At 43.9% G+C, this 132,231-nt stretch overlaps 2 protein-coding genes across 7 annotated transcripts; both read left to right on the forward strand.

Moving 5' to 3' along the window:
• The first annotated feature begins 24,443 nt into the window (after positions 1 to 24,443).
• On the forward strand, positions 24,444 to 66,978 carry CHFR (checkpoint with forkhead and ring finger domains). Of its 5 annotated transcripts, XM_069089619.1 has the most exons (18): positions 24,446 to 24,799; positions 29,207 to 29,306; positions 34,360 to 34,469; positions 37,486 to 37,545; positions 37,688 to 37,897; positions 41,230 to 41,397; positions 44,431 to 44,590; positions 45,006 to 45,160; positions 45,266 to 45,428; positions 51,379 to 51,521; positions 56,259 to 56,381; positions 56,689 to 56,772; positions 57,803 to 57,873; positions 59,262 to 59,349; positions 63,014 to 63,121; positions 63,994 to 64,066; positions 65,222 to 65,294; positions 65,433 to 66,978. In XM_069089619.1, exons 1-17 carry the CDS (start codon positions 24,700 to 24,702, stop codon positions 65,262 to 65,264), a joined length of 1,959 nt encoding a protein of 652 aa, XP_068945720.1. In that variant the 5' UTR covers positions 24,446 to 24,699; the 3' UTR covers positions 65,265 to 65,294; positions 65,433 to 66,978. The 5 variants fall into 5 exon arrangements, with proteins under 5 accessions (XP_068945805.1, XP_068945978.1, XP_068945720.1 ...); XM_069089704.1 differs by having other exon boundaries at positions 24,444 to 24,799; positions 41,233 to 41,397; positions 65,222 to 66,978; XM_069089543.1 differs by having other exon boundaries at positions 65,222 to 66,978.
• A 5,596-nt stretch (positions 66,979 to 72,574) lies between these two features.
• On the forward strand, positions 72,575 to 120,655 carry GOLGA3 (golgin A3). 2 transcript variants are annotated; one of them, XM_069089338.1, is made up of 24 exons: positions 72,575 to 72,712; positions 76,859 to 77,170; positions 79,223 to 79,504; positions 81,383 to 81,495; positions 82,898 to 83,580; positions 86,064 to 86,175; positions 87,192 to 87,498; positions 88,035 to 88,237; positions 90,972 to 91,109; positions 93,871 to 94,032; positions 94,473 to 94,841; positions 99,813 to 99,890; positions 100,177 to 100,440; positions 101,076 to 101,170; positions 102,878 to 103,094; positions 103,922 to 104,065; positions 104,447 to 104,644; positions 108,710 to 108,826; positions 109,089 to 109,228; positions 110,049 to 110,181; positions 110,422 to 110,544; positions 111,630 to 111,794; positions 112,570 to 112,730; positions 116,511 to 120,655. In XM_069089338.1, the coding sequence occupies exons 2-24, from the start codon at positions 77,041 to 77,043 to the stop codon at positions 116,716 to 116,718; spliced, it is 4,542 nt and encodes a 1,513-aa protein (XP_068945439.1). In that variant the 5' UTR covers positions 72,575 to 72,712; positions 76,859 to 77,040; the 3' UTR covers positions 116,719 to 120,655. The 2 variants fall into 2 exon arrangements, with proteins under 2 accessions (XP_068945439.1, XP_068945522.1); XM_069089421.1 differs by having other exon boundaries at positions 79,223 to 79,381.
• Positions 120,656 to 132,231: the final 11,576 nt, after the last annotated feature.

Consider the following 132,231-nt stretch of genomic DNA (forward strand, 5'->3'; position numbering starts at 1 on the left):
TGCTACCCGGCCCACATGTTCTTTCACCACCACAGTTATTAAAGCAATAAAGCAATATCAGAGGGGTGGTTACTAGGAGCTAATAGCACCTCTGGGGGATTAGCAACACCCAGGAGACATCTTAATCTTATATATAAAAAAGCCCCCACACACCCCCTACCCTCCCATCATTTCATATGAGTTCATTTTTTTTTTGTGTCTGCAAACAGCGGTTTCTCCTCTGAGTGCCCTCTGGGAACAAAGGACGACAAGTTTACTGGGAGTTATTCCACCATCAGTAGAAAGAACACGAATCTTGTTTTAGAGATCCAGGATTCCAGCCCCATCTCCATCCCCTGCTGCTGGTGTGATCTTGGGGAAGTTACTTCTCTCTGGGTCATACATCAGTTTCCTATTGCCATTACCTCCAAACTGAAAAGAACGTGGCTAGGAGAAGCCAAGACCCTTAACTCTGACTCTTTACTCCCTGAAACCCCCTTACAGCCTCCTCTTCACCCTGGCTGTGAACTGCCAGGTGAAGCCCCTCCTCCCCTCTCCACCTCTAGTTCTGGTCAGTGGCATTCTGAAATCAGCAATATCATTGGGACAATTGACTGACCTAGCGTTCAGCTCAAAGTCTTGGTGACTGTGTGACCACAGATCCCCCTCATTTCTTCATCTAGGATAGGACTCATGTCCTGGATATCTTTCATGCTTGTAGCCTTGCACAGGGGCTGGCATATAGTAGGCTAATATAATGTTTTTCATTCATTCATCTGTAAAATGAGGAGGTTTGGACTAAATCTAGAGTCAGTAAGACCTAGGTTCGAATCCCACCGAAAGATACTTCCTATCATTCTGACCCTGGGCCAAGTCACTTAATCTTGTTGTACCTCAGTTTCTCCACCTATAAAACAAGGAGGTGGGTGAACTTGACCCTTAAGGTCCCTTCTAGCTCCATTAATAGATCATAGGTTTAAAGTGGAAAGGAATTGTCAGGGTCATTTAATTCATACACACACACTTTACAGAGGACACTGAGGCCCTGACTTGCTGAGGTCACACAGTAATAACAATTATTGTCATTTCTGTAGCTTGCAATCTCTTTACATACGCAATCTCATTTGTTTCTGCAGAAGACCGTATGAGACAGGCACTATGGCTATGATTATTATTACCATTTTACAGAAGAGGAAATGCATGAAAAGAGTAAGCGATTTGCCTATGACCCCATAGCTAGTAAGTGGCCAAAGGCAGGATTTGAACCCAGCTCTAGGTCTATCATTCTATGGATATCACTAAGCTATAGAAGTGACCAAGCCAGCATTCAAACCCATGCTATCTGACTGCAAAGTCAATCCTTTTTCCTCTGCTCTAGGCTTGAGACTATGAACAAATACTGAGGATTTATAAAGTGAGGCAAGAAACAGCCCCAAGGAAGGGGGTGGGATGCAGTGGGGAGGTGGTGACCCCCCCCCCCAATCTGCTTTTTACCAGTTCACAGGATTTCTCCAAAGATCAAGCCTGGCCTCCCATTCATTCACTAATCCATTCATTCATTCCAATCATCTTAAGGAACCCGCTACAAAGGACCACAGTAGGCACTGAGGGAGACAGGATGACTATTAAGACACCCCCTCCCCTCCTCCCCAGAGCCAGATGGTATCAGTGAGGGCTGGATAGTCGGGGGAAGGGGCCTCAGCTACATGTCCAATTGCAGGCACAAGTCCTGAAGCCAGAGTAGGTCAGAAGAGGCAACTTCATCGTGGAAAGAGCCTTGGATCCGAGGGATCTGGATTCAAATCCCAGCTCTGCTATTCAGTATCTGGGTGACCTGGCAAGTCACTTAAACTTCTCTGGTTTTCTTTATCTGCAAAATGAGGTTGTTGGTCTAGAGGAAGTCCCATCTGTCTCAGAAGCCTTGAGCCTCCGAGAAGAAGTAAAGAGTGGCAAGCTTCAGAATAACATCCAACATCCGTATAATCATAGTAACATTTATATAGGGCTTACTATGTGCCCTCCGAGGCGGGAGCTGCTTTGTGGTGTCGTTTTCAGTCGTGTCTGACTCTTCATGACCCCATATGGGGTTTTCTTGGCAAAGATATCTTTTTCTTCTCCAGTTCATTTTACAGTTGAGAAAACTGAGGCAAACAGGGTGAAGTGACTTGCCCAAGGTCATACAGCTAGTAAGCATCACACGTCAAATTTGAACTCAGATCTTTCTGATTCCAGGCCCAGCACTCTATCCACTGAGCCACCTAGCTGCTGTAGGTGGCTACTATTATCCCCATTTTATAGGTGAGAAAAAGAAGCAGAGGTTAAGTGACTTGCCTAGAGTCACACAGCTAGCCTGTGGCTGAATTTGAACTCAGGTCTTCTTGACTCCCACGTCTCTGCTCTATCCTTCTACCTACCCACCCAACTACTTAATGCTTAGATTAGATTTGCAGGTTTGGAGAGTCTGCAGCCTCGAGGTCACTTGTAGCCTTTTGAATGAGTCTAAGTTTTACAGAACAAGTCCTTTCATTAAGGGGATTTGTTCTGTGAAGTTTGGATTCAGTCAAAGGGCCGAACTTGAGGACCTAGAGGGTCATGCATTGCCTCAGGCCACAGGTTCCCGGTTCCAGCTTTTAGCTTTCTAAAGTCCTTTAGCCACATTATTTCATCCAATCTCTCAACTAGTTATTAACCGCCTGGGAACAGAAGGAAGGGAATAAGCATTTACACAGTACCCACTATGTGCCAGGCACTGCTAAGTGTTTTACAAATATTATCCTCTATAGAGAGAGGTGATGTGTTACAGTGGCCTTGGAGTCAGGGGACCTGGGTTCAAACCTGGCGTTGTCACTTACTACCTGTGTGGTTTTAGGCAACTCTCTGAGATTCACTCACCTTATCTGTAAACTGAGGGGGCTGAGCTCAACGGTCTCTGAGGTTTGCTCCAGATCTCTGGCCATCTGATGCACTACATCCTGGAGTTACAAAGGTGTAAGAGTCCCTGACCTCAAGGAGGCTGGAGGGATGGGATGTGTATGCAGGTGAGGAAGTACGCATGCAACATTTGAAGGAGGGAAAGAACATTGCCCACTTAGGGAATCAGGAGCGTTTCTTAAAAAATGGGGCACAGAGGTTCAAGGAAGCCAAGCATCCTAAGAGAAGGAGGGGAAGGAGAAGCATGCATTCCAGGGAAGCAGGACAATGTCAATCAAAGCAAGGAACCAGGGGTTATTGTGCCTTGTTCAGAGGATAACAAGGAGACTCATTTATCTTCAACACAGTGCATAAATGGGAGTGATGTGTGGTAAGCCTGGAACAGCAGACTGAAGCCAGGTTAGGAAGGATTTTAAATGCCAAGCTGATGATTCTGTGTTTTATCCTAGGGGCAATAGGGATGCCCTAAAGGTGCTTGAGTGGAGGAGCGATGGGGTCACACCTTTGCTTTAGGAAGATGATTTTGGCAATAAGACCAGAGCAGAGAGAGAAGAGACTGGAAACCAAGAGTCCAAATAGGAGACTGATGTGCTCAGTCCAGGGGAGAAGAGACAAAAAGGTCTGAACCGAAGTGTAAGCCTTATGAGTGGAGAGGAGGAGACAGATGTGAGACATAATGTGGAGGTCACTTAGCATCTGATTTGATATGAGGGATGGAAGAGAGGGAAGACTCAGGATGACATTGAGGTCATGAAGTAGGACAACTGGGAAGAGGGCAATGCCCCCAACAGAAGGAGGGAGGTTTGGAGGAAGGGCAAGCTAAAGAGGGAAGAGATAATGAGTTCTGCTTTTGGATATGTCGAGTTTGAAATCCCAATGACACATCCAGCTGGAGATCCAACATGCAATTTGTGACTGGAGTTCGGCAGAGAGATGAAGGTTGGATCTATAGACCTGGGAGCCATCTGCATGGAGAAAATAATTGAACTCATGGGAGCTGATCAGAATCACCAATGGAGTATGCAGAAAGAAGCAAAGAGGGGCCAGGATAGAGCTTTTGGAAATACCCAGAATGACAGGATGGGAGATAGATAACAATCCAGCAAAAGGGACAGAAAAGGAGCTTTCAGACATGACTTAGGACCATATATCTAGTATTGGAAGGCAACCCAGATGCCATCTTGTCCAACCCCTTCACTCAACATCTGAGAAAGTGGAAGCCCAGGAATGAGACTTCCAGCCAAAATGGATGGCTTAAGACACCACCAAGATTAAGCAGCCAGCCTGAGTTTACTCCCTCATTCAACTGATAAGCTGGTAAGACCTAGAAAGGAACCTTGGAAAACATCTGATCCATCCTCATCATTTTACCAATGAGGAAAGTGGAAGCCCAGGAAGGTTTGTCAACTCACCCAAGGTCACACAAGTATTAGGGTTTGAACTCAAATCCTCTGGATCCAGAGCCAATATTCTCTCCACTGCCAGGAGCCTCACAACAACCCTGTAGAACAGGTTCTACCATCTTTGTTTTTTGAATAAGCACCCTGGGGCATGGAGGTTCAAGAAAACTAAAGCTTCTAAGAAGAGGAGGGGAGAAGAGTGACTAGTCTGGGGTCACCCAGCTGGTAAGTGTCAGAGATAGAATCTGAACCCAGGTTATCCTGACTCCAAGGCCAGCACTCTACCCACTCCATGACACTACCTCTCCTGTAACTTCTTTGTTGGATGCATCCCCTTCCTAGGAAAGCATAACCTCTATCTGCTATGCCATGAGGCAGCCTGTGCTGTCTCCTTCCCCCTCTTCTCAACATACATGGCAGTCATTACCTTACCCTGACAATCTCTCTTGTCTTGGCACCCCAGTCCTAAGAACTGTTTAATCCTTTCCACTGGGATTTACACATGAGCTGTCCATTCAGCACTGGGGGAACCACAAGCCGGCCCTCACTTAAGATAATTATGCACAAAGAAGAGGCCACTTCATCTTTTCTTTCTCTATATGATGATTGGGTCACACCCTCTCCCACTATCAGCCAGCCCAGCAAAGGAAAGCTTGGCCTCTCTTCAATTCATGGGAGCATCTTGACATGCTGGCATCCTGCAGAGGAAGCAGGAGCTGCCTAAGGGCTCCCCAGGCTGGGTAGAGGAGAGCTCCCATGAAGTCCAGGTCTTTCTTAGCTTCCTTATTTCAGAGGATGCCAATCTGAATGTTATAAAAGAGGGAGGCTTGAAACTGATGCCTAGAGAACTGTTTTCTATGTAACTGAAGCATCCCTCAAAATCCTTTTGTACAATGGAGCCTTCTTAATAATAATTAATAATAATTCCTTACCCTATCCAGCCACTTTGACATTTTAAAATTAATTTTTAGTTTTCAACATTTACTTTTATAAGATTTTGAGTTCTAAATTTTCCCCCTACCTCCCCTCACCCTTTCCCAAGATGCATGCAATCTGATATAGGATATACATGTACAATCATATTAAATATATTTCCACATTAGTCATGTTGTGAAAGAAGAATCAGAACAAAAGGGAAAACAATGAGAAAGAAAAAACAAAAAGAAAAATAATGTGACATTTTTAAAGTGCTTTTCCACCTTTTACAAATGAGGAAACTGAGGCTCAGTTATAAGAAGAGGTCACATCCAGATAGTATTATAGGGCACTTTGAGCAATGAGGTGTGTTGATAGTGTGATGGAGTCCAACTTCAGAGCTTCCTAGCTATATAACCCTGAGCAAATCCATTGACCTCTCAGAGCCTCAATTTTCCTCATCTCTAATATGGGAATAATTAGCACCCACCTCCCAGAGATGCTGTGAGGTTCAAATGAGTTAACAGAATCTCAAAGTCCTACATCAATATTAGTATTATCCTCATTAGAACATGGGGTTCCAGGGGCAGCCAGGTAGCACAGAAAGTAAGAGCACCGGCCCCAGAGTCGGGATGACCTGGAATCTGGGCTCAGACACTTAGCACCCACCCAGAAACACCTGGCCATGTAACCTTGAGCAAGTTACTTAGCCACAATTGCTTAGGGGCAGCTAGGTGGCTCAGTGAGTAAGAGCACCAGCCCCAGTGTCAGGATGACCTGGGGATCGAATCCAGGCTCTAATACTTAGCACCACACCCAGAAATAACTGGCTGTGTAAGCTTGAGCAAGTTACTTAACCCCAATTGCTTTAAAAAAAAATAAAAAATTAAAAAAGAACATGAGGTTTCTTGCAGGCTGTGACTCAGTTTTAGTCTCCTTTTTTGTATTCCCAAGCTTAGCACAATGCCTGACACATAGTAAGCACTTAGTCAATATTTATTGACTGATTTGTTGACTGACCAGCTGACCTTTGCAACTTAACCTATATTAAGATTCCATCTTAATGAAATGTTTCATTTCTGTCTTTGTACCCCCTGTGCTTCACATATTTTGCCCATAAATAGGTGCCTTAATAAATGCTTGTTAATCATTTGATCATGAGATCATAGATTTTAAAGCTAGAACCTGCTATTTCACAGACAGGGAAACTGAGGCTTGCCCAGGGTCACACAGGCAGTAAATGGCCAAGCTGAGACTTTGACCCCAATCTTTTGACTCCAAATCTAGCTCTTTCCCAGTCATACTACTTGACTTTATTTCATATTCAATTCAACTAGCATTTATTGAGCCCTTATTGTATGGCAGCCACTGTGCTAAGGGGTGGAGATACAAAAACATAAAATGAAACTGTCCCTAGTTTCAAAGAAGCTTCGATTAGAAAGAAAGGACATGTACCCAAATAAGTAAACACCAAATACACACACTTATTTACAAACAGTAAGAACTGGGGATAGGATCCTCACAATTTCTCTTTGCTTCAGTTTCCTCAGCTAAAAAAAACGAGGGAATTTTTGTGATGTTCCTTTCCAGCTGGAAATCTGTGCTCTGTATGACCAACCCTACGAGACAGGTAGATGGTAGATGCTTGACGGGGAAAAGAAGTCAAATTCAAATACTGTGAATCCAAATCCATCCATCCTTGCTTAACAAATGCTTGCTGATTGATTGATTATATCCATTTTACAGATGAGGGAGCTAGGGCTGAAACACTTTAATTAACATAGCCAAAGTCACACAGGCAGCTGATTGCCAGACTGGGGCTTGAACCCAGATCTCTGATGCTAAAAATCCTGTAGTCCTAGCCTTTAGACTGAGCTGGGTCTGGTAACATAGGGGGCCCAAGGTGGTGCCTCCTTAGGCTATCCCAGAATCTTTCCAGGTAGTTGGGGATTGGAAACCGAATCAATATAGGTCAAAGACCTGGTCAGTTTCCTTGATATGACAACTTCTGCCAATCAGATCACACTCAAGTCTGTAACTTAAGAGTGTTGGAGGCATTTCTGATTCTCCTTGAATGTCAGAGGTGGGTTTTGAACTCAGGTTTTCAGTTCCAACTCCATCAATAGGTTCACTTTGCCTTGGGGACAAAGATAAAGGAAAAAACCTAGAGAGAAAAAGCCAGCCTTGTAGAGGGGGTACCCTAGAAATCAATCCTTAGGTTATCCAGCAATCAGGGGCTGAGATTACAAGCAGATGTGCACGTGTGTGTCCTAAATTCCTTGAAGGGGGTGCTATTGATTTATTGTGAGCATATATCAGTCCAGCTGCCTGCCTGGAGACCGCTGTGGCTTCCCTGTCAGAGATCAGTCAAATCCTGTTTGAAAAGGGGGAGTTTCTTCAGCGGTCAGGCAGAGGCAGATAATGGAATCCACCAGGCTTTCCCTTTTCACACGTTCTCCATCAAACAGCCCCAGGGTTTACAAAGCAGTACCCGCAGCAGGGAGAGAGTGCTGCCAGAGAACAGCACACTGCTGCTGCTGCTCCTGGGAATGGGGGTGGGCTAAGAGGGTAGAGGGGAGGAGGGGGGACCGCAAGCCACCTGCCTGCCTACTGACAAGCCTTTCTGAACAGCCCTGCCCTGGGCCATGATACTAAAGACCAACATTGCCATCTAGTGGTCAGAATCCAAAAGCAAGGCTTGCCCAGGGGTGCCTTAGGGTCCACTCACTAAGGTCAGGCCACGTTGGCTATCTGGAGTGGCCATAGGAAGGGAGGAATTATTAGAGAGTTGCATCAGTGCATGGTGTCTTTCCCAGCTTTGTTGGCTTCCTGAAGATATAGAGAAAATGAGGGAAACAGAAGAAAGAAGAGGAGGAAGAAATGGGGTGATAGGGAGGCAAGGGACAAAGGAGAATTGGAATGGTTCCAAAGCCAGAGGAATGTCATTGCTCTCAAGACAGCTAGCCTTACTTAGTACTCAGATTACTCTTCCGTACCTGACATCTTATTCCTGGTCTTTGGGTAGGTCACTCATTTATCTCTGGTTACACGGCTCTTGCCTACTATTCACTGGCCCTCAGCCTAATCTTCGGTTACCCTGTCCCTGACTACTGGAAACTTTCTCCTAACCTAGTCTTTCCAAGTTGCCATACTCCCACATCTTGCCCACATCCCTGGCAAAATTTCTATTATGTTTTCTAAACCGGAACCCCAAAAATTGCTTGACACACAAAGGCTTTTGTTCCCCAAATCAAATATGACATCCTTTCCCTGAGCCCAATCTTTTACAGAAGTAATACCACCAAATTATATTGATCTATTCAATATCCATTGGTGTTTATGGGAAAAAAACTTTTTAAAAATTTAATATTTTATTTTCCTCCAATTACATATAAAAACAATTTTTTAACATTTTTTTAAATTTTGAGTTCCAAATTCTTTCCCTCCCCTCTCCCCTCATTAAGAAGGCAAGCAATCTGATATAGGTTAGACTTGTACAGTCGTGCAAAATATATTGCCATTATTAGTCATCGTGTAAGAGAAAACACAGACCCTCCTCCCCCCCAAAAAAAACTAAAGAAAAATAAAGAAATTTTTTAAAAGTATGCTTTGTTCTGCATCCAAACTGCATCAAAGGCAGAATGGCTACCTGGACCATATTCAGGAAAAGGGTTTTAGTGATCCCATTGCCCACTCAGTATAGATTTTGTAAAATCATGGAATCTTAAGAGATCTTAGAGGTTATCTATTATAGTGCCCCTCCCAGCCCATACATGATTCCCTTCTATAGGACCCTTGATAGATAACCATTTTGCCTTTGTTTGGATTCCTCCAGTGTCTCCTATGACTCTGACATGGCTTCTAGTCCTCTTATCTTCCTGACCACCTTCCTCTGGATGTTCCCTAGTTTGTCATTGTTTTCTCTTAAAAAGTGGCAATCATGGGGGGCAGCTAGGTGGCACAGTGAGTAAAGCACTGGCCCTGGAGTCGGGAGGACTTGAGTTCGGTTCTGGCCTGAGACACTTAACACCCACACAAAAATACTAGCCGTGTAACCTTGGGCAAGTTACTTAACCCCAAATTGCCCCCCAAAAGGCAAAAAAAAAGTGGCAATCATAACTGAGCACAGTATTCCTGATATGGGCTAGCCAAGGCAAAGAGATAGCACAGAATATTGGAATGAGCAATCCATCTGAAGTCAGAGGGACCCAGGTTGAAATCCCATCTTTGCCACTTTCTGCCTGTGGGACCTTGGGCAGGTCTCTGAATCCATTTCCCCATCTGTAAAATGGTCCTGTTCAGTTCTACACTATGATCCTAAGAGAAGCATTGCTACATGCTTTCTTCTACTGCAGAGCTGAATCTTTGTTCTGATTCTGAGACCTGGAGTACAGGTGGGAGAGTTGAGGAAGTCATCCTTGTCAAAAACATCAGGCTGATTCTGAGAGAGCCAAGGCATTCATTCTCATAAAACGGTGTCCAAAAGGATAAAAGGAATTGGAGCCCTTTCTCAATCAACAAGCTGACCTGAATGCCGGGGGCAGAAAGGCAAAAATATAACAGTCCCTGTCCTTACATTCTAATGGTGAGAAAATACATGCAAGGTACTATCCTTTTAATATACTATCCTTTCATATGGAGTCGTTTGACCCTGAAAAGGATGGAAAAATTAATTTTGCGTCAAAGAAATAGAATTAAATCAACTGATAAAGAAAGCAAGGTATTATATCTTCTAAAGATAAACAGTTTGGTGCCTAAAGAAATAAGAAAAGAACTTTGGTTGAATAGAAACAGTTAAAATCCATGTGGAAAGAAAGACATAGTTTGTGAGCAATATGGAGCAGAAAATGAACTGCAGGATACATATAAAGGATTAAATCACTGTAAAGTATACAAGGTAATGCCTCTTTCACATGTAAAAAGTTCGATAATTTAAAGGAGCAGAGAAATAACTTTTATTTTAAAAACTGATTAAGTGTGAATAAGAAAAAAGCTGTTTCCAAGGACACAAGATGTGATAGAGCGCCATTTTGAGAGCTTATAACTGGTGTTGTGGATTTTACATTCCCTCGGCTCATTTGTATATAACAGTTTTAAAACTTAAGGGGGCAAAACATACAAAACGAAAGATCGTATTACAGTCTAGACATGAAGGGGTGATTAAATAAGGACTGTTGATTTCATAGGGGGAGTTTGTGGGTTTTTAACTTTCTAAGTGAAAGATGAGTACCAGGGGACTCTGATTAAGCAGTTCAATTAGTTGGTAGTTGTGGTGAAGAGAAGGAAGAATTTGCTGGGAAAGGAAAGACTCAATAGGGAGTCAAACATCAGTTCAGTAGAGCTGTTTGTAGAAACCAGTGGCAGTTGCTCCTCTGGAAAAGAGTTTCAGAAACACCTGCCCTTCAGAGCCAGAGTTCAAACTTGAGGACGCCTCTCAGAAGTGCCTGTTGCTCTCTGCTGCCTCTCTGGTTTGAGAGAGAAAAGCAAAAAGGACAAAGTGTACATACAATTACTTACACAGTATAACATATGGAGGTCTATGTAGATGAGACTCGCGGTGAGTGAAAAATATTCTCAATTGGTTTGCCTTGCCCACAGAGTTAACCTGATCCCTTTTGCCTTGAGCACCAACTGGAAAATGTTGAGAGAAGACCTAGCTGATGTGGTCTGTGTGGCTCAGAGATAGCCAGCTTTGAAGATCTCTGATTTAAAAGGTTAACATTTTTCTTTTTCTTTTTGGAGGGCAATTGGGGTTAAGTGACTTGCCCAAGGTCACGCTAGTTTTTGTGTTAAGTGTCTGAGGCTGGATTTGAACTCAGGTCCTCCTGACTCCAGGGCCGGTGCTCTATTCACTGTGCCACCCTAGCCACCCATGTTAACATTTTTCCACCCCCTTTTTAAGGGTGGTTGTTATCATTGAAAGAGCTTGTAAATGCTTTCTGGATTTGAGAATAGAAGAGGATTTGTCTGACTAAAGAGTAATCAGGACAGAAGTAGCTTTGTGTGATGTAAATGTTCCTGAAAGGAACAACATCAAAGACTGTGCAATCCAAAGTTTTAAATTACCCCGAACAAATGGGTTTTCCTTATTCATGTGCTTATCTGCTAGGTTTCTATAAGCATATGTCCACTCTCCCAACAAATACTGAGAGCATTAGTGAGAGTGTATGAACCATGTTTATGCGTGGATTATGATATATTTATTATTCCTTCATTTGCTTTAAAATATAAGTGCCTGTGATATTTCTCTTTTGTCCTATTGCTAAGTAAATATTATGATTAAGAGCTAAATATATCATTATTGGAAGAAGTGACTGATTTCAAAGTCATTATCTTCTATTTGTTCAGCTGGGCTTAGACATATCATCTTCTCCTATATAGGAACTCTCCCTGCCATTATCGGTCAACTCCAACCAAGAAACCAGGACCTTCAACCTCTTAAATGCAGAAGATTCCCTCCAAGACTGACACACCATCTTGGAATCATTGTTCGATCACATATCCAGGAATAGAAACACACAGCAGGATTGATAGCCAACAGTCCCAAGACCCAGGTTCATTTCATCTTGTTTGGAATGGCTGCCACTTGGAAGTAGCCAGAGTGGGGAGACATATGCACTCCCTCCTTGCCCCCAAACTCCTCACATAGAGGCTCAAATAACTGACACAATTTGCAGCTGAGAGGAGAAGAAATGACTAAAGTTTGGGTCACTCCTTTTTAAAGAACCACCAAGACAGTGGCTATTCCCATTTAATGGCCAATATGGGGATTGGCTTGTCATCCTCAAAGTGACTGTGTGCATAAAAGATCTGCCCATCCCACCAAACCATGCCCCTTCAGATGTCTGGACAAGAAGGAAACTCCTTCAACAGGGAGAGACTAGAGGCAGGCAGACTCACCAGCAGGCTATTGTAATAGGTCAGATGTGAGCTGATTAGAGCTTGCACCAGAGGAGTGGCAATGTCAGAAGAGAAAGGGGCAAATTCAAGAGATACTGCAAAGGTAAAACCAACAGCTTTGATATGGGGGTTGAGAGATAGAGAGGAACCCAGGTGACTCCTAGATTGGGAGCCTGAGGGACTGGGAGGATGCTGTTGCCCTCTACAGTAACAGGAAAGGTAGGAGTGGGGAGGGTTTAGGGGGAAAGACAGATGCTTAATAAGTGCACCCTGAATTTAATTGAACTTAATGAATATATTTGTACTATTATAAATGTATTTCAATAGGACAATACAATTTGATTAACAGATATTTGCCTTACAGATGATTTTTTTAAAATATATTTAATTTTTTCAGTGAACAAAAATCTACTTTCTTTACATCCTACCTCCCCCGCTCCCTTATCAGAAGAAATAAACCCTTTTTTAATTTAGTTTATTTATTTTTAGTTTTCAACATTGACTTCCACAAGATTTTGAGTTTTCAATTTTCTCCCCTTCCCTCTCCTTCCCCTCTCTCCAAGATGGTGTACAATGTGATATAGGATCTATTCATGCATTTTTATTCAACATTAGTCATAATGTAAAGGAGAATTAGACAAATTCCTTTAACAAATATGCATAATCAAGCAAGACAAATTTCCACATTTGGCCATGTCCAAAAAATATGTCTCATTCTGCATCCTAAGTCCATCTGTGGTAGACTTTTTAGGAATGTAATTAGCCAGCAGGGTAAAACATACCTATACAGTAATAACCAGGTTTTCCATTCTTTTCCAATAACATTTGTGAGTCATTTTGCAAGTTTTAAGCAGCATGCTATATTCTGTGAGTGTCGTCAGACATCTCTGTCACTTATTTTTTATAGACACTCTGGTGTTAACCATGAGACCCTGAAAGAAAGCAGAGCAGCAGAAATGTCCTGGGCTCTCTTGGATGGATGCTTCTATCCCACCTGCCATCCGTCTCTCTGATGCAAAAGGATCTCCTTGCCAAATCTGTCAGAGAGGACTTCTGGGAGTCCCTGCCTGTCCAGAAGCTCTGAGAGAACATTACTGACAGACAACAGAGGCAACAAATTTAGCATGATCAAACCCTGTCCTCTAATGTGACTAAGGACAGCAAGAACTAGCTCTGTAATAATGTGCAAGAGAAATGGAGAGCCCAAATTAGATACAGGAGGAAGGGTATTCTGCAAGTGCAACTGAGTTTTTATCTTCTCTTGTCTTCATTCTGACACTACATTAAAGAGGCTGACAGCCAATGTCCCTGGCGGTCCAAATCCAATTTTGAACCAAATGGAAAAGATCAGCTTCTGAAGACGGGGAATGAATTGGTTCTGCCAGAAGAAAAATTAACCCTGAAACAAGTTTATCTCCAGCCAGTCTCTTAGGATAACTGCCTGGTGGCTGTTTAAAGGGCCTGCTGGTCTGATTTTGTTTATTTCTTTTCTGAGCTGAGAGAATTCAGAGATTGAAACGGCCAAGCTGTAGAAGGCATATATTCCTCTCTCTATGCCCCACTTATACCCTGGGTGACTCCTAGTCAAGATGAGTTAGTTAGAATTGATATGGAATGTTCCCAAGTAGCTCTTTTCTACAATCCCTAATGATCAAGCCACAATCTATAAAACACCAAACCAAGATGGGAGTCCATTTGCCATTTCAATTCCCATTGTCTTGTAGTGCAGGGTTGGAAGTGGGGGTTGGGGGAGGGGGCACCTTCTTCTTAAAGTCCACATTCTCCATTCTGGTCTTTCTCTGGTGCTTCATCATGGAGCAGACCCCGGGTTCTTACTGTGGCTAGACTAGTATGGATTATAAACGGTGGCAGGTATAACCAGCTGGAGAGGCTTCAAGTCCAGGTTTGTCTTCTGAGGATCAATTTCTCTAAGATCAGAAGGGCTCCATCCCCAGGGCAGCTGTGAGGTGATGAATTTTCCAGACACAGACACTCTCAGAGTCTGTCTACTAAGTAGAAGAAAGGTCGCAATCTGCATTGGCAGAGGGAGAACCCACACCAATGAAATCATAATTTCTTGAAATGCTGAAGAAGAGGATTTATTTTGTTTTCTATTTCCTAAAGACTCCGTGTAATTGTACACTGGCCCAAGAAATACTGTATGTTTCTGTCTGATGAACAGCCTAACCAAGTTCAGAAAATCTCCTGCCAGACTGCCTGTGGAAGGGTGAATTCATGAGCCCTAGTGACTCTCTCTAAGATTGTCTAAGTCAGTTAATCAACTAACATTTACTAAGCACCTACTATGTACTAGAACTAATGCTGGGGATGTAAAGAAATACAAAAAGAAATGCCTGTTCTTGGGGCGGCTAGGTGGCACAGTGAATTGAGCACGGGCCCTGGAGTCAGGAGGACCTGAGTTCAAATCCGGCCTCAGACACAACACACACTCTCACACACACACACACACACACACACACACACACACATACACACACAAACTAGCCTTGGGCAAGTCGCTTAACTGAAATTGCACTCCAAAAAGCAAAAAAAAAAATGCCTGCTCTGAAGGAGCTCACACTTAAATGAGGGAGACAAGGAGCAAACAACAAAACAAAAACAAAATGCAGGAGATAATCAACTGAGGACAGGTACTGAGGTTAAGGATGGCTGGCAAAGGTTTCTTGTAGAAAGTGGAAATTTAGCTGTGACTTGTAGGGAGCCAGGGAAGCTAGGAAGGAGGGAGATGATTTCAGGCATAAGGGGCAGACACTCTGAGTAAAAATGATTAGTCTGGAGAGGGTGTCATAGAGCTGCTGTGGTCTTTGAAAGCCCACTGACAAAAATACAGATCCTAAAGTATTTTTTAGAGGGGGGAAGGCAAGGCAATTGGGGTTAAGTGACTTGCCCAAGGTCACATAGCTAGTAAGTGTTAAGTGTCTGAGACTGGATTTGAACTCAGGTCCTCCACACTTCAGAGCCAATGTTCTATCCACGGCACCACCTAGCTGCCCCTGAAGTATTGAAATACAAGTAAAATCTTTGTGCAATAATCCAGCTGTTGCTTGTGGTCCTGGAAGACCACACCATTGAGCATAAAGAAACTTCTTGCAGTCACAGGATAGGGAATCCCCCCAGTCCCCATCAGTTTTCTCTCAGAAGGCATGAACCTGTGAGTTCCCAGGATTTCAGAATTGGAAGGGATCTGGAGTGTTAGCTCATTATAAGGAGAGAAGCAATTTGGGCCTCTCCACAAGAATGTAGGACAAAGATCACCAGCTCCACCCATACCCACCAGTCTTTTAAATTATTATTCTTTTCATTTTATATGGATATTATTTTGTACTCAGATCACATTTATCTCTGCATGTATTCCTGCCCTCTCCTCTACCCAGTGAATCATCTCTTGTTACAAAGTTTAGAAAAGAAAGAGAAAAAAGCAGTTCAGCACAACCAACCAAGGCAATGATAGCGTCTGATGGTATATATAACACTTCATAGTGATAGCCCCACTTGCCATTCCTGCAAAAGGGTGCATTTTCTTAACTCTTCTCCAGAACCAGGCTTAGTGGCAATCAATAATCAGTAAACATTTATTAAGCACCTACTACGTGTCAGGCATTATGCTAAGTGCTGGGGCAAAAGATAATCTCTCCCCTCAAGGAGTTTACAATCTCATGGGGGAGACATTCTGATTACACAGCTTTCAGTTTTGTTCTGTTGCTTTTCCCATTATTGTAGACACTGTACCCACTGTTTTCCTGGTTCTGCTTATATCATTCCTCATCAGTTCTTAGAAGTCTTCCCAAGATTCTCTGAATTTTTCAAATCCTTCAAATTGTTTTCTTATGGGTCAGTAATATTCTATTATTTTTCCGGGTAGCAAGGCATTGGAAACCATGGTAAACATAAAGTCTCCTATACTTGTCTACACAAGTGTCTGGCAGCTAAGGGACTGTATCCATACCTGAAAAAAACAAAAACATCTTTCATCTTAGAAGGAAAGGAAAGCCAAAATTTCACAAGAAGTGAAAAATAAACATTGTTCTCAGGGTAAAACAGTGTTGTGTAAAAGCAACCAGGAGAGAAGTAGTACAGGTACCAGGGGGATATACTACTACTATTGCTCACAATAAGGGCTGAACTATGCAGAAGTCACACAAAGCTAATGCACGAAGGATGGCTGCTGTCAGATGAATCCTTTCTGTATTGTTTTCTCCCAGCACAGGTTCAAAGGAATTACTATCACCCATAAAAGGCACAGTGAGTGTCCTAAGGGAAAAGTCATACCCCTGGCATGCCAAAGGAAAGAGTAGGAAAGAATGGCCTTACCCTATGAGGGCGGGAGTCCTCCTGGTGATAGTACTTAGCTTTCCTGATAAACCTAAAAACTCTAACAGCCAGCCATTTGCTAACTGATAAGCATTTACTTTGTTTCCAATGCTTTGCTACCATTAAAAAAAAGTTTGCACTGAGTATTTTAACATAGATTAGATCTTTCTAGATCTTTCTTAGATCTACCAGGAATCCTTTCCCCCCTCCCCAAATCTTGCATTAAAATTTCATCACAATTTACGTAGTCCTATTACTGTAGCCAGAGACATGATTGGAGTTGAAAAGGATAAACTCAGCTCAACATAGCAGACTGCACTCAGGGAATTGTTGAGGGAAACAAAAAGAATTTTAAAATAAAAAAAGATTTAACTGAGGGAGTTTTAGTTGGTTGGGCATAGCCCCAAGCAGAAATCACAAAAGAGTTAAAATACTTGGAAGCAATTGGAAAAGCATGCAAAAAAAAAAAATCAATCAGAAACTACTGTATGTTAGGCATGGTTCTAGGCACTGGGGATAGAAAAATTGTAACCTGCACCCACAGAAATGAAATCACAGACTATTAAAGTATTGAAATGTTTTTTTTTTTAATCACTTTCTAGAGTTTCCCTGAAATCATGTGCTAGTTCAGGAAATACTATGTTCCTGTTATCTGAGGACCAGCCTAGTTAATTTCAAAAGGCTCATTATAAGGCTAGTGGCAGGATAACTAATTTATCACTCACAGCAATTTTCTAAAACTGCCCACTAAGTTACAGGAGGCCTGTGAGCTGTCAGTGGAAAGAATCCTGTACTATGGAAATATAAGTTAAAACGCTGCGCCATCGTTCAGCTGTTATATCATTTCAGTTTGCAAATGTAGGGGGATGGTTAGCTTTTGACCAATTTATTTTTGTTCTCTCCCCCAGCTCAATTGATATAGTCAAGGTATCAATAATGTTGTGTTTAAATAACTGTAAAAACCCCAAACAAACAGTTATGATATTTGATCTCTTTGTTGCTGTTGTTCAGTCATATCAGACTCTTTGTGGCCCCATTTGGGGTTTTTTGCTAGAGTGGTTTGCCATTTCTTTCTCTAGATCACTTTACAGATGAGGAAACTGAAGCAAACAGGGGTAAATGACTTGCCCAGCATATAGCTAGTAAGTGTCTGAAGTTGGATTTAAACTCGTCTTCCCAGCTGCCCATTGACCCCTTTATGAAGTACAAATGAGTTCCTTGACTGACTTAGAATGGTACTCTAGGCTTTGGCCAAACAGAGATTTTTTTATTTGTTTGTTTTCTATGTATTTGTTTGTTTATCTCACCTTCCTTTATATCCTCACCACTTAATTCAATACCTGGCACTTAGCACATAGTAGTCAGGTAATAAATGCCTATTGACTGACTGATTGAAGTATCAACCATCCTCTGGGGATCAGATCTTCCAAACCTGTGAATGACAAATTGAGAAGGACTCCAGAAGAGTGGTACACAGTTGGAGCTTCAGGCAGGATATTTTTGGGTCCTATGAGTATTTATGGGGACCCTCTGTCAAGATTCTCCACCCAAGAATCTCCTTCTTGGATGCCCTGGTACATCCTTCAAGGATCCACTAGAGAAAAATGAGGTTTTCCCCCTTCTTTTATTTTGGATTGTAATCGGGAAGCCTATTTTCCAGTATGTTTCCTTTACAGGTCAAACCAGTCTCTCTGAGATAACTTTTGCATGACTGAACAGCATTACTATTTTCATTTTGAATGTGGAAGCTGATTTGAGCTGTATGATTCTTGAATCCCTAGAAAATTGGTGCCTACTGATTCACCTAGAACACATTGTGGGAGCTCTTCCATGTTAATTTCTTTGTCTTATTTTGCTTTTGAGTAGACCTAGACTTCTTGTTTTATTGTGACATGAATCCACATATCTTTTCTGAAATCTTTACAGCCCATAGGTCCATAAGAGATTTGCCTAATGGTCTAGAAACCCTGAGTAATCATCCCCAAGAGCTTAATCTCTTTTGGGAAGTCCCATGCCTCTTTGAAACCTTCATGAGGTTTTTAAATCTCCATTTAAGCTAGCCTGTTGTGCTAGTGAGTCATGAATTTGGATCTCTGGTTGGAATGACCTGTGTGCCTTAGGGATCCATTAAGAGAATTTCAAGTACCTGTCAAGTGCCTGGTGTATATATTTCAGGGACCCAAAGGAATTTTCATCCAGGAGTTTGATTTCTCATCTAAAGGCTAAGGGGGTGACTTCCAATTAGCTCCAGGACCCAAATCCCCATGGAGAGAGCCCCACATGTTCTAGGAGCTCAGTCTTTCTCTTATATGAACTGATCTTGAGTGAAGCGAGCGGAACCAGGAGAACATTGTACACAGTTACAACCACAGTGTGCAATGAATGACTTTAATAGTAGACTTAGATCTTCTCAGCAACACAAGGACCTAAAATAATTCCAAAGGACTCATGATGGAAAATGTCAGCTACATCCAGAGAAAGAACTATGGAGTCTGAATGCAGAGTAAAGTAGATTATTTTCTTTTTCTGTTTTGTTTTTTTTTTGCTTTCTCATGGTTCCTTTCATTCATTCTGATTCTTCTATAGAACATGACTAATGTGAAAATATGTTTAATGGGAATGTATATGTAGAACCTATATCAGATTGCATGAGAAAATTTAAAACTTATGAAAGTAAATGTTGAAAATTAAAAATAAATAAATTAAACAAACAAACAAAAAGAACCAGTCTTTCTAAGGAGGGAAGGTTTGATTTTCTTTTTTTTTTTTATTGTCTATGTCTTGGGGTAGACACTGGCAAGCATCAAGGCAGGTAACCTATGATAAATCTGCAAAATGATGTTAACTGCCCAAACAAGGGTCTAGGCTAGAGGTCCAGTGTAAGAGGGATAAGGCTAGCATCTCTCACCTGCCTGGACCCAGTAGGCCTCTGTTGTTACATAATTGCCCATAAGAATTTTATAAAATGATGTTTCTTAAATTATAGTATCATGTATTTGGGGGATGAGTGTCATTACCAAACTTATTAGCCATGGTAGGTCTTTACCTTCATTAATTTCTGGAATATTTAAGCATGCCAGTCAGTCAATAAATATTTATTAAGCACTTACTATATTATGGCACTGTGCTAAGTACTGGGAATACAAAAAAGAAGCAGAAAACAGTCCCTGACTTCAGGGAGATTCCAACCTAATGCTACATGGACTTTCCTGCATTGGGGATGAGCACTTTAAAAGATAATGCTTGAGGCTCCCTATGTGAATGAAGAAGCTATCCAGAATTTGGGGCTACTTTGCCAAAAGTGACCCATATAATTTTTGTGGCACAGCAAATTTTTAACTGGGGGGAGAATATGGGAACAGGAGAAAAGTTGGTGTCTAAGGAGTACAAAGAGCACATATGGGGGAGTAAGGTATAAGAAGACTGGAAAGATAGGAGGGGGCTAGCGTATGAAGGGTATTTGATCCTGGAGGCAAGAGGGAGCCCCTGGAGTTTACTCAATAGGAGAATAACACAGACAACTTGTGCAAAGACATGAAGATGGGAGGTGGAATGTTGTGTAAGAGGAAAAGCAGGAAGGTTGGTTTAGCTGGGCCAGACTGCCCTGGTGCAGGACCTCATCAACTCAAGCCTGGATCACTGAAACAGCAAAATCCAGTAGTCCTGAAAGATGAACAGCTCTTGTTTTGAGAGAACTCATCAGGTTTTGAATCCAAATAGCAGCCCTGAGTGAAACAAGGCTGGCAAATGAAAGCCAGATTATTGAAGTCAGAGCTAGATACAGGGTTTTCTGAGTAACCACAATGAAGGGGAACACCATGAAGCTGGTGTAAGTTTTGCAATCAAAATTAATCTAATCAATAAGCTTGTATGCCTACCAAAAAGGAATGAATGATAGACTCATGACAATGTGATTGCCATTTGCAGAAAAGCTCCATGCCACCAACATCAGTACCTGTGCTCCCACCGTGACAAATCCTGATGAGATCAAAGAAAATTTATAAAAACTCAGAGACCCTTATGATCAATGTGCCAAAAGAGGATAAGCTTATAATTCTGGGTGACTTTCATGCTAGAGCAGGCTCAAACTATCAGACATGGCAGGGAATCTTTGGCAGGAATAGAGTTGGAAACAGCAACAACAAAAGTCAATACTGAAGACTCGTGTATCTCGTGACCTTCTCATCACCAACACTGTTTTCTGTTTACCTAAATGCAATAAAACTTCATGGATACACCCTCACAGCAAACATTGGCATTTAACGGACTATGTGATTATAAGGAACAGAAACAGACAGGATGTGAGAGTAACAAAGGCAATGCACAGAGTGCTGGACTGATCATAGACTTATCTTCTCCAAGTTAAATATTCACATTCAACAAAAGCAGTGGCTCCAAGGCAACATGATGACCAGAATAAGCAATGTCAACAGATTAGAGCACTTCTCTGGGGAGGGACAGTTTGCTGCTAACTTGGAGGGAAAGTTTATCCAATACACAATTGGCAACAATGGAGCAGAAAAGGCGTGGGCAACTTTCAGAGATGTGATGTGCAGCACTACATTTATTCATCTGGGTCAGTCAGAACACTCACAAACATCAAGATTTGTTTGACAAAAATGATGGGGAAGGTCAGAAACTACTAAATGAAGAATGAGAACGCCACAGGATTTGCCAGCAGAATAGTTCATCTATCTCTAAGAAGGCAGCATTTAACTTCATCAAAAGTAAAGTACAAGCAAAGCTTAGAGAGATGCAGGATTCTTGGCACAGTAAGAAGGCAGATGAAATTTAGTTTTATGCTGACAGTAACAATTCAAAGCACTTTTATGATGCCCTAAAGGCATATGGACCAAAGACCTATGGTGCATTTCAACTACTCAGGGCTGATGGAGCCACATTGATTAGTGATAAGGACAAGATCCTAGATAGATGGGCTGAACACTTCCATAGTGTTCTCAACAGACCATCATCAATCAATGCTGAAGCCATAGACCATTTACCTCAGATTGAAGTCAATCTCTCCCTAGTTGAAGTTCCAACAGCCCCTGGTGCTGATTCTATTCCAACTGAGATTTACAATGTGTGTGTGGTGGGAAATGGGGGGGGGGGGGGTGGTCCATTGATCATACAAAAGCTGATTGGAGTTTTCCAAGTTATATAGTAAGAGGAGGTATCCCCTAGGAACTCAAGTATGCTTCCATTGTCCATCTCCATAAAGGTAAAGGAAATAGATTGTCATGCAACAATAACGGGGGTGGTGGGGGTGTGTGTGTGTCTCTCTTAATCATTGCTGGCAAGATTCTTCCCAGAGTCCTCCTTAATAGGCTGATCCTTCACTTGGAAGATGGCCATCTACCTGAGAGCCAGTGTGTCTTCAGAAAGGGCCTCAGAATGATCAATATAGTGTTTGCTGCCCAAGAACTCTAGGAGAAATGCCAGGAGCAGAACGGAGGTCGGTAAACAACATTTGTAGATATGACCAAGGCCTCTGACACTGTCAGTTGTGAGGACATATGGAAAATTATGTCAAAAATTGGTTGCCAAGAGAAGTTCATCAGTATTGTAGTCAATCTCATGACAGCATGCTTGCCCAGGCTCTGGATAATGGACAGTGCTCTTGAGCTTTCCCAGTCACCAATGGAGTGAAACAAGGCTGTGGGCTTGCTCCCACGCTTTTTAGCAAGATGTTTTCAGCCATGTTGTCAAATGTCTTCAATGAGGATGAACTCAGCACCAAGGTCAGCTACCACACGAATGGTAAATTCTTGAACAGAACAAAATGGAGGAAATGTTGGTGCATGATTTTCTGTTTGCAGATGATTGTGCACTCAATGTAGCCTCTGAAGCTAAGATGCAACAAAGCATGGATCGATTCTTTGCTGCTTGTGTTCATTTTGGCCTAACAATTAACACCAAGAAAACACAGGTGCTTGGTCAGCCGCCACCACCATACCATTGGTCACAGGAAATAGAGAAGTTTTGAATGCTGTTGATAAGTTAACTTACCTTGGCAGTATAATTTCTGATGATGTATAATGAGATTGATATGACAATGATAATGAGATTGATTCACTCATTGCCAGAGCTAGCTCAATTTTGGGGAGGCCCTGAAGGAAAGGGTGGGAGAGAAAAGGTATTAGACTGACTACAAACTGAAGGTCTACAGAACCATTGTGTTGACCTCATTGTTGTGTGCTTATGAAACCTGGATAGTATACCAATGCCATACCAACCCATTTGAATTGTCTTTAGAAGATTCTGAAGATCACTTGGCAGGAGAAGGTATTGGATACTGAGATCCTTACTCAAACTAAACTGTCAAGCATTTAACCTCTACTGCAGAGAGACCAGCTAGGATGGGCTGGCCACGTTTTTCAAATGCCAAATGTACACTTACCAAAAAGGCTATTTTATGGAGAACTCACACAGGGTAAGCATTCACATGGTGGTCAGCAGTGATACCAGGACACTCTCAAGGCCTCTCTTAAGAACTTTGGAATTGTGTGACATGGGATACACTGGCACAGGACCACCTAGCATGGAGTGCCCTCATCAGAGAAGGTGCTGTGCTCTATGAGCAATGCAGAATTGAAGTTGGGCAAAAATAACATGAGATGCACAAATTTAGAACATCCACCCCTGGGTGTTCACCTGGACTATTTGTGCCCAACCTGTGGTAGAGCATTCTGAAGTTCCTATTGGTTTGATTAGCCACAGTCCATACACTGTAACTTGACTCTAATGTAGTGGTGTCATTTGGTCCTCTTTCGAGAATGAAGGGCAACTAAGCAATTATAAAATTGTGCATGGATAATTATACATTTTCACATGTAATTATATCTTGGTATTACTTATATAATTAATATCAGTATAGTTTATCATATAGAATGTATTATTTATATTTAATTATGCATTGCTGTTTATTTCATATAATCTGATCCATAATTAGATATGTACACATATATAAAATGTGATATAATTATGTTATATTGATATATTACATTGATATGATTATATATATTATATAATTACATGCTGCTATTTCATATATAACAATTACTATTTTCTATTTCTATAATAAGCCTGGAAAAGTTGGCCCCTAGGATTGTCTGGAGCCAGATTGCAATGAGCTTTTCCTGTTTAACAGAAGCGTTTGTGGTTTGCTTCTGGGGCGTGGACTTGTGCAATATCTCAGGACTGGAGAACCAAGAGGATACAGCCTGAGTTAGGGCGGTGACTATTTGAATGGCGAGACAGGGACAGATGTAACAATGTTCTAGAGGCTCTGGATTTGGAGGAGGAAGTTCTAGGTCTCAAATTCGGGTTCTGTCACTCTTTAGCTACGTGACCTCCAGTCTCGCCATCTGTAAAATGAGAGGCTTGGCCTAGATCTCCGAGGTTCATCCCAGTCCTACGCTGTGTGATGATAGGATTCCTGCTCAGATACTGCTTGGGGGGGAGGGGGACGGGGCGGGTCCCATGTCCCTAAGATTTGGGGGGGGGGGGCGGGTCCCATGACCCTAAGATTTTCTGAGGTTCTTTTCTCTCCCAACTCCCTTCACTAGTCACCCGTTCTCTTTCCTCTGCCCCAATGTAAAATGGCCACCGTCACGGCTTCAGTGCGGTGGACCAGAATGAAGAAAGCTAGGAAGGCTCATGACCAAAACAAAGATGGTAGCCCACGGTCCTCCTTCCGCCCCAACTCGACTCAGGCTTTGTGGACTTTCTAGCATCCTGGATGCTCAACTCTATGCCCATTTCCGAGCCCTTCTAGCCGCCGCTCTCTGTTTCGGCCTCCGGACCGCAGAGGCCCAATCGCTAGCGGTGTTTTTAAGGTTGGCCCCACCCCGAATCGGATCAGCTGGGCTTGGCGATGTGTGTTGACAGTGGAGGTGGGCAGAGCCCAGGGCAGCCCGAGAACAGGCACGGCGCCCAGGCCCGAGCAGGAGCACAGCTTCGGGGGCCCCCGGCTCGAGCCAGGGGCGCAGGCGCGGTGCCCGGCGCAGGCGCAGACCCAGCTGCCGACCCCGACGCAGCCTCGCTGGACCGAGGCCCGGCCGGGCGGGGGGCGAGCGTCTGACCCGGAGCGAGAAGGAAGCAGGAAAGGCCCCGGGGCTGGCGGAGCAGAGGCCGAGCCGCTCCCGGGCCCGGAGCTGAGGGAGGGAGCCGGAGCGGGCCCCGGAGCGGCGGCTCTGAGGCGCCTCCCTCTTCGGGCCGGGCGGGGTCGATGTGAGTCCGGATGGAGCAGCCGTGGGGGAGGCTGATCCGCCTGGGCGCTGGCGAGGGCGAGCCCCCGGTGCTGCTGCGGAGGAAGGAGTGCACCATCGGGCGCAGGAAAGGTGAGGAGACCCCGGCCCGGGCCTGACCCCTTCTCCCACTCTGGCTACTCAGCGGGCACTTATTCAGTGCCTGCTGCGTGCGCCAGGCCCGGGGAGGACAGGCAGAGCTTCCATTCTAAAGAGGAAAGCGCGCCCCAAGGGGGAGCCGAGAACCAGGGGGGACTGGGCCTCCTGGTCCACATTGGACTGTAAGCACCATGGATGGGGGCTCAGTAGATCCGGGAGCATTTATTAAGCGCTTACTGTGTGCTCCAGACCCTGGGCGAAGCCCTGAGAATACAAGCAGAAGCAGAAAGACAGCTCCTGCCTTCCCAGAGCTTGCATTCCAACGGGGAAAGACCACCCATATAGGGGACCTGAAAAGCAGGGGTGAAGGGAGTGAAGGGACCCGGACTCCTGTTACACCCGTAGACTGTAAGCTCCCTGAGATCCAGGCCTCGCTTTGTGAACCCAAAGCCTCACACAGTGCCTTTTTGTGTAATCCTGAGCCAGTGACTTTTTAAAAATTATTTTTGGAGGGCAATTGGGGTTAAATGACTTGTCCAAGGTCACATGACTAGTAAGTGTTAAGTGTCTGAGGCCGAATTTGAACTCCTGGTCCTCCTGACACCAGGGCCAGTGCTCTATTCACTGTGCCACATAGCCTCCCCAAGCCAGTGACTTTTATTTCCTTTACCCTCAAGTCTTCTCATCTGCAGAATGAAGATTAATCAGTTAGTCAACAGACGTTTATCAAGCAGCTGCTAGATACTCCACAGGGTGTGTTCCAAAGGTCTTAGCCCAGTTTTATGCTGTTGAAGCTTCTTGGCAACTGAGAAACTGTCAACTCTTTTTTTTTTTTTTAAAGCAATCGGGGTTAAGTAACTTGCTCAAGGTTACACGGCCAGTTATTTCTGGGTGTGGTGCTGAGTATCTGAGCCCAGATTTGATCCAGGTTATCCTGACACTGGGGCCGGTGCTCTTACTCGCTGAGCCACCTGGCCACCCCTGTGTCAACCCTTTACATACTTACACATGTACTGTTAGAATGTAAACTCCTGGAGAGTAGGGATGATTTCCTTCTTTATACTGGTATTACCCATGCTTAACACAAAGATCAGCTTAGGGACTGGATAGGTAACAGAGAAACATCACAAGGGTGTTATAATGGGTAGATGGAGGGAAGATCTGAATTCTACCTTAGGTCTTTATTTCAGTGTTTTCCCTGTTAATTATTTCCCATGTGGTATGGAACTTGCTTTGTCTATATTTGTTTGCATGTTGTCTCTCCTATGATTTCCTCCTGTGCTAGGGACTGTCCTTTGCCTCTTTTTATATCTCCAGGCTTAGTATGGTGCCCAGCACATAGCAGGTGCTTGATAAATGTTGACCAGTTGATTCAAGTCCTACCTCTGAAATACACTTCCCGGAATATGCTCTCTGTCTGTCTATGCTTTAGGCTGGTCCTCCCAATGACCCTTAGGTTCAGAGCAGGTACTAACCTGCCTTGGTGGAGGGAGTTTCCCCACTGAAGTTACCTCTACCAGTGACACTACCTACCCAGTCCCTAGACTGATCTTAAGAATGGTTATAGAATGGGTAATACCAGTATAAAGAAGGAAGTCATCCCTACTCTCCAGGAGTTTACATTCTAACAATATGTAAATATGTAAAGAGTTGATACAGGTTAATTATAGATAAGGTCAAATTGGTGTAATCAAGTACTTCCAGATTATTGGAACCAGAAAGATTAGTGAGCTGAGTCATGTGTCTCTTTTGAGCCATTTGTATGTACATAAGCAGTATGACTTTATTTTAGGAATAAGAGTCAACTTCTTACTTGTACATGTTGTTCTTTGAATGAAAAAATAAGGGTTCTCTCTTTGTGTATAGGTGGGGCAGAAAAGAAAAGGCATTTGACCGTGCAGTCCAGGCCACACACAGCACCTGGAAAGCCTGTTTCATGGCTATGGTCGATATTAGTGGAAACTGTCACTCAGCTCTGGCCTCTGGAGCTTGTGCTTGGCCTGAAGCCTTTGCTCAGATCTTCCATTTCTTCCTTTCCTCCCTGCTGTCATTGTTAATTAATCAGCAGATCACAGTGTGGCCTGACTATGGACTAAAATCTTTTTACTTGCCTTAAGAATTATCATAAGGCTCAGAAGAGGCATGCCAGGGGAGAAGTATAAAGGAGGAAGTTTTTCCTCTTGAACATTCAGCCTAGTCATCTAGTTTTTTGAAATCCAGTGCTTCCTGTGTCTTAATCAGTAAAACCTAGGCCAGTTACAGGAGAATCATCACTCATCCAATCAACAAGTATTTATTATGAAATAATCCCTACTTGCAGGAAGCTTACAAGTGCACATAAGAACACACATGGAATAAACGTAAAGTTAATAAACTCAAAATGAAATGTGAGATAATTAGGGAGAGCACTAGCAGTTGAGAGAAGACTTCAAGCAGATGATGCTTGAGCTGCATATTCAGAGAAGAGGAGGAGGCAGAGATCAGGAGGACCCCTAGAGCCAGAGTACCTCCTCGAGAGGCGGGAGTGCTGTGTGCCAGGAGCACAGAGCAGACCAGTTCAGCTGGCTCTCAGGAGAACAGGAAGGGAAACACCCAGGGAGACAGGAAAGATAGGTGGGGGGCAGGCTGTGTAGGGCAGACGTCCAACTCTTTACCTAGGTCAATACAACCAGATTAAAATGTACTTGGGAGAATGTTTAACAGAATAAATAAAAATACAATACAACATAGATCATGTGTATTCATGATTTTCTAAGTCAATATTGTTTTTATTTGAGTTTGACACCACTGTTTTAGGGCTTTAAAAGGTCGGTGGAGGAGTTTATCCTAGAGTCAGTAGGAGGCCATTGCAGTGGATTGAGTGATGGAAAAATGTGGTCACATCTGACTTAAGGAAAGTAACTTTGGCATCTCAGGGGAGGATAAACTGGAATAAGGAGAGCCTCTAGGCAAGTAACCAATTAGGAGTTTGTTGTGATAAGCTGGGTGAGAGAAGTCCTGAGGAGGGGTAGTGGGTAGAGGCTTGGGGGAAAGGAGTCAGATGAGAGAAACAGTGGTGGCCATTAATTAGATGGGGTGAAAGAGAGTGAGAAGTCTGGGCTGAAGCCTGACTGAGGGAAGCATTTGGAAGAGGGTTGGGTTTAATGGGAACAATTTCAGTTTCAACAATGTTGAATTTAAGATGAGTCATGGTTAATTGTTTTTAAATGTGCTACAGCCAATTACCAGATCGCTGCAGACCATACCAGAGATAGCAGGTTTATGATAGGGTCCGAAGGAACCTCTGAATGCTTGTAGTCCTTTAGAGGTAATGAGCCACATTTCTCTTAAGACTCCAGTGTGTCAGAGAACTGAAACCCAAAGGACCAGTGGAAGGGACAAGTTTTGGACTCCCAAGCACAATGCTCTTCCCACTATGGAAAATGTTGTCTAAAGATAGAGGAGGAGAGGGGCAAGTAGGTGGCACAGTGAATAGAGCACTGGCCCTGGAGTCAAAAGGATCTGAGTTCAAATCCGGCCCCAGACACTTGACACTCTTACTAGCTGTGTGACCTTGGGCAAGTCACTTAACCCCAGTTACCTTGCCTTTCCCCCTCCAAAAAAACCAAAACAAACAAAAAAAAGGAGGAGAAAGGTAGGAAGGTAGAGGTAGGCAGTTATTAGGACTTCAAGGACAGCATGATAGATCAGTTCTCTTCATGAGATTATGTTTGTGGGCTGACTTAGGAAGGTGACTGATACAGTTTTGAGTTGTGTCTAACCATGTTTCAAATACTAAATCATTTTTACGTTTTATTTTTAAAGCAATTGGGATTAAGTAACTTGCTCAAGGTTACACGACCAGTTATTTTGTGTGGGTGTTAAGTATCTGAGGCCGGAACCAATCCGGGTCTCCCTACTCTGGCCGACACTCTTATTGCGCCACCTGGCCGCCCCTACATTTTCTTTGATACTTGTCTTTTATATAATAATATATTATATTTATATAATAATCTAACTTTGCCTCAATATTTTAAAGGGGAAAAAATTGTTGAGTATTGATTAGCCCCCATGAAAGATGAATTTTTATCTTAATTCATTAGCTTATCTAGCTTAAATTTTGTGTGATCATTTTATTACAACTGGATTTAATGGTGAGTTTTGAAATTTAGGATCTTAAATCAGAAGTAAAAAATTCAACACTAACTTAAAAAACTAAATAACAGTTAAACCTTTTTACTTTTTTGTAACTGAACCGTTTGGTGCTCTAATGTACTTGAATAGCAGTGTTTTCCTACATATATTAAAGTAGGAGCTTACCTTAGAATCAGATTCCTTGACTAAGAAAAGGATATTATTCTTTTATGATTAATAGAAAATACTAATGACAGTTTCCCTTGACCCCTAAAATCCTTATTTCAGGTTGTGACCTTTCATTACCTGGCAACAAATTGGTGTCTGGAGATCACTGTAAGATAGTGGTGGATGAAGAATCTGGTCGGGTTTCTCTGGAGGATACCAGGTGAGCCTTTTCCCCCAGATCTCTTATCCTCTCTTACCTGTATAGTGTCTGGAGTGTCGTTTGAAATGACCATAAAGAAAGGAGAATTCAAGGGCCGGCCATGTGGCTCAGCAAGTAAGAGCACCGGCTCCAGTGTTGGGATGACCTGGGGATCAAATCTGGGCTCAGATATTTAGCACCACACCCAGAAAAACTGGCCATGTAACCTTGAGCAAGTTACTTAACCCCAATTGCTTTAAAAAAAAAATAAAGGAGAATTCTGTATTTTCTCATTCTTAGGAATTTTGATTTATGTTTCTGGGAGGTGAAATTTTTTTGTCCTGTCATACAGTGTATATTTCGTGTCGTTTGCCAGGGTAATGGTTGGATTTGCAGTGTGAGGGTAGCCAGTGCGGCTTTGGAGTCTGGCAAGTGCTTTCTTATGTGCTTATGAATTAAAACAGAATTCTGTCAGAAATGTTGGTTGCAAGGGGTTGGGGTTGGTTTTTTATATTCCAATGGAGTTTTTTAAAGTCTGGCTATGTCACTGCTACTCAAAAAGATTCTCTTCTGCATATAGGATAAAATGCAAACTTCTTAACTTGAAATTTTAGTTCCTTTACAAGTTGACTCCAACCCACCTTTTCCAACCTTATTTTGCATTATTTTCTTTACACACACTACAGTGTTTGGCTCTGTTTAGTCAGTCAAACTACACCCCTATCAGTTTCCAAAACTTGATGTTACATCTCTCAGTTCTGTTTACACAGGCGTTTACACACTGTTTACACTGTGTCTCCACAAGTCTCTCCACGGCTCTACCTCTCAGAATCCTTATCTTTCTTTAACCCTTAGGCCAGGTGCTATTTCTTTCATAAAGTCTTCCTTTCCCCCACCACCGCCCGCCTAAAAGTGCCCTTTTCCTTCTTATATTTCCCTAGAGTACTTTGGAGCACTCCTTTTTCCTGCCTCATTTTATTTTCTGTTATAATTTTCTATAACATGCATGTATCCTCTAGTTAGAATGTAAGCTCCTTGAAGGCAGGAATTGTGTTTTGCATTTTTTTATCACCCACACCCAGTATAGTGCTTTTTACATAGTAAATACTTAATAACTGATTGTGGAGTTGAATTTAATTGAATTCTCTGGGCTTTGAGGCCTTCTAGGAAGATCAGGTGATGACAAGGAAGGAAGGAAACTTGCATTTATTAAGCATGAGATACCATGCTAATCCTTTACAAATATCTCATTTAATCCTCACACTAATCCTGGGCAGTAGGTGCTATTATTCCCATTTTAAGGTTGAGGAAAGTAAGGCAAACTGAGGCTAAGTGACATGTCTCAGGTCACACAACTTGTGTCTGAGGCTGGATTTTTTAAAAAATGTAATTTTCAGTTTTAAATTCTCTTTCTCCCCCTTTCCTGAACCCTTTGAGAAGGCAAGAAAAACAAAACCCATTACAAATATGTACAATAATGAAAAACAAATATGCTCATTAGCCATGTTCTCCCCCCCCCAAGAAAAATAAAAGAAAGACAGAAAGAGAACAATATATGCTCAGTCTGCTCTCTGAGTGCATGTCTTCTCTGTCATTAGATGGGTAGCAGGTTTCATCATGAGTTCTTTAGAATGTGTCATTGTGTTGATCACTGAGTTACTGAGTCTTTCAAGTTATTTATCTCTATAATATTATTATATAAATTGTTCTTCTGGCTCTGCTCTCTTCATTTTGCATCAGTTCATACACATTTTCCCATGTTTTTCTGAAGCTATCCGCTTCATCATCTCTTACAGCACAGTTGTATTCCATCACATTCATATACCAAAACTTGTTCAGCCTTCCCCAATTGATGGGCATCCCCTTGGTTTCCAGAAGAACTGCTATAATTACTTTTGTACACACAAATTATTTTTCCCTTTTTAAAAATTTCTTTAGGGCATAGACCTAGTAGTGATATTGCTGGGTCAAAGGGTATGCACATCTTAATGGCTTTTGGTGCATAGATCCAAATTGTTCTCCAGACTGATTGGATCAGTTCACAGCTCCACCAACAGTGTAATAAATTACCTGTTTTCTCTCCAGTATTTTCCTTTTTTTCATCTTAGCCAGTCTGGTGGCTGTGAGATGGTACCTCAGAGTTGTCTTAATTTGTATTTCTCTAATTATTAGTGATTTAGAGCATTTTTTCATATGGCTGTTGGTTTGGCTTGGATTTCTTCTGCAAACAGCTTATTTGTATCCTGTGATCATCTGTCAATTGGGGAATTTCTCATATCCTTGTAAATTTGACTGTTCCTTATATATCTTAAAAATAAGACCTTCGGGGGCGGCTAGGTGGTGCAGTGAATAGAGCACCGGCCCTGGAGTCAGGAGGACCTGAGTTCAAATTTGGCTTCAGACACTTAGCACAAAAACTAGCTGTGTGACCTTGGGCAAGTGACTTAACCCCAATTGCCCTCCAAAAAGCACAAAAAAAAAAAAACCCTAAAAAAAAATGAGACCTTTATCAGAGAAACTTACTGCAAAGACTTTTTCCCTAGCTACCTGCTTTTCTTCTAATTTTGACATTCATTATTTTTATTTTATGTTCCAGATTCTCTCCCTCCAGCTCTTCCCACACCCATTGAGAAAACAAGCCATTATATAAACCATTATACATGTGAAGTCATGCAAAACATATTTCTCATATTAGTTCTTTTCTTCTAATTTTAGCTGAATTGGCTTTGTGCAAAAACTTGTAAATTTTATCAAAATTATTTTACTTCCTATGAACTTTTTCATCTCTTGTTTGGTCACTAATTTTTCCCCTCTCTTTAGATGGTAATTTCTTCCTTGCTTCATTAATTTGCTTTGTGATATCACCCTCATGTACCTCTTTCAGGCATGCTTTTTGAGCTGATATGGTGTGAGATGGTGGTCCATATCTAGTTTCTGCCAGACTATTTCCAGTTTTCCCAGCAGTTTTTCTTGAATAGCAAGCTCTTGCCACCAGTCTCTGGGATCTTTGGGTTTATCAAACACTAGGTCACTGTGTTCATTTGCTTCTGTATGGTATGCACCTACCTGATCAGTTCCACTGATCACTTCTTAGCTAGCATCAGATTATTTTGGTAGATATTTTGACAGATTAGAACTTTGCATATGATAATAGCTAACATTTACATGGCAGCCCTTGTGTTTTAGTCCCTGGGCTAAGCACTTTACGAATATTACTTATTTGACCCTCACAACAAACCTGTGAGGTAGGTGCTATTATTCTCCCCATGTCACAGATGTGGAAACTGCGGTAAACAGGCTATAAGTGACTTGCCCAGGGTCATAGACCCATTAGGTGCCTTGTCTTATTGATTGTGGGTCTAGCACTCTTGTAATACTAGACGCACCTCCCAGTTTTTTCCTTGATTCCCTTGATATTCTTGACCCTTTGTTCTGCTAGATGAATTGTGTTGTTATTTTTTTCTAGCTTTATAAAGTAATCCTTTGGTATGGCACTGAATAAGTAATTAATTTAGGGAGTATTGTCATTTTTATTATATTGGCTTGGCCCTGAAACTGTCTTTGAATTTAGGGTCTCCCTGACTTCGAGTCCAGTGCTCTGCACCACCTAGCTACTGTGATTGCCTAATGATGAACAGTGTTTGGTGTAAATGATGGTGGGCTGGAAGCACAATGTAGGAGGAAAGGGAAAACCTAGTTTTCCTAATAAGTGGGAAAAGATCGATGACTCAGCTGTTTGATAATAGGATATTAGACATCACTTCCTGCACTCTGGCAGGGTAAGAGTTGGGGGGGGGAGGGTGGATAGGTGGCAAAGTGAATAGAGCACTGGCCCTGGAGTCAGGAGGACCTGAGTTCAAATCTGGCCTCAGACACTTAACACATACTAGGGCAAGTCACTGAACCCCAATTGCCCCTCCAAAAAAAAGAGTTGTGTGTGTGCCCTCCTCAGAGAAGCAGTGGGACACCACTCCTGATAGCTGACTGGCCCAGGAGGCAGAGCAAGATATCAGGACTCTTCTCCCACCAAGACTAAACTAGAGCACGTGGTTATGCCCTGAACTTGGTGTTAGGGGTTTCAGTGCCCTTGGAGAGAGCCTGAGACCTGGTCCTCTGGAGAACATCCCTCTTTAACCTTTGGGGGGGAGCTCCTTTGTGCTGTCCCCATTGTTCTTGTCCAGTTAGTGGTCAAGGCCTTGCTTTTATCCACACGGTCTCTCTTGGCTGTTATGTGCCTTCTAGCACACAGAAGGCAGCTCTTCCAGGCCCATTTTATCTTAGCCGGATTTTTATTACTGCTTCCTTAGTAGTCTCCCTGCTTCAAACCAGCCTGTCCCTGCTGCCAGATCAGTCCTCCAAAAGAAGACTGTGGGGTGCAGAGAACACTGAAGAGGACTGACCGAGCCTGGTCACTGGTCCAGCTCTGCTCCTGCCTTGCTGTGTGACCTGGGCCGGCCACAGGAGCCCTCTATACTTCAGCTTCCTCAGTTGATTTCTACACATCTTCTCTTTTTATAGCACTTCTATGACTCTATATGTACAGGTTGTCTCTCCCATTGAAGTGTGAGCTCCTTGAAGGCAGGGACCCCAGCCTTAATAACTTGCCTCAAGGTTAGCTACCTCTGTTCAGAGGGATGTCTGTGCTGAGCCTTCTGGAAGGAGGAGGAGGAAATGGTTTTTGCAAGGAGGGCCAAGTTCAGAAGGGGAAAAGGGAAAACTGATGATGGAAATTTCCTCCCCACTGTCTGGTTATCAGCTATGCAGGAAGAAAGATAGAGAGGGGAAGGGGTTTTGAGGGCATAGGAATTTTGAATCGATGGGTTGATTATGGCAACATGGAGTCAATAAGAGAGGAGTAGTAAAGCTTTTTTTGCAAGAGAATAGTTAGGAAATACTTCACCTGTGGGTTTCTCTGGGTATTGATGTGTAACCTATAAAACATTAATGTTGGTTTAATTTTTTAGTGTAACTAGGAATGCCAGTTGACAGCCTGTGCCACAAAATTTAGCACTGAGATGTATCCTTCATATTGGTTTTCAGTGATTCTCTAATTGTATTTTTGTTCTCTTGACAGCACTAATGGAACAGTCATTAATAAAGTGAGGGTTGTGAAAAAGCAGTCATATGCTTTACAGACTGGGGACGTCATCTACGTGGTTTACAGGAAGAACGAGCCAGAGCACAGTAAGGAAAGCCTTGGGGGGTGGGAGTGGGGTGCTGACCCCAGAGGGCCCCCAGGGCAGCCAAGGCACCGATCGCCCTCCTTGCCATCAGACTGTGGCAGGGCCAGCCAGCCAGCCGTCAGTAGTGCTTCTTAACGTGGCAGAGCTGCTGAACTGATTTCTCACCAGGGCCCCCAGAGTCGTCACTCTGGCAATTCTGGGCCTCAGTGTCTCCATTAGTAAAACTGAAGGGATTGGAGTAGCAGACGTTTGAAGAGAGGGCAGCATTTATTAAGGGCCAGGCACTGAGCTCAGCACTTTACAAACATGATCTTATTTTGCTTCTGAGATCCCGTCTTTGATCCCTTAGGCTCTTGACAAAGCCCCTCCTTCCAACAGCTTTCCTTTTGGCCCAGTGTTCAGTCTTTGCATGGGTCCTTTCCTCTGTTGCTGACTGTCATTCAGTCTCTGCTTGTGCTGCTCCCGTTTAGCCTAATTATCACTTCATTCTTCCTAGTCCACCCTATTAGCATTTTCTGAACTAAAGAAAGAAAGACGTTATTAACACTTCATTCCTAACAGCATGAGAGTTTCCAAAAGGCTTTTATGAGCAATTTCATGATAATGACATTGAAGCCTTTTCTAATCATTCTAGCTGGAAGGGCCTCTTCCCATCAGGGGGTTTCATCAAGTGAAGCCTGTCTTTTTGTGCGCTTCATGTCTTCAGAAATGGGCATTGCGTTGATCTGGGCCTGTTTGATCAGCCCTGCTCCATTACAGGTGGCTTGAGGGGAAAGGATCGAGTCCTCGTTTGTCTTTGTCTCTAACCTTGGCAGATGAGACATTTTGTGATTCTGCCTCATCTCTGTGAAGTTGGGAAAGGTGATCTTGACAAGCCCATTAAAGGGGAAATGGCAGGCTTGAGGTCTGGACCCAAAAGAGAATTAATAACAATTTGACTTTAATCTGGCAGACCTATGAGGTGGTGTGTCCAGGCAACCAGTTCCATTTCAGTCACTGTCTTATTGGTTCCCTGGAGAACTTGATGATCAGATCTGTGAATTATACTGCGTGATAACTAGAATTGGTGATACTTTCCAAAATAAGTATAAAATATAAAAGTGACTTATTGCTTTGGGTAAATGGTTCCCCCAATAGGCCCAAGCACTTGTGGTGACAACAACAACACTTATTAAATGGGAAAGGACTAGGTAGGCATGAATACAAAAGAAGATGATCTCAGGGATCCTAATGGACCACAAGCCGAATATGGTTAATAGTATTGTAAATCGAAATGGTTCAGAGGCTCATTAAAGGGAATATGACCTACAAGAACCAAGAAATAGCCCTTCCCGTCTACTTCACTCAGATGTGGTGAAGCAGAAAGAGTCAGGGTTTAGAGTTAGAAGACCTTAGTTCAGACCCTTGCTATGTCACCAAATGAAACAAAGCAGCTCATTTCTCCTCTCTCCCAGCCCTGTCCCACAAGTGTCTTCCAACTCTTGTCCATCCTGTCCTCCATTGCTGGCATGATCCTTCTAAAGCAGCAGATCTAACCATCACACACAGACACACACATACATCACCCCTCTCTCAGTAAATTCTAGTAACTCCCTCTCATCTCCAGGATCAAATATAAAATATTCTATCATTCAGTACCCCTGATAATCTTTGTTGTCCCCTCCCCCAACACACACACACACACACACACACACACACACACACACATATACACACACCCCCTTCTAGTCTTATTGTAAAGACCTTAGCTTAAAAAAGCCATCCAGGGCCATCTCCAGTTGTCCTGATCTATGTCTGGCCACTGGACCCAGATGGCTCGAGAGGACAGTGAGGCTGGTGGCTTTGCATACACTTGCACATCATGGCCCCGCCTTCCTGATGTCAGGGTGTTCTTCGAGAACAAAGGACGAACCACAAACAGCACTCCCTCTTCCCCACACACCCTGTGATCCAGGAGTCTGGCCTCCTGGCTGTTCTTCCTGCAGGACCCTCCATCTCAGCTCCAGGCATTTTCTCTGACTGTGCCCCTCTCTCCCTCATCTCTCCTTCAGGTCTCAGCTAAAGACTAAACCTTCATTCAGCAAGAAGCGTTTTCCAGCCCTCCTTAATCTCAGTGCCTTCCTTTGGAGTTGATCTCCTCTTTGTCCATTCATGCTGCCTCCCCCATTAGACTGGGAGCTTCTTGAGGGTAGGGACTGTCGTCTGTCTTTCTTTGCATCCCCAGTGCTTAGCATAGTGCCTAGCATGTAGTAGGTTCCTAATAAATGCTTCAGTGACTGGCACTTACCATGTGCTAAACATTGGGGATACAAATCAAAAATCAGATCAGAGTTTATATTTTAATTAGGGGAGATAATGCACATTGGAGGCTTCAGATTCAGGGTAGATGGGAAGGTGTAGTGACCCACAAGGTGCAGAGGCAGGGTTGGTGGTGAGCTCAGGGCTTCCTAGGTGCACTCTTGGGAAGGGCATAGCCTGGTGGCATCTGGGTGAGGGGTAGGGAGCCCTCTGGGAAACAAATTGTAGTCAAGACATGGGAAAGTTTGATAACCACTGACAGAGGAAGTGGGAACTGAAGGTGTTGTTAGGCATTGTTCCACAGCACCCTTTTTGTTCAGAAACCCTCCTTTTGCCACCAAGACCTACCATTGTGCAGTGTTTTGAGTAGACCAGTAGCCATGGGTGTTTTTAATCTTGCTGCTGTCCATCTTCTGTTCCAGTTCCAAACATACTAACCCCTGGCTCATTCTTTGGGATTAATATACTCTGAGATGAATTGAGATGTTTTGAGATGCTTGCTTCAGATCTTTTGAACTTTATCAGAGGTAGAAAGCTGATTTAGAGTTAGTCTCTGAAAGTCTTATTTAGCAACATATACAGTGATTGACAACAACTCCTAGATAGATAGAAAGTTTGGAAGAGGTAGAAAGCAGAGAGAAGGATGATTGCTTTTTTCCTCTAAAAATTGTTTTTCCAGACTTTTGCTGGTACTTTCTGACTGTTTCTTCTCCTTTTAGATGTCGCATATCTCTATGAATCTCTGAAAGCAAAGCCAGGCATATCCCCAGAACTCATTGGTAAGTAAAACTTGAAACAGAAGAGTAGGCAGAAAGTTAGGAGTCCTCATCTTAGGAGAATCCTTCCAGATCTTCATTTCTGTGAAGTTGCAGCCTTTTCTGCCTGACCCCTGTACTCATGTTCCATCTGTCCCTTCTGCAGAGGCTACTGGAGAACATGTGTGCAACGTGACCAAAGATACCTCAGGTTTAGAAGGAAGCGATGATGCCCAGGTCATGCCGTCCTTGCCCAATGATCGGTCTTGCTTTGAGGAACCACAGCCATCTACATCTACGTCAGACCTCTTTAATACGTCCTCTACCTCTCTCCTGGAGTCTGCTGCTGAGCGGGAGCATCCTTCTAGAGCTGGTGGTGAGCTCTTGGTTTTGGGCGTGGGGGTGGCTGCTACTCACGAGAGTGATGCCCTTGGGGAATCCTGACATCTCTGTTGTCATGAAGACAGAGGAAGGGTTTCTCTGAGTGTTAGGCGTCACTCCCACTCTCCGGTTTTTTAAGATGTATATATTTTTTTCTTGTGGGCAGTGGAATCCTCCTGGAATTTAAGCTGCTTGAGATCAGGAGCTCTTGTCTTTGTACAGGATATCCCAGAAAAGTTTTAATAACTTACAGCTGCATCAAGACTTGTGGGGTGTCCTTTATTTGTCAAAACCCTAGCTCCCAGAGTGGTTAAGCTGACAATGGTAAGAAAAGACCCACTCGTTCTTTGAGGTGAGCAGAATCACCTGTAGCTGACTGGAGGGGAGATAGTACATTATTATGTGTCCCAGGTACTTCAGGTGAGAATGGACTGTCCTTATTTGAGGAGCCTTGCCTGGTGCCTAGCACAGCCTCTGGGCTCATAGCAGCCAGACCCCGAGCTCTCCCCTCAGCACTCCTCACCTCCACCAGCACTGAGGGACCTGTCATCTCACACACTGCTGATAATTTTTGCATTGCCCTTGATTTAAGCTTCTAGAAAGCAAGGAACATGCTTCTCTTGAGAGAAATGGTTATTTCTCTCCTATATTAATAGCCAGTGATTGAATTAGGACTAAGGTTTTTCCCCTTCCTTTTCTTCATTTAGAAATTAACCTCTGTGGGCTACTCAGACAGCCTCTGAAGTGCAGGGCCGAGAATGAGATGTAGTAATGGGCGAGATGCACCCAACTGGGCAAATTTAGATCTGATCCAAAGGGAAAGAAATTTTCATTTGGGTGAATTGATGGATTCCAGGCCCTTGTGTTTAAGTCAGAAGAGGCTGGGTAGAAGTGGTTTCCGCTTTTGGTCAAGGTTGCCCTGGGCAGGGTGATAGGGAGAGAAGTCTCTAACTAAGACTGGGTTATCAGTCAGGGCCCCTCATTGGAATGAGCCTGCCTCTCATTACAGTATTAACTCTCTCATTACTTGCTGACCAATCAGGGTTGATTTCCACCCTCACGTTCACCCCCTTTTCCAAAGGCTTTATAAGTATTAAATTACTCATATTTATAATATTAAGGTTCCACAGGTTAGGTCTCTTTGATCACCAGGAGGAACAGATGAGCCTTTTTTGTTGACTACTTGCCAGCAGTAGTTAATAATTAGCATTCATTATAATTTACCCAGAAATTCTGTCCCTTAGAAATTTTCACTTGCTGCATCTTCTTTTGTGCCCTCCATAGATCTTTTTATGATGTTGAACACATAGTTCTTGTTGGATGAATGACCCAAAGAGCCATTCTGTTAAATCCAGACTTGATCAAAGTGAGCTTTTTGTTCTTTCTGATGTCTGTTGGCTTTTGACATTTGCTTGATCTGTAATAGTAATAACAATAATAACTTTAAAAACATATAAAGAGAGCATGATGCATCTCTGTATGATAAGATGTGCTGATATTGGCTCCATTTTGTATGGACGAAATTGAGTTTGAACAATGTGCCGGCGTTTACATTGATAATTATTGTCTGAGACGGACTGGAACCCCAGGTTCTTTGACTCCAAGCCCAGATGGCTAATTTTTGTTGTTGTCTTGCTTTGATCAAATGCAATCTTGTGCTGAAGTATTATGGTGATAATTGCTTGTGCTTATATGGTACCTTGAGAGTCAAGGAACATTTTCCTTCTAATGGATGTCTGAGGTGGATTGTTCTGTTATTTCCATTTTACAAATAAGGAAGTAGAAGTTAAGAGAAGTTCATTGTCTTGCTCAGGGTCACGCAGTAGAAAAGAGCCAAGATTTTAACCTAATCTAACTCAGAGTTGAGTGCCCTTAACACACTATGCCAAGCATTTCATTGAGTTTATTTGTGCAAATAAGTCTGGTCTGTCAAAGCCAGAAGTTATTGATAAGATGTGGCTGTTTGAAAAATGTCACTGACCAAAACCTGAATTCACAGAACAAGATGTGGAGCTGGCATCTAAAGGTGATTCTCCTGCCCACTCACTCACATGCAGTTGCGCTCTCTCTCTCTCTCCCTCCCCCCCCCCTTCCCCCCCCCCTCTCCCCCCCCCGTGTCTCTCTCTCTCTCCCCCTCTCCCCTTCTCTCTATCTCTCTGTCCTTCTCCCTCCCCCTTTTCCCCTCTCCCCCCTCTTTCTCTCTCTTTCCTCTTTCTCTCACTCACACACACATTCTCTCTCTCCTCTCTTTCTTTCTCTTTCCTCTCTCTCTCACACACATACATTCTCTCTCTCCTCTCTCTCTTTCTCTTTCCTCTTTCTCTCACTCACACACATTCTGTTTCTCTCCTCCCTCTCTCTCTCCTCTCTCCCTCCCCCTTTTCCCCTCTCCCCCCTCTTTCTCTCTCTCTTTCCTCTTTCTCTCACTCTCACACACACACATTCTCTCTTTCTCTCCTCCCTCTCTCCTCTCTCTTTCTCTTTCCTCTCTCTCACACACACACACACATTCTCTCTCTCTCTCTCTCTCTCTCACACACACACACACACACACACACACACACACACACACAGCAGTCTACAGTTGAGCAAACATTTAAGCATTTACTGCAGAGCACTGTGCTGGGCACTGGAGGAGGGAAAAAAATAATTTGTCCAATAAGACATGTCTGTGGTCTCATGGTTTATGTCACAGCACTTGACTTTGGCCCTTCGGTTTTTGCACTGGGCTAGTTTATGAGAACCGCTAGTACCCGTAGAAATGTAGATGATGTGATTTCAATAAAACAGCTTTGGGGGCGAGTTCTGTTAATGCACTGAAATCACTAAATCCGACATTTCCTCTATATTATGTGTAATCAATGAATCTATTAAGAAATTGTTTTATCCAGCTGTTCTGGCTCTCTTTTAAATTTGAATAGAAAATAGAGACCCCACATTTCTCACTTGCTTTTACATGACTCCAGCAGGTCGATGGTTTTCAACTAAGAAGCATCCCATGTGTGTGTATATGTGTGTGCGTGCTTGTGTGGCATTAATTTGGCATTAATAACTGGTTTTTAATCAGTGTGTATGAGCAGCATATGTCAATACAGCTTGTTTCCTACCCTAGCTTGGGCCAGATGATCCCTAAGGCTTTTTCTAATCTCTGATCTGAGCACCAGAAATACGTGAATGCTGGCAGGGAAGGCTCCTCATAGCCAGATTAGAACAAGCACATCATACTGGCCCCTTGGGTTTGAAGTGGGACCTTTGCTTAAAGGGGACTTCTGTAAAATGATCGATGCTGATTTCTTTTATTTTTGCTCTGTTCTTCCTCTCGCATAGAAGCCAGGTGTGTAAGCACATCACTTGAAGATCAGTATCAGTTTGCCACACGTGATGACACCTCCAACTTCTTATCAACTCCTCTAGACAAAGAGGGACCGTCAGCTTTTCTGTCCAAACCTCAGGACTGGGAAGACTTGGGGCCTGCTAAAAAGAAAATGAAAGGAGGTTAGGCGATCACATTTCTTTTTTACATTATTACAGCCCTACTAATCATTGCCTTCAGATATGTAAACAAGGATAAAAAAGATTGGACATGAAACTAAATGTTCATTAGTTCTAGTCTGCTTAAACAGTTAGTATCTTACTACATATATCTAACTAGTGTTTTCTTCCGTGCTCCTCTGATTTGTTTATGATATTATCCTTTATATCTAAATGGGTAATCAAAAATTTTTAGTTTATCTTAGTATGAACTGTGATATATTGGTGTGTGCCTAATTTCTGCCAAACTGATTTCCAGTTTTCTCAGCAATTTTTGTCAGTCAGTTCTTGCCCTAAGAGTTGGAATTTTTGAGTGTATCAGCTCTGAAGCTACTGTGCTCATCTGCTTCTGAAAACTGTGTACCTAATCCGCTCCACCAATCATCTTTTTTATGTCTTACCCCGTACCAATTGTTTAGATAATTAGTTTTTTAGTTTATTTTGAGATCTGGTATTGATAGGCTCCCTTCTCTCTTTTTTTTTTTTTACTGATTTTCTTGCTATTCTTGACCTTTTGTTCCCCCAAATGAATTTTGTTATTTTTTCTAGCTCTATAAAGTAATCCTTTGGTAGTTTTGTTGGTATGTCACTGAATAAGTAAATTAATTCAGGTAGTATTATAATTTATATTTCACTAACTTGGCCTATTCATGAGCAAATAATATTTGCCCAATTAACCAATTAGTAAACATTTACTAAGTGCCTACTATGTGCCAGGCACTGCGCTAAGTACTGGGGATACAAGTACGAAAAAGACAGTCTCTTCCCTCAAGGAACTTACTGTCTGATGGGGGAGACCGCGTGCAAAAGGCAGCTGGGAAGCTGTGATGGTGGGGAGAGGCCTGGGGAGTCAGCCAGGCGAGAGACGAGGAGGTGTCTGAGCTGAGTCCTCTCCGCTGATGGAGGCTTGGAGCTCATGGCTACAGCCTTTAATCAGAGAGGCATGAGACGGTCCCAAAGTCGGCGAGGTTATTCTCTGACTCTGTCTTTATCTGTGGAGTTTTGTGTCTGTGGTTCCTGTGTGTGTCTTACCAGGTAAACTCCCAAGTCCTTGCTTTATGTAATCATTTTCATTTTTAGAGTTTCCATTGATATTTTCTGTTTCTTACATTGTCATAGTGCCCCGTGTGTCCCTCTCTCTCCCCATCCCGGAGAACCATCCTGGAGGTAGATAATATTTCTTTTGGAAGGAGGGAGCATTCAGCACAGCTGATCATTGCATGGAGAGAGTCCCCGAGCGTGTGCAGTGCACAGCCCTGTGCACCTCCCACCTCTGCAAGGCCTGACTTAGGGAGGGCTTCTTGTGGCTTTCCATTTACATTGTGTTTGCTGTGCATGTAGTTGTCTTGGCTCCTCTTCCGTCTGCACCATTTCACATAGACTCATTGCACATGTCATTTCCTCACGGCACAATCATGTTCCATTATATTTGTGTGCCATGATTTGTTTAGCCGCTTCCCAATCAGTGACATCCACTTTGTTTCCATTTCTCACGTGTCACAAAAAGTGCTGCTCTAAATATTGCGGTGTGAATGAGGCCCTTTTTACTCATCAGTAGCTTCTAGTACTCGTCTTTTGTTCAAAGGGTAGAGACACTTGACTCACTTTATTTGCATAATTCCAAATTGCTTTCCAAAATGATTGTTCCATTTTATTTTACAGTTCCACCAACAATGTATTAGTGTACCTATCTTCCTACAACCTCTCCAATACTGACTTGTTATTTTTTGTCATTTTTGCCAATTTGCAGGATCTGAGGTGAAATCACAGAGTTGTTTTGATGTACAATCTCTTAGTGATTTGGAACATTTTTTCATGTGTTTGTGAATCTTCACATTTCTTTTTTTGAGAACTTTTTGTTCATATCCTTTGACCATTTATCTATTGGGAAATGGATGTTGATCTTATAAATATTTATTAATTGTTTATATATCCTGGGTACCAAACCCTTATCAGAGAAATTTGATGGAAAGGTTTTTTCCCATTTCACCTTTCTTCCCTTCTTATCTATGCTGCATTAATATTATCTATATTGAAGCTTTGCAGTTTCAAATTCCCTCTTTTCCTGTTATCGGAGTATTACATTCCTTCAGTTACTTTCCTCTTTTTTCAAAGGTGGCCTTGTTTCCACTGACTCTCTTTCCCTCACCCCTGATCCCCTCTTCTCATTTGTTACACCTTTCCCTATAGGGTTTTGCTTATTAATTCCTCCCCCCTTTTTATCTGGTTATACATTTATTCCCATTCTTCTTCTCCTCTCAGTCAGCTAGATTCCCCTTGCCTCTTCTCCCCTTCAGCTAGTCCTGTTCATTAGTTTTTAAATTTCTTTTGTTTTTGCATCCCTTTCCAAAAAAGGATCTCTCATTCTCTTCATTATCTGTCTTCTCTTTCTGTTTACTCTAGATGCTCGCTCTCTGAATCATGACCCCTATACTGTCTAGTCTCTCTCTTTTCTTCATGTAGTCATAGCTTTATGGGTCTCCATTCCAGGCTCTCTTTTCTAGGTACTTTCTACCACTGCCTTGTAGGGCTTACCCCATGGATTCCCCTTTGCCTTTCTGCCCTCACTCCCAGAATAGCTCTAGTTACTGTAGGGGTCAAAGACTCTGCCCCATGGTAGGGCCAGTCCCTGACCATGTCCTTAATCATGCAACCTGCCACTAATGTAGTCCCTTTCTTGTGGACCTTTTTTTTTTTTTTAAATTTAAAAAAAAACTTATTACATTTTTATTAAATTTAAATAATTTAAATGCTAAATTTAAAAAATAAAATTTTTTATTAAATTTAAAAAAATTTTTAAAAATTTTCCTTGAAATCTCCCTGTGTCCATGCTCTCCCGCTCCTCCCCATACCAGGCCTCCCAGCCCCACCCCCAGGGCCCTGCCATCAGACAGCTTCTGTTCTTCTCTGGGAGTTCATGAACAGGGCTCCTGGCTGCCTGTCCCGCTAATCGTAAGAGGCCAGGCATGTCCTCTCACTGCCCACTTTCTCTTCCAGATGGGGACACTGATATGAGTCTTCAGTTGTTTGTCACAGACCAGTGTGAAAACAGCAGGGCCATTCCTGAGGAAGTGAGAGCAACAGACATGAAACCCGACAAAATGGAAGAAACTCTCACTTGCATCATTTGTCAGGAGTTGCTGCATGACTGCGTGAGGTGTGCTGCTGCTGTGGTGGTGGGACGGGAGGGGTCTGCGGCAGCTGGGACAAGGTGGCACTCATGGGGTGTTTTCTGAGACATTTCTAATTCTTTCTTAACTGTAATACAGAGTGCTCCACACTTATGTTGTGCTGTGTGCTTAGGTGACCTTCCTTCCACTACTCTGGGGGCTCCCAGGCTCAGAGCTGGGGAGGAGTCATGGAGATAGAACAGTCCAACCACCTCGTTTTATGGACTAGGGCACTGAAGCCACTGAGGTGAAGGGACTCATCCAAAGTCATACATCTGGTATATAGGAGAGCTAGGATTGAACTTGGGTCCCCACCGAAGTCAATGCATGTGGGCAGCAGGTGCCAGCAAGCCCCCTTCCAGGGCCTGCGTGATGAACGAGTCGTGTTGTGTTTATGTTCAGTCTGCAGCCCTGCATGCACACCTTCTGTGCCGCTTGCTATTCAGGTTGGATGGAACGGTCCTCTCTGTGCCCCACATGCCGTTGTCCAGTTGAACGGATATGCAAAAACCACATCCTGAACAACCTTGTCGAGGCCTACCTTACCCAGCACCCAGGTGAGTACAAAGCAGCCCATCCTTATGAGTGGCCAGGGTCCTCAGCCTACGGCCCTTCGGTTTGGGCCTCCTTCTGCTCTGAGCTGGTTTTCTCTTGACCCCTAGATAAGGGCCGTAATGAAGAGGATATGCGCAGCATGGATGCCAGGAATAAAATCACGCAGGACATGCTGCAGCCAAAAGTCAGAAGGTCCTTTTCAGATGAAGAGGGAAGTTCCGAGGACCTGTTGGAACTGTCCGATGTGGACAGTGAATCTTCTGATATCAGGTGACTCCCAGCTGGGACGTGGTAGTAGAAGGTCAGCCTCTTGGCTCTCTTTATGGACTTTGGGGTCTACCTCAGTGCTGGCCTGCAGTTATTGGGGGCTGTGGCTTTGTTTGACATACGGTTATTTTGGGGTTTTTTTACAAATAATTCTTATTCCCTTTTTGGATTATTCACAAAGTAATAGAATCAGAATTGGCAGGAACTTTTGAGATTAGCTCTCCAGACCAATTTCCCACCTGTTGCAGACAGTCATTCTCAGCAGCCCCTGGCAGCGAGTCATCCTGTCTCTGTTAGAAACATCCAGTGACACAAAACCACCATTTTCCAAGGCAGGACATAAAACTGAAGCAACCAGTGGTTAAGTGACTTGTCTAGGGTCATACAATTAGTGTGTGCCTGAGGCTGGATTTGAACCCAGGTCATTCTCACTTCGAGCTGGGCACTCTATCCGGTTCTTTCTTTTGTTGAGCCAAAACCTGCTTCCTTGTAACTTCCATGCACTGGTCTTTTTGGTCCTAGTTCTGTCATCATAAGCCATCCAGGACATCACAAGTAGAAGCCCATGAGAAAGCTATGATTGTGTCTCATCTAAGTTTTCTGCCCCTGGTTCTTTTAACTGTTTATCACATATGACTTTTTCACCTCTTGGCCTCTCACTTTCAGTTTGTCAGCATTCCTCTGAAGATGCAAAATATGGAACTGAATGTAGCCCACCAGATGTTGGCTATTCAGGATGGCAGATGTGTCTGGTTTGGGACATTATGCTTTTTTGCCAATTCAGTCTAAGATTGTATTAACTTATTATAAAGAAGTCACATAACCCACTTGGCTCATATTGAGCTTACAGGAAACTGAAACCTATTATTATTTTTCCTGTGAACTGCTATTAAATCAAAGTCACTCCCATCCTGTACTTGGGCAGCTTACTTTTGGAAACTCAACTATAAGGCTTTGCATTTATTTCTTTTCTTTTTTAAAATTTAATTATTTTTTTACTTTTAGTTTACAACATTCAGTTCCATAAGCTTTTGAGTTTCAAATTTTTCCACCTCCCTCTCCTCCCCTCCCCACCATGGCAGCATGCAATCAGACATAGTTTCTACAAATACCTTCGCATTAAACGTTAGTCAAGTTGTAAAGAAGGATTATAACCAATGGAGTGAACAACAAGAAAGAAGGAACAAAACAAAAAAGAAAGAGAGCACTTCATTCTGCATGCAGACTCTGTAAATCTTTCTCTGGATGGGGATAGCCTTTTCCATCATGAGTCTTTTGAAGTTGTCTTATAGCCTTGCCCTGCTGAGAGGAGCCCAGGCTGTCAAAGTCAGCCATCACAGGTACGACGTGTCTGTAATTGTGTGCAATGTTCTCCTGGTTCTGCTCCTCTCACTCAGCATCAGTTTATATAAATAAGTCTCTCCGGGTTATGATGAAGTCCATCTGCTCCTCATTTCTTACAGCACAATAGTATTACTAGTTTAGCCATTCCCCAATTGATGGGTATCCCCTTGATTTCCAATTCTTTGCTACCAAGCTATATTTTTGTACTTATGATTCCTCCTCCCACTCCTATGATCTCTTTGAGATACAGCCCTAGAAGTGGTATTGCTTGGATCTAAGGGTATGCACATTTTTATAGCCCTTTGGGCATAGTTCCAAATTGCTTTCCAGAATGGTTGAATCAGTTCACAACTCTACCCACAATGCATTAGTGTTCCAGTTCTCCCACATCTTCTCCAGCATTTATCGTTTTCCCGTTTTGTCATCTTAGCCAATCTGACTGGTGAGATGTGGTACCTCAGAGTTGTTTTGATTTACATTTCTCTAATCAATAGTTATTAAGAGCATTTTTTCATATGATTATAGGTATCTTTAATTTCTACCTCTGAAAGCTGCCCATTCATATCCTTTGACCATTTATCAATTGGGGAGTGACTTACATTCTTATATTTTTGACTCAGTTCTCTGTATATTTTAGAAATGAGGCCGCTTTGCATTTATTTCAAGGTTATGGGGTTTTGTTGGTGCAGTACTTGGCCCACTGGTGTAGATCTCAACCCTCCTTCATTTTAGGAATTTGGGGGTTGACTGAAGAAAGCATTACCTGGAGTCCAGCCTGGTGATGATCCACCCTGAATCTTGCTAGTCTGGGTCTTACACATTAGCTAGATGATCAGCATGATAGTGTACATTTATCCTTATTATATTTCAATTTATTTGGGTTCCATTTTACAGTCTGTTGAGATCTTGTCGAGTTCTGATTCCTTCCAGTTTTATATTGTCTACATGTTTGATAAGAATATCATTTATAGTTTAATCTAGGTCATTGCTAAAAATGTGTAATAGATTAGGGTCCAGACTCTCTCCATATTGACATTGTCCAGCTCTCTGGGTATCGTTCAGCCAGCTCCAGAGCTTTCTGATGGTGTTGTTTATTATTGAGCCCACGTTTCTCCATAGATTTTTGTCATGCCTTACTGAAGTGAAGAAGCAGTAAAGTTTAGCATTTTTCCAATCTGCCAGCCTAGTAATCCAATTTTTAAAAGAAAATTGGGTCAGTTTGACTAAACTTCTTGGTGAATTTGTACCAGTTTCTATTGTATCAAATAATCATTTTGATAATTTTAACCCTAATTTGTTAAAGTGACTATATGTTGGAGATGAGGTAAGACAATCTTACATTCTCTCCTGTCCCTCCTGAGAGGACAGTCTTCTTGAAGTAGAAAACATTGATAACTGGTCACTTTCCTGAGTTGGTGGATGTGAGGAGTCCCTCGTTGCCCAGTATAGTATTCTGAAGCATCCTGACCCAGATGTCTAGCGTCTAAATACCATAGACGTTGTGCATCGTCAGTATTTGGCCATAAACCTTGTGAGCTCTATGTTAATGAAACCCACATGGCTTCATGCTGCCTTGCTGTGTTCTGCGGTGAAATCTGTGAGTGCATATATGCACTGTGAATACGGCGCTTGATTGGGATAATTTGCCACCCACACCCTGTCACCCTGTGCAGTTCTTATCTGTTTCTTCCCATGAATCCGTCATAAAGGATCTACCGATGTTCTAGAGAGGTCTTCCTCTAGGTCTTAACATTTCATACTGACCAGTTATGTCTGTGTTGGAATTGGTTAGCTCATTTGGCTATTAACAAAAACACTGGCAGCTCCTACCAGTCTAAAAAGGGCTGGTGTCGGGCTTGTGTGTCTTTTACTTGGGGACCAGCCCAGGAGGCTCGTTACCAGAATGGCCACAGAGGGTGATGAATTTTTCAGCCACAGCACCTCTGTCAAGCTAATAGAAGGGGTTGCACTCAGCATCAGTAGAGGAATATGACCCACACCCAAGTAACCATGGACTTTTGAGGTAGACCCCCAGGTGCAAGGGAAACAAGACACAAGAGCACAAAGAAAGAGAAGTGTGTCAAGATGGGCTCGAGTATGGACAGAAGCAGAGAGGAAAGTGGGAAACTGGACTGGAGGGTAGTTTTGAAGGTCGTGATCAGAAGTTAATGCTTAATGCTGCAGCTGTGCTAGAATGTCGTTGGAGAAGCATGACAGTGATTGGATGGAGATTGAACACCAAGAGGTAAATAGGGCTGCTATGTAGTGACAGCTAGGATAGGAACCAAGGTCTTAGATAGGGCGACAGCAAGGAGGGGGTGAATCCAACCAAGACTGCAGAGGAGGAAGCAGGCAGAATGTTCGAGTTCTCTCTGTGTGAAAGCCAAAAGATGGGGAAGTATAGGCTCTCTGTGGTCTAAAAGCTGCTCTAAGGTTTCTGCCATTCCAGCGCTGAATTTCAAAGTACAGAAAAGGAATCTTTTTTTTATTTGGTTACGTTTTGAGTTCCACGTTGTCTCCCTCCCTCCCAGTTCCCCATGTTTGATATAGATATCTGTGTAGAACTATAACAGCTGCTTCCATTACTCAGCTCTTTCTGCGGAGGAGGAAAGCATCTTCCTTCATGGGTCCTTTGTAACTCATGTGGAAGTTCCTGTTACTCAGAGTGGCTCAGTCTTCAGTTACTCTTGGCACAGTATTGCTGCTACTGCATACAGTGTTCTCTTGGCTTTACTCATTCCGCTCCACATCACGTCATGCAAGTCTCTCCATGTTTTTCTAAAACCAACATGCTTGGCATTTCTTAGAGCACAGCAGTGTTCCCTTGTGATCACTGACCACAGCTTGCTCTGCCATTCCCCAACTGATGGGCAGAAAGTGAATCTTAGCTTCTGTTTCTCCAGCTAGGGGCTCTATCAATCATACACGCTGGGCTGTGCAAGATCCATGAGATTCTGTCCTGACTGCTTCAGTATTGGTTCTGTTCTGCTGATAAAACAGAGGACCAGACAGCCAGCCTTCCCAGAGCTTTTCAGGGTGGGTCCATTAGGCCTGTGTAGCTTTGGATCTGCAGAATTCTTGAGACGGCTCGGACCGTAGGATCATAGATGGAGAGCTGGAAGGGCCCTCACAGGTGTCTCCTGTGTCCCAGGCAATGTGCTAAGGGCTGGAATGCCAAAGAAAAGCAAAGCCAGTCACTGCTCTCAAGGAATTCCCAGGAACGAAGAGATGCTGTGGAGACAGCTCTGTAGGAGCAAGACAGACACAGGCCACACTGGCACTAGTCTCACTAGGCAGGCGCTGAGATTAGGAAGGACTGGAAAAAGGTGAGGCTTGAGCTGAGACCAGAAGGGAGCCAGGAGACAGGAATGAGGAGGGAGAGAATTCCTGGCAGAGAATGAGGAAATTCCCAGAGAAGTGGGCTAGCCTGACTTGTTTAAGGGACAACAAGGAAGCCCTTGTCCCCGGATCACTGAGTACATTGAGGGCGTAAGACCAATAAGGTATGAAGGGCTTTGGATGCTGCACCTTTGGATGATATTACCTTTGATTCTAGATGGCATAGGGAGCCACTGTAGCTTCTTCAGTAAGAGAGCGACCTGCTCTTTGGGAAGACCGCTTTGGCAGCCAAGTGGAGGAGAGACATTAGAGAGGAGAAGCCTGAGGCAGGGAGACCCACCTGGAGGCAATTTCAGGCCAGGCAGGGACTGATGAGGGCCTGCTCCAGGCTGGTGAGGGGACCAGAGGGGAGAAAAGAGCATCTGTGAGATGCTAAGCCACTGATTCGATATTAAAAGTAAACAAGAGTCTTTAGGTGAAGGTGACACCCATGTGGTGATCCTGGGTGACAGAAGCGATGGGGGGACCCTCAGCAGTAAGAGGGAGGTTAGGAAGAGGGTAGGAATCAGGTAGCAGAGAGGTGATGAGTTCAGTTGTCTGTGGCAGGGTTTCTTAAACTTTTTCAACTCTCCACCCCTTCAGCACTTCCTTAAACTGTAGGTTGTGACCCTGGGACATACACTTCTCAGCATCTAATAGGTAAATTGGCGTTCAGGACATAGGCTAGAACTGGGCAGATATATCTGAAGATCCTCAGCCTAGAAATGGTCAGTCTATCCATGGGAGCTGCTGAGGCCATCCAGTGAAGGAGTGCAGAGGGACGAGAAGAGGGCCCAGCACAAAGCCTTGGCAAGCCTGGGTGGTTCACCCATAGTCAGCACATATGACGTGGCTGAAGATCTTGCAGAGCAGACTGAGAGTGGACAGTCAGAGGAGAAGCAGGAGAGAGCAGAGGCGTCTAGTTCAGCCCCATTTTAGAGATGAGGAAACGGAGGCCCCTGAGGTGAAGGAGATTTGGCCAAAGACACAAAGGTAGAATTGAAACTGAAGTCTTCTGACTCTCGGAAGTGCTTCTCCACCATCCACAGGAGCCCTTCAAAAATGGTCCATCCCCCAGTGTAGCAGACCTGTCGTGGTCTCCTCCAGAGAGGAGGCAAAGCACGTTAATGCCAGTAACTTCCCTAAATGGTGGTCATTGTAGGCATTTTTATCTTTATGTGCCCCCTCGTCATTGATTGTATACAATCTCTGAATGCTGTTTGTCTTTCAGCCAGCCATACATTGTATGTCGACAGTGCCCTGGTTATAGAAGGCAGGGCGTGCAGCCTGTCCCCTGCCTGCTGCCTGGGAGTGAAGGAGGTGCCTTTGAGTCCCCTGGAGATGCCCCCTCCACATCTGCCAGCTTTCCTGCAGGTGAGTGACATCAGAGTGGTCCCCTGAGGCCCAGGAGGTGCTGCCACTGGTCTAGAGGCAGAAACATTCCATTTATGTGGTTTCATGGAGAGGCGAGAAGAGGGCTGGAGTTGGAGTCCCAGCACTCGGTCTGAATCCCCACTCAGTCATTTGTCAGCTGTGGGACTGTGGCCAAGTCATTTTGTCCTTTTGAGTTTCATTTTCCTGATCTATAAAATGGGGATAATTATTCTGGCACTGACTGTCTCAGCGTTGTATGGAGAGCATTCAGAAATGTCAGCTAGTAGGGTCACGGAGTAAGGTATTCCAAAAAAGTGATTTCTAGATAAATGATGCTTTTCCTTTAAAGTTCTAATGTTTTTAGTTTAACAGTTTTAATGGAAATCCTTCTAAAATATATTTTATAATTCTTTGCTTTCATAAAGCCGGTATCCTAGCTCTAAATCCTATGATCTAATTCAACTAGCTCTTGAAGACCTAGCCCGATTTTGTGTCTGCTCTTTCATTTTTGTTTCCTTCCGGTTATCAACTGTCACTCCTCACTCCCATCGTGGAGTTTCCATAGTAGTCCCTCCCTGTCCCTTCCAGTTTGTTGTTTCTGCTCTGCTTTGGGCTTATAAATAACCAAGCCAAGGCATGAAGACGTGCGCTGGCGGCCACATCCCAGACCTGTGGTACTTTTTTTAATCCATAAGCATCCCTTTGGGTGAATATGAGGGTAGTAAGGAATGACTGCCACTTGACCCATTGGGGCCCTTCTGGGACTCAGAAAGTTACAGATCTTCAGACACAGTAAGAAGGCACACTCTCTTCCCTTCATTAGAGTCCCCTAAAACAAAGTAGGGTGATGGTATCTTGTTCAGGGAAGGAGTACTCAGGTCATAAGCTTAAATAGAAGTTAGGTGAATAAGTAACAAAACACATAAAGGAGTTTCTGAATAGCTCTCTTTAATGCTGAACTAATTTCTTTTACTTTTGGTAAAGGTCTGCCTTCCATTTTAACCATTTATTGCCCAGTCTCTGCTCTAACATCTGTTCTTTGGAAAGTGTAGGGGTGGAGGTGGAAGGTCAGAGAACACAAATCAGATTCCTCCAGCATGGAGAGTACTGTGCTGGGCACTGGGGGGGAGAGGACATTAGACTAGACACAGTTCCTGCCTGTATAGAACTTAACACTGATAACGATATGGGACAAGTGTCTAAGGAAAGGTAAGGAGAGGTGGGCTGCAGGGAGAGCAGAGTGTTCCGGCTTGGGGGGCATTGGTGGTGGCTTCAGTGAGAGGGTGCCTGGCAGCCAGTGGGGTCAGAGGGTAATTCAGGCATTAGAATCAATTTGAACAAAGCACAGTGATAGGAAAAGCCAAGGGCATGTGTTAGTAATAATAAGACCAGTAACTGACTTTGTTTTAGCAGTAAAGGTTAACAATCAATACATTGTCTCATTTGATCATCATGAGAGTCCTGCGAGGCAGCTACTACAGGTTTATGATTATCCCCATTTTACAGATGAGGAATCTGAGGCTCAGAGAGGTTAGATGACTTGCCCACAGTCATACAGCTAGTAAGTATCAGAGGCGGGATTCGAGTCCAGGTCTCTGCTGACTCCAAGTCCAGCCCTCTTCCCACTATGCCGTTGTGTACAGGGGATGGTAAGTAGTCCAGTTTGGGCAGAGTTGAGATTGTGTCTAAGGGGAGTCCTGTGAGGTAAGATGAGTAAGTGGAGAGCCCGAAGCAGCAGGATAAGGAGGCCAAACCTGACTCCACAGGTTATGGGGAGCTCAGAGTTGGGTCAGAGGAGGAACAGGTGCATCAAGAAAAGGGATCTGGCAGCTGGGACAGCATGTATGTTGTGAGGTGGGTGGGAAGGAAGGCCCACCCCCAGGGAGGACCGTGTGAAACTGAGGGCCTGAGGGTGGGAAGGGAGGAGTCAGGAAGAGGAAGAGAAAACACCAAGGCTTCAGAAATTTTAAAAGTCGAGTAAATGTGATGCAGTTGATAGAAAAATTCTGAAGAGGTGCTCTTTGGGGAGATGGACTGGCAGGGATGGGAGGGGAGATAATAAATCCATCTTTGGACATGTTGAGTTCCTGGTAGAATTGTCCTATGGACAGATTTGAAATGTAGGAGAAAAGTCAGGGTCAGAGAGAGATGCTGCAGATGAAATGATTGCTGAGTGTATGAGCCTGCTGAGGTGGAGGAAAGAAGAAGACAGGGCCAAGAACAGAATGCTCAGAAACACTTGAGTGAAAGTGATTGGAAACAGAAGCCAAAATGAGGCAGGAAAGCATCCTAGACAGCAGGTCTGGCCGCTCAGACAGGGTGGTTTTCTTGCTCCCTGGAGTCTTTCTCTAACTGTAGCCAGACTCATGAAGTTATGTTTGTTATGTAAGTGGGGTCTGTGTCTAGCTGAAAGTCTTTTCCTGTCAGACAAAGTGGCTCTGTGATATCTCTCAGAGGCTCTTTCCCCCACTGGAAACAGACTTGCCTTTCCTTGTCTAGGTAGGTGTTCCATTGGCATTCAGGAACTTTTCAAGGAATCACTTAGGACATTTGCCCTTCTCCACACCTCCAGTACCTCTTCTGTTCTCCATGATCTTCCATGGGTCACCGACATCCATGTGGTGACTTGAACTCATCAGGGGCATCAAGGCCTCACTTAGAAGCTCCCCCCTTATCTTGGGTATCATCCCCCCATTAGTCAACCCCGTTCTCTTAGTCCAGTGATGTTCTCCCCGACAAAAGTTAGGGAGTTAGGCAATTCTCCCTTCCCTTCCTCTTCTGTATCAGGCCCTTCTGTGATCATCTTTTCCTCCTAGAAAGCTTAAAAAAATACTTTGCTGTAGTTAGCTTTCCTCATCAGCCTTAGCTCATGTAGGGCTTTAGTACATTCTTGCAGCATCTGTCACACTCATATTCATCCTGTTTTCTGCCTTTGCTACCATCTTTTACAAATGCCTTTTTAATGGTTTGATGGTTCCTTTTTTTTTATACATATAGGTCTCTTTAGGCAATTCCCCTTCTCTTCCTTATAGAACTCTGTGTCTTTACAAATCTTCAGAATTTCACTCTTTAGAGTTTCCCCATCCCTTCCAGGCCAACTTCTCCTTTAGAATTTCAGTCCATATTTCCTCCAAACCTTTGAAATCTGCATTGCAAAAATCTAGGCTGTATAGCAGACTATGCTCAAGTTTTTTTCAGCTTTTCTACTACAAATTCTCAGATATTACCTCCTCCCAAAAGTTCCCTTCATTTCCATTTCTGCAACCATTTCTTTCTTCTTGTCGACAATCAGATTAAGACTAAAAGTTCTCACTGTTTCCTTCACATTTTTACCAGCCCTCATAAGGTGTGCTCCATCCCTGGCCCAGAGCCTGTCATTCCTGCCTTTTAGGCTGTGGTCAGGTCAGGTAATTAATTCATCTTCTAAACCAGCTGCTCCCTTCCCAGATGTGCTTGTCTTCTACTGGCAACAGTCACGAAGACTCTGCTTACATACTTCAAGTCTTCTGTTTCTCAGCCAAGACACATGGCCATTGGTGGAACCTTCCTCAGTCCTTCCAGCAGGATGGTCCTGTGGTTGTACAAGCTGTTGGTCTGTGATTGGCGGACCCCCGCTGTTCTTCTGGATTTCCCTGGGTGACTTTTCCCCTGACAGCAGCCCCTGTGATGCATTTTGGCCTCCTTCCCCCCCCCCCCCACAGTAGCATTTATCCTCAGCTGTGCATGCTCAGTCTGTGTCCTCTGTCCCTTACACTTCCTTACAGTGTTCCACCCTCCATCTCCTGATACAGCTCAGGATGCTCCTCCCCCCATCCCTTTAGATACTTTTTCCTTTGTTTTCACATTGAGGCCCCTCCTTTTTTTGGTGGGGGATGGAATAAAAGGAAAACTTCCTGCTGCCTGTTACCTAGAGAGTAGACAGGCATTCTTTAAGCTAGGTTACCTTCTCCCCCAGGAGGGAGATTAACCTGTCCTTTGTGCATAGGTGAAAAATAATTTGGCCATGGCAGGACAAACGTTTATGGAGGTCACTGAATGTTCTCAGTGTTCTTTTGTCTGCTTTTGTGTGCGCAGCAGTGTCCCTAAGTATATTTAAATGTAGCCCCTAAGACAGGGCTATGGGGTATATAATATGTGACCCAGATACTTGTAGAATGAGGCCAGGTTCTCTGATCCATTTGAAGGAGAAAAGTTTCCTGTACCTTGGCAGGAATAACAATATATAATTTGTATTCTTAGTTTGTAACTTAATTTTTGAGTCCATTCTTTTCTTTACGTAGACCAGGAGAATAATTCCTAATATTTTGTTGCTGAGAATCAGATTTTTGGACCCTCAGTTAAGTGAGCATTTACTAGTCAGCATTTGTATGTGAGGGATGGTGGTAAGTGCTAGGGACAGAGATGGATAGAACCTGGTTGCTACTCTCAAGACACTTACAGTCTGTGAGGAAAGTAAGTCAGCCATCAGTGGCTGTAGTGCCAAGTCCACAGGAGAGGTACAAGATGTTAGGAAAGCTCTTGGGGAGGGAGAGGGCACTTCTGGCTGTGGAGGACATCAAGAAGCTGTGATGGTCACTGGTGCCTTGGAGGAGGAGAGGGATATCCCTAGGTGTTGGGGGGGGGGGCGCAGAGTCAGGGAGGTAGGAAAAGACAGGCACAGGGTTCAAGGACAGCACTGTCTTGGGGGCCTCCGCAGTCTTACTTTGTACTCACCCCTGACTCTGGTCTGTGATCCAGCTGCCCAGGACTATGTGTGTCCCTCACAAGGAAGTCACGCCATATGCACTTGCTGTTTCCAACCCATGCCTGACCGACGAGCTGAGCGGGAGCAGAACCCGCACGTCGTTGCCCCACAGCAGTGTAAGTGAGGCTGCTTGCAGCCCCCCTCCAGACAGACTGGTTGCTCTAGGGGAAGGGTCTTGGAAGGATGGGCCTGAGCTTCTCCCCAGCCTTCACCCAAAGTCCTGCGTACTATAAACTGCCTAGAGCCCAGTGTGTCTTGGTTGGCCTAGACCGGGGTCATTGTGTGAATACCGTCTGGGGCCTCCTTGGGTGGGTTCGATTTCTCTGGGCTGCTCGGGCCCAGGCCTGTCACTGGCTGTAGGGCCTGCCATGGACAGTGCTGATCTCATGGGTGTCTGACACATCTTTCCTTTGTGTCCCCCAGGCGCCGTGTGCTCACAGCCCTTCTGCCACCTGTACTGGGGCTGTACTCGGATGGGCTGCTCGGGCTGCCTGGCACCATTCTGTGGTAATGACAGAGCTGAGGAGTCCCTCCATCGCCCAGGAATGGGCTTTTCCTTTGTATATTTTCTCTGTGAGCTTGAGGGTATCATCAGTCAGTCCATACACATTTATTAAGCCCTCGGCATATGTGCCAGGAACTGGGCTGAGTGCTGGGGATATGGAGAAAGGTAAAAGACAGTCCCTGCCCTCAAGGAGCTCACCTCTAGCAGGAAGACAATATGCAAATGGTCACGTGTAAACAAGCTGCATTCAGAACAAATTAGAGAATCCGCAAGGGAAAAGCCCTAGAACTGAGAGGGTCGAGGAAGGCCTCCTGTAGACCTGGGGCGAATTGAAGCAGACTGAAGCCAGGAGCAAACAGGAGGAGAGGGTTGGCCGAGAGAGAAAAGGGGAGGTTTGCCTTTGTTGCCAAGTTAGACTCCCATTTTCATCTCTTTCACCTGTCATCCCGTCCCTACTGATGTCTTGCTTCAATACCTCATTGTAGTGTGGTGATGGGCCTGGATTCTTGAAGGCCGTGTATCTACCATGCAAAAGTCTGGGCAGATCTTTCCAAGGGGGCAAGCCTTCCCAAACCATCCTAGTGACAAGGGACCCATCTAGCTAGGTTCAGAGAGATCCATCGTCAGGTTTGAGGAATTTGGGGGTCACAGCAATTCTCTGAGATCATCTGCTGAGACCCCACTGACAAACTCAAAAACCCTCTCAGTATTGATATCATCTATTAGAATGGCAGGTTTGTTAGAAGTCAGGGTGGGGTCTGTCATTTGGGAAACCAGCAGGTTCACATTAAAGTGAGGCTCCCCTTTGCTCTGAACGTAAATGGGCTACAGCTGTAGACCCTCACAGCCGCCCAGGACAGGAGGGAGAGGCCCGGTCGGGGGAGCCGGTTTCCGCTTTTCATTATCCGCTTGACTTTACCTTTATCCTGTGACTGTTCAGCCCACAACGGTTGGGAAATCACTTGTCTTCTGTCTTAGGTGAGCAATAATTTTTTAAGATGTTTTATAATACGTTTTCTCCCTTCTCAACAGAGATAAATCTTGGTGAAAAATGTTTAGATGGTGTACTAAACAACAACAACTATGAATCAGATATTCTAAAGGTATTACTTTATTTTAAACATAAAAGCAGCATGATGTGAAAAGTAAAGAGTATTTTGTAATCACCACCAGAGAAAAGCATAGAAAGCTTCTACATTGACGAAGCTGTATGTAAAGCTGTCACTTCTTCAGCAGCTGCAGCCCTTCTCCCCTGGTCCGCCAAAAAGATTGCTAAACCGCTGCCAGCCTGAAAAATCACCGCCAGCTAAACTTCTAACAGCTTGTATTTCCTAATAAGTAAGCAGAACCACACTTAATTTTGTGCCCCTTGGTCTTCAGAACGGCGGTACATTAGAATGTGGAGGTAGTTTTCCAAAAGGCCAATTCAGAGCTTTCATTCCTTGCTGAAATGTTGAATTTTAATATGACAGTCTCAACACCTAAAGATTCGTCATTCTATTCTGTAGGGGGAAGAGCATACTTGAGTCCTGCTGGATTCCTGTTAAAGGCAAAGGGCCTTCAATCACTGTTCAGTAACATGACATCAGATTTTCCAAAGGAAGCATGTTATTTGAAATATTAATGGGAAGATCTGATTGCTTTCTAATAAAGGATGTGTTCAATTTAAACACAGCTTGTATAAAGGCTCTCTGTTGCTGTTTACAATGTAAATAATAAGAAGAATGTCATTGTGGCAGCTGCACATGGATGGGTTGGGCCCATTTTACAAATAAAACAGCCTAAGAGAAGTACAGTGAGTGCCAGGGTCACATAACGGTTGAGTGTCTGAGGCAGGATTCACACCTAGGACTTTCTGACTAATCACTGGCTAATGTGAAAACGATTTGGCACCTTTTTAACATGAATGGTTAATTTGGCTAAGCAAGAATACAAAATCTTCATCTGGGGCTCAGTAGAGCCAACAAGTCCCTCCGATTTCTAAGTATCACCTTTGGCTCTGGTAGGAACCTAGGACAGAGATGGGAGCCCAACCCCGGCTGCAGAAAAGGAGGTCTACCTCCTTTCTTACTGTCCTCACAAAACATTCTCCGGCAGACATAGGAACTTGAACTTTAGCCAGCAAAACTGTCGTCATTAGCAGTAGCAGTTTTGGCCTTTGGTCAGTTAGATTGGTCCATTCCCATCGTGACTGTGGCCACATTGGGCATATTACAGTGCTTTGTTTTGGAGCCATCCAGCCTAGCTCATTTTTAGCTCGCTTTTCTTTTTCTTCCTGCCTTCCTTCCTTCCCTCCCTTTCCCTCTCCCTCTCTTACCCTCCTCTCTCTGTCTCTCTCTGTCTCTCTGTCTCTCTCTGTCTCTCTGTCTCTCTCTCTCTCTCTCTCTGTCTGTCTCTTTCTGTCTCTCTCTCTCTTCCTCCCTCTCTCCCCACTCATTTTTTCTTTCTTTCTCGGTGTGCTATGTAACAGGCTTTTCTCATCTACCCACAGAATTACCTAGCATCCCGGAACTTGACATGGAAGAACGTGTTAAATGAAAGCCTGCTGGCTCTTCAGAGGGGGCTGTTTCTCTTGTCAGGTGAGCTTCCTCTTGTATCATCTCAGACACTTGGTTTCCCTCCTTAGGAAGGATGGTGAGTATTCAGGGAATCCCATGACTTCAGTGCTCGTCCCCTCGTAAGAGGCAGTGGCAGCATTTTGTTACTCATGCTGTTATCAGGCATGTCTGGGCTGGCTTCTCATACTTTATAAATTTTCAAAAATATGACCTTTACAGACTAGGGTGAGTTTTCAGTGGGTAAGACTCTCTCCAGGAATGTTTACAAATCCTAAGTAAATTGTTTTTCTAGCCCACATAGCCCATGTCAGAAACCTTCCTAACTGGCAGCAAACACTTTGGGACATCAGGAACAGGGTTACAGTGAGGAGTGTACAAGAGTTTCGTCCCAGGACCCCTAGCTCTTGGGGGAAAGAGGCTGCACCAGAGGTCAGAGGGCCAGGTTAGCTCTGTGAGGGCTCCAGCCATAAGGACTGCATGCAGACAGAGCATACCAGAAGAGTCTGGCCCCTGTTCTGCTGGGTCCCCAAGCCTGCCATCAAGGTGGCCGCAAGTGTAGACAGCAAGGGTCAGCTACATCTACCATTATCCCTGATCAGTCAGCATGTGGTTATCAAGTCCCCCCTAGAGAGAGGCAGCCGGATCATGCAGTGGACAGAGCACCAGGCCTGGAGTTAGGGAGACCTGAATTCAAATTCAGCCTCAGGCTGTGTGACCCTTAATTGCCCTTAAGGGCAAGTCACTTAATTTCTGTCTGCCTCAGTTCCCTCATCTGTAGAATGGCATTCCCCAGCCCCTCCCCCACAGGGCTGTGGTGAAGATCAAATGAGACAATAGTTGTAGAGCACGGCACTGTATCAGTGTTCGCTGTTACCATTATGTGCTAGCTGTAGTGCTTGGTGCTGGGCACAAAGATAAACATGAACCAGTCCTGCGCTGCAGGAAGAGACTGCACAGGAGATGTGCACACCCAGGTATGTGCATAAGTCATACAAACCTGGGTAAGTGCTGATGGCTGAAGGACCCCAGGGGCTCCTGCAGGAGGTGGGGCTTCGGTCAGAGAGCCTTCCAGGTGTGGAAGAGGAAGGCTGCAAAGCTGAGTGGGGCAAGCGAGGTGGAGGACTGCAGAGTCAGGGTTGGGGGGATCTCAGTGCCAAACAGAAGTCTGCATTTGCTCTTAGAGCTGGGGAAGGACCCGCTGTGGTTAAGGAGTGGCTCAGATATGACCACACTTCTTGGGGCTTGGAGAAGGGAGCGCCCAGAGGCAGGGAGATCATTGAGGAGGCCACTGGTGAGAGGTGATGGGGCTGTGGAGTGGAGGGCAGGACATGAGTGCAAAAAGGGGTGTGGAGGTAGAAGTGACATGGCAGCTGACTATCTGGAGTGATGAGGGGTCAAGGGTAATACTAAGGCTACAAAGCCAGGGGACCAGAAGGATGGTGGTGCCTTCCACAGTGGTAGAGAAATAAGGGAGCTTCAGGGGGAAGAAGTGAGTTGTTTTCAACATGATCTGTTTGAAATGCCATCCATTCCACTGTGTCTAATGGGAAGGTCATGATGCCTAACCGACCCCCCTGTCCTCTTGCACTCTAGTCTCAGGCTTCCTTTCATCCTCACACTTGTCACCCACCATCCCTTGCAGCCCTTGGCCTCCTTTCTCTCTCCAGTTCTTGGCTGTGTATTAGTCTGTCTTGACCTCAGTCCACAGGGCCAGGAATGAAAGGAGCCATCCTCTCATCCATGCTCATTCCAGACTGACAATCCTTCTCCTGCCATGACTCCCTACAGACCCTTCGTCTTTGGAGGACCATGTAGTTGGTGTATACAAAGCTCCTGATCATTTGCCATCTCCTGACCTCCACATCATTCTTCCAACTTTCGTAGTGATTTTAGAGCCTGGTCCATCACCTTCCTCTGGACTCAGTCCCATGGCAGCAGCATGTTGATGACCCCAGCGTTATTCTGACCTCTCAGTCTCTTAACCTCCTTAAAGTACACTGGCCTGTTCCACCTCCTCCATCAGGCCTGCCCATCTCACTCAGCAAGACTGTATCAAGGGCCTGCTGTGTATAAGGCGCCAGGCACCATCTTGCTTATAAGGAGTTTATTTTCCATAGAAGAGGGCCAGGGAGCTCATCTTTCCAGGTCCCAGGCTCAGAGGTGCCAGGGACCCGGAGAGTCTGAGACCTGTGCAGTGTCAGCCAGTATGTGGCAGAGGCAAAACGTGTCCCCCGTCTTTGTGGGCGTCTGTCCGTGTGCCAGGCTGCCTCTCCAAGCTTGTGTATTTAAAATCAGCTCTAATAAATTGTTCAAGGACTTTCCGGGTGGAAGGGCCACCCCAGGAGGGAGAGGCTTCTTGTAGGTAGCAGCATCTCACCTGGACTGCCCTCAGCCTGGAGGAGGGTGTGAACTCCAGTACTCAGCCCATGCTTTATCACTTCTAAACCGCCTTCTTGCCCTTACGATGACCTAAGCCAGCTGATCGATCCATCTCTTTCCTCCTGGTCCACTGTCCAAGCCTGTCATCCCTTGTCTTCCTACCACCAGCTGGTAACCCAGGCCAGACCATCCCAGTGACTGGATAGTTCCTGTGCTCTCTGCCTCATTCCTCACAGCATCTGTCCTGACACTCTTTTTCTGCCCCGCCCCTCCAGCCCAGGACTCCCCTTAGTCAGCTCTCTCACTAAGGAGACCAAGAAGACTTGAGCTAATCTTGTGAAACCCATCTCCTCACTCCTTACAGCTCAGCAAGCAGCGTCACCTCCTGGCTACCCCTGTACACCTCACCAAAGCAAACCCTCTCCCTACACCCCTGAGCCCATCTTCCCTGCTGCCTCCTCTAGCACCTTACTGCCATCTCTCCTTCTGTGGCTCCTTCCCATCTCCCTACAGACATGCTCAGGGCTCCCTCCTCCTAAAATTGCCTTACCTTCCCCTCTCTTCTCAGCCCCGTGTGTGTGTGTTCGTTTAGTCCATTGAGACCAGTGGCACAGTGGAGAGAGTACTGGCCCCGAGTCAGGAAGATGGGAATTCAAATCTGGCCCAAACATTTACTAGCTGTGTGACCCCAGACAATCATTTAACCTCTGCCTCAGTTTCCTCATGTAAAATAGGGAACATAATAGCACCTACCCTCCCAGGGTTGTCATGAGAATCAGATGAGATATTTGCAATGTGCCTAGTCCAGTGCCTGGCATATGTGAGCACTATACAAATGGTAGCTATCATCACTACAACTGTTATCATCACGAACAACTTTTTTTCAAATAAAAGCTAGCATTGATATTGAGCTTTAAAATTTGCAGAGGGCTTCACAAATATTGTCTCATTTGATCCCTTCCAAGGACCCTGGAGGGGTAAGTGCTATTATTATCCCCATTTTCCAGATGAAGAAACAGGCTAGGGTGAGGTAAAGTCACTTGCTAGGGTCCCACAACTCAGAAGTGCCTGAGGCTGGATTTGAACATGGGTTTCCTCCAAGCCTAGTGCTTCCTCCACTGTGATGTCTGACTGCATATTCTTTAGGCACAAACCTCATTATAGTTTGGCTTTAGTGTTTCCCTGACATATTGTTTTACTATTGAACAAATACTATTTGTGATTTGTCAGTTAACAAGATGGTGCTTTGTGAAACATCACATATGTGAGGATTGTGTGATGTTGTGTATAAGGATTTCTTTTCTAGATTACAGAATTACTGGAAACACTGTGTTGTGTTACTGCTGTGGCCTACGCAACTTTCGAGAGCTGACTTACCAGTACAGACAGAATATCCCAGCTTCAGAATTACCAGGTGAGGAAAATTGCCTCCCTACAATAAAATTGGCTTGTTTGCTTTTTTAAGGGCTACTCAGTCAAGACTTTTATGAACTGATGCAAAGTGAAATGAGCAGAACCAAGAATACATTGTGTACAATAACAATATTGTACAATGATTAACTGTACGTGACTTAGCTGTTCTCAGCAATACAAGGAACCAAGACAATGCTGAAAGATTTATAATGAAAAATGCCCCCCATCTTCAGAGAAAGAACCGATAGAACATCAATGCAGATTGAAGCATACTTTCTCTTCACTTCTTTTCCTTGGGTTTTTTTATGTCTGTTTTCTTTCACGTGACTTAGATGGAAATGTTTGGTGTGACTGCACTTGTATATCAAAGTACAGAAAAAAGGTAATTTTCTCAATGAGGGGAGGAGGAGACAGAGGGAGAGAATTTAGAACTCAAAATTTGAAAAAAAAAATGTTAAAACTATTTTTACATGTAATTGGGAGAATAAAATAAAATATTACATTTTATTTAAAAGAGTTCTCCAGCTACAGTTCCTGCTTTCTGGGCTACAGTGAGGCCAGGACCAAGTCTGTTATAAGACAGGGCTTGCAGCTCTGGGGATGGGAAATTGCCCCTCCTCCTTTAATGGCAGCTCCGTCCAAGAATTACATAAAAGACTTCCTCCATATCAGTACCAGTAAAAATGGTGACCCTGTTGGGAATGAGGCAGTTCCATTTCTTTTTTGGTGCTTGGTGAAATGTTTTCACAGCCATTTGGTGAAATTCCCATGGAAGCCAGGACCCAAGTGTTACTAATGCTAATGTTCTCTAGGAACTCCTGCTCTGCTTTATTTACACCTGTCATTCAACAGAATCTTTGGCCTCTTTTTCAGGGACTGTAACGTCTCGTCCTGATTGCTACTGGGGGCGCAACTGCCGGACTCAGGTTAAAGCACACCATGCCATGTGAGTGACAGTCCATGGAATGTGGATTTTTAATGGAATATTGGGGGGGGGGCACGGTATTTATTCTAAGGGCACAGGGTACTGACATTCAGAGACAGGTCAAGATTTGTTTTCTAAAAGAGTATTTGGAACCAAATCTGTGAGAGGTACCATTTATTAGATAGAAAAACTGGGATGAAGAAAAATTTTAGTAAAAATGAGTGACAAACAGAACAAGTACCTCATCCCTCCCTACCTAGAATTTCACTTATTTTTCCACATAGTTTCTGAAGAGGAAACATTTTTGGCAACAAATTTTCATATGTGACCATCTAATATCAAGAAAAATGCTTCCAATTTGAAAGCAGCCATGTAGGCTGCTTACAGAAATTCACTGCTTCAGCTCTTTGTCCCCTCTCAGTTTTACAGGGGAGCTGAGCTCTCTTCATCTCTGACTGGCAGCAGCACCGGGTGGGAAGAGTAGGTATTTGCAGAAAGGGATGCCTGCCTTGGCCTTTTAGCTTGAGATGGCTGGGAATGGCTTAGACGCAGCATCTCAGCTTAAGAAGTGTGGGCCTAGAGGATCTCCTATTTTCTCAGCACAAAAGTGGAAAGGGGAGGAATTAACTTTTAGATCTCTGAAATTATAGTAAAGGTCAATGGAGCAAATATAATTTGCTTCCCAAATTTTATAATGGGTCTCCAGCAGTTTTGAAGAATACATCTAGGGATATCTCTATGGTGCTCAGGCTTTAAGTGGAGGTGTAGAGGTGGGCAGCTGCTTTAGGCTGTCAGGTTGGTGATTTGAACAGAGAACTATTGTATTCAGGCCCCCATCCCTCCCACTGCACCCACCCCATCTGTAGCATTACTGTCTTTTGTGTCTTCCTGGAAGCCAATGACAGAATTAGTTCATCTTCTTTAAGGGGTAAAAGCCAGATGAGTGATTGCTGGAGAAATCTGTCTTAGTTACTGCCACTCTCTGTCCACAGACACTACTAGAAGGCTTCTGGAAACTTGAACTTTTGGGTCTTCACCTCTAGAAAGAGTAGGAAGAGGCGACGGTCAGACCTTACCCAGCCATTTGTAGTTTGTGATATCTGTGGGTGTTCAGAGTTCATCTGTTTCAGTGGGTCTTGTCTTTTTTGTGTAACTTTAAAATGTTTCTTTTTACAGGAAATTCAATCATATTTGTGAACAAACACGCTTCAAGAACTAAACCTTGAAGTACAGAAAGTCTTGGATATTTGTATGTAAAACAAAAAAATTTTTAAAGACCTCAAATACGGAACATAAATGTTTTCAGGGCATTTTTAAAGTTCCCTCTCGGAGGGAAGTTGGATATCTTTGCATCAGGTACTGGTGTGATTTTTTTTTTATTTTGTAGAGCTTTACACTTGCGTAAGACCTTTTGTAAGTAACCTGAGGAGCACTTGGTGGTGCCTGTCAGATATGCCATCCTTGCAGCAGCGGCGGTGGGAGACTGGAAGAGGTGCTCAGGACAGCAGGAATGGCACCGAGGTCATGAGATGTCCTGAGGCCTAGTGTTTGTACAGCGGGTTGGGTGAAAGCCATCTCTGTCAAAGGAAAAAATTCACCACCAGCCCTGCCCTCCCCTCTGCTCCCCCTCATCTGTTGAGAGGAGAGCCTTGTTTTGTTTTTTCTACCTTCACCAAAATGGTTGTTAGATCAGGAATCCCTTTTTACCAAGAATTTCATATGGCAAACAAAAAGAAAAAAATTATTGAATACACTGTTTCTTTGTTGGTTAAGAAAAAGAAGCAAATGTTTACAGCCCGTAGGGCATGCCTAGTGCTTTGCTGTAGGAAAAAGTTTGACTCATATACATGTGTGCACGAGTGGGTGTGTTTTAGGTTAGTCAGTCTGGTGCTTTTCACTCCTTATTAGAATTAAATCTCACAAGCAGCACAAATAATATAATGTCTCCTTTATAAGCCAGTTAGAAGTTGGGAGACTGTGTCCGTAGACCTTCACAAACACATGGAAGACCGAACAGTGTCACTGGCACAGATTCCCTCATTGACGCACTATGACTCTGATACATGCCCCTTAGGGTTGCCACCTAAGGGAGGCAGCACTTGCAGTACATAGCTGTTTTATTACGAGAGACAGACATTTGCCCCAAGAGAGACGACCTTCCACATTGCTTAGGTTTGACAGCCAAAAGCAAGACTCTTGAAACATTTCTTTTCAATGGGCTTTGGAGATGTTTCCCCAGCTGCATTATTCTCTCTGGAACTGACTTCAAGAAATAGTTATTTTTAGTGCCTATCTATTATGCCAGGCATCGGGCCCATCCTGGGGGCACAAAGACAAAAATCAGAAACATCTGCCATTGAGGAGCTACAGCGGGCACCTGAACTTAGCTCCCTGGAGAAAAACGTGAGGAGGGAATCAATTCCAGGCCCCTCATCAGCAATCCCAAACCATAGGATTTAATGCTGACAGCTGTACAGCCTGAATCTGCTTGGACTCAGTAGGAAATCAGCCAAACCAAGTTACCTCTATAGTTCCTGCATTTTAATTATGCTTCATGTTTTTAGCCAAATTGATACTTTAGTGAAAAAGGACACAGGACACACTACTCCAAGTCAGAGCTTAGAGAATGAAGGGGAGGGACAAAGAGGGTTCACATTCTGTCCTGCTGCTTTTTAGCACCCTGAATCGGGTGCTCCCTCATTCCGCTTTAAGCACTGACTGGAGTTTGATCCCAGCCCCAGAGGTCTGGGTGTTCTTGGACTATGTCCAAGTCATCATCTCCCTATTCAGAAATCTGAGACAGTGTCTCATGTGTAAGTGCACCCATTTACAGCTTCCTCCATACTGATAGACAGCAATCCTGTTAGCAGCCTTTGTTTCCTATTTGCCCTGGTATCTTCTGCATTAGAATTAAAATTTTATCTGGAATAATACTTGAACTATTGTTTTATGTAAAGCATATTTGTTTTCACTCCTTTGTTTTACATAACTAACTCCTGTTTTATCAGTAATCCTTTGCCTAAAAACCTGTAAGTTATTGTCTCTTCTCAGGAATATCATTTCCAGTTGTCTTTTTGGTGTAGCCTATGTTGACAGAGGTAAATCCTTTCTGATACAGTGCAGAAATGTGTTTGTTTGATACCAGTATGTTTTTTCAAAGAAACTTGTTGCTATGCTGGGCATTTGTGTGACCAGTTTGCTGATGCTTCCACCACTGATAAAGACTAAATGTTGGCATCCCACCTGAAGCCACTTTAGTTTGTGCTCCATTTTTGTGTGAGCCTTTGCCTAGAAGCTGATCTTAGGTGCTGGGTCATCAGCCTACCACCTGGTTCTCAGCTTCCCTAGGTCACTCTCCCCACTTCTTCCTTAGAAAATATAAATCTGCTTTCCTGTTAATAAGGTTGAAGTGAGTACAGTGGGACAAAAGTTTTCCCAGTTACGTTGGATCTGGAAATGCTGAGATAAAGGAGATCCCAGAACCTGAGTTGTGATGATTTTTCTTGTGAGTGACTTAGGAACACAGGGTGGGTAGTATGTATTCTTGACAAGACTCCTTTCTACGTGACTATCCAGCAGTTGTCATTGAATGTGATTATTTTAGTACAGCAGAAATACAACCTGTTTGTATCTGTCAAGTACAGTCAACTTTAGAACAGGACTGGGAGCCTTGGACCCTGGCTAAGGCAAACATGCCCCATAAAAATTCGGGTTATGGCTCTGGATTTGATACGTGAGGGTTTTGCTCTATGAAGATGGTCTAGTTCTTCCAACACATTTGTGATTTCCCTCGAGCTACGACCCCTCCCTCCACTGAGAAGAAGAAAACTAACCTACTTTAAATATCATTGTTGACTTTGTCTCATGGGGGTCTTTTTTCCCTTGCACTGACGGCTGGTGTAATGTGATTGTACAGGATTTGTTGGTGTTTGGGACTTTGACCTCAACCCTATTCTCCAGGCTTTGTCAAACACTTGCCGTGCTCTCTTAGCTGCTTGTCACTTGGGAAGCAAATGTCTTACCAACCATTTGTCAGCGGGATTTAGATCTGGAAAAGGACTTTAAAGATCAGGTAGTGAAACCCCCTCATTATATAGGTGAGGAGACAAAAATCCAGAGAGGGGAAAGCTAGGATCACACAAGTAACATGGTTGGGGGTCAAACACAGGTCCATGGGCTCTAAAACCATTGTTCTTTCTCTTGCCCACAATGAAATGACTTCTTCCAGTGAGACTATTGGAAATAGTGTCTCCTTAGCTATATCACTTATTAAGTAGTGCCTATTATCCTGCCAGGCACTGGGCCCTATCCTGGGGGCATGAAGACAAAAATCTGGAACTCCATCTCCTGCTGTTGAGCTAAGGTGGCACTTGGAGAGAAAGAAGGGTGAGAAGAGCCTCTGTCCTTGCAGGCATTTCCCCAGCAAGTCGATAGATGCATCTAGAGATGCCACCATTAGGGGGGGGGCCAGGTGGCTCAGCGAGTAAGGGCACCGGCTCCAGTGTCGGGATGACCTGGAGATCGAATCCCGGGCTCAGATACTCAGCACCACACCCAGAAATAACTGGCCGTGTAACCTTGAGCAAGTTACTTAAGCCCGACTGCTTTAAAAAAAAAAAAAAGATGCCACCATTAGACTGAAGATCCAATCATAGAATTTAGCATTGGGCATCATAAATTTTTCCAACTTTGCTTTTTTGGCAGTTTGTTGGCCTTTTGTGGCACGAGGGTGTGCTGGGTACAAAGTGTGCATGCTTTGTGCTCAGAACCAAGGCTGTAAGGAAGTTTCAGGGAAATGCTCCCAGAAACACCTCAGATTCATTATGAGTTTAATTTTCAATTAATTTTTGGTTGTTGCATGTTCAGAAACCTTTTATCGTTGCCAAAATTTTCGCAACCCCACATGGGTTCAAGATCCACAGTTTAAGAAGCACCTCCTTTATTTTACAAGTGGGGAAACTGGCCCAAAGAAGGAGAGTAATAGATTTATTTGATGATTTTAAGGTTTGCAAAGCACTTTCCTTACAACAACCCTGTGAGGTAGGTAGTAAGAGCATACATAATTATCTCCATTTTACAAAGGAAGGAACTGAGACTCTTAAGATTAAAGGACTAAGTGGCATGTTAATTTTCAATTCTCTCTCAGGTTCCAGTTTTCTCAGATGTTAATTCAGCCTCCCTGTCTGGACCTATACTTTATCCTAGGCTTCAGCTTCATATTCTTTCTCTTTTCCTCTCTGCTTTAAAAGGAATCAATTTAACAGGCCTTGATTAAACACTTATTATGTGCCAGGTTCTGGGGATACTAAGACAACATGACAAAAATGGCCTCTTCCCTGAAAGACCTTTAACATGTCTGCAATAAAACCATTACCTTCCTCTCCTCCAGATTTCCCCATTTCTGTTGAAGGCAGGAGCATTGTCCCAACCTTTTGTGACTTTTCCCTCATCTCTATATCCAGTTAGTCACCAAGTTTTATTGATTCTATCTACACCCAAACCACCACAATTTTATCACCTCTTTGACTGTTGTGAAAATCTCCTAATTGTCTTCCTAAACCACTCTCCCCCTACAATTCCTCCTTCACAAAGCTGCCAAGATATTACTAAAGTATGTGTCTCCTGCACAAGAGTTCAATGGCTTCCTGTTGCCTCTAGGACAAACTACAACTTTTTTTACCATGGCATTTAAAGCCTTTTCCACAGTATGCCTCAGTCATTTCATACTATTCCCCTTTATTGACTCTCAGGTCCAGCCCAACTAGCCTACTGTTCCCTAAACTCAGTAGTCCATCTGCCTACATGTTTGCATGCCTGGAATACCCTCCCTACCCTACTTCCCTTCAAGGTTCAACTCAAGCATTTTTCTTCCTAGGGGAAACCTTCCTGATTCTCTTGGTTGTTAGTGTTATAAATTCCTCAGTCACCTCAGATTATCTACTGTTGACTTTTCTATATGTGGTATTCCTCAAGCCACATGTCCTGTCTTTGTGTTCACAGCCTCTTGCGAATGGTAAGCCCTTAATGCTTGCCGAATTAACAGAAGCTTAAACTGTCCACTTCTGGGGTCAACATCTCCCAATTCCCTCACTGCACTTTTCTCTCTGGTTCCCCTTTCCCAATGCGACCTGTATCCCAAATTAATCCTATCTCATGCCCAAGATACGTGGCAGTCCTGCTTGCTTGTTCTGGAATATTTCCTGCTCCCAGAATCTTCCCCTAGAACCTAACACCTGATAGCACAACTCTTCAATCAGGGATATTATGACTAAAAAGTTCACAGCAGACTTTTCCACAGACAGGAGTGACCAGATGGGGCCAGGTTATCCACCTGTAGTCAATCACAAGCAGGGCTTGCCATCATCTGCCATGGGGCTGACAAGGCAGAGGGTCTGCTTCTGCCCAAACTACCTGGGATGTTCTGTTCAAGGAAACCCCAACACTGCAGAGGTTCTGGATCTCTAATAAGGTAAAAGCAGCAGCAACCAGGAGCTGCCAAAGGTATCTTGGCAGACAGTGATAAGGGTACAGCCTTGGAGTGGTGGGGAAGCTTTCAGAAAAGTCTGCATTAAAAGGTATCTGGGGGCAGCTGGGTGGTGCAGTGAATAGAACAGCAGCCCTGGAGTCAGGAGGACCTGAGGTTCAAATCCAGCCCCAGACACTTAACACTTACTAGCCATGTGACCTTGGGCAAGTCACTTAACCCCAATTGCCCTGTCTTCCCCCCTCCAAAAAAAAAAAGTGTGGACAGTTTGTTGTGAACTTTTTTAGTCATAATATTACTGCTATTCTTATTTTGGCCTAATAATCCTGTGAGGCAGAGACTACAGGAATAACTTCATTTTGCAGTTGATAAATGAGGCCAAAAGTGAAATCTCATGGATACCAATCAATAGATAAACCTCTTTCTGACTGCCAATGATCGTGCCTGCTGTTTACAAAGCAACCCAATTGATGCTGGGGATACAGACATAAAGCAAACAGCCCTGTCTTCCAGTAGCTTAAATTTCACTGGAGGAAAACATATGGTTGGGCCTGGAGTCAGGAAGACCCGAATTCCATTTTTCTTTTTAATTTGGTTGAAATGTTTTTATTCTTTGTTACAAGAAATGGTTTGCTGGGCAGGAGAGGGAATTGCTCAGTAGCAAACAAAAGATCTTCATTTTTTTAGGGTGCTTGGGCACATGGCAATTTCTGTCAGCTTAATTATCGGCAGGGTGGCGGAGGAAGGGGCTAGCCACAGAACGGAACCTGTTTTGGCCCCTCTCTTCCTTATCATAGCAAACAGGGCTGCGACCAAAGCGAGGCCGTAGCAGAAGGGTGATGACCGGCGGGGGCCGTGTTTCTGCATACGAAGAAGGGGTTGATAGCAGGTAAGGAACGTCAGAGACAAATATGAGCAAATACTGAGAGTCAAGCGCAGCAAATACATGGCCTCTCTATACCCCAAGGCCGAGCTCGAATTGGCCTCGGACACTTCCTGCCTGCCCCTGGGCACAGACGGCGACCACCCCCGCCCTCACTACACTGGGGGTTTGTTTTTCCCGGTATCACATTCTGGAGAGCCCTGGTTACCCGTGCTCCTGTCACCTTTTCTGCTCACATATTTCCCGGCGACGTTCCCCCCCCACCCCCCAGGACTTAGTATACTCAATTTTGTGTTTTAGGCAGGCCACGGATTAAATACAGAAAGTAAACATAAAGTAACCTGGTGGGGAGAGGGTCCCAAAAGCAGAGGCGAGAGAGCACCGCGGAGCTGGGTCGGGGGCAGGGCAGGGCACGGAGCTGCAAAGAGGGCAGTTCTGAGGAAGGACCCGTGACATGCCTTCAGCACAAGCAGACACAGGATCAATGCAAAATTCGTCGGGGAAGGGAGGACTGGTGTAGGGGAGCTCAGGAAGGACGCCCTGCGGCGCCTGGGCCCGAGCCCTGAAGGGAGAGACTGGACGGAGGAAGGGGGGCTCCCGCTGCTCCCACTTCCCCCGCCCCCACCCCCGTTCTAACGGAAAGTCAGCCTCAGAGCGCCTTGGGCTTTGACTCGGCCGGGGATGCCAGGTCAAGAGCAGTCGGGACCAAGCGAGGAGCTCCGTGAGAAGGCCTGTCCGGCCGTGGGAGAATGGACGGACCTTCACCACTCATGCCACTCCCTCAGCCAGGCCTCTGCCGTGGAAGAAGCACCCAGGGCAGAGCATCAGAAAGAGCCTACCCATCTTGAAAGGACCGGCCCGGAAGCTTGCACTCGAGCCCTTCCTGCTTCCGCCGGAAGCGAGACTGGCCAGCTTCTTCCTGTTTGGGTTCCGGCGAGGGCGGGTCCTCGGCTCTCAGTTTGCCCCGAGAAGAGAGTGGAAGTCGTGCTCTTTCTTGGAGTGCACCCCCAGGAAACACGCGCCGCTGCTCTCTCAGTGCCGCCGGTTCCCGGCCATTAGAAAGCCTCCGACTCTGGGACCTTCACCCCCTGGGGGAGGCGGGGATCGGAGCGGCTTCGGGGAGCGACCGCAGCCGCTCCCTGAGGAAGCACGTTCCTTGGAACTCCACTGCGGAGGAATGCTTCCGGGGGGACACAAAAACCTGTAGCACCGTCCCGCCCCTCCCCGCCCCGCCCGCGGCAGAGCCACGTCTCGACCAGAGTCGCCGCAGGAGCCGCCGCCGCCGTCTCTGCCGCCGGGGGTGAGGAGAGCGCGGGGGCCCAGAGGCCTGACCCGCCGTGCGCCGCCCCCGGGGAGGGAGGAGAGCCCCCGAACCCCGGGTCTGGCTCCTGCTGCTGTGGCCTCTGGCTTCGAGACAGCCCTGGGGTTAGAGCTGAGGGGCCGGGGGCCTCAGGCCGCCGAGGGGGAAACTGAGGCCCGAGGGCCCCGCAGCGAGATCCTAGCCGAGAACTTGAATCCCAGATCTCCAGGCTTCTGGCCCCCTTTCCGTCCCCGGGCCTTAATTTGTTTGCCCTGGGGGTGGAAATAACACCCAATAGCTGGCCCTTACATAGCGCTTTAAGGCTCGCAAAGCGCTTTACCGAAAGGATCTCTGGATCCTCACAACGCCCTAGGAGGGGGAGACTATGATGATCTCCATTTTGCAAACGAGGAAACCGAGGCAGGCAGCACTCAAATGACTTGCCCAAGGTCACACAACTATCGAGTATCAGAGGCTGGATTTGAACTCTGTTCCCTGCGCCACTAGATGCCAAAGGAAGGGCAACGACTTGGCCGGGGCCGCACAGATAGGCAGTGCCTGTGGTCTTGGCATTTGCCCTGGATGCCGGGTTTGGGGGCCCCTCCGCTGACAGCGCTGTCAGCATCCCTTCCTCCTTTGCACGTAGTGTTTGTTTACCCCGTTGGGGGAGTGTGACTAATGGTGCCATTCCCGGGCAGGCTTTCCTGCTTGTGAGTAGTCATGGAGACTGGAGGCTGGCTCTGCCTTGGGTACACTAGCTTCCTTCCCACCAGCCCTGGGTGCTGAGTACTAGAGGCACGCCTGGAAGGGTGGGGCACTGATTTTTTTTTTTTAATACTGTAATTTGTGACCTTAGACACTGGAAGATTTCCTAAGGCTTAGGTTTCCGTCCCATTTCTCTGTGTTGACATTTTCCCTAAAGAGCGGGCTGGGCATTTGAGTCTTTGCGTTCAGAAAGTGAGAAAGCTTCTTCCTCCTGGTCTTGCAAAGAAACCCCACCCAACCCAATGCTAGAATCATTTATGGAGTGTCTGCCCTGGGATGGGATCTGTGCTAGACCCCCCGAGATGCCTCCTTCCTGGGGTGACAGTTTCCAGTTAGAGGCTGATCCCAGAGAGAAGTTAAGTAGCTGTTAACATTATTTCTCTATATTAGATTGCCCTCAGATTTCAGGTTTTTACTCATTGCTCTCAAGAAGAGATGTTACTTCCACAAGACAAATCATGATTTGTGTTTCATGTTGTTCAGTGCTCACAAGTTAAATAATGGTTACAATTGTAGTCATGTCTTTCAGCTTCACTGCAGAGTACTGTTTAAGGATCTCTGCCTAATTAATGGAACTGCTTAAACAAACATTGGGCTTTCTCAGGTTCATCTTGTTCATTCCATTTTGTGCGGATTGCTAACCGGAACTTGGACAAGTAATGAATTAAATTTAAGCAAACATAACCAGGAGTTCTTAATACAGAGACTGAATTTACATGGTGATTCTTCCAGACAAATAGACAAGGAAAACATTTCCAGTTGCACTCCACCGCTAATGTCACCAAGTATTTCTGATGCAGGTAGCAACTCTAAATTGAGTTTGTCCAGGAGTGGGGAGGAAGGTTATAATATAAGGCCAGTCAGGTTTGCAGAGAAAAAAAGGTGTATTCCATTTTAATCCTGGCCATCCATTTCTCAAATTATTAAAATATATAAAAATATTAAAAGACCCAACAGGATAAAAGACAGTGTCTGTTACCTTGTTGGGAAAAAAAAATAATTCAAAGCACTTGACCATTGTGGGAGAAATGAGATAATTGTGAAAGTACGTTGTAGTTTTAAAAAACTCTATAAATTCAATCTAACAACTCGATAAACGTTTTGAAATGCACCTACTATGTGTTTGCTGTGTCTAGGGAGATACAGATTTTAGATAAGACAAGTTCCTGTCCTGGAAAAGCTGGTTGGGAGCTGTGATGCAAATAAATAATACAAAAGAATAAATAGTAAATGCACAAGAGGCCCAAAGGATAAATGCAGGAGATGTCCTTAGTAAGTGTAGATTGGGGGCTGGGGGGATACTCCAGGGAAGACTGACTGGAAGAAATGACATTTGAATCAAAGCAGGAATTTGACAGGCCGGGTGTTGATGTTAGGGGAAAGAGATGGGGGTGTCTGGCCCAGACACAGGGAGGCCAATAAGTTTAAAAGGATAGAAGCCTGAAAGTGCAGGCCTTATGTGAGGGCCGCTGAACAAGTCTGTTTGGCTAGAATAGAGAGTGGTAGTCTGAGATAAGCCTGGGGAAGAGGGCCTTGAATATTAGTCAGTCCCTCAAGCAATAAGACACCATTAGGTGTATGAGGAAGGTAATTATTCCTGGAAGTGATAGTGAGGATGTTTTGAACCTGGGAAGACTTATTAGGAAGTTATTATAGAAGTTCTAAGTTAATAGTGATGGAAATTTTTGCTCTGCTAGTCCTAGTGGGATAGAGAAGATAGTATGGATGCAAGAGATTTTTTTGTGTTTAGAACTTGGTAACTAGATACTTCTAGGGGCAGCTAGAAAGCCCAGTGTATGAGCGCTGGGTCTGGAGTCTGAGTTCAGATTCAGCCTCAGACATTTACTAGCTTTGTGACCCTGGACAAGTCACTTAACCTTTTGCTTGTCTTAATCCACTGAAGAAAAAAATGGCAAATCACACCAGTATCTTTGGCAAAGAAAACCCTATGGACAGTATGGTCCATGGGGTCATGAAGAGTCAGACACAAATAAACAACAACTAGATAGGAGAGACTGAGGAGGAGAGAGAAGGGTCAAAGAGGCATCAAGATTTTGAACACAGAAAACTGAATGAATTATGGTGCCACTGGCATGTAATATTAAGTCAGGTGTAACAAGTTTGAGGAAAAATAATAAGCTTATTTTTAAATGTAAACTTATCATTTTATTTATTTTTAAACATCATGGGAAGGTAGATAATGCAAGTATTTAAAATATTATCATTATTAATAGAAAGGATGTTGCTTATGGGCAAGTTAATGATTCCTATTTCCTATTTCTGTGTTCTTTGTGAAATGGAAATGAAACTTAATAGTTTTTTTAAAGAGGTATAATATTAATGTTTTGTAGTAGGAATGATATTAAATGTAACATCCTTTTAATCTTTTGTCCTTTGCAAAGTTAAGAAGGAAATCAATTAGAAAAGTTTAATAATGTTCTGGCTGTCCCTCTTCAAAAATAAAAATGCCAAGTGGCTTCTCTGTATGGCTTAAGTTTGGCTCATCTCTTAGATTTAAAAAAAAAGAGTCTTGAATTTCCAAGAAAGCTGCTCCTGCCCCCTTTTTGGCGGGTAATATGCTTCTGTTTTCCACAGAAAAGTAGACCAAGGAACCCCAGGTGTTCATTTCAAAAGTGTTCTTCCTTCCCTTGCCCAGCACTTTTGTTTTTACCTGAAATGGGCGTGGGCTTCAGGCTCTTTGTCCCTGTCCCCACTGTAGCCGTCCTCTTTCTGCTGACTTCCCTCTCCACTTCTTCCACCCCACAGGCCAGGTAGGGCCACCAATACTCTCCTGTGACCTTGTCGCTCTGTGGCCTAAAAACCTGCCATGACTTGTGTCCGAGCTTAAACTTCTAATGACTGTTCGAGGCCTTACCATGCCTGGGACCTTGCCTAACCTCAGCTCATCGTTTTTTTCCTTAACCCATTGTGTTCTCATCAAACTAGACTTTTCACCATCCCTCTGTTGTCTTTGTGACCTAGCCTTGTGATCTGGGCAAGTCACCTTACTCCAAACAGCTTCAGTTTCCTCATCTGTAAAATGGGAATAATATTGTCTGTACTGACCACCTCCGAGGGCTGCTGTGGGGCTCAGATGACCTAATAGACCTCACCTACTTGATGGTGAAGTGCTTCATACAATTTCAGCTCTTTATATTCTTTGTGTTTATGGTTCATCCCTTATCCAGTTGTAAGCTCTTTGAGGGCAGGAACTGTTTCCATTTCATTTTTGTATCCCCACTGCCTAGCTCAGTGTCTCACATACAATAAATGCTTAATCATGTTCCCTGCACCAAACAGAATCTCACTGACTTAGCTTGGAAATGCTCAGTGTTTTCCTGAGAGTGAGGCAGCGTGATCTAACAGCATGTTTGGTTGCAGGCTGCCTCTATCACTTCCTGGATTCCCAGCTTCTGACCCACACCAGCCAGCAAATGGAAACCTTAGCACTGTGTTTCTGAATGGATTTTGACTGTTGCTGATGGAAGGGGAAAAGCAGGACTCGAGAGCCACTCATTTATAAGCTCCTGTCGGTACCACCACCATCTGGGCTCACAGCTGCCATGGACTCTTCCCCTGCTGAGCAAGGTAGCCTTCGTGAGAGCAGATCTAGCAATGGCATCCCCGACCACTCTGGGAGCCTTGTGAATCCCACAGACAAACTGAATCAAGCCGATAGTGAGGAAATTCACTGTAAGTCCTTGGTGGTAAAGTGCCATCTGTGTCAGCTACTGTCATTACCCAACTGTTTAGATGATTGTTACTTACAGACAGAGTCATTTCTGGTCCTGTTGTTTTATATTAAGGCTTATCTCTAGAGATGATGGAATTTTATTGTTGATTATAATGTTTTACTGTTTCATGAAAGCAAAAGTTGAAATTCAGATAAGTAAACATTCTTGAGAATTATTTGGTTCTTTAAGTGATGAAATTCGGCAGTTACATCACTCTTGATTGTTTATTTTAAAACTCATTCAGGAGGCCTTAGGGGAGGAGGGAGAATCATTTGAGTCCCTCTCACTTGAAAATTTCATGGTGTTTTCAGGAATCCTATTGGCCATTTTTCTTATTTGATGCTATATTTAAATAAGTCATAATGCATATCAAGCAGAATATGAACCACCCAGAATTGGTAGTTCCTGGAGTATTGAGTTTCATTTGCTAGCCTGCAGTGTTGATCTACTGTTTGTTTTTCCTTATGATGCCCTGACTCTGTGGATGTGTATCTAGGAAAAGTAGAAATGCTGTGTGACCACATCACAGCCCCAAAATCAAGATTTGTATTAGACTAAAATAAGTTGGAAGTACTTTTTGTTTTTTAATTTGCTCATCCGATTTTGTTAACATGACTACTTAATAATAATCTTTTTTTTTTTTTTTTGCTTTTTGGAGGGCGATTGGGATTAAGTGACTTGCCCAAGGTTTACATGGCTAGTTTTTATGTAAAGTGTCTGAGGCCAGATTTAAACTCAGGTCATCCAGACTCCAGGGCTGGTGCTATATTCACTGAGACAGCTAGCCACCCCTTTGTACCTGTTTCTGTATTTAAAGCAGCATAAATTTTAATTTCAAAGTCAAAACAAATCATTCAAGAAGTGATATTTTAAGTATATTCTTGGCCATCCCCTAGTTGCTAAGTACAAAAATAGTAATCTGTAAGATTGTTGTTTTGACTTAGGGTATATATTTTAGGAAAATAGTTTGATTTAGTGGTTCATCAGTTTGGCCCAGTGGACAGAAAACTAGCAGCTTTGCTCTGTGTGTGTCTGGGTGTCTGAGTGAGAGAGATCTTGGGCAAATTATTTGACCCCTCAAAGTTTCTGTTTCCTCATCTATTAACTGAACAAACCAACCTGCCCAGTTGTCTTCCAGCTCCAAATTTATGATTCTAAGGTCATTAGGAGCTAAGTCTCTGGTAGTCACTAGGTATATATGGATTGATGGATTGATTCAGTGCTTATGTCAATAACTGTAAATCAAGTACGTTGATTAACAGATCTCCTTGGTCCTGTTCTCAGCTTTGCCAATATTTCATGGATCATAGAATCTCTTTGCTAAAATGGGGATAAAACTCATACTTTAAAAGTGAATTGAATGGATTGGCTTGTTTTGCTTGATTGCATTTGGAGGGGAGGCATTATTGAGAAGTGACAGTGACCAAAAACAAAAAAAAAAATCAAACATTTCAGCAAGAATAGGAATAAAAAGCAGTCAGATACACACTACATCTGTTTAAAGGCCAATAGGCTAAGGTTATGGCTATGTTTTCAGAGCTTCAGAAATTACTGGTTTTGTTGGTTGGGGTTGACCCTCTCTGATGGCACAGGGTTACAGTCCTGCTCCAGCTCAGGGGCTGACCTTTGACTGGCCTGGGGCCGGCCATCTGGGAGGGAGCCTTCTGTGTCCAAGCTCCGAAGTCCATCCTCAGGCACCAGACATACAGGCTGTCACTGTTCCTGCTTTAACCACTGTATTCTGCCTTTCCATTCGCTTTTATAAAGCAGAGAAAAGTTAGTAGGATTTCCAGCAGGCCTTATTTACTTAAATGAATTGAACTCTTTATTTTTAAAAAGCAAATTAGCAAAATGTGAATCTGCTTGTGTCCATCCAGCTTTGAATCCGCTCCTGTTAATTTTTAAGTTGAATAATGTGATCAAGAAATGGAGGGAGTGGGGGAAGGGGGAGTGGAAGGGGTTTTCCCACTAGAATCACACAATATCCCTGAGCTGCTTTCTTTTTTTCCAGGTGCCAGTATTAATGTTAACCAAGTGTCAAATGAAGAAGGAAACATGGAGGAACCCAGCAAAGGGGACGTCTGTCAGAATGGACCCACAACCCATTTCCCTGATCCTCCATTGTCTCTTGATCCCACCACCAGACCATTTGGTCCTGATCCATCTCCAGGTGTGGCTGGTTTCCATGACAACCTAAGGAAGTCTCAGGGATCTAGTGCTGAGGGCGTAGTTCTTAGAAAAGAAGCTTTGCAGTCTCTCAAACTCAGTCTTCCTATGCAAGAAACTCATTTGTGTAAGCATCTGTTTACTGTAGTGCCCCTTCTCTCCTCTGCTGCATAAAGCTTTCACTCTTTTCAAAGACTTCACATGCTACCTGAGAAAGCATTTTAACTTTCATTAAGGTACTGTGGGGGTGGGGGGGTAACAATCTTTTTTTTTTTTTAATCCTATATTTAATTGTTCCCAAGGATCATATTTCTGAAATATTTGCTTATTGCTGACTATGTGGGGTTTTTGTGTTTGCCACATCAGCCTGATTCTATAGAAGATAAAAATGAATCTGTTTGGGAAAAGGGGCATCATACAACATATGTGATGTGGACAGAACTGCCTTAACTCTTTGGCTGAAGGAACCATGTTTTCTATTTACATGAGCACTGTGGTCTTTGCCTCACCCCAGAATTATTAGGAAATTATTCTCTGGGCATCTTTATGCCCATATTTGCAGGAAGCATTTAGTTTAACCCCAATAGAAGTATACTCCTAAATTTACCTGTTGTAGCTCTTATGTATAGCCTGTCAGAACTTACAGATGAATTCTGGGGCATCCTTAGTTATCAGGGATTGATTTAAATCTTCACTAGTATTACTTAAAGATTTCAAGGATCTGTGCTCTGATTGATATCAATACTCCCTTCATCAGCACAGTTCAAAGATCTAACAAGTCTTAGGAAATGGTCTGTGCATTTACTTGGCTGGTAATAAGTCTCACTGCACTAATGAGGCTGGTCCTTGGACAACAGCCATCAAAGGTGTCCTTCCCTGAGCCCATGCTTCTGCTGTCTTTTAAAAACAACAACAAAAAAAAAAAAAACCCAAACATTTGTAAAGTATCTGAAAATGGCACTTTGTATTTCTCTAAAATGTAAGTTCTTTCCAGTATCACTTTTTTGGCAGGGCTTTTCCACCTGTGGGGCCCCTCCTAATATGTTGCACAAAAATGAATGCCACTGATTTTAAAATAAGAAGAAAAGTCACAGGTTTGATTGATACAATCAAATGTCCTTTTCACTTCCATAGCATCTGGTCCATTTTCTCACAATAACAACAAAAACTAGGTGTTTGTCTGAAGACTCTTGTTTCTGCAGACTAATGCCGTTAGAGAATTGTTTCTCTGAATTGGGCCATCCTAGGGTTTATTCACAGGCTGTTAAGATGAGAACAGAATCAGTCCTCCAGACCTTCTCTTATAGGCAGACAATGCCTTTTCTGTTACCTGCATCTGGTTCTGAGTTGATCACTTTGTAACCCAACTACTTAAATATTTTATGCCTTTGATGGAGGTGCTTTTGTCCAGTTTATGCACAGAACTTTTAGGAATGCTGATTGGATACCACATAAACCATTGCATAACATGGCTCATTGTTACAGGGATTCAGATAAACCATTTGTCAAATAATATTCCCCAAGATGTATAAAGAAAAATATAAAGAACTGTAAGATAGCAATTCTCCATGTTTCAGCAGTAGCAGGAGAATTCTGTGGTTCCACCACGCATTCTGATGTTGCCTGCTGGGAGCCTGTAAGTAGCTATCCTGATTCTCTTACGGGTCAGAGAATGTCCAGAAACAGGCCCTGGGCCTGAACTGTGGAGTTTGAGCTTTATTTTATTTATTATTATTATTGTAACACGGTTTTAGTAACCTCATCATCATTGCTGTGTTACTGATTGAATACAGTAGTTAATGTGCTCCCTTGAACCCTCACCTGCCCCTCGCTCTGTGTTGCCGTGTATATGACACCCACTGTAGTCAATGGCACTCCACATTTCCTTACTCATTCTCAGGTGGTAACTGAAAGTGGAGGAATAAAGCTACTCTCTCCAGCTCTTTTTGCCCTTTGAATTTAAAATGCTGCATCCATGATTTAAAGAGACTTTTATGTACTCTAGGTTCAACCGAATCTTCACTTCCCTTGGAAAAAGAGGAACAGATCCGACTTCAAGCTCGCAGGCGACTAGAAGAACAGCTTAAACAGTATCGAGTGAAAAGACACCAGGAGAGAGTAAGAATATTGTCACAGATGAGCCTCTCACGGCACAAGCTGATGAGAAGCGTGATTGTATGGGGCAAGAGCAAAAGGTGGCTGGAAACTTAAAAAGCTCGAAGGAAGAGCCAGCTGCTTTGTAGAACCAGAGAGTCTGAGCAGTGAGAGGCCTCCCAACTCATCTTGCGCAGCCTGTAATTGAGCACACTGCCCTTCGGCCAGGGTGCCCACAGCCTCAGGTCACGGGCTTTGGGCTGCACGTCAGGCCCTCTAAAACCACCAGGTTTTTCACATAAATCATGGCTTGCCATCTCTTTCCTGGCTTGTGCCTGTGCGTTGGTTGTTGGGTCCTGAAGAGAGGACTTTGATCTCTCTTACCTTTCGTCTTATTGGTGTCCTGTCCTCTCAGCCTGTTAAAGTCTTTTTAGATCCCAGTTCTTTCATCCCTTCTCTTACTGTTGCTCTCCAATTTCATATCATCTGCAGATCTGATAAATGTGCCATCTGTTGATAAAATCCATGCAAAGTCATTGATGAAACTTGAAATAATGCTGGGCCAGGGACTCCAGATCCCAGAGACTGCCCTCCAAATTGACAGTGACTCCCCAGTGACTTTTCTTTGGACCATTTTTGGTGAATCTTAGTCTTTCACCATGACTTCCCATTTGGCCCCTAAGACTATCATGCAAGGATGTGCCTAACACTAGATGAAGATCTAGGTGTTGCATGACCTGCCAGTCACCTGCTGATTCTCAGTGAGTCCCTGCTCCCTTTCCATGGACTCAGAAACAGGAATCACACAGACTCAGTGGCCTGTCCAGGTGTTAAAGTCCCTATCATCTGACCTTTTTGGAAGAACTTTCTCTGGTTCTGAGGTCCCCCTTCCCATGAGAATTGACAGCAGCATACATTTGTCAGTTTGGTTTGTTGGGTTTGTTTGGTTTTTTCCCAGTATCCTGGGAAGTTCATTCTGGACTGAAGAGGAGATGTTCCTGAGAGCTGCTCAAAGGCCCAAGTACTGTATCTCCTCTTGTAAGAGTTGAACAGCTATGCTTTTTCTCCATCTTGTTCTTCTCGCTGCTCACCCCAGGCTCATCTTTGGCCTCTGCCTTGTACCTTTTGTTGTCATTCTTCTCAGGCCCTGTTCTTGATTTAGTCTCAGCTTTAGTTCTCTGTCCCCTCAGCCCAGAGGCTGGCTACAGATGAACTATTTTCAGCTAAAGTAGCTCCTAAAGGAAGTCTTCTGAGGTTTGAGACAGTTATAGGGTATGGTCTGAGATGGTAGAGAGAAGACCTTTCCCCCTCTCTTCTCTGTCATAGCCCTTGATAGTATTGCTGCATTGAAGATAAAGGGAATGGGAAGAAAATCACAGGCTGTGACTTTGAAACTTAAACATGCTGTTTGTTTTTGTCCTTTTAGTCTAATCAGCCAGGATCCAAAAACCGACCAACCAGCACCCTAGACCCTGAGCTCATGTTGAACCCAGAAATCTTACCGAGAGCCAGCCCAGTAGCAATGACAAAAGAATATTCCTTCCTCCGGACCAGTGTCCCTCGGGGCCCTAAAGTAGGCAGTTTAGGACTTCCAGCACATCCAAAGGAGAAAAAAAGTTCCAGGTCAAGCAAAATCCGATCTTTGGCGGATTATAGAACTGAAGATTCAGACTCTGGAATTTCTAGTGGAAACTTTCTGGCTCCCGACTCTGCCAGGGGCTCCCTGCATCAGAACAGAAGCAGTTTGACATCAGTAGTGTCTGAAATCAGCCTGACTCCTGAAACAGATGACCGACTGGAGAATTCTTCGGTGGCAGGAGACAGCATCTCAGAACTGGACGGGAGTGAAGGGGGCCTGAAGCTGGACGGCAATGACAGCGACAGTTCTTCTTACAGCAGTGTCTCTGGCAGAGGAGCCTACGGAATGTTGGGCTCACTGGGCAAGGAGGCAGCTTCCTATCTGGTCAATGGCCAGGAGATCAGTTCCGAGGCAATGGGCCAGTTTCCTTCCATTAGAGATGTTCTCCAGGCTGCTGCAGCTGAGCACCACCCCCCAGAACCAGATGTCAATGGGGATGTACAGAGTCGGAGAGACAGCGTTTCCAGCAGGTAAGGCCTCCTCGAGGTCCCAGGCCATGCAGTAGCCTTACCCTCCCTGGAGGCTCTGTCCACTTGTGCAGGCTTGAGCCAGGCTCTGAGCTAGGCACCAAGGGAACAGAGACAAAGCTGAGGCTCCCACCATCTGAGGTGGGGCTGACGTCAGATTTTTTAGCAGTTCCTCAGTAGACTGTCTCACTGCTTTAGGTCTTTTTCAGAGGAATTGCAGACAAGAATTTTCCTAGAAAGATTACAGGATCTAGATCTCAAAAAGAGCATTAGAGATGATTTGGACCAGTTCCCAGATTTTACAAAGGGGGACACTGGGGTACGGAGAAGTGTGTCATTAGGCAAGGTCCTACAGGTTGTAAGCAGAGGTAGCATTTGAACTTGGGTCCTTTGACTCTCCGGTCAGTGCTCCTTCCCATGCACTCCTGCTGTCTCTCATACTGCTGTACTGACTATTGTCGGTGTCTTCGGAAGCGTTGGATCTCCCCTTGTTTTTGCTGCCTTAACCCCTGCATCGCCTTTTGGTCTTGTGCTGGCTCCTAATGGCCCTTGGAACCAAGTCCAGATTCTCTGGCTGGTTATTCAGGGCCTTACAGCCTGGCCTTGGTAGCTCTATTTGATGTGGTCCCAGGTAATGCTTTTTCTGTCTTCAACTCAACAACTTTCCATTTCACAAACAAATCTTAGTCTGTAGTTAAAAAAACGTTTAAATTTGTCTTCTGTCCCTTATTAGACTGTAATCTCCTGGAGGGCAAAGCCAGACTTCTTTCTTAGTTCTCTCTGTATTTCCCCCAACACCAATAGTAGCTCACATTCCTGTAGTCAACCTTGCAGAGCCTAGGGAAAAGAATTTATTCTTTATGAAGCACTTTCCCCATAGGAACCCATAGAGTTAAGGGCCATAGTATTATTTCCATTTTATAGATTAAAAAAATAAGACTCTAAGAGGTGAGGAAGCTTGCATAGGGTCACAGCTCAGATTAAAGCTGGTATCTGGCACACTGTGTATATATCATGTATTTGGTGAAGGTTTCTTAGGTCAGGATGATAGGGTGTAGGCTGTCCACAGCCTGGAATAGGTCAGGGTGAATTTGTCCAGCTCCTTCATGTGAAAGATGAGGAAACCCACACCCAGAGAGTAAAACCACAGCTTGTCCAGGGTCACCCCATGGGTCAGTCACAAAGCTGGGCCTCAGACCCAGATCTGAGCATGGAACTCTTACTCCCACCTCCTGCCGAGGGGTATTGGACTGGATCTGGGGCCAGGATGGGGTGGTCTTCTCAGAATCTTATCTTTAGCACAGACTTATTTACAGCCTAAATCGAAGGTCAGTTACTTGGCAACAGTGGGGCCATTGTTACAGGTGTCTTATTCTGTCCATTAGGATATGAAAGGCTTACCAGAGGATCCAAGCAGAGGGAAAACAAAGCTTCCTTTGTCTGTCCTTTGATTTGTTTCACTGACCTTCAGACTTTTCCCCTTGTAATAGATGGTTTGGTAGAAGTTAATTTCAGAAGTCATTGTTATGTCTCCGCTCTCATATTTTGTTTGTAGCAGATCCTAATGCAGAGAGAGAGAAATTATGTGTTCTCCAACGTGTAAATTAAATCCATCTTCAGATATGATTATTTCTTTAAATACACATTCACCTTTACGTGCTGTCCCTTTTCTGTAAGGGTGAACTACCCATTAAAGGGTCAAAGGCTTCATGCCAGTGTTGCTTCAGGCTGGAGGCAGTCAGCGTCGCCTCAGTGTCTGCTGAGTGACTTCACAGTATCTCATTAGATGCCAAGGCCCATCCTGCCTCCAGAATAGCTCCTCCTCGATGTTCCAGCAGCCACCACCCCAGCAGGGCCCCCCTCATCAGCCACCGAGATTATTGCAGGGGCCTTTGAGCAGATCTGTGTTCTCTCCTGCCCCCAAACCACTGTTCACCCTCTGCCATATTTATCTTCCTGTGCACAGATCGGGACATGCCCCTCGTCTGCCCAAAGCCCTTTCATGGCTGCCTCTTGTCTGCTGACTGAGGTCTGCCATGCACAGATTCCTCTGCAGCTGCAAGTCCTCCTGCTGTTAATGACCTACTGGACTCTAGGGTCCTTGAGGGCGTGTATCACATCCTGCCAGGTCTCACTGGGCCTTTTATTTGCCAAGGGGAGTTAACAGGGTCTGGAGACAGACCTGATTAGTAGCCTGGGGCTGTGTTTATACCATTTGCTGGCCTCAGATGACTTCTCTCAGGGCACTCAGGTAGTATTCCATCCTTCAGACATTAATTATTGTTTAATATCCTAGTTATTTATGTAAACCTCATGTTCTTACATCAACCTCCAGGAGGCTGAAGACCAATGTGTTGTCTAAACTGCTTCTGTAGCACAGAGCTGGGCACACAGTCAGTGCTTAATAACTGTATGTTGAGTTTGTCATTTATTAATATTGATGTTTACTGAATTGCCTCCCTCTGAAAGCACATTTTACCTTTCAGCATATCCATGGAGAGCTCAATTGCTGGAACTCATGATGAAATGCTGCAGGTTCTTAAAGAGAAAATGAGGCTTGAAGGACAGCTGGAGGCCTTGTCTTTAGAGGCTAGTCAGGTAACATCCACATTTAGTCTTCCTAATGTTACAGTTACAATTCATCCAGAGCTTATTGGAAGAGTTCTTTGTTAGTGACTTAATTGTCTCCCAAGGTTACCACCTTTTGCTTCCGCTAGTCTGTGCTTAGAACCAAGGGGAGTTAATGAGGTATGAAGGCAGACCTGATTAGTAGCCTGGGGCTGTGTTTATACCATTTGCTGGCCTCAGATGACTTCTCTCAGGGCACTCAGGTAGTATTCCATCCTTCAGACATTAAGCATCTGCCAGGAGGATCTGGGGATACAAAGACCACCACCACCACCCCCAAAAAATTAAGTCTCTGCCTTCAAGGAGTTAAGGCCTCTTGTGGGGATGCAGTAAGTACAGATTCATTTTGGGGAGTGAGATGCTTAGACAGCGACAGTTGATACCTACTGAGGATTGAGGAAGTAATGGTAGCAGTGCTATCATTTTTGTTTTTATAGGGGAAAATGTGAATGCAGTGCCCCTGTGGTCCAAGGAGGCAAGGTAGTTTGAGGGATGATAACAGTGTGGCACATTGGGGTTCTTTTCTCACATATTAGGGAGTGAGCTGCCTCGGGAGAGCATGGGTTTCCCCTTACTGCAAGGCAGAAGGACCACTCACTTCTTGCAGGCTGGGCAGCGGGAGCTGTTTTTGGCCACAGATTGGACAAGGTGGCCTTGGAGGCTTTCCTTCCATCTCTGAGATCCTGGGTTTCTGTAGTCTCATTCACGTGCATTCTACTGATTAGAAAACCCAGTAGGTTTTCTAAGGCGCAGCAAAGGCAACTAATTTTCTGAGGGCAGAAAATTGAAAGGACTGTTCAGGAGTTTCCTAAGTCAGAGACACAGGCAGTTTCTCTACAATCTACTCTTGTCATCCTTAATTCCTAGTCACTTTGGGCAGTATGTCATTGTACAATACCATTCTTGATTTAGATGTCCTGCTCATGAGCAGTGATCTTTTTTTTTTTCTGAAAAGGTAACATTTTATTGTTTGGGAAATGTTTCAGGCCCTTAAAGAGAAGACGGAGCTGCAAGCCCAGCTTGCAGCCTTGGACACCAAGCTTCAGGCCCAGGTGGAGCAGAGCCGAAGCAGCCAGCAGAAACAGGACTCTCTGAGTTCCGAGGTGGACACCTTGAAGCAGTCCTGCTGGGATCTGGAACGGGCAATGACTGACCTGCAAAACACCCTGGAGGCGAAAAACGCCAGCCTGGCTTCCTCCAACAATGACCTGCAGGTGGCTGAGGAGCAGTACCAGAGACTCATGGGAAAAGTGGAGGACATGCAAAAAAGCATCCTCAGCAAAGATAACACAGGTAGCTGCTACGGGCCAGGCCCTGAGGCCACAAAGAGGCACGCAGGTCACACAGCTAGCTGAGAGTCAGAGGCAGAACCCAAGCCTGAATCTTGCTGTCTCCCAGTGCAGCAGCAGGCTGCCCACTGGACAAGGCTGCCTCCACTGCCTCTTGTTCCTGGTGGGCACGCCTGTGTAGAGCAGTGCTCAGCTAGTCAGTAAACAGTGCTACTTTTCTAATTGTTATTTCATTTCCCTCATTAGGGACTCTTAGGCTATGAGCAAGGCCTTCCAACAAAGCCACAGTGTAGCGTGTGGCTCTCCCGTGGAGGCACATGAGGCCCCTGGGCAGGGGCCGTGGCCATCAGTTAGAGAGCACACAGACACAAGCAGAGGCTTGCCGGTGTTTGGTGAACTTTATGAGCCCGTTGAGACAGATGCTACAGTAGTGTCCACGTGGGGGCATCCTCTTCTGTTGAGAAGGAATACTTGTTATTAGAATTCCAACTCTTCAAGGGAGAAAGCTGGTGTTGAGCTTGGCATGGCCTTTGTTTTTAGTGCACGACCTTCGGCAGCAGATGACAGCATTACAGAGCCAGTTGCAGCAGGTTCAGCTGGAGCGCAGCACACTGACCAGCAGGCTCCAGGCCTCCCAGAGCGAGATCACATCACTGCAGAAGGTCCGGCAGTGGTACCAACAGCAGCTGGCCCTGGCCCAGGAGGCGCGGGTCAGGCTGCAGAGTGAGATGGCCCACATCCAGGTAGGCTTTCCCCTGGCCGGCCACCGCGGCCATCCCCACTGTCTGTGTGTGCACCCACCTTGTGGCTCTGAACCACTTGTACCCAGGTCCCTTACCGCACATTCAGTCACATGTCTTCCAGTTCATGTCACGTGGGGTAAGAATGAGCAGACCTGTGAAGGATTCTCAGGTTTATTTTTTTTCCCAAAGTAGGTTGGATTTTTATTACTTACTTAGATCCATTAGTAAACCAAGCGATCAACATTTTCCAGTACTGTTTGAATTTTCTGCCAGGGAAATTGCAGCTGAACTGTAATTCCTCACTTTCCTTACTGTTATTCCCCAGCCGTGGTATATATTTTTTAGACAGTTGATCTTTTTATTCACATATAAAATGTAGTTTTTAGTCTTGAAGGCTTGCTTCTTTGCTCAGATGTGTCAGGGCTTGGGAAGCCCGGTCCCTTTGTGGGTCAGAGCACTAGACTAGGAAGAGCCATAACAGCCCTGCTTTCTGCAGTGTTTTATGGGAATCGGGTGCTTTTGTGTGCTGTGTCATTTTCAATCCACATTTGGGACCAGAGCAGTCATTCTCAAACTAGAATCCATAAGCCTTGGGCCAGGACCATAGAGTTAGAGTTTTTCAGTATTGAAAAAAGGTACCAGGCCTAGTGACATACACCTGGAGTCCCTGCTGCTGAGGAGGCCAAGGCTGGGGCATTGCTTGAGTCTGGGGGTTCTGATTGGCAGTTGGGCATCTGCACTAAATATGGCAAAAGTTGGGGCCCCTCCTGGGATCAGGAGACTGTTGGACTGCCAACAAGGGGCAAATGGTTCAGGCCAGAAATGGAGCAATTCACAGCTTCCATGTCAGTCAGCTGTGGAGGTGGGCTTAAGAGTGGCCCCTACCGGGCAGCCAGGTGGCTCAGCGAGTAAGAGCACTGGCCCCAGTGTCGGGATGACCTGGCGATCGAATCCAGGCTCAGATACTCAGCACCACACCCAGAAATAACTGGCCGTGTAACCTTGAGTAAGTTACTTAACCCCGATTGCTTTAAAAAAAAAAAAAGATTGGCCCCTACCTTTCCTGCCTGGGCCAGATGTGGAGACTCAGTCTTAGCAAAGATTGAAAGAGAGCTCAGAGGTCACCATCTTTTTACTTCCCACACATTTATCACTTGGCCTCTGCTTGAACACTTCAGGAGGTAGTGTGGCCTAATCCTTCCTCTAAGCATGACCCAGAGCAGGTGATTTTACCTCTCGGAGCTGAGGGTGGTAGCAGCATCTGTCTGCTAGGTGTTGGTAGCTTCAGATGCAGTAACAGATGATATTTCTTTATATATACATATGTGTATGTGTGTGTGTGTGTGTGTGTGTGGTGTTATTATTTAATAAAAAAGGCCAGTTCATCGTTTGGCAGCTCTGCTATTCACTTCTTCCATATATTGAGCTGAAATCAAGCTCCCTGTGACTTCTACTCATTAGTCTTAGCTCTGCCTTTTAAAGGCTACTCTGTATAACAGGCCTTAAAATATTTGAAGGCAGCAGTTGTGTACCCTTTGAGGGATCTCCTTTTTTCCAGGATAATCCCCCCCTAGCACCTTCTTTGCTTCCTTCTTTGATGTACTTTCCAGGTACTGCACCACCCTGATTGCATTCTTCTGTGAGTGCTCTAGTTTATATGGGCTGTTACCCCTAAAACTGGACACAACACTGGTGATGCAGGGTGTCCTAGGACCCTTATCACTTCTACCTGGAGGCTCTGGAGCTGTCAGGGCATCAGAGTTTTGGGGAGCCCTGTTGTATTACTGATGGAATTTTCATGCAACAAAAACTACTGTTAAACCCAAGTCTATCCCATCCTGCCCTTGAATTTTTTTTTACATTAAGTATAAAACTTTGTATTTATCTTTGACTGATTTCATTTGGTTATTTTTAGTCTCTAAGACAAATGGTACTAACCTGCATCAGTAGAGGGAGTTCCCTCATCTGAGATTCTCCATTCTGATGAAATCACAAGTCCAGTGCTTAGTACTAGTTTGATTCTAATTAAGTCTTTTAAAAATTTGGATTCTTTCATTCAATATAGTACTGCTCCCTCTTAGCTTTGTATCATCTACAGCGTTTTCGACTCAGGTCACTTGTCTTTGAATCATTAATAAAGTGTGAGACAAAGCAGGCTCCTGGAGCAAAGCCCCTGTCATCTCCCTGGGGGGTTCCTGTCAGTCCCTAAGATCACTGATATCCATAAAGCCTTTACACCACACAGAACACTGGTCATACACTCTCATTCAGTCCTTACAACAACCCTGCAAGGAAGACAAGATGGTCTCCATTTTACAGGTGACAAAATAGGTACCAAGGTTAAATGAAAGTCACACCGCTAATAATTGGCAACATCAAGATTCAAACCCAGGCCCTCTGACTCCCCAGCTCTAGAGACTGCTCTTTCTTTCACGTCACAGTCACCCTCTTTGGCAAAGTGGGCACCTAATTACACTCCCACCATTTGGAAGCAGAAAGTCAGGATCAGTATAGGATACATTCTTCCTAAGCAGGGGACATCACTCAAATGGCCCTTAGCCTGAGTCCCGCTGTCCTGGATTACTTAGAGCTGGCTATATCTTAATAAGAATGGTGGGTAGAAATGATTGAGCATAGGCATTTGAAATAAATTTAGAAAACCCCAAAGGAAGATGTCTCTTCCACTTTTGAATCCAGCAACTTTTGAAATTCAGATTCTCTTTTTTCTCCCAAGGTTGGGCAGATGACCCAGGCAGGCATTCTAGAGCACCTTAAACTTGAGAATGTGTCATTGTCCCATCAACTGACAGAGACTCAGCAGAGATCCATCAAGGAAAAGGAACGCATTGCTGTCCAGTTACAGAACATAGAGGTAAGAACCTGTCACGCTTCGGGTTTCCATCATTGTTTAGTCACAGAGTCAAGGAAGAAAGCTCACTGTCTTCTAAGCATGGATAGATTGTTAGCCCACCTGAATTGACTGTGACATCACCATCTCTCTTCTCTTGGCGTTCTTGGTGGCTCCTGCCAGTTCCTCCTTAATCTGGGGTAGTGCTCAACTCCCTCTTCAACCTCTCCCCCTGTCAAACTGTGTCCTCCACCACCCCCAGGTGCTCCTTGTATAAACAACAGCCCCTGGAGTGCAGCTGGGGGCCTTCAGCCTCATTTGAGGGAATGAGCGTCTCCTGCATGGTGTATTCATGCACTGCAGTTGTCATGTGACTTGGGAAAAAGAATCATGTGGCGTGTTTGTCGTTCTGACTATGGAAAGGGCTATCTTTGTGTGAATAAGAAGAAAAGTGAGAGATTCCAGGGGTTCAGACTGTAAGTCTTAGATACCATGTCATGTCAGACCACGGCCCTAATAATCTCTTGTTTTGTCTCCCTGAGGGAGAGTTGGCTTTAGTGATCTCATCACATGATCCACAGAAGGGTAGAGATATGTGCCAGATAGCCTTAAATTCTAATAAATCCTTCTTTTCTGGAAATCACATCCATGAATTTATTTAAATCAAGGGTTCTCCACCTAGGATCCATGAGCTTGTTTTTGTTTCTTTTTTTGGTTTCCTTTGATGTATTTTATTTCTGCATCGGAAAAGGAGTCTGTCAGCTTATCCAGAGTTCCAGAGCACTCTTGGGTACCGGAAGGGTTAAGAACAACTGCTCTAAATCCTTTTGGGGCCTAGTTTAATTTTCAGTATAACTGCCAACTGTTCTGTATATCTTCCTGTACTCCCATAGCTACTACATCCCCACTTGAAAAAGTACCTGATTGTTATGTCTTTCCTAATTTACTAAGCCCCTCTTTGTCCTTGGCCATACCTGACATGATTCTGCAAGTTGCAAATCCCCCAAGTGCATCTATTCTATTATGTCTTTCTTGGATTACAACCAAGAACTGTGTGTGTCCTGCATGTATTAAGAGTATGGATACAGTTGTGATTTTGTGCACAAGAAGAATAATTTCATGTATGTCTTTTAACTTCTATTATTTCTGATCCATAGGATTCCCTGCGCTAGTTCATATCCTCATCTCCTCTGCCCCAGGCTGTGAGAATAACCTGTAACAAGGGTTCCTGCCTCATGTTGCTCTCTGTTCAAGCCATCCCTTATACCACTTCCTGTTCTGCTCTCCACTGCACTAGCTGGAGGTCACATGTTCCTCATACCTACAATGGGATCATGGGGAGAGCTTGGGCCTCTCCATGTACAAAATGGCTAGTCAGCTGACAGAGAAATGAGAACAGCTTCCATCCAGCCCAGACTCTGAGCAGGGGAAAATGTCTTGAAAGAAAAGAAAAATGGCAAATTAGTTCTAAATGTCTCTTGCCACTGTGTGTGCATATCTTACCCATCCCGCTAAATGTGAACTCCTTCAGAGCAGAGCTTGTAGTTGATTTTGTCTTTTGTGTCCACAAAGCCTTGCATGTACTAGTTGCTTAATGAACATTTGGTGATTTGAATCAAATTGAATGTCTTCCTGTTTCCAACACCTATCTTGATCATCACCGCATTTTATTGGGTTTTCTGGGCATAAAAACACATTCGGTTGAATCTAAGAAGTTTGTATTTCTTCCCACATTCATGGGTTATCAGAGATATCAGGATCATTTGCATTTTGTATCCTGAAGAGCATTTATTGTCTTACCAATTCCCTTTTTGTTTTTCTGGCTTTTGAGATCTCATGGAGATTCATCCTCATCAGTGGGAATTTTACTACCTGGAATAATGTTAACTGCCAGATGTTGTTTCCAGGTCATCTATAAAAATATATCAGATTGATTCTGACACCAACCCCCAGGGAAGTACACTATAAGCACCTCTTCATCCAGGAAATCATTCCAGTGCTCACCTTTGTTCCTGCCTCTTCGCAGTTCTTTTTGTCTATGGCAAAGTATTTCCTTATGCAGGTGTTTGGGTTGTGGGTTGGTGATTTTTAAACACTCTCTGTGGTAGAAATTGTCAGTCATTCAAATGAATATTTATAGAGCCTCTATTGAGAGTCCAGTGTATATAGGGAAATCTTTGGTTCTAACCAATAAATGATGTCCTTTGGTGCTCTTGCATCCATACATTCAAAAGAATTCAAGGAGATTAATTAGACTTGATTTCCCTATAAAGAAATCCCATTGACTTGTGCTTATACCCAAATTTGTTTGTGGGCCCAATTGTCCTGGCCTCTTCTATTGATCTGACTTGCCAATTCTAAAGATGAGTGAGACTTTCTGATCAGTAGTTCCTAGGACTTTTTCTTTGTCTCATCTTATGAATGGCCCTTCCATTGGCAGTGACTTATTTGACCCCCAGCTTTATCATCCTGCTTCCAGGTGCCTTGGAACTCTTGAATGTATGATCTTTGGTCCCAGGGATGCATTCTGAGGAAGTCTATTGAGGTTTTGTTTTTAAGAAAAATATATATATATGATTGTGTAAGTTAGAATACGTCCATCTTTTTTTCATTACTCCCTCACCTTTCTGTTTTGAAAGGCAAAATGCCCTCCCTTGTTGTGGTGCTTACTTGTCCTGATGTTTGCTTACCTTCAGAAAGACCCATATCCGTGAGCCTTGGCCTGGTGAGGAGTGGAGGGGGCACATTGTCTTGTGTATAACCGTCTCATGGCTTCCATGTCTAGGCAGACATGCTGGACCAAGAAGCGGCATTTATTCAGATCCAAGAAGCCAAGTCCCTGGTAGAAGAAGATCTACAGAGGAAGCTAGAAGAGTTTGAGGACGAAAAGGAGCACTTACAGAAAATGGCTGATTCTGCCACATCCTTGGAGCAGCAGCTCCAGCAGGTGAGGGTGTGCCAAGGCCTGAATGCCAGATAGCGACACAACTACTTTTGTTCACTGGGGTAGTTTTTGTTTTGATTTAATCATAAAATTCCAAGGCTAATTGTCATCTGTGTAATATATAATCTGTGCATAGAGGGGTGTACACAGTGGGGAGAGGCCCGTCCTTTGGTCCAGAAGACTTAGGTTCAAATCCTTCCTCTAGCACAGCCTTAGTAACCATGGACAAATCATTTAACCTCCGAGGGCCCCAGAAAATTCTTTAATACAAGTTACCAGTGAGCTGAACCAAGCTCACACGCATATAAGACCACAGGTCCAGACTGAGAGAACCAAAAATGCAAGTATTTCTTTTTTAAATGTAAACAGTGGCCCACAAAAGGGCATGACCACTGAACATGCGGTGTTGTGTAGAGGTGGCTTATGGTGTGGATTTCCCACAGGTAAAGCTGACTCTGCATCAGCGAGACCTCCAGCTGGATGCCCTGCAGCAGGAGCACCTGGACCTCATGAAGCAGCTCACCCTGAGCCAGGAGACTCTGCACACGCGGGAGCAGGCCCTTAGGGAGCTAGAGACCCGCCATGCAGAGCTGCAGGCCCGGCTGGAGGAGCTCCAGGGAGACGCGGCCACCAAAGACGACACTCTCCAGGTTCTGCAAAACGAGAAGATTGTCCTGGAGGTGGCGCTGCAGGCAGCGCGGGCAGGCAAGGAGGAGTTTGACCGCAGCGCTCAGCAGCTGGAGGTGGATGCAGATGCCACCTCGGAGCTCTTGGAGCAGCTGAGGCAGGAGATAGCCATCAAGTGCAGCCAGGTGAGGAAGTGGGCTGTTCCTTGGGTAACACATGCTGGGGTTAGAGAGAGGCAATCACTTGGGAAGATATTTTTTTAAGTTTTTATATGAATTGTGCTTTGGCAGTAGAGAGCAGTAGAACTCCCAAGGGGCAGAGATTGGCTTTAGAGGAAGAGGCAGAACCTGTGGAGGCCAGGGCAGGGGGGCCTGTCTGCCAGGACACCTTAGAAGGCATTGTGTTGCTTCCTTGGGACTGGCCTCTGGCACTTGGCCAGCCATTGGCAGCTACATTTTTTTTTTTTTGGTATTACGAAGCAAACCAATTTTATTGAAATAGTTATCAAAATATGGAAAAAAGTTCTTGAACCCCAAAGTAAGGATACCTATCCTAGGGGCTTTTTCTTTTTCTTTTGTTCTCCTTTCTTTTTTTAAATTTTTTTTATACACATTTGTTTTTAAAACTTTGAATTCTGGATTTTTTCCCTTCTTCCCTCCTCACCCACCCGCACTGGGAAGATAAGCAATTGAATATAGGTTGTTCATAGGTTGTTCACACATTTCCATAGTAGTTATGTTGTAAAGACTAACTATATTTCCTTCCATCCCATCTCACCCCTCACTTATTCTATTTTCTCCTTTGACCCTGTCCCTTTTCAAAAGTGTTTGCTTGTAACTACCTTCTCCCCCAATCTGCCCTCCCTTCTATCCTCCCCCCTCTTATCCCCTTCCCCCTATTGTCCTGTAGGATAAGATATCCAATTGAGTGTGTATGTTATTCCCTCCTTGATCCAAATTCAGTGAGAGTAAGGTTGTCCCCTTTTACCTTCCTACTCTTCCCCTCCATTGTAACAGTTTTCTCTTGCCTCTTTTATATGAGATAATTTACCCTGATCTATCTCTCCCTTTCTCCTCCCAATATATTCCTCTCTCACCTCTTAATTTTATTTTTCAGATATCCCTTCATATTCAACTCATCCTGTGCCCTCTATGTATACATGTATATACATATGCACACCTTCACACATATATTTATACACACCTATACCCTCCTATACATACATATATATGTATGTATACATATATACATGTATACATATATGTTCCCTTCAACTGTCCTCATACTGAGAAAAGTCTCATGAGTTACAAATATCGTTTTTCCATGTAGGAATGTAAGTAGTTCAACTTTAATAAGTTTATTATGATTTCTTTTCCCTGTTTACCTTCTCTTGGTTCTTGTAGTTGAAAGTCAAATTTTCTGTTCAGCTCTGGTTTTTTTTATCAAGAATGCTTAAAAATCCTCTTATTTCGTTGAATGACCATATTTTCCCCTGAATCATTATATTCAGTTTTGCTGGGTAGGTGATTCTTGGTTTTAATCCTAGCTCCTTTGACCTCCAGAATCTCATATTCCAAGCCCTTCGATCCTTTAGTGTAGAAGCTGCTAGGTCTTGTGTTATCCTGATTGTGTTTCCACAATATTAAAATTATTTCTTCCTGACTGCTTGCAGTATTTTCTCCTTAACCTGGGAACTCTGGAATTTGGCTGTAATATTCCTAGGAGCTTTTTGGGGGGCATCTTTTTCAAGAGGCAGTCAGTGAATTCTTTCAATTTCTATTTTGCCCTCTAGTTCTAGAATGTCAGGGCAATTTTGCTTGATAATTTCTTGAAAGATGGTGTCTAGGCTTTTTCTGATCATGGCTTTCAGGTAGTCCAATAATTTTTGAATTCTCTCTCCTGAATCTATTTTTCATTTCAGTGGTTTTTCCAATGAGATATTTCACATTGCCTTCTATTCTTTCATTTTTTGGATCTGTTTTATAGTATCTTGATTTCTCATAAAGTCATCAGTTTCCATTTGCTCCAGTGTAATTTTGAAGTGTAATCTCTTCAGTGAGTTTTTGAAATTCCTTTTTCATCTGGCAAATTTGGCTTTTTAAGGCATTCTTCTCATTGTTCTTGGGCCTCTTGGTATTTGAGTTCAGTCTATTTTTTAAGGTGTTATTTTCTTCAGTCAGGCTACTGACTTGCTTTTCTTGGTTTTCTTGCATCATTCTCATTTCTCTTCCCAATTTTTCTTCCGCTTCTCTTCCTTGGTTTTCAGAATCGTTCTTGAGCTCCTCCATGGCCTTATAACCAGTTCATCTTTTTCTTGGGATTTTTTGATACAGGAGTTCTGACTTCATTGTCTTCCTCCCGTTCCATGCTTTGATCCTTTTTGTCCCTGGAAAAGGAATCTATGGTAGGATTGCATTTCCTCTGCTTGCTCATGTGGCCAGTCAAATACTTGACTTTTGAACTCTTCCATGGTAGAACTCTGCTTTCGGAATGGAGAGAGAGCTTTGTCCAAATTGCTGGGGTTTTTGCAGCTGCCAGAGCAATTAGTTGGGCCTTCTCTGCAGCCCCCACAGGCTTTGGCACCTGGCCACACACCCGAGGACCTCCACCCAAGACCACAATCTAGATCCAGACAGGTTAAAGCAAGAGCAATTACCTTCTGAATGGTCGCTTGGTCCCCCTACAATCTGCAGGCCAGGAGCTCCTGAGGCAGCCACAGAGCTGTGCCGCTGTACCACCCCTTCTTGCCCCAGGGGCAGGGGCCTGACCGCCATCCACCCCTGTTCCAAGAGTTCCACACTGACCTTTTATTTTCTCTTTAGTGTTGTGTTTATGGGTTGAGAAGTCTGGAAACCGCCACAGCTGCTGGTGCTTCACTCTCCTGAAGTCTGCTCAGGCTGCTGTTGGTTGGGGCTGCCCGGGGCCAAAACTGCATGGCTCACGTGGGGCTGGGCATGGTATCCAGCTTGGTGCAATAGCCCCTTCCTTCCGGCCTGCCTTCAGTGAGAGATTTATTTCTCTCTGTCACTTTGTGGGTTCTGTAGCTCTAAAATTTGTTTAGAGACTTTTTATACGTGTATCAGAGGAGGTGGGAGCCAGAGCCATGGAGAAGTCCTTTTTCTACTCCACCATCTTGGCTCCGGCCCCCCCCCCCCCCCCAGTGACTTCTTTTTAACGCACAGTAGCTTTCCTCTTACTCAGTTTTGTTATCTGAAAATAGTCAGCCAATAATCATTTATGATTACTAGAGCAAGTCACTGTGCCAAGCACTAGGGATACAAAGAGAGGTCAAAGACAGTGCCTGCCCTCAAGGAGCTTACAGTCTAACTGAGAAGGCTACAAGAAAACAGCTGTGCACAAACAAACAATATACAGGAGGAAGAGGAAATGATTAGCAGAGGGAAGGCACTGGAAGTAAGAGGGGTTGGGGAAGATGACCTGTCAAAGGTGGGGTGTTAGTTGGGGCTAAAAGAAAGACAGGGAGGTCATTAGTGGAATGGAGGAGGAAGAGTGTTCTGGGCATGGGGGATGGTCAAAGAATATGCCCAGAGCTGAGAGATGGAGTGTCTTGTTCTTGGAACAGCCATAAGGTCAGTGTCATTGGACCAAAGAGATTATGTTGAGGAATAAGGTGTAAGAAGACTGGAAAGGGAGGAGGGGGGGCCAGGTCATGAAGGCTTTAAATGCCAAACAGCATTTTGTATTTGATCCTGGAGACAATGAGGAGCTTTCTGGGGTTTGGGGGTGTGGAACACAAGGGGTGACGTGATTGGACCTGAGCATTGGGAAAAACCACTTTGGACTGAGTAGAGAGGATGGATTGGTGGCAGAATGGGCTGAGGTTGGTTTTCATGTATTCTGTTCACTTTGTAGCTATGGTCAGACTAACTAGGGCCCACAGGGCCAGTCCACAGCTCTTCTGATTCATTCCTTAAACATCACTGGTTTATTCAGAGAACAAAGGAGGGAAGCCTGCACTTGGTGCTTTGGCAGGGAATGGCTGACTTCCTTAGTCTTTGACTGCAAACTCTTCCCCAGGTCCTTCTGTAGCTGCTAGAATTTTAGAAGCCTGATGATTCAATATTTAAGTCACTAACGAGTTCAAGACATTGTCCTCCCCTTTATTAATGATGAATGTGTCAGTCTCACTGATGCTTTGTTTTGACTTGATGATTGTACCTCAGTTCTTTCTCAGGTATCAGAGCATCTCTAGGAAACCTCCCTGGGTTAGGCAGCAGGGAAAGCATTCAGTGTGTCTTCAGGGTTTGCAGCACTATCAGGTGTGACTGGGAGGGCTTATTAAGCACCATGTGAGACTCAGTGATAGAGAAACAGAGACAAAGAGAAGTTCCCCTCCACTTGTGGGCTTGAAGTATCCAGCCTGTACACAGGTAAATATCTGTGAGGTTATTTGAGGAGAGAGATCCATGGGAAGCAGGAACGGCTTCATGTATGTCATACTGGATGCTAGAATAGAGCCTCTAAGGCCACCAGGGACTCTAAGAGACAGAGAGAAAAGGAGGAATCCATTCCAGGCATGGGGGCACCCTTGTAAAGGTACAGAAATGGAATGTTGAATTTGAGGAGCCAGCTAGTAGAAAGCAAAGGTATGAAAGAAGGATGATGAGAAATAGCCCGGAATAGCCAGTGCTCCAGGGAGATGTGGAGAGTTTTGAATGCCAGGTAGTAGGAGTGATTTATTTTCATCCTAGAAACATGGACATAATGCCCCCATTAAAGATGTTTGAGCAAGAGAATGAAACGACTATAACCATGCCGTAGAAATAGGAATTTGGCAACTGTTCCCAGCCTTGGATGCAGTGACCCCACTGAGTCTATTGAGTACATAGTCATGTACTCCAAGGTGGTCAGTGTCAGAAAAGTCACCTCTGTGAGGGATGAGAGAAATCAAGTGAACAGGAATTGTCTACTGATTGATCTTGGGGTGAGGCAAAGGGACCGGAGAGCTAAGATTCCCCAAGGTTGTGAGGGAACCTGGGATACTGGAAGAATAAGACCAGGCGGATGGTAGTTGAGATTTTTTTTTTCATGTTGGCTGCATAAAAACAGACTCTTAGATGGTGGTTCTTTGGACTGAATGTCTCCCTGGATCCCAGGGAGGGTGTAACAGAGTGTGTCTGTTTTTCCTGTCCCAGGTGGAAAACCTGCAGCAGGAAAGCATTGCTCTGAAAAAACAGACTCAGAAAGTGAAGGAACAGTTTCTTCAACAAAAGGTAGAGTGTTGCTCCTCATCGTTTCCTTCAAATGAAAGTGCCAAGTGAAAATTCAGATGGATGCCCTGTAGGGAGAAGCATTACCTTTTAGCTGATCCTGAAGATAGACTTTTAACCCTTGACTTGATTGGTTTTCTTAAAATATCTTTATAAATTTGTATCATAATTTCCCCTACAAAAGGTGGCTTTTAGATCTTGAGCATGGAAACTATTGAAACAAGGATTTTTAATTAAGAAAAGTTAACTTATCCTAAGAACAGTCTGTAATTCTAGTATGTGCTAGTAGGTGATGGTGGAAGCATACCGGAGAGATGCAAGTTCCAAGGACCAGCTGATCAGTGAATTGAAAGCCACAAAGAAAAGACTGGACTTAGAGATGAGAAATCTGAGGCAGGAGTTAATCAAACTTCAGGGTGAAAAGAAGTCGGTGGAAGTGGAGCATTTCAGATTACAGAAGGAAGTGTCCCAAGTCCAGCAGCAAATGACCAGCCTCGAAGAGCAGCTCCAGCTGGTGCAGAGAGAACGAGATGAATTGGAGACACAGTTACAGGTCTGGACAGTGCTGGCAGAGTTCTCTCAGGGGGATTTCTAACTTGATCATTTCAGCCACCAAGAGGTCTTTCCTCTCCTTGGCTTCTCCAAAGTCTTACTTTACGAATAGGTCCTTGCAACTGGGAGATAAGATATACAGGCACTGGGGTATAGAAATCCATCTTGCCCTACTAGAAAGGGGGGAATGGGGGAGGATATAAGAGAGAGCAGATTGGGGGAAGGGGTACTCAATAGACTTGCTGTTTTGGGGTGGGGGTAGGGGAAAGCCGGGGAGAAAAATTTGTATGTCAAAATCTTGTGGAAATGAATGTAGAAAGCTAAAAATAAATAAATAAATTGGGGGAAAAAAATAGGTCCTCAGGGGTGGGGCTCTCAGCAGGGCAGGTAGCAAGTATCCACAGAGGGAAAACTGCAGTAACTGAGGCAGCAGATGCCCCCAAGTGACGTTTTGTCATCTGGGTATATGTAGGAACTCAGGGAGTGTCCAGTGCACCTGGAGTCCCCGTGTTCACCCCCGTTAGCAGATCCCTGTCAAAACAGCATCTCCTACCATAAAGCAGGCCTCAGAGCAGACTGAAAGATGGTTCTTTTCCAAACCTCTCACGCTGTTTCTCCATCTCTCTCATTTTCAAGTCTTTGCAGGTTGACAGAGAACAAATGGCGTCTCTTACAGAGGTGAATGAGCTGTTAAAACACCAAATAGAGCAAATGCAACAAGAAGCAAGGAAGTAAGTCCAGGCCTGAGCGCTGACTTAGCCCGGCCATGGCTGCGGCCTGGGGGATGCGCACACAGAAGTGTATGCGAGCACCTGCCAGTGTCCATGTGGGGGTGGTTCCATCCCAAGGATGATACACCTCTCTAGGGTCAGATACCTGCGCCTCTCCACATATACACAGAGATGTTTAGGTGTTTTGTGGAGTCATCTACATGTGGAAATGCAGCACATATGTCCATGCTTCAGCGCTTTGATGATTCTCTGGTCTCATGTATGAAATCCTTCTTCCATAAGGATAAAACCTCATCCCACACCTCCCTTCCTGTTCTGGGTACTTGTTACATCTCCTCATATATAAAAATCCATGAAAGAGAATAGGTCCTTCTCTAGGTTTTAGTTTTTTAAACATTTTGTGGATACTCTTAAGAGCCCTTGGGCTTCTTCCCTTTAACTGTATAAGCATCAAGTTTCTTCTCATGCTTATTAAATATATACATGTCCTTGTGAACAAGGAAAAAGTTTACAAGCCCACAACATTTTATTCACTTCTTCTTCTGCCCAGTATATGCAGAAAACCTGAAATTAAATTGGCATTTTTATATTATCACACTCTGAGTTGATGCGTTTATGTCAACAGGCAGGGTGGGCATGATCTTCCAAAAAAAACCCACAAAACTCAAAAGTGGGATATTCCAGGTTGGCAGATTAGACAGACTTGGGATCTGTTACTTCCATTGTGAAAGGTCCCACAACTCTACAAAAGGAATGAATTCAGAGCCCTTGTAAATGGGAATCTTCCATAGTGCCTTTAAACTTGAGTTCATCTTGGAAAAATTCTGCTTGTGCCCTGTGTTGGGGTAACCATTCTGTTACACAGAATGGCAGACCATAACCTGCAGGTAGAAATGGCAGAAGGTTAAGCTCAGCAACCCAGATATTATCTTTTAGATTTCAGATCATACATTTGAATCAGAGAATGTCAGAGTCAGAAGTAGCCTTGGACTTCATTTCTTCAGTCCCTTGTTTTTTTAGTTGAAGACCAAAAAGGGCAATTAACTTGGCAAACTCCTGGCAAAACTGTCTGTGAGGGATACTAGGAATGGAATGGGAGAACCCAACCCCATATTTGTTCTTTCTTAAAATAATTTTTTAAAATAAATTTATTATTTTTATTAATATTTCACATATTTTTTACATTTGGATTTCTGAATTCTCTCCCTCTTCTTCATCCATTTAGTGGTCAAGAAATGTGATATCAATTACACATGTGAAATCATGCAAAATTTATTTCTGTATTGGATGTGTTGCTCCCGTGATCTTTCAGTGACACCATATACTCTCTCCCACCTGTCATGGAGTATGAATTGATTTATTGCTATGATTCACGGGTAAAAACAAGCAGTTTTTTTGGTTTGTAAGGAGAGGGAGTTTTCCCCTAATTTCATATGACCCTTCCCAAGGAACTCTGAGAAGAGGAAAATGCAAATTGAAACCTTGGAAAACTTTGCATGTTTCCTAATTGGTTTGATGAGTCACTCTTTGTCACTTCCTCCCTGGGACTTGAGCTGGATCATATTGTGACATGAGTTAGCTCTCGAGGCCTGCTCAGGTTCTTTCCAAGCTCTGAGATTATATGAAGTTAAACGTTTTATTTCCTTTCAATATTTGATGGTTTTGGGGCTCAGATTTTTTTCTTTTTTCTCCTTTACTGTGCTCCAGGGCCATTACAGAACAAAAGCAGAAGATGAAACGACTGGGTTCAGATCTGACTAGCGCCCAGAAAGAGATGAAGGCCAAGCACAAAGCCTATGAGAACGCAGTGGGCATCCTGAGCCGCCGCCTCCAGGAAGCCCTTACTGCCAAAGAATCCTCAGAGGCAGAATTAACCAAACTCAGAGCCCAGGTCACAGATGGAGGCAACAACCAAGTTCTAAATGTATGCAGATATCACCTTCTCTCTCTCTCCCACGTAGAGACATGGGCTCAAAGTGCAGGTATAGGGGGAAGAGCATCAGTTGCCTGCCCCTGTGCGTGCTGCCCCCCCCAGGGAGTCTCAGCATTTTTATTTGTGAAAGGAGGGTGGTGGGTCATATGATTTCTTAGGTTCCTTCCAGTTCTAGTCTGATTTATTAGAAAGAAATATTTTTTTTTCCTTTGGAGAACTTATTGGTACATTAGTTAGGGACTTAGACAAAAGGAATCTTCAGTTGTGGGCATAGATTTTCTCTTTCATTGTTTATATATCATGGACTTTAAACTACCACTTAAATGTCCCATAGCTTTATTACTTATGAAATACTTTGTTGGGGTGATTGGTATCATTCAGCAGTCTCTGCTGTCCCATTGCTGTCACAGGCCCCATGAGATGGGCTTGTGCATGCTTTTCAGTCTGGTGGTCTTGTTTGTAACACACAGTATAGGCCCCTCCTGTTGAAGGAGTTTTCCTTTTCCTGATTTCAGAACTCTTCTCTATCTTTCACCAATCGAGTACAAAGATTATGTCCTGTGGTTTTATTTGTTACCATATTAAAATGTGCATGATTTGGGTGAGTAAAGTTAAACCCCTTCTAAACAAAGCTTCTACAGAAATGTATTAAAATTTTTGTATTACATATATTTATGTATTACATAAATTTGTAAGTGACCAAAACCAGGTCTTGCCCCTTAAAACTGCCCTTGCTCAAAGGAAGCAGACATGTTGAATGGTTTTTGTCATATGCCCCATGAAGCAGGAAGTACTGAACTTATCCCCTCTGTCTTTAGGAACGAATCCAGTCCCTGGAGTTGGAGCTACAGACTCTTGGTCATAATAAGATGGTGCTGGAGAAGGAGCTCCAGGAAATCATCTCCCTGACCAGCCAAGAGTTGGAAGAGTACAGGGAGAAAGTCATCGAGCTGGAAGATGAGGTGGTTGTTTCTGCTTTTTCTTGGGGGAGAAAGGTTAAGAGATGCCAAAGGGATGGGGCGTGGGAAACAGCAGGAAAAGTGGGAGGGTGCCTGTGGGTGCTGTAGTGATGCGCTGGCTAGTGATTGTAGTTTGTGATGGTGAAGCCACTGTCTTGGAATCTTGTGTGCTGAACTCATGCTTTAGTATTGCTGACTTTGTCTGGCATTCTCTCGAGTAAAACTATTTCAATGCAGCTTCTGTACATCTGTAACATACTCTGGTGGTGCAGTCTATTTCCTTGAATGCTACTCTCTGTGATAACTATTCATCAGAATATTTTACTCACTGAAGTGCACAGCCAGCTCAGGTCACAGTGAGCCTTTATTATGATTTTTCCCCAGCTCCAAGAATCCAGAGGCTTTAGGAGGAAGATAAAGCGCCTTGAAGAGTTAAATAAGAAGTTGGCTCTTGAACTAGAGCATGAGCGGGGAAAGCTGACAGGTCTGGGACAATCCAACGCAGCCCTACGGGAGCACAACAGTATCCTGGAGACAGCGTTAGCCAAGAGGGAGGCAGATTTAGTGCAGCTGAACCTGCAGGTATTCAGAGCCTTGTGCTAGTGGGTTGGTTCTCAGTGTTGTTAAAATAAACACACATCTTTCTTATTTTTTAAAATTATTTTTAATTTCTTTTTTTAATGGATGATAAACATTTTAATTGAATAACAGTTCCCCAAAAAACAACTGTAACAGCAAATCTGTCAACTGTCAACCTATTCATTTAAAATCCAACCAAATGGGCATAGTGTCTAATACTAAGTAGACTATTCTCCAACAGTTCCATTAAAATTCTATTTCTATTAAAGAAAAGATACAATGCAACAGCCAACAGTAAAGTAGATTATTAACTTATTTTTTTTTAGTGTTTTTTGGGGCGGGAGTTTTGTAATTCACATTGGGATTGAGGGTTTTTTTCTGAATTTATTTATTTATTTTTAGTTTTCAGCATTCATTTCCACAAGATTTTGAGTTCCAAATTTTCTTTTCTCCCCATCTCTCTCCTACCCGCCACCCCAAGATGGCAAGAATACTGATTACTCCCCCAGTCTGCCCTCTCATATATACGCCCCCATCCCTCCCCTTCCCCTCTTTCCCTTTACTTTCTTGTAGGGCAAGATGGATTTCTATACCCCATTGTCTCTATATCTTATTTACTGGTTGCATGTAACAGCAATTTTTTAACATTTGTTTTTAAAACTTTGATTTCCAGATTCTCTTCTTTCTTCCCTCTTCACCCACCCCAACTGGGAAGATAAGCAATTCAGTATAGGTTATACATGTGTAGTTATGCAAAACATTTCCATAGTTGTCATGTTGTGAAAGACTAGTTATATTTTCCTCCATCCAATCCTGCTCCCATTTATTCTATTTTTTCCTTTGACCCTGTCCCTTTCAAAAGTGTTTGCTTCTAACTACCCTCTCTCCCAGTCTGCCCTCCCTTCTGTCAACCCCCCTTTTTATTCCCTTCCCCTCTACTTTCCTGTAGGGTAATATACCAACTGAGTGTGAATGTTATCCCCACCTTGAGCCAGATTCAGTGAGAGTAAGGTCGACCCATTTCACCTCCTGATCTTCCCCTCCATTGTAACAGCCTTCTCCTGCCTCCTTTATGTGAAATAATTTACCCTATTCTATCTCTCCCTTTCTCCTTCTCCCAATATATTCCTCTCTCACCTCTTAATTTTTTTTTAGATACCCCTTCACATTCAACTCACTTCGTACCCTCTATGTATACATATACGCACATATGCACATACATATATATACACACATACACCTACCTATACATACATGTGTATATGTATATATACACATATAGTCCCTTCAACTAATCCTCATATGGAGAAGTCTCATGAGTTATGAATATTGTCTTTCCATGTAGGAATGTAAACATTTCAGCTTTAATAAGTTCCTTATGATTTCTCTTTCCTGTTTACCTTTTCATGCTTCTCTTGATTCTTGTATTTGAAAGTCATATTTTCTGTTCAGCTCTGGTCTTTTCATCAGGAATGCTTGAAAGTCCTCTGTTGCATTGAATATCCATATTTTTCCCTGAAGTATTATACTCAGTTTTGCTGGGTAGGTGATTTTTGGTTTTAATCCTAGCTCCTTTGACCTCCAAAATATATTCCAAACCCTTCGATTCCCCCAATGTAGAAGCTGCTAGATCTTATGTTATCATGATTGTGTTTCCACATACTCAAATTGTTTCTTCCTGACTGCTTGTAATATTTTCACCTTGAGCTGGGAACTCTGGAATTTGGCTATAATATTCCTAGGAGTTTTCTTTTTGGGATCTTTTTCAATAGGTGATCAGTGAATTTTTCAACTATTATTTTACCCTCTGGTTCTAAAATATCAGGGCAGTTTTCTTTGAGAATTTCTTGAAAGATTTTTGTCTTTTTCTGATCATGGCTTTCAGGTAGTCCATTAATTTTTAAATTCTCTCTCCTGGATCTATTTTCCAGGTCAGTGGTTTTTCCAGTGACATATTTAACATTGCCTTTTATTTTTTCATTCTTTTGGATATGTTTTATAGTACCTTGATTTCTCATAAAGTCATTAGCTTCCATTTGCTGCAGTCTAATTTTGAAGGAATTATTTTCTTCAGTGAGCTTTTGAACTTCCTTTTCCATCTGGCCAATTCTGCTTTTTAAGGCATTCTTCTCCTCATTGGCTTTTTGGACCTCTTTTGCCATTTGAGTTAGTCTATTTTTTAAGGTGTTATTTTCTTCAGTATTTTTTTGGGTCTCCTTTAGCAGGCTGTTGACTCATTTTTCATGATTTTCTTGCATCATTCTCATTTGTCTTCCCAGTTTTTCCTCTACTTCTCCTCCTTGATTTTCAAATTCCTTCTTGAGTTCCCTCCTCCATGGCCTGCAACCAATTCATGTTTTTCTTGGAAGCTTTTGATGCAGGAGTTTTGTTTTCTTCTGGTTCCCTTTCTTGATCTTCTTTGTCATCAAAGAACGATTTTATAGTCTTATTTCTCTTCTTCTGTTTGCTCATCTTGCCAGTCTTGACTTTTGAGCTCTTTGCTGCAGTAGAACTCTGCTTCCAGAGTGGAAAGTGTTGTGTCCCAAATTTCTGGGCTTTTGTGCAGCTATTGTCAGAGCTTCTTATACGCACCTGCCTCAGAACTGTGAGGTGGACTGCCTCTTCATAGCCTGAACAAGCTTTGCCATGCCAGTGCTCCTCACCCCAGGACCACTAGCCAAGACTGCTACCCAGATCCAAGCAGGGCAAAGCCAGAGAATCCTGCCTCAGCGCGAGTAGAGATTTCTGCAGTTGCCCTGTGGCCAGGCCCTTGGTCCTCCCACCATCTGTGCACTTGGAACTCAGGAAACAGCTGCTTCCACAGCAGCTGCAGCTGTCACCACCTCCACCCCCCCCACTCAGGGTACACTTCTCTCACCCAATTCCAACAGTTTTCCCTACTGACCTTTTACTTTCTTTTTGACGTTTATGGGTTGGGAAGTCTGGAGACCTGTACAGCTGACAGTGATTCGTTCCCCTGAGGTCGGCTCTGGCTGTTCTGTGCCAGTATGGCCCATGCTCCCAGCTCAGTGCGATAGCCCCTTCCTGTCTATTTGCCAGGCTGTCCTCAGCTGGAGATGTACTTCGTTCTGTCATTTTGTGGGTTCTGTAGCTCTAAAATTTTATTAGTCATTTTTTACAGGTATTTGAGGTAATTGGGGATGAGCTTAAGTAAGTTCCTGATTTTTCTCAACCCCTGCATCTTTTTTTGTGTGTGTGTGTGCTTTTTGGAGGGGGGAAGGTAGGGCAGTTGGGGTTAAGTGACTTGCCCAAGGTCACATGGCTAGTTTTGTGTTAAGTGTCTGAGGCCAGATTTGAGTGTAGGTCCTCCTGACTCCAGGGCCAGTGCTCTATTCGCTGTACCACCTAGCTGCTGCCGCCCCCTCCCCCTTATGTTTCTTTAAGAACAGTTTAGAGTGGAAGAATTTGACAGCCAGCCACAAGAAGAATTACTGTTTCTTCCTATCTGTCCTTACTGAGACAGAATTTCCACAGTGGAAATGAGAACATTTCCCCTTGTTTCATAAGGCTATAGCATAATTGGTAAGTTTACTTAAAAAGGCTTTCTGAAGGCACACCTTTATCCTCCAGGACCAAATCAACATGACTGACACATGATTTGTTTGGTTTTGTTTTTTTATATTTGCTTAGAAAAGTCGCGTTTGTGTTGGTCATTCCTGAGGATCCTTTCTTAGCCTCTTTCTTTGGAGGTTTCCTATGGTAAAAAGCATACGTCATGTATCGGGGACCACCCTTGCTTGAGAAGGTTAAGCTATAGTAGTAAAGTCTCTCCATCCTGCAAACTAAGGAGTCCTTTCTTACACAGTTTCTTTGGGAAAGCATCTTAGTCTCTTCACAGAGAACTAAAACCCTTCATCCTCCAGTAGCACATCAGAGTGTCCAGGGTGCTGCTGGGAGCCAGTGCCAAGGAGAGCACACAGCCCCCACCCCAAGACCCCCTGCTGTGGCAGTGCCGTCAGACACCCAGGGCCTGGTTCTTATATTGACTGTGGATGTCCAGGCACTGCTAAGGGCAGCATGCCACCCCACTTCCCTCCTGTGCTCCAGGTCCAGGCGGTTCTACAGCGCAAAGAGGAGGAAGATCAGCAGATGAAACAGCTGGTTCAGAGTCTGCAGAAGTCATTGGAAAAGGAGAAGGCCAAAGTGCGGAGCCTCAAGGAGCAGGTATGTGCCTGCTTCTGCTGCCTGTGAGTCTCAGACCAGGCCCCACCAGGGGCTCTGTGGGCTTGGCACCTGCCAGATCTAGAAATATGTAATACAGAGATGGGAGTGGCAAAGCCACTTCTCAGCCTCCTTCAAGGACTATGATTTTTAAAAGCCTTTTGTCTACACCAGAAGGAAAAGGTCTGCTTAAGTGCTTGTTTATTTCACAGAAAATGCACCTTAACTGGCTTCTTGGCCTGCCTCTTGCCTCCCCTTGCCATAGGTGGCTGCAGCCAAGGCTGATGCTGGACACAACCGCCGTCATTTCCGAGCTGCGGCCTTGGAGCTGAGCGAGGTGAAGAAGGAGCTGCAGGCCAAGGAGCAGCTTATCCAGAAGCTCCAAGCAGAAGCAGACAGTCTTCAGTGAGTGTTGCTTGGCCAAGTCATGCCTGGAGTCAAGGAAGTCCCAAGTTCAGATCTGGCCTCGGGCACTTCCTGGGCAAAAGCCTCAATCCCTGCCTGTCCCAGCTGTCTCAGTTCTAAGAGGGGGTGATGATAGCACCTGCTCCATTGGGGTTGTTGTGAGCATCAGATGAGATGATAATTGTAAAGTGCCTGGCACACAGGAGGTGCTTAGTAAATGTCAGCCATGTGTGGTATTATTATTAATACACCTCAGGATCTCCTGGGGTCCGGAAACCAGAGGCACAGAGCATAGTTTCATTTCAGGCTTTAGTCATTGCCACTGCTGACTTTCCTGGTTTGACCATGCTCACCCTTGGATTTGATCTCTGTCCAGCACTGGGCTACAGGGTGGGATCAGGAGGAGCAGCCTGGGTTCAGTTTGGCCCACTTTCTAGGGGAACTCCAGAGAGCAGCTTTTAGCTGATGTAATGGATAGGCATTTATGCCAGCATAGGAATGCCTTGGTGGCACACGTCAGGGTCACTAGCAAGCCTGTAATAAGTCACCCTTAAAACAGATCTGGCATCTGTGACCTGCACAGACCATGCATGGTCAGGATCATCACACAGGCTCATCACAGACATCTCCTTATCACACTTGTTTGCTTTCTTGTTTGTTGGAGGTTGTGTCCTCACAAATCCCTGGTGCTCTGGGAACATTATATGTATTCTATATATGACCTTCGCAAAGATCCAGAATACAGTGAGAGATTTTTACAGCCAAAAAGAAGTGCAGGTCAGCGCAGAAATTTTGTTCTTGCCCTTGTGTCCATCCCTAGGGTGCAGGAGGGAAAATACTGCCAACAAGTATCCCAGTTCCAGCAGGAGCTGGCAGAAGCTCGGGCTCAGCTGCAGCTTCTGCAGAAGCAGCTGGATGAACAGCTGGACAAACAGCCTGTTGAAAACCAAGAGGTAAGAACTTTAAAGGGCTCCATCATCAGACAGCCAAAAGCAACAGGCCGTTGATTTTGCTGATCTCGTTAGACAGTTATTAGATGAATTAATAGAAGATTATTGAATTTTTCAGAGTGGAATAAAGTGTCATTTGCAGCATGTAAATATAACACATTCCTTAAGAAGATGTCCTTTCTAATGGATTAATAAACTATTTTTCAGCAGTGTTCTGCTTTGTTTCCTCTTCTCTTTCATTAGGTTGAAGATCTCAAATGGGAGATAAGTCAGAAAGAGAGAGAAGTCCAGACCCTGAAGCAGCAGCTGGACCTGACCGAGCAGCACAGTCAGAAGGAGCTGGAAGGAATCCAGCTGGCGCTGCAGGTAGCTGAAGGGGCCTACGTGGCTCTGAGGAAGGGCCCTGGCTGGGGGCTCTTCAGGCACAGCAAAGGAGAGGAGGCTTTCTGGGTGGAAAACAAGAATGATCCTGAGCAATCCCAGCCACGTGCCCGATAAAGTTCACTGTCAGAATTGTCCTCATTCTTTTTGATTAATTGGTATTGTCCCTGTGGAAGGGAAAAGGAACCTGCTCAGATTGTTCGCCTCTAAATAAATAGCTTTTCTAGCAGGCAGAGGTAAAATTAAACTTTGATTTCATGGGAATAGTCCAGCCTCTGCTTGTAGGTGGCCAAAGAACTCTAGAGCCAGTGAGAGTGAGGGGAATGGGCCTCATGCTGCTTTCACTGGGCCAATTTTCCTCCTTTAAAAATGAATATTGGAGAGGCGGCCAGGTGGCTCAGCGAGTAAGAGCACCGGCTCCAGTGTCGGGATGACCTGGGGATCAAATCCGGGCGCAGATACGTAGCACCACACCCAGAAAAACTGGCCGTGTAACCTTGAGCAAGTTACTTAACCCCGATTGCTTAAAAAAAAAAATGAATATTGGGGGATTTTGTTAAGTTCATTATTTCAGAGAGATGTTGGCAGACAGAGTGGCCTCGTCAGAAGCCCCGGCCCCTGCTGGCTTTGCCAGCTAATGAGTCACTTGAACTCTTGAGCTCTGGCAGCTTGTCCAGGCATGCCATTGCAGAGGAGCCGTCCACCTTCCTCGATAAAGTGAATGTGATCACAGCAACGTTCTCTGTACAAATGAAATCACAGCTTCCATCCTCATCCATCATTATTCCTGCTGTTGATAGGATTCCTCCAGTGACCTGCAGAAGAGCTGCTGCTGCAACAGACAGCTGGGAGAGAGCTCTCCCTGGCAAAGCCCTGCAGGGGCGTCCAGTGTGGGCAGAGTCCTCTTCCTTTTCCTTTGGGCAGCCCCGCAGCCTGCTGAGCAGGGACCAGGACTGGGAATCCAGACTAAGACCAATATCCCCTCCCCCTTGCCTGCCCCAGCCCTCTAGAAATCATTCAGCTTCCAGTTTTCCACGGTGGCTGAAAAAAACTCTCACTTCTCTCTCCAGAATATTAAAACTGAGCTGGACATGGCACGAGAAGATCTTTCGATGACCCAGAAAGATAAATTCACCCTTCAGGCTAAGGTGACAGAGCTGAAGAACAGCATGAAGACGCTGCTCCAGCAAAACCAGCAACTGAAGCTGGACCTCAAGCATGGCAAAACGAAGAAGGTAGTGCACCCCGGCCCGAGCTCCCCCCAGGACTGTCCCCCCAGCACTGGCCAGTAGTGATGCTGTAGGGCCTTGGCCAGCAGTCATGGCCCCTCTTTAGTTGCCAGTCTGTGTTTAGATCATGTCACATGTGGAAGAGGTTCTGTGGTGGAAAGATCATTAGGACCACACCAAGAGGCAGGTTCTGGGCCTCATCCTGCTCAGGAGAAAGTTACTCCTGAATGACTTTGCTCAGAGGCCACAGGTGCCAGTCATTGTTGGCTTAGGGCCAAGGCATACCCAGGACTCACTGTGTGTGGGCTCTCCCTGCTTTGTCTCTAGAGGAGTTTCATAAATTTGAAATGAATCGCAATAATTCATCCTTCTGAAATAAGCGTACCAGTAAAATAATGGTGGAACCTGACAACCCAGTTGGATAAGTAACATTTCCTCATGTTGCCAAAGGTCCTTCATGGACAGTGCTTATCTTCCAGTTCATATCCAAGGGGCGGTTATAGTGAAGATCATAAGTTTCACAAATTAACATAATCCTTATGAGTTACCATATGCAAAGTCCTTAGCAAACCTTAAAATACCGTATAGATGCTAGCTATCACGTGGAAGGCGTCCAAACGTGGGCATTGTACTTGCCGAGTTTGGCGGCCCTCCTGTGCAGAATTAGAAAGCTTGGGTGTGCACATGTGTATCATCAGTTTCCCTCCCTCCCTCCGCCCTGCACTCTCTCTCTCTGTCTCTCTCCCTAAATGCAGGCACTAACGACACGTCTGTTTTTCAGAGGAAGGAACTGAAGGGGGAGACCAATTCCAACCCTGTGACTCCTGTTAAAATTCCAGACTGCCCTGTCCCTGCCTCCCTTCTGGAGGAGCTGCTCAAGCCCCCGCCCACTGTGAGCAAGGAGCCCCTCAAGAACCTGAACAGCTGTCTCCAGCAACTGAAGTAGGACCTTGTTGTTTGTCATTTAGTAAAGAAAGTGCAATCTGGTGGCAACACGCTTTCATGGCGCTAGTCCAAATACCCAACAAAGGGTTCTCCCAGCCTAAAACCCTCCTCCTTTCCTGGGTTTCCATTCCGTTTTGGGCATCTCACAGGATGACAAAGTTTGTGAGTTGGAAAGGTTTGCCCAAGGATTCTCTCTCCTCCAACTCACACCTGAACAAGACTCTCCTTATGCAGATCCCCAGTACAGGGTGAGCCCTAACGCAGGCGGGCACAACCTGTGGGCCATGGGTCGCTTGCAGGCTTTGCCAGTGAAAAATGTAGAGGAAAACATCCTTTGTATGTAGTGGAAATCCTTTGGCCCACAGCTTAGGGCCCAAGGGCCACAGGTTGCACAGGCCTGCACTCACCCCTGTCAGAAGACCTCCCCTCCCGGGGGCAGCCAGTGGTGACGCTGGTCACTGTTCCACTCCCTCCAGAGTGGGACAGCTCTAATTGGTTTTGTTTTTTTCCCTCATCCATCCTTTATTGAATACATACTGTGTGTGTACCCAGGATTCAGAACTTAGGAGAGTCTTACAATCTAGTTCAGTACGTAAGACACAGATAATGGGGAAAGACAGGCATATCTAAGTTTTATAGGAATCCAGAAGAAGAGAGGCTGAGCTGGACCCTCCTCAAAGGGATTTTAGCTTCTACTTGGTGGAGAAGTCAGGTAAGGGCTTCCAGGCAAGGGGGATAACATGAGTGAGAGCAGGACCAAGCAGAGTAGAGCCACAGGAGAACAGCTGGCCTCTGCCTCAAGGGGAGAAGCTTTGTTAATCAGCACCCAGAGGGAGAGCTTGGGTCACCCTCTCCCTCACTGGCCTGCCTTCTCACTGGTACTGAGTTCTTCCTCTGTAGCTCAGGTACATTTTAGGCCATGTGGTGAAGTAGGAAACCCCAGATGGGGTCATGAAGAGTTGGACATGACTGAATGCCAAGACCCAACATCATTTGGTCAGTTTTCTTTGTTTTTGTCAGTTTGGTGGATGCCTTTGAATTGTTTTAACTTGTTCATCTTTGATCAGGAGGGAAGTTGGACAAAAGGAAAAGCTTTCAGGGTTTAAAGCTTCTAAAAAATTTTTAACCGCATGGAGGGAAAAGAGGAAGATGGAACAAGGGTCAGGACTCCTACTCCAAGTTGAAAATCTAATGGAGAGAGCCTTTCTTATTTCTGTTCTGTTTTCTTTGCCAAGAATTCTCTTTGGACTGAAATAGCTGGTTGAGAAGATGATGCCTGAGTTAAGTAAGGGACCTAGTTGCCTTTGATGGCCTCAGGGCACCAGGAACAGTTGAATTCTCAAGGTACTGGGAAAAACAAGGCAGATGTCACTAGTGAGGCCACAAACAGGGATATGGGAGCACAGCCGAGAACTAAAGGAGGGCAAATGTCCTGATGTTCAAAAAAGGGAAGAGAATGAAGTCTGCAGATGTAGAATGAGGAGCTTGACTTCTGTTACTGAGAAATTATAGATCATGTTATTAAAGAGTGGGTATCAAACTGCTAGAAAAGGGGATGGTAGCCAGGAAATGGTAGCTGGCACTAGCGTTCCCAAAGTCATCCCCAGCTCTTTTCATCTCCCTTCTTATCAGGGTTATTAGACTGCTCAGTAAGGGGAATGCTGCAGTTAGCATCTACCTAGATTTGAGCAAATCGTTTGACCAAGTTACACATGCTGTCCTTTCCATTAAAAGAGATTTGGGCTAGAAGGCAATATGTTCAGATGGGTTTAGAATGAGATGAAGAACCAGACCCAAAGAGTAGTCACTCATCATTCAGCACCAGCTTGGACAGTGGTCTCTAGCAGAGTGCCAGAGGGCTCTGGACGTAGCCTTGATCGAACGTTTTTATCAGTGATGTAGGAAAAGGCACAGATGAATGCTTTTCAAAAACAGTTGACAATTATAATAGTCAGGATTCCAAAAGATCTTACAGGCTAAAATTGTTAGGTCGAATCTGATAAGGGGAAATTGGGTTTTTTTCCTCTTTTATTATGAACTTGACAGACGACAAATATGATCATGTCTGTCAACATTAACCAAAAATACATATAGAAAAAGAGGATTCGGGGCGGCCAGGTAGCACAGCGAGTAAGAGCACTGGCTCCAGTGTCAGAACGACCTAGAGATCGAATCCTGGGCTCAGACACTTAGCACCCACCCAGAAACACCTGGCCGTGTAACCTTGAGCAAGTTACTTAACCCCGATTGCTTAGGGGTGGCCAGGTGGCTCAGTGAGTAATTGCACTGGCTCCAGTGTTGGGATGACCTGGAGATCAAATCCCGGGCTCAGATACTCAGCACCATACCCAGAAATAGCTGGCCGTGTAACCTTGAGCAAGTTACTTAATCCTGATTGCTCAAAAAAAAAAAGAAAGAAAGAAAGAAAAAGAAGATTGTATATGAAGCCATGAATCTCTATGATATATTGTCTGGGTAATTTTAAAGTATCTATTGAATGTATGTGGCCCACATAGCCTGTTTGTCAGTGTCCCCTTTCTGAATTTGGTTCTGTTCTTTTCTGTATATTTTGAAAAATTTTTTTAAACCTTTTTTTTGCATCAGTATCTTCTCATTACCCTTGCATCCCAAGCATTCATCTCCTTCCCTCTATTCCCCTCCCCCCCAAGAAAATGAAACCCACTCCCCTTGTAACAGACAAATATAATGGGGGGAAATCACACATTGGTCTAAAAAGAGTTTGACTCTGCACTGATGATCTCTACCAAGAGGATGGAAGCCTGCTTCATTACAAGTCTTCTGGAGTCAGTGATTAGTCATTGCATGGACCAGAGCTTGTAAGTCTTTTAGAGTAACCTTCCTTTAGCACACTGTTATCACTACAGCCCACTTCCTTACCTGGCTGCACTTGACAGCTATCTTTAGGCCAGCATTCCTCCTTATCTGGAGGGGGAACAGATCATGATTAACCTGGTAAAGAGGATGTTTCTGGGGAGTTACGACTGTTTTCAAGTATTTGAAAGACTGTCACATGGAAGACCATCCCATGTGGCAGAATCCTAGACAATGAGTGGAATTAACAAAGTTACAACAATTCAAGCTGACCTGAAGGGGAATGGGCAGTCTTGAGAGGTGTTCTTTAAGCAGAAGTTAGGTGATAGCCCCTGAGGAAATGTGTTTTTTGGGGGGATTGTTCAAGGGTGGGTTGGCATGTATGGATGCTGAGATCCTCACAACACAGTTATTGGGTGGTTTTCAAGAGATGATTTGCATTATGTGTCCTTTGTCAGTTGTCTATTGATAGATCACCTTTGATCCCTTAGGGAATGAGTGTTTCCTTTGAATATTTGTATCCGTTTAAAACGTTGCATTTCTATATATTATGCTTACTGCAGCTATTTTGTCTCTTCTGTCTTTTTATCTTGGTTATTTGTGGAGGGGAGGACTGCTGTGGAGTTTTTTATGTGTAATTGATCATATATTCCTTTTCTCAGCAGATAAAAAATCTTAATGTATTATTTCATTTTCATCTAATTTTGGAGTTTTTTTTTTAAGTGGTTAACTATATGGTCTGGTTCAAATTACATTAGCATATGGTATGAGGTTGAGTACCCAAGTTTATTTTCAGCCACATTCTGTTCTTAAGGAGGGTTTTCTGTTTGCATTGGAATGTACTATTTTAAATATTGTGGTAGAAAATTATGCCTTTTTCTGATGTTCCTAGATTGTCTTCTTTTGACACATTTATTCCATCGACATGTTTCCTTTTCTTAAAAGGCAAGAAATGGATAGTCTTCAGCGCCAAATGGAAGAACATACGATCACAGTACATGAATCAATGTCTTCGTGGACTCAGATGGAGGGCCACTTAATGGACCTCTCAGTTACCTGCACTCCTGCTGCCTCTAGGGAACTTGAAAACTCCAGCGTTGATGGGAAGGAACAGAACCATCCTGCGCACACCCAGCGAGTATTGGAACAATGACCCTGGGTCTCTTCTTGTGTCTAAATGTATGAAGGATTATTGTTTTATCACCCTTATTTATTTGACTGTGTACTTGATGTTTTCCTATGAGTTGCCGTTTTGAGTTCTCCTTTTGCCTATGAGGGTACCAGAGGGTGATGGCAAAGGACCAGAGAAGTAACCTCCTCGTGGGCCATGCTTAATTCATGGTTCCTGTGACATGATCCTACTTCCTACCAAAGTAACTCAGTCTCAGATGGGGTCTTGTCTCTGACATTTCTGGACGGGAGTCTGGATCAGTTTTGAGGAATGGTATGTCAGGGCAGAATTCTGAGATCCTCTTGGCAAAACCCTGTCAAGAAGGAGATTTCAGAATCGTTGCCATCAGTGAAAACATCTGGCTTGAGGAGTTCTTATTCCATGTTTCACTTTCCTTCTCAGTTTGGTGGGAAGCTTTATTTTCCTGCAGAGAAAAAAAACACTTATTTTGCACCTTTTACTTTATTTTTCAAATACATACATCCTATAGTTGGATGTTTATAAATAGTAAAAAGAAATCATATAATTGTTACAAAATACCCTTATATAATTTAAAAATTATTTGGATTGTCATGTTTAAGACTGCTGTTAGAAAATCTTGTATATAGAGTATTTAGGGAAGCTGACCAGTACAGGTAAGGCTTTTAGAAAAATAATTATTTTATTTACTATACCTTTCAAACACAAAAATGCCTATATGAAAGGGTTTGGGGTTTTTTCCGTCACCTTTCTTTCTTGGCTGTTCCAAAGCACACAGAGCTTTGCTTTCAGTGGGAGCAGCCTCCCTCACCCTGGCTGAAGCACTGCAGGGGACCTGTCACCAGTGGGTCCAGAAGGACCTGGGGTACCACCAAAGCAGAGGAAAAAGAGGGGAATTGGGAGAATGAGGGAGTGCATAGGAGGGAGGAAAAGAGGGCAAAAAGAGAGAGATGGAAGAAGATTGGCGATGGGTACGATAGGGCACTATAGATAGTGTGGCTAGCCTCTGGCTTAGGTTCCTGAATCCATCTTTCCCCGGCAGGCCGGTCAGAGATGGGGTGACAAGAATCTCCCCTCCCACCTTTGGCTGTGACAGCCTGAGGTTTAGACCTGAAACTGACATCAGATGAGTCAAACCAGCCAAATGAAGCCAGTGTGGCCTTCGAGAGATACACACTCCCTACAAACTGGACTTTCCAAGCATGTTAGCTAGACTTACAAAACAAAAGTTCCCTTTTAGTCTCTTTCCTGCTCAGGAATCATTGCTTCTGATGCAGATGACTGGAAAACATTCAGACACCAGTATCAGTGCAGATTTCGGGTTGTCTCCTCTTTCCTGGGTGCTGTTGAAACCTAGAACACCTTGATTTCCAAATCGGGCACCTGGGATAGGACATACTTCCACCCCTTACATCATTCTACCCAAACCAAACACCATCAGAACGATAAATCAGGAGGCCAGCACTTTGTGAACTTGGGGTTTGGTTTTGTTCAATTTGCAAAAAGAAATCTAGAAACAAAATTGCAGTAAGTGGTGGGAGATTTTTGTGTTTGTAAGCTTTAGGGAATGATCCATGACTAGGGCCCTCAGATGCCCATTCTGCAGAATAACTGGCCCGAAAATGACGTTATAAAGTGTTACTGATCAGTCCAGATAGGCTTATGTTTACTTTGTGTATGACAAGAAGCTTAATTACTCTCATGGAGAAAACAGTATGGCATTCTTAAACCATTCCTTGTGTTCTTAAAACTGTGTTATAAGAGGAAACAAAAATACCCTGTTGTTAGTTGATAAGGTTAAAATAACATTAATGTTAAATACACTTAGTGATACTAAAAAAAAAAAAAACTACTCCCATCAAGTGTTGCCATTTCTAAAGAAGTGTCATTTGTGTGAGGGCGATTCTTGCTGCTATACTGGAAAATCGTCCTTCCCAACAGCTGCAGGCACATCACCCCCTTGCCAGTCTCATGTGATGCTAGGACATGCTTCATCTTTTCACACTTGTCTCTCCCCAGGGAGTATGTGGGGTGCTCCCTAGCAAGGCACATTCAGGGTTCACTTTTCCACGAAGGAAGAGAAGCTTGGTTAGTTGTCAGGTGAAGTCAACCTTCATTTATTTTATTTCATCTTTTTCTGTTCTTTCTGCTCTTTGTTATTTCTTGCATTCATTCATTCCTTCTCTCACTCCCACTCCTACCCTGAGAAGCACAAGTAATTTTCTTGACTCTCTCTGCAGTGTGCTTGTCCCAAAGCCCTGGCTGGTCCCCTCCCTTCTGGCTCAGAGAAAATTCACAGGGTCGAGTGTTTTAGCTCTGAACGTGATTCTCTAGACTCGGGGCCTGCTGCAGGTGGAGCAGGATGAGGGTGGGCAGGTAGGGGAAGCTCAGGACTGCTTGGCTTCCCTTTCTTTCCTACCCTCCAAGCTGCTAGATGTCAGACCCCTTTCCCTTTCTCCCTCTGGTACCTGGGACATTCTAGACTAGGGAAATAAATCTGAGGCCTCTCAGTGTCTGCTTAGGCTTCCCCATTAGGTTTCCCCAAGAAGTTACTTTAAAGAGGAAAGCTGGTGCCTCCATAACCTACAAGATAAACTCCAAGTTGCCTACTTTGGATTCACTGAGGTTTTTTTTTTTGCCTGCAAGGGACTTTGCTTCCTGTAGCTGTCTCAGTGTCCTACCTCCCCCAGCCAGGATCTAGTAAAGAAAGGGCTGGGTAATCTGCTGTTTCTTCAGAACCAGTTTTGAAATTGACTCCCAAGTCAACACATGGAAAGAAAGCAGGGATAATTCCTTTATAAAGCAAAGACTGGACTTGCAACATACTTGTAGATGTCTATAATGAACGTGTCGTTCAGTACTGAAGGGAAAGTTCATACTCTGTGGAATTGTTACTTAGTCTTCCAGTTTGTTCCAAGATGTTTTGTGCAACCTGGTTGTCATTCCTTCTTTGGTACACAACATCTCCAAGAAATACTGTGGATCTTATAGATTCATAAACCTGTTCTTCCTTCTGGAGGGTGTGACAGCTGATTTTTTATCTTGTCCTAGGATGTGAAAGTGGCTGTTACTATTGTCAGGAGGTCCCCAAGAGAGATGCCCCAAGGTGTGTTCTGATAGGCATAGCTGGGCAGTACTTTGAAACTTGCCATGTCGTTCAACTGACAGTATCCATTTTTCTGTACAAGGGAAGTCTCCCTGTAAAAACAATAGCAAATCAAATTATAGACCTGTAGACCTGGCATGGATATATGTACGGACACTTTCTTGAGTGCTAAAAAATGTCTTGAATAGATGTCATCAGATGAAACCATCCAGGCATTAAAAAGAGATGCCCTGGGGCCTCACTTTAACCAGAACTTGTGTGTCAGGGAATTGGGTGTGGGGTCTCATGCCTTCTTATCCAAGCAGGTTTGTGAGTGGAGGTATCAGAATGGGCCCAGCAATGCAGGGAGGTTTTAGTACTCTGAGTGGTTTTCAGTGGTCTAATAAAAAATTCATTAGCTAATCAAAATAAGCTTCACATATATGCAAAAAAAAATGATTCATGCATACACATTTATTCAAATTTGTTCATCAGGTTGGGGCTCTTTTTGGTGGAATAATTTCAGGAAAATGTGACAAATGTACAATGAATGATTATCTTATACAGCATGTTAATTAAAAAAGGTTTAAGTGTGCATAGGAATTCCTAAGTTTTGTGCAATAAACTATTTTTGGTAAAGGGTTTCATATTTATTTTTGGGGATTCATTATAGCATTTACAATTTGTCTCTTATTGAGGTGTGTATTTTCCCCCACTCATAAAAAATATGTTAAATACTCTGGAAATTTCCATTCATTGATTTCAGTAACAGTTTTGTTATCATTTGATATATCAGTTTTCAAAATGCTTTTGTCTAATATTTTCTGTTCCATTTAAATGACTGACGCAAAACAATCTTGTTCTCATTTCTTTCGTCTGCAGCCCCTTTGACACACTTGCTACTATATATAAAAACAGACAAAAACAAGATAGTAAGAATTTGCAGGTATCCGCTGAATTAGTTACTAGGAATATCACTGAACATAGCCAAGATTGCAGAACTTGGGGGCATCGGGTTGAAGTGGTCCAGAATCCTCTTGAGAATAGAACCATCCAGAAGGAGAATGAGTTCCCCTGAGAAACAGCCAGTCCCTCAGTCCAGAGGTAGTCTAGTAGAGGTTGGATGATTGTTTGGGCTCTTAACGAGAAGAGTTTGGACTTGATAGTAGATACCATAGACCAGCTATCATCAGAAGCCCCTTCCAACTCTTAGATTTCATGACTTTGCATCTAGGATTCAACCATCCCAGGGGGCATCAAGAAAGGGCCTGACTGGCAAATCCCCTGTCCTCTTGGGATGCCTCCAAGTGTTTCAGTGGAATTTTCTCCTACTTCATCTGCTTTGGACACTTTAACCACCCCCTCCCTCCTGCATTCTCCCTTCCCTGTTTATTTTTTTATCAATAGGGCCAAACCTGTGCCTTATTGCTCTGTCTTCCTCTCACATTGCTCTTACTAGCATGCCATGAAGCAGCTGGTAGGATAGTGAAAAGAACACTGGGCCTGGAATCAGGAAAACCTGAATTCAAATCTACCTTCAGATGCTAGGTGTGTGACCCTGGGTGAGTCACTTCACCTGTTTGCCTCAGTTTCCTCCATTGTGAAATGGGGGTAATAGAGTGTACTTCCCAGGGTGGTTGTGAAGGTCAAATGAGGTAACATTGTACTTAACAGTGCCTGTAACATAGTAGGTGCTAAATCAATGCTCATTATTCCCCATTCTAAAATCTATGGGATATACCCAACCTTCATCAGTCCTGAACTGACGAGAACATTAGGAAGCAGAAATGTAAATGTAAAGAAAACAAGTCAGGAACCAGATTCAAATCCTGCATCTGATACTACCTAGATCCCCATTGGTGAGTCATTGCATTTTCTTTTTTTTTTTTTTTGAGAGAAGAAGGTAGGGCAATGGGGTTAAGTGGCTTGCCCAAGGTCACACATCTAGTGTGTGTGTGTGTGTGTGTGTTAAGTGTCTGAGGCTGGATTTGAACTTGGGTCCTCCTTACTTCAGGGTTGGTGCTCTATTCACTGTGCCACCTAGCCGCCCCAAGTCATTGCATTTTCACAGGAGGCCTCAGGTTCCCCATCTATAAAATGATGAAGTTGGACTTAATGGCCCCTGAGGTCCTTCCCAGGATCCTGTGATCTGCCAGGATGTCCACTTAAGAGATATGTAATTCATCTTTCCCCAAAAACCAACCTCCCTTCTGAACCCCCCCCCCCCCCCCATTTTCATTACAGGCACTTTAATCCTTCCATTTACTGTCCATATCCAATCAGTGGCTAAATCTTGACAATTCTGCCTTCCAGAAACCTCTCATATGCATCCCCTTCTCTCCAGTCATAAGCACTACCTTCTCCCTTAGACCATGGCAACAGTTTCCTAACTGGTCTACTTTCCTTCATGTCTCCTCTTGCCCTATCCATCCTTCACACAACTGCCAAATGTTCTTAAAGCATGGCTCTGCACGTGTCCCTACCCTGACCAAAGAGCTCCCTCCAGTGACACCCCCGTTGCCTCCAAGACAAAACATGAACTCTTAATTAAGTTGTATGGTCCTCTACACTACTTCCCACTTATCCCCAGCCTTATAAAAACATTGTTTACCATCACACTCTTACGTTCCAGCCAAGCTGGCTTACTTGCTGTTCTTCTGATATTCCAAGTCAACTGCACAGGCAATTGTTAAATACCTACCATGTACAAAATACCGTCCTAAGCACTGGAGATACAAAGGAAGGCAGAAAGATCGTGCTTACCCTCAAGGAGCTCACAGTCTAATGACAGAGACAACTGTAGTGCCCACACAATATTCACAGTGCCAATGGCAACTGAATATGCCAGCATAGTCTTCACAAATCACAAAATGTAACAGACTTCATATAGATAGGAACAAAACATTTATTCAGACACCGCAAAACCAAATCCCAGCACCAGGAAACCAAATCTATCATAGCAACATGGAAGTTAATATACCATCCTTTGAATCTGCTTAACATACCAGTAACCTCCTGCTGCATGAAATCCTCAATTATCTCCCTAAATTTTGTATGACCTCCCTGATTTCCCTGTTTCTTAGTATGGGGTTAACTGCCCCTGTAAAAGCCTCATCATGTAACATTGTTACATCTTCCTCTGAAACATTTTCCTAGCAGTTGTCATAGCAACTAAATTCAGCCTCTGCCAAAACTGTATGAACCTTCCTTCCTCTTTCTCTGCTTCTTTTTGAGAGCTAAATTAACAGTTTTTTCTTCTACCACATGAGAATTTCCAGTTTGTGCTTCTAAAGGAGAGCCCAAACACTGTAACACAGAAAATTTCTCATTCAAGACAGCTAATATCCTCTCCATCTGAGATTTTTCTTGTAGCATTTTGTCTCTGTTCTTACATATAATAGAGTAACCTGTTAGTAAAAGCCAGCCTCTTCAATAAACCTCTTCCAGTTCTCTCCCTGGTTTTATTGGCATTTCTTGCAAACATGTTTCTAAATCTCTAGGTTCTCCCTTCTGTAGCCTCAGTTCCCAGTTTTCACAGAGCCCTGCACTTTTAGCCCACTCCTTTGCTACGGAAGACTAAGGTAAATCCTCCCACCCTGAGATATCCATTTCTTCTAAATCCCTTCTGCCTCCAAGTAGAGGTCTGATATTTCATGATCTCATCCCCATCACCAAATGTAGCGCCAACACAATATTCACAGCACCGACAGCGACTGAATATTCCAGCATAGTGCTCAATCACAAAATATAACAGATTCTCCATATGGAAGACAGAAGCAAAATATTTGTTCAGACACCAGAAAACCGAATCCCAAAACCAGACAGCTAAATCCATCACAGTAGCAAAGGAGTTAATACACTATAGCACAGCATGAAGCTACACCATCTTTTAGCCTTCCCACAAACATTTGCTCACAAGCCTAGCTGTCTCCCATGGGCTCTGCTCTACCCTTCAGCAAATTCCTCCTACCAAAGGCTCCATGTGATTACTGTCAGCCTGTTAGGAGACAGGGAAGATCTTCAAATCAGGTGTTCAGGTTCCCTTAGGCTTATTAAGGGGCAAGGATGATCTTTTTTTTTTTTTTTAAAGCAATCAGGATTAAGTAACTTGCTCAAGGTTACATGGCCAGTTATTTCTGGGTGTGGTACTGAGTATCTGAGCCCGGATTTGATCCAGGTCATCCCAACACTGGAGCCGGAGCTCTTACTCGCTGAGCCACCTGGCCGCCCCTAAGCAATTGGGGTTAAGTAACTTGCTCAAGGTTACACGGCCAGGTGTTTCTGGGTGGGTGCTAAGTGTCTGAGCCCGGGATTCGATCTCCAGGTCTTCTCAACACTGGAGCCGGTGCTCTTACTCGCTGTGCTACCTGGCCACCCCACGGATGATCTTTAAATTGCCATTACCATAATAACACACCAAAAACTATATGCAAACAATATACATACAGGAAAAACTGGAGAGAAGGTGCTAGAAGTAACAAGCATTGAGAAACCTCAGTGCCCCATGGAAGATGGGATTTTGGCTGGGATCTGGAGAATGTTGGGGAAGCCAAGAAGGAGAAAATTCCAGGCAGGGTAGTACAAAGAACAGTGAAAACAGAACTAGAAGATGGAGTATGAGGAACAGCAAGGAGGCCTGCATCACTGGTGGCAGAGAATAAAGTATAAGACTGGGAAAGGAGAAAAACAGCCAGATCATGAAGACCCTTGAACACCAAATCAAAGATTTTATATTGGGTTGTGGAGGTGATCTGGAGTCACTGGAAGTTATTGATTGGAAGGAGGGATATTGTAATAATCCAAATGTGAGGTGATGAGGGCCTGCACCAGGCTGGGGGCACTGTGAAAGAAAAACAGAGAAGGTGGGGGTTATGTGAGAAATGTTACTGATAATCATTAAACATCATTTTTGGCCAAAGTCTGAATTAATCAAGTAGACTGTTTTGCTTTGCTTTAAAAGTGCTCTTTCCTGTGTCTTTTACTTGAAAGACTAGATAAGGTCTCCCCTTTGTGAGAGGATGCTTGGAAAGTCAGAATAATGAGATTTCCCCTTATCTGAGGGACATATCCCATGTGGGGAGAAAACAGAGACATCCTGAGGCTGTAAATTCCACTGACAACTGCCTTGTCAATTGTCCTATATTTACAACTAAAAAATTTCCTTTCTCATGATATGGATAGTAAACATATGGAGATCATAAATTTGTGTGACACAGCCACCCTGAGTTGGGGTGGTTCTAAAATGTATACGAGGTTTCTCATTCTTTTGTTCAGGCAGCCAGAACTTGGGTTTTGGCTCCATGATCATGTAACAGATAACTTTAAGGGAATAAATGATAAATGTATATCACCTAGACTGTCTCCTTTAACCAAACTTTTCAGGTCAACATGACATAGGTAAAACCAGCAGGTAACAGACTAGATATGGGGACTGAGAGAGTGAGTAATCTTGGTTGTGAACCTCAGTAATTGGGAGGTTGGTGGTACCTTCCACAGTAAAAAGGAAGCTAGGAAGAAGAGAGAGTTTGGGGGAAGGCAGAAGAAAACAAACTCAGTTCTGGATATGTTGATTTGGGGACCTCTGTCTTCCCCTTCACTTTTTATAACTTGGGACCCCTAGTTTCCTCCAAAGTCATCTCAAGTCCCACTTTCAAGCCGTTCCTGATTCTCTCAGCGGTCAGTACCCTTCCCCAAGTCATTATATATTAATTTTGTATATATATTCTACATTTATCAGTGAACATGGAAATGTGAATTCTTTGAGGGCAGGAACTACCTCATTTTTGCAACTGCATCCCCAGCTTCTACCATTTAGGTGGTTAATAGATGCTTAATAGTCAATTGGCCAAAGGTTTTGGGGTTGTGGGTTTTTTGGTTTTGGTTTTTTTTTTGTGAGAAAGCATGATTCCTCCTTCACTTTGAATAGCTAGATGAGATTCCAAGCTATGAAGAAAATATTGTGCCCCATTATTGCAAAATTAGGTATCTGGAGAAAAGACAGCTAAGGGACAGAATTATAGTTCGCAAATATTTGATTGTTGAAGAAAGATTAAACATCTGCACTTGGGGGGCTGTAGGACCAGTTGGGGAAAGTTAAAGAGAGACAGAATTTTAATTGATACATGGGAAAACAACAGAGATGAAATGGAATTTCCTTATCCCTCTTCATGAAAGGAAATGGGATTGAATGGCCACTTGGTGGCAGGGTTCTATAGAGAATGTATGCTTTAGGTCAAGGTTTTACTTGCCATGAGCTTTCTAGCCTACCAAGCAGAGACTTTGTAGGATGGGGAGTCATGACATTGTGTGGGTATGGAAGAGTCTATTTTGTTCTAAAGGAACAAAGGCTGAAGTTAAATCCACAAGCTCTTATTATTCAGCAGGCATCTGTAATGGCAAGCAAGATGAGATTTTTTGTTGTTTTTGTTTTTGAAGTTCAGCTTCCCAGCCTCAGGCTAAATTGTAAACATCTGAAGGATTAATCCCTGGTAATCCACCACTGTAGCACTTTAGGTGCTGAAGTACAAGTTTCATGTGTTTGGGCATTAGATACAGAGCCTGGAGGGCCTTTGTTCCTTCACATCTTATTAGCAACTAGCACATTGACTGCCAGTCAGATGGCCAGTAGAAACATATATAAACTGGAAGCTTCATATTGCCTTGAGGCTCACTCACTGGAAGAATATTTTGCCCAAGAACTCTTAAGAAAAAGAGGAAGAGACTCTGGGTAGCTGTTGTTAAAGGGTCTCCATGGCTATAAATGTGAACCCAGAGAAAGAAGAATGAGAATGAAGAGAGAATGAAGGACAAGAAAATGAATGTTGACCATGGAGTATTGAGAAGGCTTCCCAGAGACAGAAACTGGGAGACCCTAGAGCCTGCTGTCAGGCAAGAGCAGGGAGAACTTGGAGTAGAGTAGTCCCTGTGAGCTGAGACAGAGAACAGGAGTGGAGAGCTGCCTCTGTGTTTACCCAGGCAGGAGCGGTCAGCCAACATGAGGCTCAGAATTCAACCTCGAGTCAAGATGAAAACTTTGCAACAAGGCAGGAGCAGTGAAAGTGCCAGGTGGGAGCCTGCAACAGCAACGTGAGAAGGACACACCCCTAAGAAGACTTTACTTGGACATTTTTTTCTAATGAATGGCTTGTAACCTATTGTGGCCTAGGGGTGGAGGGGGTTTCTGTTTTCTGATACCCCTTAAGGATGTATTGTGCTAGGGAAGACTCTGGCCTGGGCTCCCCTAATTGTATAAACAAGCATTTTGGGATATGCTGAATGCAATGATATATGATGTGTGCCATGTTACATACTGAGTGTTATAATATATACTGGATGATATGTTTTGTTTAAGGCTATGTGGTCTAGTGCCAACAGGATATTCACAGCACCTACAATGGCTATGAATATGAGGGAATAATTTTGAATTGCAAAATACAACAGACTCCACATGGAAGACAGAACAAAAACATTTATTCAATCACCAGAAAACCATATTCATCATAGCAACAAAGAAATCCATACACAATAACAATGCAGAGGGCACTGCCATCCCCAAGCCTTCCCCCTGCTAGGGCCTTCCCATGGATAAACACTCACATTTCGATGCCTGCTTCCTCTCTTTCCCTCAGCTCTAACTGCTCTGACCAACTTCCTCACAGCTCTGCTCCACCCATTTGGCAGGCTTCTCCCACCACAGACTCATGTGACTCAAGCAGATCATATGGGCCTATTAATGGATGGGAAAGATCTTCCCATTAAGCAAAAATACCTTAACAATACATTTGGCCCCAAGATTTTTTTTTTTAAGCAATCGGCATTAAGTAACTTGCTCAAGGTTACATGGCCAGTTATTTCTGGGTGGGTGCTAAGTGTCTGAGCCCGGGATTCGATCTCAGGTCATCCCAACACTGGGGCCAGTGCTCTTACTCGCTGTGCTACCTAGCCGCCCCTCTCAAGATCTTTCATATCCATTACATAAGGCGATGCGGCAACTGGTATCAGCAGAACTTTACAACAATATAACAGGGATAACCCAAAATAAGCAAATAAAACCATATCTTAGGGAGGGGCTTGAGCACAAGTACCCCATCATTCCCCCCTCAAACAAAGGGGGCCCAAAATCTTGGGATAAGGGGAGAAGATCTCTTCTTCCATAGCTACTTCCTATTGAAATGGGATGTAGAGCTGTCCCTGCCCCAAGAGGTCCCATTTGAGAGCTCAGTTCTTTTTTTTTTTTTAAGCAATCGGGGTTAAGTAACTTGCTCAAGGTTACACGGCCAGTTATTTCTGGGTGTGGTGCTGAGTGTCTGAGCCCGGGATTCGATCTCCAGGTCGTCCCAACACTGGAGCCGGTGCTCTTACTCGCTGAGCCACCTGGCCGCCCCTGAGAGCTCAGTTCTTTACCTGGCATCCAGAGCTTGGTCAACACCAGGTCCTGGGGTGACACATCACATATGTGAATGGTGGTGACATCTGGCTCAAGCAATCAGGCATCTGCAGGTGGAGAGTGCTAAACCTGCAGGAAACAAATCTAACAAACAAGGTGAACAGACAGAAAGCCAAAAAGAAGCAAGGAGACAATAACCACAAGCAGGGTAGCTATAGAGTCAACCATGCTTCTGGAATCCATGAACCCACTATCATAGTCTTATTCATTATTTTTTACTGTTTTCTAATTTTCCGTTTTGGGGTGATCATTCTGGCTAGAGGTAAACTTTCTTTAATCTGAACTTGGGCCTGGCCAATTTGCTATTCTCTCTGCAGGTGTGGCAAACATGGATATGTAGGGGCAGTTCTTACTCCCTTATTTGATCTAATATTAAGCACCTTTTCTCAGTGTGTTTTATTATAGTTCATTACTTGGAATGCCATCTATTCTTCCAAAATCTACCCCTGCTCTTACTAGAGCAGTAAACAATTCTTTGCTTGTTAACCTATTCTGATGTTGAATTTGCTGGCTATTTTCTCTTGTCTCTTGAGGAAATTTATCTTTTTTCCATTCCCCTAAGTCACTTAACTGTGGAATCTTATCCAGCACCTCTGAAAGAGGGTACCCTATTTCACCAATTAGTAAAGTGAGAATTAGGTGCTCCTAAACAGAAGGTAGTAGTCTTCACTATTATATTTCTATGAGAAATTGTTAATGCTATAATAAGCATTGGCACCTCTAATCATCTTTGTGGTTTTCATTACCTCTTCCTTTAACTTTCTCATACAGGTTCTAAGCAAATACCAGGGTCTATCTCCATGAGGCCACGTAGAGTCAGGAGAATACTGCCTGTTCCATCTGTTAGCTAAAGCTAACAAATTAATCATACTGTTACTTCCTTGCACGTGGTAATCCCTAAAAGCTTGCCATACAAAAGTATTCTAAGACATAAATTTCAAGCAATCTAAATTATCTATTGATACTCCTCTGGCCCCTTCATCACTGATTCTTACCATTCAAGACACTAATGATTCTCCCATCCTTTGGGTGAATTGTCTTAATATATCAATGACCTCCTGCTGAGTAAAATCCTCAATTACTTCCCTGAACACTGTACAGCCCCCATACTTCTCCTGCTTTCTTCTTAATATTGTGCAAACATCTGTATTTATAAAAGCCTCTTCATCTAACTTTATTTGATTTTCCTCCCATATATTCTCCTGGCAATCATCAGGGCCCGAACTAGGCTCAGGCTGTGCAAGGGCTGCATGCACATTCCTTTTGTTAATTTTTTACTTCCTCTTAGCTAAATGAATAGTAGCTTGTTCTTCTACCACCTGAGATGCGCCGCTCCCCCCCCCCCCAGCTTGCTCTTCTGAAGGAGAGCCCAAACACTGTGGCACAGAAAGATTCCCATGTAAACCAGTCAGCTCCCTTTCCATCTGAACTTTCTCTTTGAGCAGCTTGTCTCTGCTTTTACACATAAAACAATAACTTGTTAGCAAGGTCCTTCCTCTCCTACACACCCTTGCCAGTTCTTTCCCTGTTTCTATTGGTATTCCTTGCAAATATCTTTCCAAATCTCTAGGTTCTCCCTTCTGTAGCCTTGATTTCCAGTTTTCACAGAGCCCTGTGCTTTTAGCCCAATCTCCTGCTAGGGAAGAATAAGGGAAATCCTCCCACACTGGGATATCCATTTCTTTCCCTAGAATCCTTCTGCCTCCAAATGGAGGTCTGATACTTTACCTTTGTTGCCAAGTGTAGTGCCAACATGATATTCACAGTCCCTATGGTGGCTATGAATATGAAAGTCAGGGGTGGCTAGGTGGCGCAGTGACTAGAGCATCGGCCCTGGAGTCAGGAGGACCTGAGTTCAAAAGTGACCTCAGACACTTAACACAAAAACTAGCCATGTGACCTTGGGCAAGTCGCTTAACCCCAATTGCCCTCCGAAAAGCAAAAAAAAAAATAAAAATTAAAAAAAGAGAGAGAAGAATATGAAAGTCACCTATTTGAGCTTCCAGGAGCCAAGATGGCAGAGCAAACTATAAGTTCTTTGATTCCTCCTCCCCCATTGTTGACCTTGAAAAACTCAGAGAATATTGCCCCAGGAAAAATCCTGGAATAGTAGAACCAGTGGGAGGCTAGGGAGATCAACAAGAAGGGCCCCTCCTGTTGTGACTGAAGGGGACAAGTGCAAACTGGGAGGCATCCCAGCAAGCCCCACCTCAGTGGACCGACCCTGAGCCCCAGGGGAGTAGAGCCAACATGCACCAACACCAAGTCCCCAGGTGTGCCTTTGCACAGGCAGGGAAATCAGCAGACACCAGCAGAGTGCCATCTACCAGTGACTGAGCATGCCTGAGCTCAAGCCCAGGGCTGAGGAGGTGGAGATCTGAAGTGGCTAGACCACTCCAACCCCATACCTCATGCTGTGAGCTTCAGTGTAACCCTGGGGAAATGCAGAAAGACCTGACCTTGGACTCAGGTAAAGGAGCTTGGATTACAACCAAGGATCAATTATCCAGCAAAATTGAGCATAATCTTTCAGGTGAGGAGATGGTCATTCAATGAAATAAGGGACTTGCAGACCTTCCTGATGAAAAGGCCAGAGCTCAATGGAAAATTTGGTCTTCAAATACAAGACTGAAGAGAGACATAAAAATGTAAACAGAAAAAAACCAAACCCTTGTTATTCAATTAGAGCAAATTGTTTACATCCCTATATGGGAGGATGATACCTGTTCATTTTTTTTTTAGAGAATAAAAATTATATTATAGAGTGGTAATTTTATATCCATACAAACAAAGTTTGTTCAGTTTAAAATATTTGCATTTTTTAAAATGTACTTTATCATAGACTAAAATACAGAAAAAATTGAGTAACATTTTGATGCAAACTTAATTTTTTCTTACATTTTATATTGATATATTTATTAATTTCTTATGGAAGGACAATTACCTTCTCATCTTCATTATTTTCCATTTTCAAACAATCAAAAATAACTGTTTTAGTAAAGATAATGTATTTTTTTCTTTTTTCCCTTTCTTTTTCTCTTTTTTTATTTTTTAGTTTACATCATTCATTTCCACAAGATTTGAGTTAAAATTTTCTCCCCAATTTTCCCTACCCACCACCCCAAAACAACATTCCCACTGAATATCACCTCCCCCAATCTGTTCTCTCCCATGTCTTCTCCCATTCCCCCTTCGACTTTCTAGTAGGGCACGGTGGATCTCTATGCCCCAGTGCCTGTATATCTCATTTCCCAGTTACTTGTAAAATATTAATAATAATATGTATATATATTTTTAAACATTTGATTTTAAAACTTTGGATTCCAGATTCTTTCCCTTCCTCCCTTGTCACCCACTTTCACTGGAAAGATAAGCAATTCAATATAGGTTATACATGAGTAACTATGCAAAACATTTCCATAGTGGATATATTGTGGAAGACTGACTATATTTCCCTCTACATTATCCCACCCCCACTTGTTCTATTCTCTACTTTAATCCTTTCTCTTTTCAAAAGTGGGTGCTTCCAACTTCCCTCCCTCCCAGCCTGCCCTCTCTTCCATTATCCCCCCTCTCTTCCCCTTCCCCTCTACTCTCCTGTAGGGTGAGATACCCTATTTAGTGTGTATGTCATTCTCTCCCTAAGCCAAATTCAATGAGAATAAGGTTGACTCATTTCCTTTTACCTTCCTGTTCCTCCCCTCCTTGTAACAATTTTCCCTTGCCTCTTCTATATGAGATAATTTACCCCATTCTGTATCTCCTCTCACTATATTCCTCCCTCACCTCTTATTTTCACCTTTTAAATATCATCCCTTCCTATTAAATTGGACCTGTGCCCTCTATCTATGTATACCTTTAAACATATATACACACATTCACGTATGTAATCATACACCCATATACCCTCCTATATAGAAATATATATATATATATATATATATATATATATATATATATATATATATATATATATATATATATA

Source organism: Petaurus breviceps, unplaced genomic scaffold (genome assembly GCF_028583685.1).
Source record: "Petaurus breviceps papuanus isolate PSGF00001 unplaced genomic scaffold, PetGlider_PUasm1.0 103, whole genome shotgun sequence".
Lineage (NCBI taxonomy): Eukaryota > Metazoa > Chordata > Mammalia > Diprotodontia > Petauridae > Petaurus > Petaurus breviceps.

What these genes read in the sequence shown, in the direction of transcription:
- CHFR (XM_069089543.1), top strand. Translation starts at nt 24,700, where the DNA reads ATGGAGCAGCCGTGGGGGAGGCTGATCCGCCTGGGCGCTGGCGAGGGC. An exon ending in GTTTCTCTGGAGGATACCAG is followed by an intron (nt 29,307 to 34,359) that starts GTGAGCCTTTTC and finishes TTCTCTTGACAG; the next exon opens with CACTAATGGAACAGTCATTA. An exon ending in CATATCCCCAGAACTCATTG is followed by an intron (nt 37,546 to 37,687) that starts GTAAGTAAAACT and finishes TCCCTTCTGCAG; the next exon opens with AGGCTACTGGAGAACATGTG.
- GOLGA3 (XM_069089338.1), top strand. Translation starts at nt 77,041, where the DNA reads ATGGACTCTTCCCCTGCTGAGCAAGGTAGCCTTCGTGAGAGCAGATCT. An exon ending in TCCAGTTACAGAACATAGAG is followed by an intron (nt 91,110 to 93,870) that starts GTAAGAACCTGT and finishes TTCCATGTCTAG; the next exon opens with GCAGACATGCTGGACCAAGA. An exon ending in TGGAGCAGCAGCTCCAGCAG is followed by an intron (nt 94,033 to 94,472) that starts GTGAGGGTGTGC and finishes GATTTCCCACAG; the next exon opens with GTAAAGCTGACTCTGCATCA.